The 113592-nt window shown below is 40.3% G+C and overlaps 2 protein-coding genes across 5 annotated transcripts; both read left to right on the top strand.

Moving 5' to 3' along the window:
- Positions 219–70848, top strand: VPS45 (vacuolar protein sorting 45 homolog). Of its 2 annotated transcripts, none has more exons than XR_001295444.2 (15): positions 219–442; positions 1069–1203; positions 3876–3936; positions 7434–7513; positions 8565–8633; positions 8755–8892; positions 9331–9441; positions 12417–12551; positions 12982–13095; positions 13495–13662; positions 25272–25430; positions 25812–25919; positions 26941–27062; positions 33512–33731; positions 35460–35511. XR_001295444.2 is itself a non-coding variant. In XM_005677696.3 (15 exons), the coding sequence occupies exons 1-15, from the start codon at positions 350–352 to the stop codon at positions 69913–69915; spliced, it is 1713 nt and encodes a 570-aa protein (XP_005677753.2). In that variant the 5' UTR covers positions 220–349; the 3' UTR covers positions 69916–70848. The 2 variants fall into 2 exon arrangements, 1 of the variants encoding a protein (XP_005677753.2); XM_005677696.3 differs by lacking the exons at positions 33512–33731; positions 35460–35511 and adding exons at positions 42045–42176; positions 69828–70848 and having other exon boundaries at positions 220–442.
- On the top strand, positions 75494–98537 carry PLEKHO1 (pleckstrin homology domain containing O1). 3 transcript variants are annotated; one of them, XM_018046029.1, is made up of 6 exons: positions 75494–75787; positions 76942–77088; positions 81336–81476; positions 82192–82296; positions 82651–82752; positions 98439–98537. In XM_018046029.1, the coding sequence occupies exons 1-6, from the start codon at positions 75509–75511 to the stop codon at positions 98448–98450; spliced, it is 786 nt and encodes a 261-aa protein (XP_017901518.1). In that variant the 5' UTR covers positions 75494–75508; the 3' UTR covers positions 98451–98537. The 3 variants fall into 3 exon arrangements, with proteins under 3 accessions (XP_017901518.1, XP_017901516.1, XP_017901517.1); XM_018046027.1 differs by lacking the exon at positions 98439–98537 and adding an exon at positions 84037–84858 and having other exon boundaries at positions 75619–75787; XM_018046028.1 differs by lacking the exons at positions 75494–75787; positions 98439–98537 and adding exons at positions 75920–76267; positions 84037–84858.

The following is a 113592-nucleotide window of genomic DNA, read 5'->3' on the forward strand; positions in this document are numbered from 1 at the left end:
CAGCGAGGCGCCACCTTCTCCCCAGGCCGGCAGGAGGGGTGGCAAGCCGCGGCCACGCCTCGAGGCTAAGGACGGGGAGGGGTCTGAGCATCGAGGCTGGAGGTGGATCAGAATCACGTCCGGGATTGGCGGGGTGTCTCTGCTGAATTCGTCCATCCAGTCGGGAGGCTGGGTTCCCCGGACCGCGTAGCGGAACTACAACTCCCGAGACCACTGCTGCCCGGACTTCCGGAAGCCAGAGCTGGCCGGGGAGGAAGTTGCTGAGACCCGGCCAAAAGAACGGGGGTTGATTTAGAAAGAAAAACAGAGGGTGGGAAGAGCTATAGGGCTAACCTGTCAGTTCGCCACCATGAACGTGGTTTTTGCTGTAAAGCAATACATTTCCAAAATGATAGAGGACAGCGGACCTGGCATGAAAGTACTTCTCATGGATAAAGAGACGGTGAGTTTGCTTTTGCTCAGTGTTTTGGGGGGGAACCCTCCTCCCTTGCAATAGCTGGTCCCATTCCAGTGTAGGGTTTAGCATTTAATTAAAGATTTGTAAGTTTAGTATGGAACTGAAAGGCTTTATAAAGCTTGCCTAGATGGTTTTCACTCTGAATGATTCTAACCACTGCCAGAGAGTCTTCTTGTACCCAAAACGATTGAAATCAGAAATCTTTTTCTAAATGCCTGTGCCAAGAAATGATGTATAAGACAGACCACTGGGAAGACTTTGGGATTGCCCTGTTGTTTCCACTCAGCGTTGTGTTTTTAAAGTAAAGCTATTAAAGCTCACACTGAGATGACAGGTTATTATTTATCAGTCACGAAATTTAAAAAAAAAAACTCTTTGGTGGTGTGAAAATTTTTGTCAATTTATGGTTTGTCCGTGTTCAGAGAGAGCATTTCATTTTGGTACATTACTTACTATTTTAGATGCTCAGTAAATGTTATTACATATGCTAGTATTTAAGTTATCCCAGTAAGTAGTATTAATGAAAAAAAAATTTTTTTAAGTCTTAGGTATTGCTGCTTGTTTTTATTATTCTGGACTCGCATAAAATTAGTTAATTTTTTTCTTTACAGACTGGCATAGTGAGTATGGTATACACACAATCAGAAATTCTCCAGAAGGAAGTGTACCTTTTTGAACGCATTGATTCTCAAAATCGAGAGATCATGAAACATCTGAAAGCGATTTGTTTTCTTCGCCCTACCAAGGTACTACATAAACAGCTGCCATCTGCTTAGGCAAATACAGCACACTATGATCCAGAAGTGTTATGAAGACAAAATAAATTTCTGTTATCATTGTTTGTGGCATCATAATTATACTGGCTTCTCAGTTATAACCATGACTTTCCCACTTTCCATATCTCAGTCACTTCTCACAGCTAGATTTCCTTCAAGATGTTTTGTAGGTTCTCAGCTACTTGCAATGCTGCTAACTGCCCTGAGACCCACATCTCCTTAACTGAATGAAACTCCACACCTATCACACTGAACACCATTACCATTTAATGTTACATACTTATGTCAGTGTTTTGAGTCTTTATCATTTTATTCATATCGATGTTCAGGAATCTTTAATGGCTTAATTTTACTTCCCTGACGTATTTAGTAGCCCTCAGAGCCCTCTAGCTGGCCTGGTCTGCCCTTAGGTATTCCTTCTCGGTGTCCTGTCTCTGCTCCTCCACTACAGCCAAATAGGCCTTTGTATGATCCTTCAACATGCTCTCTCCTGCCCTCTGTTTGTTCTTTTCTCCTAATTAAAGGTTCTTTAGCCTTCTGTCGGAGAAGGCAATGGCACCCCACTCCAGTACTCTTGCCTGGAAAATCCCATGGACGGAGAAGCCTGGTAGGCTTGCAGACCATGGGGTCGCTAAGAGTCAGAAACGACTGAGCGACTTCACTTTCACTTTTCACTTTCATGCATTGGGAAAGGAAATGGCAATCCACTCCAGTGTTCTTGCCTGGAGAATCCCAGGGACAGCGGAGCCTGGTGGGCTGCCGTCTATGGGGTCACACAGAGTCGGACATGACTGAAGCCACTTAGCAGCAGCAGCAGCAAGCAGCCTTCTGTCAGTTTTTGTCCATTATCTTCTAAATCTAACTTGAATCCTCCTTTAAAAATCCTTTACTATTTCTGTCTTATTTTGTATATTCTCTTGTTTTATATTTATGTTCTTAACTCCAGTGCTTGTATATTATGTACTTTCCAATGTGCATATCTGACCATGTCACCACGCTTGAAATCCTTGAATGATTTCTCATTGCTTTTATGATAAATACTGAACTCCTAAAGTGTGGCCTGCAAGGCCCTGTATGGTCTGCTGCTGCTAAGTCACTTCAGTCGTGTCCGACTCTGTGCGACCCCATAGACGACAGCCCACCAGGCTTCCCCATCCCTGGGATTCTCCAGGCAAGAACACTGGAGTGGGTCCTGTATGGTCTAGTTCCTACTATTTCTATAGCCTCATTTCAAACCATTCCCTGTTTGGTCTTAGCCACACTATTCTTTCAGTCCACTGTATTCCATCACGCCGCAGACCTTTGCACAGGTTTTTCTGCTTTCCTGGACCATCTTCACTCCCTCAAGGAAATCTTTCCTGGCCTTGCTGACCAGGTCACACCCCCCTCTTATAAATACTTATAGCACCATCTTCTTCAGCCTACTACTTGTCATGGTTGAAGTCTCATATGGTTTGTATGATTAATTAATATTCTCATGTACCAGCAGTAAGTTCCAGGAGAGCAGAGATGATATCCATATTTTCACACTACTATGTTCCCAGTGTCTACCACATAGCAGATACTTAATAAGTAGTTCTGAATTAATTAATATATCAAGTAATTGTTTTGTTACATTAGTTTCCAATTGTTTCTTATTAGTCATGAAATTTTGGTTCTGAGAGGGGTCTTAAAGATAATTTAGTCCATCATTGCCTAACTTTTTTTTATTAGAGAAGCTCTTTCATAGCCTTATGTATATGTTCTCTCAAGTTCAAAATGTGTTCTTAGAAACAATTTTTCCTTAAGATTACATTTAAAGTTAATTTTTAATATAGTTTAAAATTTAAATGACAATTTTAAAGGTCTTTTTTCCATTTAACAAGGAATATGTATTGCTTACATTACTTTTCATTCTGTAAGGAAATGTATGGTTTTTTTAACATTCAAAAATGATATTTTATATCATGTATAGTTTGGAGAGCAACTTTATACTGAAATTTAGCCATATGTTATAGTTTCAAAAGTAGATAAAACCTGCATTATGATCTCATGTAATTGGAATTATGTTTTGACCATTTGAAAATCAGTTGTTTTTTATTTCTAAATTTCATGTTTTATTTTTACATAATGTAGTTATACAAAAGGCCTTAGCCTACTGTTTATAAATACTTCAAAAATACTGCAGTTTTGCCACCTTTGGTCCCAATAAGTTAAAAGCCCAAGTGAATTTAATTAACTGTATTTTCTCTTGAATGTTGGTTTTTAAATGTGTCTAAAAAATTTTAGACAAATTTTGATGTTCTACAAAAAAATAAGAATTTTGATCAGATGAATACAAATTTACAGACAAATGGCTTGAGGCAAATTTGCATAATTATTATCTATTTTATGTTGTATTTCAACATCTATGTACTTTATGTATTTTAATAACTAATTTGGCCAGAGCAGTGCAGCTATATCACATATGATTTGATCATTATATTTAATGTATCTCTTTTATCCCCAGTCCTCACCCCTCCCAACATAGGCACACTTAATCTAGACCTCAGCTCAGTAGACTCTTAGTAAATACTTAAATAAATCAATGGATGATACATATTTACTACTTCATCACTTAAGCGTTTTTTCTCATTTTGTTTGCTTGTTGTTTTCTTTTCTAGGAGAATGTGGATTATCTGATTCAGGAGCTCCGAAGACCTAAATACAGTATATATTTTATTTGTAAGTATTTTTTCACCTGTTCAATCATGTAACTAAATCCTAGCTAATATGTTCTACTAGCTACTGCATATCATCAGTAAATTAATTGAATCCATCACTCTTAAGAGTCTGGTGGGTGTTTTGTCCTTCAAAGTATTACCAGTATTGGACTAGCATTCTGTTTCTGAGAGCTAAATGTGGTTTCCACTCATCATTGACTGCTTAGGTTAAAAAAAAAATTTAAGTTTTACCTTGCCTTTCAAATTTCTTTATAAGTCAAAAGTTATAAGTAGTTAACTTTGACATTCCCCTTTGCCAAAAAATGTATATATACTTATTCCTATTTTACACTGTTATGAACTGAGGCATAGAAGCCGATTTATTTATTTGGAGGGAGGATATAGTTGAGTTTGTTGGAAAAGCAGAGATTTAGTTTACATACCATTCTTCTCTTTGCAACTTTATGTAATACTTGAAAATAAAAGTCATCAGATATATATGTCCTATTTGCACAACTTTTGGGGAGGGGAAGAGAGGTGAAGGCCTGGAAATAAACTTGGTTTGTGGTTATCATACAATTTATATGGATTTTTTTTTAATCTAATACATTTTGCTTTGGAAGTTACATCTTTTCTCCTCTAGATGTCATTATTGATCTTTATAACATTAATGTAGGTTACTTAAAAGCTTTGGAGTTTTTGGGTTTAGACTATAGCCTAAGACATACATACTTTCTTCAGGATATATTACAATTTAATAATGGTACCAAAAATTAACATTTGTGATAAGACTGTATTTTATAAAAACTGTCTCATATATTATTTTATTCAGCCTTTAAAACAACCTCAGGAGGTAGAAATAGGCAATTTTATTCATTGCTATTATCCTGCGTTTGTTTTTGTCATTGTTTTCTTTTCGGTTAATAATCACAGGTTTTCATTTTCAATTGAGATAATTGTAGATTCACATACAGTTGTAAGAAATAATACATAGATCCCATATACTGTTTACCCAGTGTCCCCTAATGAAGCATCTTACATAACTGTAGTCCGGTATCACATCATACCATATTGACATTGATACAGCAAGGATGCAAAGCATTTCCATGTTCCTAGGATCCCCCATGTTGCATTTTGTCTACTTTCCTCCCATCCCAGCCTTCTCAGTAACCTCTGGCAGCCACCAGCCTGTTTTCTATTTGTATAATTTTGTCATTTCAATAATGTTGTATAAATGGAATCGTGCAGTATATAACCTTCTGAAATTGGCTTTTTTTCATTCAGCATAATTCTTTAACAATTCATCCAGGTTGTTGTGTATCAATACTTGATTAAAAAAAAATTTTTGTTTAATTTATTCCATGGTATGACTATACCATAATTTGTTTAACTGTTCACATAATGAAGGACATCTGAGTTGTTTCTAGTTTGGGCTAATACAAATAAAGTTGTTATAAATATTTATGTACAGGTTTTTGTGTGAACATAAGTCTTTATTTCTCTGTAATACATAATTCCCAGGGATCAATTGCTGGGTCATATGGTAGCTGCATGTTTAATGTTTTAAAAAACTGCTAAATGTTTTCTGGAATGACTATGCCATTTTACATTTCCAATAGCAATATCCAGGCGATCTAATTTCTTTGTATCCTAACAAGCATTAGTGTTGGCCCTGGTTTTCATTTTAGCCATTCTGATACATATTTAGTCATTCAGTAATTTTTTAGTCTGATTACAAGCTAGGTACTTAGGTTAGGAAAATATAGAAACTTTTGTTTTCAGCCACTCACACACACACACACATTTATAGAAAGAGATTGATTCTCCATGCTGCCAAATCTATGTGCACATTTAATAGAATCACTGTTTTGCTGAGTCTCTTAGCATCATGAGATAAAAGACCCTTTTTTCTTCTGAAGAGTTATCTGATACAGTGGCCAAGATTAATAATGAGTAATAAATCTAGTATTTACTCTTCTGGTTCTCGAGATTGATTTAGGCTATGAATCTATGAAGTCGAAGAAAAAAATTATATATGTTAAAGTAGTTAGCACTAAGCCTAGGAAAAATAGACTGTTGAAAGGTCTTGGGTGGAGCAATTTCACAGTTTTATTTAGTTGAAATAAACTAAAATGAGTTTATATATAGTGATTTTATTCTTTATAGACTTTCAGCACAATTTATATCAGCACTAAACTGGCCTTCTGCTTATGTCAGTTTTTAATAATTTTATTTTTGTATATTCTTATGTGTAGTAAATATCTTGTATTAGTATTAGTATCCCATCCTTTATTTTTAAAAAAACTTTATTGCGAAAGTTTTCAAATATATACAAAAGTAAACAAAATAGCCTAATAAATCCCAATGTACCCATCACCCAGTTTCTACAGTTACTGTACCATGACCAATCTTGTTTTAGCTGTACTGCTATCTACTCCCTCGTCAACATTATATTGAAGAAAATCTAACAGATTGTATGATTTCATCCATAAATATCTCCATGTGCAACTTTAAATGATAAGGACTCATTTTTTTTATTTTTTTTTTTTTTCTTTTTTTTTTTTTTTTTTTTTTTTTAAATACCATTAGCACATCCAGACAATGAAAAGTAATTCCTGTTTATGCAAGTATTCATTCCGTGCTCAAATTTCAAATTCTTTCATGCCTTTTTTTTCCTGCTCAGTTTGTTTGAATTAGGATCATAGTTAGGTCCACGCATTGCTATTGGAAGGTACACTGTTGAAATTTCTTTAATCTTCTATAGTTCCTCTCTCTAAATTCACCCCCACACAGTCTATTTATTGAAGAAACCACAAAACCACCTCCTTCTGTTATAGCCTGGATCTTGCTGATTACATCCACATGGAATAGTTTAACATGTTCTTTGCAATTTAAAGAACTATCCTTCAGTTCCTATAAATTGGTACTTGGATACACAGGTTTAATTAAATTCAGATTTGATTTCTTTTTGACAAGAATGTTTCATCAGCAGTGTTGTGTGCTTCCGTTGACTGTCTTACTGTGACACTAGCAAAGGTTAATGCTCAATATTTAGTTCCATCCATTGATTCATTAGGAGTTGGAAAAAAAAAATTGTGTTTTAATTTAATCGTTATCATTCCTGCTTTGCCTTTTAGCTGGAAAATTGCTATAAAGAGTTTCCCCTCATCTATTAATACTATTTGGTTATCTGACGGTACATTAGGATATAAAAGGACAAATACTTATTTTTTTCTAAGTATTCAATCTTTTCAATATAATGATTTGGTTCCCTGGCATCTTCCAATGCCTATAATGATAGTTCCTTTTTTTTTAGTATTATGAATTTACAGATTTAAACATATTTGTGTTATCCATTCCAATGTGAAGGTGTTTGACTTATACCACAATGTAAAGTATAGTACCACATTTACTAAACTTCACTTAGTCGGTTAGACTTTAACTGTCAAGCCCCTTTATGTCTAATTGTAACAAAAATTATCTTCTCTGAGTAAACCACAACTTACATGTCTGTTTCAGATTTCAGTAATGTGATAAGCAAGAGTGATGTGAAGTCATTAGCTGAAGCTGATGAACAGGAAGTTGTGGCTGAGGTTCAGGTAAATATATTGTTCCTCTAACACATCTCTTTTATTGGCCCTTTCTAAAGATTTGAGTCTATAAATAAGGAAAGTGCTATCTCTTAAGAAAGGAGGCTGTTGATTGGACACAATAAATGTGCATTGCATCACACTCTACTCATATATATATAGGAAGTTTGGAAGAGGTATCAAATTGAATGGGAATAGAATTAAAGAAGTCAGTGGGAATAAGGAGATTGGAATGGTACTGGATTGGTAGGGAGGGTTTCACAGTGTTGAAGTCAGAGGCAGTTATGTTTTATAAAGGTAGTCTTATGAGCTATGCTATAAGAATGTTCATCTGCACAGTTATAGTTTATGTCTGATTGGAAGAGAGTAGGAGGTAAAGGATGAATGAGGTTTGTTAAAGTTCTGTTGGTGATTATCTTGCTTTGGGAATAAGCAGATTGGTCATTAGGTTAAAACTTGGAAACTCTTCAATATTCTCCATGCTATGAAATACTTCGCATTAGAACATTTCATGTTACCTTTTCCTTCTTAAACCCTGTAGTGTTCTTGAACACATTTATCACAAATGTTTTAAACACATTTATCACCTCAGTGAAGAATATCATCCTCAGGGGAACAGATAAGCAAGTTTGGATTTTTAGAAAGATGTGCTAGGTGATAAATGAATGAAAAAGAAGACCTATGTTAAATCACATTCTCCCTCATGAGAATACACTGGACAGCAATGTTCTTACTCATCTGAGTGTAACGCTGTATATCTTTAGCAGTGTTTTATTTTTACTAATTGAAAAGTCTCCTTAAATATGATATGTATACTTACACAACTTTTGTTTTTTGATTGGGTTTTTTTAAGATTTATTTTTGCTTCTATTCTATAATTGTCTTATTAATTCCCTCACATTGACTATTGTTACTCAATTGTTAATTGATCAATTTTTTTATACCTGTATTTCCTCCAATTTGATTGTATCACATAGTATTATATCACATATGAATATTATTGCATGATACAGTTAGGAGTTTGTGGAATAACTGACTGATCTTGGTGCTTTGTTTGTAGGAATTTTATGGTGATTACATTGCTGTGAATCCACATTTGTTTTCCCTCAATATTTTGGGTTGCTGCCAGGTATGGAAAGAAGGAAGGTTTTTGTTTGTTTATTCATCAGATGGAAGTTAATTCAGTAAGTAATTGGACTTGTAAGAAAAAATTCAAACATGTTCTATGAATGTATGTTTTTAACAAAAAGGGTCGAAATTGGGATCCAGTCCAACTATCCAGAACAACTCAAGGACTGACAGCTCTCCTTTTATCTCTGAAGAAATGTCCAATGATTCGTTATCAGCTTTCATCAGAAGCAGCAAAGAGACTTGCGGAATGTGTTAAGGTATGGCATTCTGTATCCCCAGTTCCAAAACATCAAGACCATTCATTTCCTTATCATATTTCCGAAACTAAAGGAATATTTTATCTGAAACCAAGGAGATGATATGTAGGTTTGTTGGCAGAGGTAGGAATTATATTTTAAGACCTAAGGCAACAAATTAGAGCTAAGATTCTTAGGTTTAACTCAGGAAACATTTGCAAGCTACTTAACTTCTTTTGATCCGGTTAAACCACTTGTAAAATAACAGTTTCAAATCCTAACTCCTTACACAGAATGCTACTAAAATTTTGTCAAGCTTTTGAATCCTTTTATGGAAGGCCTGTGAAAGTGCAAAAAAAAAACTATTGTAAATGTGATTTTTATGTATTAATTTTCTATTTATGTCATCTCTATCTGCTCCCAATTGGTTGACCAAACGTCTTTCTCTCTTACCCACAGCAAGTGATAACTAAAGAATATGAACTGTTTGAATTCCGGCGGACTGAGGTCCCTCCACTGCTACTTATTTTAGATCGCTGTGATGATGCCATCACCCCATTGCTAAACCAGGTGCACAGCCCTTTGTTAGCACAATGGAAGGATGATTTCAAGTGGTATTCATCAAAATGCAGATGTGGCAATGAACATGGTCCATTTATTTGCCTCCTTATTTTCAGCTATTCTTGTTTTTGCCTTGTATTTCCTAGTATTCTGGTATCAGCGTTCTAGCCACAGTCATCTTCCACTCTTGCTTCTGCCTCATCCTTCCTGTCTCTTTCTGCCACCATTCCTAATTAAGGCAACTTCTAGGTTCTCTGGGGTTTCAATGGTGGCTTAGCAGTGAAAAATCTGCCTGCAGTGCAGGAGACACAGGAGACATGGGTTCAATCCCTGGGTTGGAAAGATCCCTAGAGGAGGGTATGGCAACCCACTCCAGTATTCTTGCCTGGAGACTCCCATGGACAAAGGAGCCAGGGTCCCAAAGAGTCATACACGACTGAAGCAAGTGACCGCACATGCACGCTAGCATCCGTAGATTCTACTTTTCCAGTGTCTATCTGTTCTTTCCCATTCATGTTGCCATTACCTTGGTGTAACTAATCTCTTACAGCAGTAGTCCCCAGCCTTTTTGCCACCAGGGACAGGTTTCATGGAAGACAGTTTCTCCACTGACAGGGCTCAGGGGGAGGGCAGCCAGAGGGGTGGTGTTCTGGCCTTGTATGGTGGTGTTCAGGTAATGCGATCTGTGGGGAGTAGCAGATGAAGCTTGGCTACACTCGCTCACCCAAGGCTCACCTCCCGCTGTGCAGTCTGGTTCCTAACAGGCCAAGGACCACTACCAGTCTGCAGCCCAGGGGTTGGAGACCCCTGTGTTATAGGAATTCTGAAATAGTCATCTACTTGATTTCCCACTTTTAATTGCTTTCCTCTATAATGTATCTCACAGATATAATGTTATTAAATTACTTTTACTAAAGCTCACAACTCTTAACCTATTACTCCTGACTTAAAAATTTTACCTGTTTCCCATTTGCCTGCTGGATTAAATACAGACTCCTGAACTTGACCACCATGATCCTTCATAATGTGGGCTCAACCTTATAGAAAACCTGCAGCTCACTACTGTGTAAATGTGAAGTCGCTCAGTCGTGCCTGACTCTTTGTGACCCCCATGGACAGTAGCCTGCACCAAGCTCCTCCGTTCATGGGATTTTCCAGGCAAGAGTACTGGAGTGGGTTGCCATTGCCTTCTCCGGGGAATCTTCCCGACCCAAGGATTGAACCCATGTCTCCTGCATTGTAGACAGACGCTTTACCGTCTGAGCCACCGTATGCCTCATTATTCTCTGCCATCATTTTATTCATGTTGTGACCTCGATCTGAACTCTGGAATGTTTGGAATACATTCTCTTCCCATCTTCGCCTCTTAAAATTCTTATTTTTTAAAACCACTTGAAACATCTCCTTGAAGCTTTTACTCTTGTCAGACATGATTTTTTTTTTCCTTCGAATTACTGTAGAACTTCTTCTCTCACGTCTCATACTGCACTTTCTATGTTGTACCTTTGTTTTCACATTCTCCTAGGTTATACATCCCTTCAAGGCAGACTATGTCTTACTAATGCTTGTTCTGTGAATTCAAGTGCAGTGCCTTACGGTTTGTAGATGCTTTATTAATAGTGACTTTAAATTTGTAGGAAAAGGCACAGTCTATATTTCAGTTCCATCTCAGCTTATACTAATGTTAACGCTAGGGGAAATCTGTGGCTGTGGAGTACAACTCCTCTATGATAAGACAGCCTTATATTCTTAAAATTCAAAGTAATATAACTTTACATATTTTATATACTCTTAGTAATAATTAAAAAAATTTGACAGTGTAAAAAAGTAGAAAGAAAAATAGTTGCCTTTAATTCTGTTTCCCCAAAGAAAAGCAATCATTCACTCAACAAATTTCATTGAGGACCTGTTAGGTATCAGGTACTGTATTAAGTACAGGAGATCAAAGGTTGAAAGATACAGTCTCTGTTCTCAAAGAGTTCATGATCCAATGAAGAGAAAGTAAACAGATCGTTTTAATTATGAAGTATGTGCTAATGGCAAAAGCATGCACAGGATGCTGTGTATGGAAGCATAAAACATTTTGTTGTACTTATTTTAAATGCTATAATGAAACTTGTTTTTTTAAGGATTCACTTGGCAAATATTTTAGGAAATAAAGTGCCTTCTTTTATAAGTCTTAAGTTATTATAACAAATCTAGATTATTTACATATGTATACACTTACACATATATAAATATTTAGTTTTAGACTAGGTTTAGGGGGTAATTTGCTGGAAAATACTTAGTTTTCTCTAATGGGCCTATGACTACAAGTAATCTATTCTCCATAAAAGGTGAGAAGGCAAATTTTGGGGTTTCTCCTTTTCAGTTTTACCAAATAAGTTCACATTTTGTAAAACTGGAAACCAGTCCTCCTTCACAATGCCTATCAAGTAAAAATATAAAATAAAATGGATTCACAGGCCACTTCCTGAATATGCACGTTTTGATCAACTTACAGGGTTTTTTCTGATAATATTAGTGTTCCCAGGATAAATATAGCACTACTCAGATCTGCAAGAACACACTTCTCATGCTGCAGAAAAACCACAGAAGCATACAGGAAATGGTACAGCTTGTAACTGCAGTACCAATATAGCCCTATCTGTGAAGCCAAAAATATACTCTTAATTCACAGGCAAAAATTGGAGCTAATGATAGATCTAATTTGTTTTCTTTCTATCAGGAATATTAATCTGGCTGCCCTTCTTCCAAAAGTGTGAAATCTAAAAGTATTTTGACTTTTGGATGTTTAACCAATTAAAATGAGAATCTTAATGCTTAGTATAGCACAAAATATTAATAAAATTTGAGCTAAATAGAGAACTCCCATGTAAAAAAAAATAGTTTACTAAGAATATTATCAGGTTTTGTTTTCCTGCCAATTAATACTTCCACATTTTGTCAGTTACCAATTTTTTTTGTCATTATTCTTTATTTAGTGGACATACCAGGCCATGGTCCATGAACTACTGGGTATAAACAACAATCGGATTGATCTTTCCAGAGTGCCAGGAATCAGTAAAGATTTGAGAGAGGTGGTCCTATCTGCTGAAAATGATGAGTTCTATGCTAACGTAAGTGGTTTAAAGTTCCTTTTAATTGTTTCTCTGTGAGGTTAATCCTGATTTGTTAGAATGGGAGCAGGTGTGGGATTTCGTGTGGGAGGATGCGAGAGGCATCCTGAAGATAAACTGCATCTCAAGGGAGGACAGAGACTTTTTTCTAATCCTTTAACAATACTTTTTTCTTAGTAATCATGTTCTTAGTTTTGTACTTTAAAAATTAGAACCTAATTTATTTACTGTCCTCCTGTCCGTAGCTCTCTGTGAGATTAGTAGTGATATTCATCACCAGTGTCCTGGCCAATATCCAGATTTGGTAATTACAATGAAATTTTCTTGCCCTTCAATTCTAACTGTATTCATTGTTCTTTTTCACTCCTTTTAAATTGTCTGAAAGTCAGCCTAGTGGCTACAACTGTGTGTGCAACTTCCTTTTTCACAGAATATGTACCTGAACTTTGCTGAGATTGGCAGCAACATAAAGAATCTCATGGAAGACTTTCAGAAGAAGAAACCAAAAGAACAGCAAAAACTAGAATCCATAGCAGACATGAAGGTAAATTGAACATGTACATGGATGACTAACATGCAAGACTTTGGAACTATTCATGTAAGCAACATTTCTGGAATATTCTGGGTCTGATCTCTGCCTTGACTCCTTTTGTTTGGTTCAAGATTATTTTCTGTTTCTCTTTAGGAAACAATATAGTGAAAACTTCATAGTAAGCCATGAACTTCTTTCCATTCTTCAGTCATATTTCAACTATTTAATGACTTAGTCTCCTGACATATACCAGTCCTTCTCTTCTTAAGCATAACAAAATGCTGTGTGATTGCAAGTTTTAGATGCCTTAGTCTAGGCAGAAGAATAATCCCTTCCTTTTTTTTCTCTTCTTCATACATGCCTGTCCTCAAGAAATAACAGAACCCCCAATTGATGTTTTTCTCATGGCAGGCCTTTGTTGAGAATTACCCACAGTTCAAGAAGATGTCTGGGACTGTGTCAAAGCATGTGACAGTGGTTGGAGAACTGTCTCGGTTGGTCAGTGAGCGGAATCTGCTGGAGGTTTCAGAGGTTGAACAAGAACTGGCCTGTCAAAACGACCATTCTAGTGCTCTCCAGGTATCTGTTCAGTCCAATTTGATGAGCACCTACTGTAGTAAGCCACTGTGGCAAGCAGAGCAGGCGATATGAAGGCAAGTAATCCTTCTTAATCAACATGGAATTTACAGTCTAACAAGGAATTGAGACAGGAACACAAATTAGTAACATTTAAGATAGATGGGCTTCCCTGGTGGCTCAGATGGTAAAGAGTCTGCCTGCACTCCAGGAGACCCAGGTTCTATCGTTGGGTGGGGAAGATATCCCTTGGAGAAGGAAATGGCAACCCACTCCACTGTTCTTGCCTGGAGAATCCGTGGACAGAGGAATCTGGTGGGTTACAGTCCATGGGGTTCCAAAGAGTTGGACACGACTGAGTGACTAACACACACACAAGACAGATAATAAGAGGCACAGGAGGAGAAAAAACGTGCAATCCCTAAGGGTTCAGGCAATTAACTGAGTGTTTAGGAGGGCAACCCAGTCAACTAGAAAGAATGCTAGACTAAAATCAGAAGATCTAAATTTTAGTGTTTGATTTGCCACTTTGGGACCTAGCTTTGGGACCTGGAGCTGTTGGCTTTATTTCTTAGCTATTTTCCTTATTTGTCAAATAGGTATAATAATATGTATCTGGCCGGATTGTTAGGATGATTTAAAGATACAATATCTATTAAAATGCTGGCATCACTGACTCGATAGACATGAGTTTGAGCAAGCTTTGGGAGTTAGTGATGGACAAGGAAGCCTGGCGTGCTGCAGTCCATAGGGTCACAAAGAGTTGGACACGACTGAGCAACTGAACTGAAATTTATCATATTGAGCATCTGCTTTTTATTCCACAAACATGTGAATTCTTACTCCATGTACATAGTACAATGAGTATCTAGAGGAACAAAAATAAATAAAATACCATCTTTTTCTTCAAAGAGTTCACATATTAGTAAGGGAGAAAGAAATTTAAACCAGGAGTTATAACATACGCAATAAGTGCTATACTAGAGGTATTACAAAGGGATGTGGAAATACAGAGGAAGGACGGCTATTTTCCTTAAGGATGTGGCTTCTTAGAGCTTCTTAGAGAAGATGATATTACTTTTCAAGAAAATAAATTCTCAGCAGAGAGAATGCAGACATGGAGATGTTAAGGAAAAAAAAAGCCAAGGGAAGAGAGACTAACTCAGTGTAGCTAGTGCTGGATGCAAGATGAGGCATGGTCTTAGATAAGCCAGAAGGACAGATTGAGGCCTGGTTATGGCCATTTAAAGGAGATTGGGCTTTAATCTTAAAATGATAGGAGCTATCAGAGGATTTTAGCAGAAAAGTAACATAATCAGACAATTAGGCAGCATTTCAGGTTAATAGTTAAGTCAGAGTTGTGTTATTGACCATAGTAAGATTTGAGGTTATTAGGAACAGTTTCTTAGAGAAGGTGATATTTAGATGGACTGTAAATAATGAATAGAATCTGGAGGAGTATTTCAACAAAGCAAAGATGCAGAAGTATGCAGAAAAATAATAAACAGCATGACCTGTTGAGAGTGGGTGTGAAGAGAAATAGGAGATAAAATTGAATTGGTAAACAGGAGCTAGTTTATGAAGACGCTTGTCAGAGGAATTTGTATTTGCTGAGATAGGCAAAGAGATCCAGCATAGAGTTTTATGTAGAAGTTGATATGATGAAAGTAGTATTTTAGGAAATTTAATAAGTTTGCTTTGGAGGTGAAAAAATTAAAACCAGGGAGGCTAAAAAAACTCTTCATAGTAGTAAAAATGTGCAGAAGGATAAATATGAAAGACAATATCAAAGGGAGAAAATAATTTAGAGACAGATTGGCTATAAGGAAACAAGAGAGAACAAATCAGAGATAATTCCAAAGTTCCTGAGACGTGACAAAATGTGGTATCACCAACAGTAAGTAACTTGGGAATGAGAGTCCTTTGGGAAATGGCTGTTTGTAAGCCATTTATTATAAGAAGCACATTTCCTTACTAATAAGACCCTATATTCTAAATCCTGGTCTCTTCCTCTCCTGCAATTCTTCTTTGTAAAATAAAGCCAGCATGGTATAATGGAAGCAACACGGGGTTTGCAGCCAGACTGTCTTGGCTTATATCTTGTCTGTATGTATCAACATTTCTTTGGGAAAATTCCTTATTTTGCTCAAGCCTATCGTAAAGTTTGATAATGATTTCAAACTTTTAGGTTGTTATCAGGATTCAGTGAGATGTAAAATGCTTCCCATATGATAGGTGCTTTGTAAAGGTTAGTTGCTTTCCTCTTAGCATAATTTTTGGTTTTGTTTTGTTTTTGGCTGCCTTGGGCTTCACTGGTAGCTCAGATGGTAAAGAATACACCTGCAGTGCGGGAGACCTCAGTTTGATCCCTGGGTTGGGAAAATCCCCTGGAGGTGGGCATGGCAACCCACTCCAGTATTCTTGCCTAGAGAATTCCATGGACAGAGGAGCCTGGTGGGCTGCAGTCCATGGGGTCGCAAAGACACGACTGAGCGACTAAGCACAGCCACAGCCTTGGGTCACAGTTGTGGCACTCGGGGTCTTTCGTTGGTGCGGGGGCTCTCTAGTTGTGACACATGGGCTTAGTTGCTCCACAGTGTGTGGGATCTTAGTTCACCAGCCAGGGATCCAGCTGCCATCCCCTGCATTAGCAGGCAGATTCTTAACCATTGAACCACCAGGGAAGTCCTTAAGCATAGTTTTTTCAAGATATGATACAATTGAAAGAAATAAATTCACCCACCTGTGGTTGCTTTAGTTATATATACCAAAGTCTACTGTGATTTATAGTTGCTGATTTTTACTTTTTAAAAATCTTTATCAAGATTTCCTCTTGGTAAACGTTATTTTTGAAATCATAAAGATGCTATTTGCTTTATATTTATGAAAAGTACTTCTGACAGCAGTTCTAATTTTATCTCTGTATTCTTAAATCTTCACAAGGAACTTTTAGGGTGACTATTTTTAGTTGTATTAAATTCTAATTAGTTTTTAATCAATATTTGTTGAACTATAGTTGATTTACAATGTTGTGTTAATTTCTGCTGTATAGGAAAGTGATTTCGGTTTTATATATATATATACTTTTTTATAGTCTTTTCCATTATGGTTTATCATAAGTTTTAATTCTTAAATAGATAATATAAGTATTCGATGAAAGAGATAAATAGTACAAACTGAATCTATTAGTAGTTTCACTTGCATCCTTACTGTTATTCTGTGTATGTGCAAGCCTATTTGAGTGTGTATATTTCCTTCTCCTTCTTTTTTAAAATTCAGATGATACCATATCATACACATGGTTCTTCATTTTGCTTTTTCACTTACTTTTATGTCTCAGAGACTGTTCCAGACTAGAACCTAAACACTCATTCTATTAAATCACTAAATAGTATTCCTTTGTAAAGATACTTCATAATCTAGTTCACTTCACCAACTTTCTTTAAACAACACTGCTAATAACAATTTAGAGTTGGTCTGTGGGCCTAATTGAAGTATTCCTATGGAAAACTTTTTATTTTTCTCAATAAAATGAATTTTGTTCTCTTATGAAATAAAAACAGAATTGTGTCCTGTAACTAAATTTAAATTTCCTTATGTTTCTTTATCATTTTAGCTTTCCCTTTAAAACAATAGAACCAAACTTAATCACTAGCCAATTTTAGTATCTTTATTTGTATCTCACCATATGGAAACCATTTAGAAATGGCTACTATAATTCCTTTGCCTGAAATCTTATTTTTTGTTCATTTTAAAAGAAAAATAGGCACTTTAAAATATGAATTCCATTTGTGATCCACTTTGCCAGTACAGCATACAGGGTTCCCCAACCAGGGATCAAACCCGTGCCCTTTGCATTGAGAGCCCCGAGTCTCAATCACTGGACTGCCAAGAAATCCCTATATTTTTAAAAATTATCTTTTGAAGATTTTCTTGCCCATGGTATTAGGGTTTTACAGTGAGCAGTTGATTTCGACTCCACCACCATAAAGGATTTCTTTGGCAACATGATGTAAATAGTTAATAAAGAGAACTTTTGTTTAATAATGAGTAGATGCCAAGGGCTTGACCCCTAGATGGGATACAGCATTCCTTGGCTTGACCTCAGATGATAATAACGTCATGAAGCAAAGAATTGATTTTTGAGTAGAGATGAGGTTTGCTTTATTGAATAATGACTGTATCATGGTGAGGAAAGAAAAGCTCACATATTGCTAAAAATTAACCTAAAAATTGCTGCCACTTCTAACCAGTTACCCAGTTTGTTTCAGAAGAATTTCGCTAGAACCAAACTGCAGTGTACTGTCATTGAAACATATGCATAGCCTTGGAAAAGACTGATTAGTAAGGAAGATTTTTTTTCATACCGTAAAGGAAAAATCTTCAGAAAACAAACAGTTCCCCTCCCCCCCTCTGTGTGGTTGTGTTGTCATATCACAACTTTTCATTTGAAAGAAGAATCTAGTCTATTTTATAGTCTTCTTTCCTGACCTTGGGTTCAGCTCAGTTCAGTTTAGTCCGCTCAGTTGTGTCCGACTCTTCCCGACCCCATGAATCGCAGCACGCCAGGCCTCCCTGTCCATCGCCAACTCCCAGAGTTCACCCAAACTCATGTCCATTGTGTCGGTGATACCATCCAGCCATCTCATCCTCTGTCGTCCCCTTCTCCTCCTGCCCCCAGTCCCTCCCAGCATCACGGTCTTTTCCAATGAGTCAATTCTTCGCGTGAGGTGGTCAAAGTATTGGAGTTTCAGCTTCAGCATCAGTCCTTCCAATGAACACCCAGGACCGATCTCCTTTAGGATGGACTGTTGGATCTCCTTGCAGTCCAAGGGACTCTCAAGAGTCTTCTCCAACACCACAGTTCAAAAGCATCAATTTTTCGGCGCTTAGCCTTCTTCACAGTCCAACTCTCACATCCATCGTGACCACTGGAAAAACCATAGCCTTGACTAGACAGACCTTTGTTAGCAAAGTAATGTCTCTGCTTTTGAATATGCTGGCTAGGTTGGTCATAACTTTCCTTCCAAGGAGTAAGCATCTTTTAATTTCCTGGCTGCAATCACGATCTGCAGTGATTTTGGAGCCCCCCAAAACAAAGTCTGATACCATTTCCCCAACTATTTGCCATGAAGTGATGGGACCAGATGCCATGATCTTCGTTTTCTGAATGTTGAGCTTTAAGCCAACTTTTTCACTCTCCTCTTTCACTTTCATCAAGAGGCTTTTTAGTTCCTCTTCACTTTCTGCCATAAGGGTGGTGTCATCTGTATATCTGAGGTTATTGATATTTCTCCCGGCAATCTTGATTCCAGCGTTTCTCATGATGTACTCTGCATAGAAGTTAAAGAAGCAGGATGCCAATATACAGCCTTGACGGATTCCTTTTCCTATTTGGAACCAGTCTGTTGTTCCATGTCCAGTTCTAACTGTTGCTTCCTGACCTGCATACAGATTTCTCAAGAGGCAGGTCAGGTGGTCTGGGATTCCATCTCTTTCAGAATTTTCCACAGTTTATTGTAGTCTACACAGTCAAAGGCTTTGGCATAGTCAATAAAGCAGAAATAGATGCTTTTCTGGAACTCTTTTGCTTTTTCCATGATCCAGTGGACGTTGGCAATTTGATCTCTGGTTCCTCTGCCTTTTCTAAAACCAGCTTGAACATCTGGAAGTTCGTGGTTCATGTATTGCTGAAGCCTGGCTTGGAGAATTTTGAGCATTACTTTGCTAGCTTGTGAGATGAGTGCAGTTGTGTGGTAGTTTGAGCATTCTTTGGCATTGCCTTTCTTTGGGATTGGAATGAAAATGGACCTTTTCCAGTCCTGTGGCCACTGCTGAGTTTTCCAAATGTGCTGGCATATTGAGTACAGCACTTTCACAGCATCATCTTTCAGGATTTGAAATAGCTCCACTGGAATTCTATCACCTCCACTAGCTTTGTTTGTAGTGATGCTTTCTAAGGCCCCCTTGACTTCACATTCCTGGATATCTGGCTCTAGGTGAGTGATCACACCATCGTGATTATCTGGGTCATGAAGATCTTTTTTGTACAGTTCTTCTGTGTATTCTTGCCACCTCTTCTTAATATCTTCTGCTTCTGTTAGGTCCATACCATTTCTGTCCTTTATCGAGCCCATCTTTGCATGAAATGTTCTCTTGGTATCTCTAATTTTCTTGAAGAGATCTCTAGTCTCCCATTCTGTTGTTTTCCTCTATTTCTTTGACCTTGGGTAAAAGATCTCAAATCATGCCTTTAATAACACTTAGGACAATAAATATTTGTCAGAGAAATGAAGGTAAAGAGTTCTGTCTGAAGCAGTATAGAATAGAATAGTGACTGTAAGGGCTTGGATCTTTCATGTCTTGGGTTTGAAAATGATTCTTAGCCACTCCAGTCTTAGACTTTTTGACTGTAAAATGGGGCGAAATATCGGTACTTAGCTCAGAGATTTTTGTGAGGATTCAGTGAGCTAGTACATATAAAGCACTTAATATGGTACCTGGTGCTTATAACATTCAATGAATGTTAACTGTCACTGTTTTCAGTATTATTATTTGATGGTGCATTCTCTTTTTTATGGCATCCAGGACATGTTTTTTAATTCACTTGTGATCTTGGAACTCTCTGATTTTAGAAAGGCTTTTTTGCTTCTCATTAGAATTGTAAGAAAATTGTTTGAGACACAAAAAATTGAGGTGACAATTTTACTTTGACCAACTAAGATTAAAAATGATCCTGTCTCTCTAAACCATCATTTAACTAATGTTTCAGAAACAGTGTTGACCAGCAGAAGACCTACAACAAAGCTAAGTTTGACTAGTCGTTAAGTAAAAGAAACCTGATATATTTTCCAGTTAGTGGAATTGGAACTGGATCTCGCCTATTTTCTATCATTTTTTTCTAGATAAGCTCTTTATAGTCCCATAACTGTTCTCTCAGACTGTTAGATTAGGCTCATTTTTAAAATCATATCAACATGCTGAAGACTTCTGCCAGTTTCATCTTGCTATTCTAATCTGTTGGCTTATAATGCTATTCATTGAGTGTTTTACTACAGTACTGTGATAGTTGATAACAGGGTACAGAGCTTGTTCTTTAGGTTAAATTAAAGCCAAAATAAAAAAAAAGAATTATCTTTGGTTGCAGACTTCAACTGTATTTTGTACAATAGTTTAAAATACAGGTTGTCATTGTCTTTTAGTCATTTAAGCCATGTCCAACTCTTTTGCGACCCCATGGACTGTAGCCCACCAGGCTCCTCTGTCCAAGGGATTTCTCAGGCAAGAATACTGGAGTCGGTTTCCCATTTCGTTCTCTATAAAATATAGGTATGTCAATACAAATGTTTTTTCCTTGTGCTGCTTTAGCATAGTTTTGGTAGAAGAAAATAGAAAAGGAGTCAGCCCAAGATAAGAATCTCTAAATATCAGAATTGTTTTTTAGTTAATGTCTTTTTGAATGAATGTTAGCTCCATTTTGAAACTTGACCTTCACAGATAGTGTTTTTGCGTTTCTTTTCCTTTTCCTACGTTGCTGCTGCTGCTGCTAAGTCGCTTCAGTTGTGTCCGATTCTGTGCGACCCCACAGACGGCAGCCCATGAGGCTCCCCCGTCCCTGGGATTCTCCAGGCAAGAACACTGGAGTGGGTTGCCATTTCCTTCTCCAATGCATGAAAGTGAAAAGTGAAAGAGAAGTCGCTCAGTCGTGTCTGACTCTTAGCGACCGCATGGACTGCAGCCCACCAGGCTTCTCCGTCCATGGGATTTTCCAGGCAAGAGTACTGGAGTAGGGGTGCCATTGCCTTCTCCGTTCCTACATTGGGCCTACACTAATGTTAGAATCCAGTGAAAGATTTTTGAATCCCATCTTAAGTGGACAGTAGTTTTCTGTTTCACTCTTTACTCAGCTGGTGTTATTATGTAACAGTATGCTTTTCTGTCTTGATTATCGCAAGGTTATGGGGAATTTAATAAGAAAAAAGGTACCAAAAAGTCGTTATATAATTCAGCCATATTTTCAACATATAAATACCTCCATGAAGCACATACGTCCTATGTAACTGAAGGCTCTCAGATTCTTTTTCTCCTCTTCCCTGGTTAAAACCCTGGAATCTCTGTATAGTGTATGTCACTATCAGTCAAGTTGAGTCAAGTAGCTATGAGGGAAATAGTGCAAAATTAAGTCAAAGGATAACACGGCATTCAGGCAGACAAAAAGGCCCTGCTTCTTCAAGGACTTACATAACTGAGAACGAAGGAAGAATTCAGCTGGTACCTACATGTGTCTTTTCATGAGGAGCTAGGTGAGTTTAACTGGAACACTGACCTGAGCCATGGGTTGGGTCCTCAGGGCTCTAGAGAGAGCAGAGTAGTCTTGGACCAGATCTGGGCTATCAGATCACAAGGCCGCTCATCGAGGAAAAGCTAAGAGTCAAGCCACAGACTCTAAACACCAGTACCACATTTCGAGGAATAAAAGTGGGTTTATTAATGAGAAACAGAGGCAGGAGTCAAGATAGAAGGGAAGGTAATTAGAAAGGGAGCAAATAGTCTTTGTCACCATTCTGGTTTTTGTAGGTTTATAGTTACTTGAGTATCTCAGGTTTGCTTAGATGTGCAAAGACAGGTTAGGCTTCCCTGGTGGCTCAGTGGTAAAGAATCTGCTTGCCAATTCAGGAGGCATGGGTTCCATCCTTGGGTTGGGAAGATCCCCAGGAGAAGGAAATGGCAACCCACTCCAGTATTCTTTCCTGGGAAATCCCATGGACAGAGGACCTTGAAGGGCTGCAGTCCATGGGGTCACAAGAGTTGGACATGACTTAGCGACTAAACAACAAAGACAGGTCAGTCAGAAATTGAGTAGATTTACAGTAAAAAGAGACTACAAGGGCAGAAAATGAAACATTGTGCTTATAAGAAAAGCAACCACAGAGACCTCAGATGGATGTTTGATGCCAAGTGACTGAGATACTTATGAAATGGTGTATTTTTACTTGATAAGGAATTTGTATCCTGAAATTTCTCCATATTATAATAGAAATTAGTGAAATGAGTGAATAGGCTATTCTGAATAGCCTGTATTTAGTCACTGCTCTATGGAAAAGTTACCACAAAAGGGAAAAGAAGTAAGGAAATTTTGTGATTGCAGGGTTTAAATCTGTAGAAGAGAAATTTCTTCCTTTTTGATCCTATAAGGATGATGGTAGTGAGATGTTCAGCCAGAAAAGCAACAGTAAAAATCCTACTGAGAAAACTTTCTACTTGAAAGCTACCTAGGAGGCTCTGCATTTCATCATCGTCCCTCTTTTTAGTGTGAACAGTAGAGTTCTTAGACATTAGACATGGTTGTCATGAAGTAATAAAAAGATAATGTATTTAAAAGCATATTGTAAGTTGCAGAGTACTATACAGATGTTAGTGGTTATATCCTCGGAATCCAGTGCCCTCCGAAACTCTTAACTAGTCTTTCAACTCATTTCTTTCTCTGATTTCCATATCCCTATTAATAGCATCTCTTTCAGCCTCTCAAACTAATTCCGAACCTTAGTTTTTAAGGCCTTTTGTAGAAATGAAGTCTTTTATGGTTCCTCAGTAATTAGACAAACATCTCTTTACTTTGTGTTCCCTTTCCCCCATTGCACTGATTTTCAGTTTTTGGTTTTTTCGTACATATGTTTCTGTTACAATACCACATATGTGTTCCTGAAAAAACTTCATATTCTGCAAAATCATGCACTAAAAATAAACAAGCGTTGTGGGAAAATAGGGTTATAAGCAGATCACTTAAAATTTATGTAACTAAAAAGAAAAATCTATATAACTTTGTAATCAGAGCCCTAATAAAATAATAACAGTCCTAATTAAAATGCTAGCACAGTTAAATTTCCACTGGCGTTTGCACCTGGAGAAGGAAATGGCAACCCACTCCAGTTTTCTTGCCTGGAGAACTCCATGAACAGAGGAGCCTGGTAGGCTACAGTCCGTGGGGTGGCAAAGAGTTAGACACGACGGCGACTAACACTTGCACCTAGAAATGCACTCAGACCATCCTTTGTGGTTTTACTCTGTGGCTCATGTCTTTTTCTTCAACAAATAAGGCCTCAAAAATATCTACTTCTCAGAGACTTGTGTCATCAAAATTAAAAGTACAATATGAGGATATCAGTCAGTTTGGGGTTATTGTTTTGTTTTTCTTTTTGACACAGATAAACATCTTTGCATTCTTTTCATTTTCATTTTCCCTTTCCCCATGTAGCTTAACATTGTGGAAAGTGCAGCAGTTCTTAAAGCTACAAAGCCAGTTACTTCTTAAAAAAACACTTCTGTTGAATTTTCATCTTTTTCCTTAACATATTGGTGAAGGATGTTCTTTAAAGAGGAAACTTGTCCCTGATCTTTTCTAAATATTAACTTGCTGAAAAAGTCCATACAAACCAATATGCCTTCTGTGTTGTTCCCATGTTTACCAATCTCGTAGAGCTAACGCACATTTAAAAATGTGTTTTATAGAAGAATGAGCTATACTGTTTTATCCTCCTTTACCCCATTGTCTGTGAACTCACTGAGGACAGAAAGTGTCTCTAACTTATCTCTGTCTCACCTCCAGTGTCTGACATAGTACCTTGTGCTTAAGAGAGTGATCAAAAGTATTTGTTGGCTCTAATTAATGTGTTCTACTGTGTAATAAATATAAATCTACACTGTAGGGAAGTCTCCTTATGGGAGAATTGATAAAACCTAAACATAATTTTGTCTACTTTCCTTTGCTGTCAGTACCTGCCCTCTTAAGACCATAAGTGTTCAATTTACAGATTACATGCTGTCGCATATTCATATCTCTGTGAACCATGTTGAGACATATTGTTACATATGATGCTTCTTGGAGATTAAACCCATTCTAGGTAAAATTTTGCCAATGTGTCTTCATTTCACTGGTCAGTCACTACCACTGGAAGAAGGCAGTAAAGTTTTACAGGTCAACTGGTAATTTCTCTTGTGTGCTATATTGACTGAAGCAGTAGAACTAGTGGTGGGAATAATATGTATTCCTTATTTTGGCAAGGAAATTGTAATCTCTCCCACATAAGACCCTAGACTATCTCAGTCAAAGGAAAGAAAAGGGGAAGTAACCATGGTCAAATTCATATTTGTCTTAAGCAGTTACAATGAGAATTTATGTCCTTGTTTAATTCTTATCTTGGGCAAAAGGCATCTGATTTTCTGTAGTTGAGACAGTTGCCTAGCCTATGACCTGTATGTTGCCTGAGTAGTGATCTTGCATGCTCAGTCACTTCAGCCGTGTCCAACCCTTTGCGACCCCATGGACTGCAGCCCGACAGGCTCCTCTGTCCATGGGATTCTCCAGGCAAGAATATTAGAATGCCCTGCCCTTCTCCAGGGGATCTTCCCAACCCAGGGATCGAACCTGCATCTCCTGTGTCTCCTGCTTTGCAGGCAGATTCTTTACCCACTGAGCCACCTGGGAAGCCCAGTGATCTTAGTCATGCATATCTTAGTCAGATGTATCACTACCATTCAGTAATTCTTAGAACCAAGATACTGTACATCACCCAAGTGAAGGGAGGATAAATATCAGTTCTCTGTTTTTTCAGAACGTAAAGAGGCTCCTGCAGAACCCCAGAGTGACAGAGTTTGATGCTGCCCGCCTGGTGATGCTTTATGCGCTACATTACGAGCGACACAGCAGCAATAGCCTACCAGGATTAATGATGGACCTTAGGAATAAAGGTGTTTCTGAGAAGTATCGAAAGGTAACCAGATTTATATATGAATCCCGCCAAACAGGAACCAACTCTGTTATTACAGCCTTTTAGTTCTGACAGATGATGAGTCATACTGTTTTTATGGGATTCCCTGGTAACTCGGTTGGTAAAGAATCCACCTGCAATGCAGGCAACCCCGGTTCGATTCCTGGGTCAGGAAGATCCACTGGAGAAGGGATAGGCTACCCACTTCTTGGGCTTCCCTTGTGGCTCAGCTGATAGAGAATCCACCTGCAATGCAGGAGGCTGGGTTCAATCCTAATTCTGTCCTCTCATGTCTTCATTTCCTTAATAAAGTTATTTTCTTTCTGTTCCCCAAGCAGTAAGAAATTGTTTCTCTCTCTCTTTTTTCTTTTTTTTAAAACAAAGCTTGTGTCTGCAGTAATTGAATATGGTGGTAAACGGGTCAGAGGAAGTGACCTCTTCAGCCCCAAAGATGCTGTGGCTATTACCAAGCAGTTCCTCAAAGGATTAAAGGTATATCGCTATGCTTTCCTAAATGAGAAACAGTTGAAGCCCCTGACCCTGAGAGTGAATGAAAGTGATCTTCCAAGTAACTTCAGGATTGCCGCTGATTTAGTACTATGTCAGTTAAATGAGGGACTTCCCAGGTGGTGCAGTGGTGAGGAACCCGCCTGCCAATGCAGGAGATACAGGTTTGATCCCTAGGTTGGGAAGATCCTGTGGAGGAGGACATGGCAATCCACTCCAGTACTGTTGGCTGGAGAATTCCGTGGAAGAGGAGCCTGGCAGGTTACAGTCCATGGGGTTGCAAAGAGTCGGACACGACTGAAGCGACTTAGCATGCATGCATGCAGTTAAATGAAATTAAAGCAGACGGTCTCTTGAAAGCTTTTTCTTTAAATACTTTTTTTTTAATACTTTCTGTATCGGAGCAGTATCAGCATTAGCCCAAACAGCTAATAAGGGAATAGTAAGATATTTCCAGGAAATACCCAAGAATAAAAAGGCAGACAGTTCACTTAGTCATAACTATTTTACTCCATTTGTTTATAATTTAAGGTTTGTCAGGTAGTTTTTCTGTGACAGAAGTTCAAGATGAAGCAAGCAATTATAAATCTTTTAAAACTGCCTATTTTGTTAATATGGTCAAAAGTTAGTTGTAATCTGCTAGCCTTTATGTTTCCTGAAATTTTTTCATTTTCCTGAGTGTTTCTAGTCTCTTTTGCTACATAATCCTTTTCTTTTTATTTACCTGTCACATAATATTTTCTCAAAAGAATGAATCAGTGAAGAGATGATAAGGAATTTAAGCAGTTGCATTTTTTAAATTCCTTTAGAATAGCTAGCCTTAAATTACAGAGTATTTTCATAATATTGGAACATTTCTATTGATGAAAATAATTAACTAAAATTGCTGCTTGGCTCTTATCCCATGAAATCTCTATTGCATGTCCTTTTCTGATATGAGTATCATTAACAGTTACATTGCATGTTTCAAAAAAAATGACATAAGAACCATTTCCCCCTGTCTTAGGGAGTAGAAAATGTATATACTCAGCATCAACCTTTCTTACATGAGACCCTGGACCATCTCATCAAAGGAAAGCTTAAAGAAAACCTGTATCCTTATCTAGGCCCCAGCACACTCAGAGACAGGTAAGAGGACAAAGATATTAATAATAAAAATCAGAACACTAAGAAAATAGGAAATTTAGGGTACTGTAAGAGACTACAACTCAGATTCTGTCATTCTACTCTTCCTTTCCCAGTTGTTTCAATTCTCAGATTCTTCCGGTTTTACATGTGTCAAAGTTAGATTTAAATTTCTCTATCAAGCCTGAAGTACTATTTCTTTTGGGATACAGAAACAAATGTTTTGGAGCACTCCAAATACTTGTGTCCTGTCCTGAAGTATCAGACTAGTTCACTTATGCCATTTAAGGTTCAGTTCCATGGCATCTAGCATTTGGAGTTTCAAACATTAAAGCTGAAAATAGATTTGCTGCTCAACTGCCATCCAGAGCAGGTTGTTACTATTTTTGGCGAGGACTGGACTTTGCCAAATGTGGCCAATATACACACTGAGACCTAATTAACAAAGGCCTTTTGTCACACTGGAGGAAAGGATGGTTTTCCTTTTAGGTATTAACTGAAGGAAGCAATTAGTTGTCATTTTAATCCAGTGGTTTGTTAAGTTTTAATAAAAACAAAGCTTGTCCAGAATAAACTTACATAAGCCAACCTGAAATTTTAAATATACATAAATTCTACCTAGTTATAAATTCTATACAAAAAAATTATGTATTTTTTATTGGGACCACATATTATAAAGAGCCTAATATATGTAGCTGAATCCTATTAGATTGATTGATCTGAGAATTGTTACTGTTGGTATAATTCTTCTATTATTTCAGCTAATTGTAATCTAAGGCCTTGGAAGAATAGTGTTTTATGAATGTAATAAATTTCCAAAAGGAGAAAAATGTTTTTCTCCTTTTAGAGGTATATAAATAACTCTTGTATGATAAAGATGTATTTTTTCACTTTTTTTCTTAAAAAAAAAATCTCTATAGTCTGGTAACAGAACAGAAAAAAATTCTTTTTAAAAATCCAAGGTTGAAAAGCAGAACATCTGGGGTTAAATTCAGACAGTATACTCATTTGGAATCAAAATTTAGAAATGTCAGCAAAGTGGTAAAAAGGAAAGCCAGCCCAAAGCTATCCACCTGAGAGGCTTTTTGAAAAACAGTATAACTCTATTAAATAGCCTTCTAATTAACATGATAAAAGTAAAAATATTGATTATCTTATGAATTTCATAAAAGAATTATTGGACAAGAAATTGGCTAAAGGGACTTAATAGATCACCAGAAGAGTGGATGATTAATTCATGACAGTAAACCTTTCTAATTTGGGGAATTCGTTTCCAAATAAATTTCAAAATGATGTTCTTCTAGCAAAATGTACAATTTATCAGTTGTCAGCATCTGTTAAAGCATTTGTCACTATTACCTAAATATATATTAATAATTCAATTGCTTCATCCTTTTTTATAACAAATATTTGAATGCTTTCTGTATGTCAAGAACTGCTTAAGATGCTGGGGAAGTAGAAGTGACAGGAAGGGCAAAGTACCTGCCTTAAATTACAGTAAACTAGTAAACAAATAAAAACTATAATTTGAATGAGAAGTGCTATTCAGGAAATAAATAGGATAATAAGCTACAGAGTACTCTGTCAAGGCGGGGAGGGCTACTTCAGATGGAGAGAACCTCTCTAAAGAAGTGATATTGAAGATGAGTTTTTAATTACAAGAAAGAACCAATCACATAATGATGAGGAAGAAAAGCATCGTAAGCAGAGGATACATCAGAACAAAGTCCTTGAAGAAAGAAAACTTGGCAAGTTCATGGAACAGAAAAAAGTCCAGTGCAGTTGGAGCATAGCAAGTAAAGAGGAAATAAGTTGAGAAGATAAGTAAGGCTGGATCACATGGGGTCTTGTAGGCCCTGGTAAAGGTCTTTTTTGTTTTTTGTTTTTATTTTAAGTGGCATAGAAAGCCACTAAAAAGCTTTAAACATTCAAATGACATAAACTGAATCATGTATTAATAGATCACCTTGGGGGGAGAATGGATTGTTGAAGGTAAAATTAGAAGCAGAAAGACTACTTAGGAGGTGGCTGCAGTAGTCCAGGTAAGAAATGAAGATGCTTTGGATAAGGAGCCTGGGAGCAAAGGTAGAATCAATAGACTTTCTTAATGGGAGCAGAGTAATGGGACAAGGGTAAGAGAGAAGTCAAGAATAATTCTCAGGTTTTAGAAGAAAATCAAGAGTTTTATTGTTAAATTGCAGATGTCTGTTAGATAGTTGGAAATGTTCATTGCTAAATTGGAAGTCAAGATTTTGGTGACTTTAAGCTATGCACTCATCTCACATGCTAGTAAAGTAATGCTCAAAATTCTCCAAGCCAGGCTTCAGCAATACATGAACCACGAACTTCCAGATGTTCAAGCTGGTTTTAGAAAAGGCAGAGGAACCAGAGATCAAATTGCCAACATCCGCTGGATCATGGAAAAAGCAAGAGAGTTCCAGAAAAACATCTATTTCTGCTTTATTGACTATGCCAAAGCCTTTGACTGTGTGGATCACAATCAACTGTGGAAAATTCTGAAAGAGATGGGAATACTAGACCACCTGACCTGCCTCTTGAGAAATCTGTATGCAGGTCAGGAAGCAACAGTTAGAACTGGACATGGAACAACAGACTGGTTCCAAATAGGAAAAGGAGTCCGTCAAGGCTGTATATTGTCACCCTGCTTATTTAACTTCTATGCAGAGTACATCATGAGAAACGCTGGACTGGAAGAAACACAAGCTGGAATCAAGATTGCCGGGAGAAATATCAATAACCTCAGATATGCAGATGACACCACCCTTATGGCAGAAAGTGAAGAGGAACTAAAAAGCCTCTTGATGAAAGTGAAAGAGGAGAGTGAAAAAGTTGGCTTAAAGCTCAACATTCAGAAAACGAAGATCATGGCATCTGGTCCCATCACTTCATGGGAAATAGATGGGGAAACAGTGTCAGACTTTATTTTTTTGGTCTCCAAAATCACTGCAGATGGTGACTGCAGCCATGAAATTAAAAGACACTTACTTTTTGGAAGAAACGTTATGACCAACCTAGATAGCATATTGAAAAGCAGAGACATTACTTTGCCGACTAAAGTCCGTCTAGTCAAGGCTATGGTTTTTCCTGTGGTCATGTATGGATGTGAGAGTTGTACTGTGAAGAAGGCTGAGTGCTGAAGAATTGATGCTTTTGAAGTGTGGTGTTGGAGAAGACTCTTGAGAGTCCCTTGGACTGCAAGGAGATCCAACCAGTCCATTCTGAAGGAGATCAACCCTGGTATTTCTTTGGAAGAAATGATGCTGAAGCTGAAACTCCAGTACTTTGGCCACCTGATGCGAAGAGTTGACTCATTGGAAAAGACTCTGATGCTGGGAGGGATTGGGGGCAGGAGGAGAAGGGGATGATCCAGGATGAGATGGCTGGATGGCATCACTGACTCGATGGACGTGAGTCTGAGTGAACTCCGGGAGTGGTGATGGACAGGGAGGCCTGGCGTGCTGCAATTCATGGGGTCGCAAAGAGTCGGACACGACTGAACGACTGAACTGAACTGAAAGCTATGTCACCTTTAAAAGTGATTAGATCACTCAGGGAGAAAGCATAGAAGGGGGAAGAAAGCATCCAGGACTAAGCACTGAATAGAGGATATGGAGTCAGCAATGGAGACTGAAGAAGAGACAGACAGAGAGGAGGAAAACCAGAAAAGCTTGATGTCATAAAGATCAAGGAGTGAGTGGTTACCTAAAGACTAGTCTTCTGAGACATAAAAAGTTGAGGACAGTGAAGAATCCATCAGCTTTGGCAACATGAAGGTCTTTGATGACTTTATTCCCCAGTTTCAGTATTCTTGCCTAGAGAATCCCATGGACGGAGGAGCCTGGTATGCTACAGTCCACGGGGTCGCAAAGAGTCGGACACGACTGAGCAACTTCACCTTCACCTCAGTGAGTTTGGAAGCCAAATTAGAGAGGGTTACAAGAAATAAGATAGAGATGACAGATATACTTTTTAAGAAGTTTTACATGAAGGGGGTCATAAATAGGGATCATAGTCAGAAGAGACTGTGGGCTTGGGGAAAAGAGAAATTCTAGAGCATACTTATAATCTGATGAGAATTATCCCAAAGAAAGAGAAATAGGTAATGCAGAAGAGAAAGGGGAAGAGTTGCAGAAGTGAAGTCTGAGGGAGCTAGAACAAACGGGAGATTTTGATGGGAGCAGAGGTGCTTCTTTCCCTGTAGTCGCTTTGATGGTGAGAACATGGAAACCATCTTGTCCGATTACTTCTATTTTTTCAGTAAAATATGACATCAAGCTATTAGGTAAGGTACAGGATAAAAAGAAAAAACATTGTGAAATTGTTATTTTTAGGCTTGGAATCAAATTTACTAGGGAAATGTAAGTAAAACTTCTAAGCAGGGTTGAGTGCCCATTGGAGTTTTGTGTTGTTAGTTTAAAATACAGCCCATGAGCCTAGTTGTGTGGTTTTATCTAGCAGCTTTTAGCTGCAATAGAGTAAATGAAGAGAAGGCTGATAGCTGGGTTCAGCCAGGATTTGGGGAAATGAAAAAAAGGAAGATATTGGATAGTGAAAAAAGTATTGTTGAGTGAATTGGAGGTATTGATGAGGTCAAGGAATTATTTCTTAGTAGAGATATTAGCATAAGTGAGTTGAAAGTTGAGGGACTGGTTGTTAGAGAAAGAAGTCTTGAATTCAAGATCCCTTCTCCAGGGGATCTTCCCAACCCAGGGATCAAACCCAGGTCTCCCACATTGCAGGCTGATTCTTTACCAGCTGAGCCATCAAGGAAGCCCTTTTGTATTGCAGATACTTGTAATGAAAAAGTTGATGTTACAATCATGGGTGTTGGTGGCTATGAGGGATGGAAGAACAAATCAGTATGGGTGAGGAGACTGGGATGTGAGATGATGTTAAAGTCACTGAAAGTCTTGAAAGGAGCAAGAATGAAAAGGAGGACAGTTAAAGTCTTCAGGGAATAAAAGAGTGACCGGGAAAGGAGGTCAGGAGAAAACAGTGCAACTATGTCATGAGCTTCTGAGACAATGAAAATTGTGAAGAAGGCAGAAAACTGGTTATGAAGCTGTGGTAGGAGCACACAAGATACCTCTACCACCTCCTAGCCCTGTTTTTAACAGAAAGAAGACTGCAGAGGACTTGAAAAGACCTACTAAACAATATACTTTTTAAAATTTGCCGTATAGATATACTCGCACAAGTACACAAAGACATGTACACAAGGATATTTACCAAAACATCATTTGTAATGGTGAGGAAAAAAAAAAAAACCCACCCAGAAACAAGATAAATATTTTTCAATGGAGAACTGGCTACCTCGATTATAGTACATTACTGTGCATTCTTCTTAAGAAATGGCATAACTCTTCATGGTGTGATACCAGAAACTTTCTAAGATATATTAGATAGAAAATCAAGATGCTATAATACCCCTTTTGTGTAAAACTGTATATTAGCATAAATGTGATTGTGTACATAGGTGTATATAAATAAGTCTGTGCTTGACTGTACATATGTTTATATATTTATGCGGGCTTCCCTTGTGGCTCAGCTGATAAAAAAATCTGCCTGCAATATGGGAGACCTGGGTTCGATCCCTGGGTTGGGAAGATCCCCTGGAGAACAGAAACGCTACCCACTCCAGTATTCTGGCCTGGAGAATTCCATGGAGTCACGAAGAGTCGGACACGACTGAGTGATTTTCACTCACTCACTCACATATATATATGCAAGCACATGTATGGTTATGTATACAGTAAATATATCTGGAAGAATAAATAAGAAATTTTTAATAATGGTTACCTCTGGATATTAAGACAGTAGTTGTATACACATCTGTCTTTCCCACTAGGTATTAAGTACTTAATCTTGCGGTAGGAACTATGTTTTATTAATATTTGGGTTTTTCACGATATTTAACACAGTGCTTTACATATAGATGTTCAGTAGATTTGTCAGATTTCTTACGTAGCCACCTGTAGTGGCTGCCATGACAAGACTTACAGTTGGGAAATTTAAAGAATAAATTTGATTGATATTACCAGAAAATTTCAATGTTTGCAATTTGCCTGCGCAGTATTTTGACTCTGTATTCACTTAGCCCCACCCTAAGCTCTAGTCTCTGTCTTCACCTTAGATCATCACATTTAAAAGAGTCATTGATTATAGTCATCTTTATAGTTAACTTAAGTCTCATCATGATAGAACTTCTTGGTTTTGTTGTTACTGTAATAGTAGAAGATATCAAAAGAGATCTGGCAAGAACACAACTTTGCAAAACCAGGAACAATTGTAGAACTGTTTTAGCAATAGCTAAGTTAGTGGTTAACCTGTTTGGCAGTGTAGCTATATCCACAAGTTAGGTTTGATCTTTCTCCACAGATGGTACTTTCACATATCTCATTGAGGCTAAATTTTTTTTTTTCTTGCTCCAGAATTGCTATTTATCCCTGATAAAAACAAGCAACTGAAACATGTGATGAGAAAATGAAGTTATCTGGTCATGCATTCCAAATTTAGTAGAATTCAAAAAGGAATTACTCGTTCACATTTGTACCAACTGAGTAGAATCTTGCTTTTGTTTCTATGGAAGCAGCAGTCCTTTTCATTGGCCTTTTCTCCTACAATCAATGCTCATATGATCTTTAACCATCTGTAAGTACTAATTCAAAAATTTGAATTTTAGCCATAATAGCCCACAAAATAGGTAAAATATTGCTTCTTAAAAGTTTTAAGTTTTCCTACTTAATGATTAAAGTAATAATTTTTAGAAATACTGTATGTAAAAATGTTTTTAGCTTCTAATAAAATTTGTTGTCATTTAGTCCAACTCTTTTGCATGTCCGTGGACTGTAGCCTGCCAGGCTCCTCTGTCCTGGGATTTCCCAGGCAAGAATACTGGAGCGGGTTGCTTCTCCAGGGGAACTTCCCAACCCAGGGATCAAACCCACATCTCCTGCTTGGGAGGCAGATTCTTTACCACTGAGCTACCTGGGAATAGGATATGAATTGGTTGGGTTCTCAAGTTGTCCCTGTATATCTATATACAGGGTGAACAGACTAATGTTTTCTAATGTTCACTATCTGCATTAATTAATGCTTTCTGTTGCTATGGTGAATTACAGAGCACAGGAAGATGTGTACAAAGAATTGAACTTGTGTATTCCCTTTAACCGTTATATAAAACTGTTTTACTGTTGGCCTCATCAGAACATCTACTTTTAAAATTCACCAGAGAAAGGAATTAAAAGATGTCAGAGATTTTTTATTTTTTTATTTTTTTCCACCGATGTTCCTCCTTAAGCCAGCCTAAGTAGGAAACACAGGAAAACATTTATTAAGTTTTCATAACCAAATGTGACATAATCATCTTTGTTAGGTACACAACTGAGTCAAGCTCTATGAGCCTATCCCTGTGTAAGTATCCTTACATAGATACAACCTAAACTCACAGTTACCACCCATGACATTTTCTTCCCTCTCCAGCAATACGAAAATACTCTGGCACCCTGAAATTATTAGACTAAAAGATAGTATTCTCTGGCTGTGTTAGAAACCCACTTGAATGTATTCCTTCCCAGTTCTTGCCTTTCTTTTCCATAAGAAAGAGATGTACTTTAGAAGCAGGTGATTGGCAGAGGGCAGCTATGGAAAAGCAACATCATGTTCCAGGATGAGCCTTGTTACTCTGCTCAGCTGCTTTTTAAGCTGACTTATCAGACCAGGGGACTTTCCAGGTGGCTCATATGGTAAAGAATCTGTCTCCCAGTGCAGGTTACACAGGAGACTCAGGGTCGATCCCTGGGGCGAGAAGATCCCCTGGAGGAGGAAATAGAAGCCACTCCAATATTCTCTCTTGCCTGGAAAATCCCATGAACAGAGGAGGCTGGTGGGCTACAGTCCACAGTGTCACAAAGAGTTGGACATGACTAGGCATGCACACACACATATCAGACCAGGACCTCAAAACAAAGTGTTCCTGTCTAGTTCCTCTCAGCAGTCATGTGTACCCCTCTAAGAGAGAAACCTACTTCCCTTATTCTTAATGAAGTAATCTGTGTAATTCATGAGTATTTATTGAAAATTAGCTGCAAGATGGGTCTCAGGCTGGATTCATCCCTTAATATAAAGAGCAATGCTTATGGAACGTTACTGTAAAAAATACTCATTTTTCTGGCAAAAAATCATTTCCGTTTTGAGGATTTTATTATTTCTGAATAGTGTAACTGCCTGTATTTTTTCTCCTCTTGTTTTCTAAATATGTAGGCTAGCCCTAGATAGTTAGACCTATTGGTAGACCTACATAGAACAACTATTGATAAAGTGTCTTCTTGTCTTCTTAATGGCACATTCTTACAACATTCGATTTTTTTTTTCCCACAGAACTCACCCTTTAATGAATATTAAACCAGTTGAGACTTCACTTGAGAAGCTGGTATTATCTCAGAATCACTGGTACCTCTAGAACCAATATATTGGGAAGAATTAAAAATATATATCCTTAAAAATTTAGTGATTATTCATTATTCACTTTTACTATGGTAAAAGTTACAGGAACTCATATCAGTTTTTAAAGTTACAACCAATTGTAGTTTATATGATCCCTTTCTCATGAGATAAACCCCTAAAGATCCTGACAAGAGCGGAACTTGAGTCTTAGATGTTTGTAGAAATCTTAGAAATATTAGTAAGAGTTGAAACAACACATATCAGATGTAAGAAAAGACAAGGACCTGTATTTTGCCTGAATATTCAGTCTCAGAATAATTGAGAGATCATCATACTTTGCAGAAAAATATACTATCATCGTTATATAACTCTTCTTAAGCAAATGACCTTTTCCGCAAGAAAAAAATGGCCAATCAAACTAGAAGCAAAGATGTGAAAAAACCTTGATAGCGTAGAAAATGTTAATCATTTGTAGACAGTGATGATGCTCTCCTATAAGTTTATAAAGGATTTTATAAATTTATAGGAAGTTTATAAAATAATCTGGTGTGTAGTCTAAAGCACCAGATTACTGTTGGATTAGTAACAGCCTTAAGGCTTATATCTACTTCTCTGTACTACTAGAGGAGACCATACAAATTATATATTAGGGCCACTACAAATTCATTGTTTCTCAACTCACTTGGGCCTTCAGGGGTACTCAATCAGACTTCTGTATCCTTAGATACATAAAGAGAAAGGAGAACCTTCTCTCTTTGTCTTATTCACCATATCAGTTTAGAATGTTTGCCATAATCTCCAAGTCACCTAACCCACACCAGTGTCTCTGCTTCACAGTGAAAAAAAATTGCATGTGTCAGACATTAGCTCCCTCAGTGTCTGCTGCTGCTGCTAAGTTGCTTCAGTCGTGTTCAACTCTGTGCGACCCCATAGATGGCAGCCCACCAGGCTCCCCCGTCCCTGAGATTCTCCAGGCAAGGACACTGGAGTGGGTTGCCATTTCCTTCTCCAATGCATGAAAGTGAAAAGTGAAAGTGAAGTCGTTCAGTCATATCCAACTGCTTGCGACCCCCTGGACTGCAGCCTACCAGGCTCCTCCATCCATGGGATTTTCCAAGCAAGAGTACTGGAGTGGGGTGCCGTTGCCTTCTCTGCCCTCAGTGTCTAGCCCCATGTTTATAGGATTAGTTAGATGTATCTACCTTTATCTCCTTCCTTCATTCTAAAGGAAATACATCCTTTTCCTTATTTAGAACTAACCTCTTTGCTATCACTAGTTTTAGACTCCTACCATCACTTCTGAAGCCTTTCTCTGCACTGTCTCCTTTCTCTCCCTCTCCCTCCTTCCTCTCTATTTTCAGCTTGTCTTCCCCTGATTACTTTCCTGCAGGCTCCACACTTACTCAGGTTTCTCCTGTTAAGTAATAAGTTTGAAGCCCTTGAGTCAGGGTTCCCTTCTAACCTGTCTTCCCTTCACAGTCAAGCTTCTTGGATAATTTTACTGCCTTCACTCCTCACTTCTTCAATCCATATACCCTGGCTTCTTGCTTCACTCTAATACACTGAGACATTTCTTGAAAAGTTGCATTGCAAGAATATACACAGTGGTCTCTTTCAATCCTCACTTAACCACTCTGTGCTTCTTGAAACTCAGCTCTTGGCCTCTCCCTCTGCCTCTCCTCCTGCCTTTCTGACAGTCTTCTCAGCTGCCTTTGCTAGCTACTCTTCTTGCTTTTCCCGTAAATCTTAAAGAATCCACTCCCAACTCTGTCTTTTGGTTCTCTTATCATTCTTCTTCATCTCCCTAGGTAGAATTCATCTATTCCCATGGCTTCAGTTGCCGCTTGTATTCAGGGAAATCACCAGGTCTCAGTGTCCAGATGCCTGGGGCACAACTCCACTGGGATGTTCCACAGGTATCCAAAAGACAGCATCTTTTTGTCTTCCTTTAAGTCAGTCAGTCTTGCTTTCTTTGTTCTCAAACTTAAACTACTATAGCTAGTCACCAAAGCCAGATTCTTACAGTTATCATGGATTCTTCTTTTATCCTCATCCCTCACATTTAATCATTGACCAAATACTGAAGAGTCTACATGTTTTTGTATCTTCTATATCCAGTCCTTCCCTTCCACTTCTGGTATTTCTTAGTTCCAACTTTTATCATATCTTCCCACAAGTCTTAAGAGTAGCCTTTTGTTCCCCCAATTTTCCCACCAGCAGCCCCCAATTCATTCTCACATAGCTGCCAAAATTATCATTCAAAAAGGCAAATCTGATCATGGTAACCTGTTAGAGCCCTTTGGTGATACCCCATGACCTATGAGATTCGAGATTCTCCCTCTCTCCCTCTCACTAGGTTGTTGTTCAGTGCCTAAGTCGTGTCCGACTCTTTGCGACCCCATGGACTGCAGCAAGCCAGGCTCCAGTGACTTTCCAGGCTCCTCTCACTATATCTCTAACTTATATGCCTCACACCAGCCATAAGGGAGAAATTAGGATGACTCTGAAGTTTTTGTCCTAAGCAAGTGAAAAGGTAGATTGGCCATCAGCTAAGATGGGGAGAGCTATATGTGGAACAAGCTTGGAGGAGAAGATTAGGGATTTGAACATGCTGAATTCAGATATAAAATAAACAGCCAAGTAGAAATGTCAAATAGATACTTAAGTCTAATGTTTTGGAGAGAGGTCTGGGCTACAGATAGAGATTTGGGAGTCATCAGCAGATAAATGTATTTTAAATCACAGAACTGAGTGCAATCACCTAGGGAAGTGCAGTTCAATAGAACTTTATACAGTGATGGAAATGTATTATATATCCATGCTATCTAATAAGATAGGCTCCTGCTGCTGCTGCTAAGTCGCTTCAGTCGTGTCCGACTCTGTGCGACCCCATAGACTGCAGCCCACCAGGCTCGCCCATCCCTGGGATTCTCCTGGCAAGAACACTGGAGTGGGTTACCATTTCCTTCTCCAATGCATGAAAGTGAAAAGTGAAAGTGAAGTCGCTCAGTCATGTCCTACTCTTAGTGACCCCCTGGACTGCAGCCTACCAGGCTCCTCCATCCATGGGATTTTCCAGGCAAGAGTACTGGAGTGGGGTGCCATTGCCTTCTCCGGTAAGATAGGCTACTAGCTACATATGACTGTTGAGCACTAAAATAAGGCCAGTTACACTAAAGAACTGCATTTTTACTTTTATTTTAATTCATTTAAATTTAAATAGCCATATGTGGCTAGTGGCTACTCTTAGCCAGATCCAGGGAGTAAGTGTAGATCAAGAAGAAAGAGGACCAGTGACTGGGTTCTGGACATTCCGACATTAAGAGGTCAAGGAGATGAGATGAGACCATCATGAGACACTGAAAAATGTAAACCAATGAAGTAGGAAGAAAACCAAAACAATATGATGTCCTGGAAACCAAGTAAAGAAAGTATTTTGAGGAAGACCAAGTGATCAACTTATTTTAAAAGGACCAGAAGCCTCGATAATACACAGTACTCACAGGATATGGAAAGTAGGCACTTTCCTGAATTGCTGGTAGAATGACATCAGTGGAGCACCTTGGAGATAACTACCAAAATGTAAAATGCACAATATGTCCACACAGCTATATATAAAAGGCAGTTTATAAACTGTATATAAAATATATATTAAATACATACATATATATGCATGTATCTTATAATAAAAATATGTAAATTTGTGAATAGATGTATATACACAAATTTATACACATAGTATCTCTGAAAGGATATACATAAGAGATGAGTAAGTGTTTGCCTCTAGAAAGAAACTGGGGTACAAGAAGACTGAGGTGAGAAGAAAGCATTTTTTTTCTTTTTTCTTTTTTTTACCATATACCCTTTTTTATGTTATACCATATGCAAACATTTATCTAGTCAAGGCCAGATATTTTATTTTATTTTATTTTGGCCATGCCACACAGCTTGTGGGGTCTTAGTTCCCCTACCCAAAATAAATCAGGGCCATCTGCAGTAGAAGCACAAGAGTCCTGGCCACCAGACCACCAGGGAATTCACCAAAACAATATTTTTTAAAATTAAGAAAATGATTGTAGAATATATAGCACTATGTAACACTTAAAGCATTGTGGTGCTAAGTACATTTTTTCCAGTGGGTAGATTTGAATGAAGCTTATTTTTGGCTTAAAAATTAATATTTCAAAGGCATAATTTTAAGTCCCAAGTTCACATAGAAATGTCATAATTGACTCTGCTGAATCAATTGCAAAATAACTATCCCTTCATCATTGGGAGTCTTCAGTGGGTATCTCTGAAGCTCAGAGATTATCTGCATATATTTTTCATTTTTTCTCTTTATTTTACTTTTGGCTCTGCTGACTCTTCCTTGCTGCCTAGGCTCTTTCTCTGCTTGCAGTGAGCAGCAGCTGTTCTCTAGTTGCAATGATTAGGCTTCTCACTGCAGTGGCTTCTCTTATTCCAGAGCACAGGCTCTAGGTGCACAGGCTTCAGTAATCGCAGCATGTGGGCTCAGTAGTTGTGGCTCCTGGGCTCTAGAGCACAAGCTCAGTAGTGGTGGTGCACAGACTTAGTTGCTCCGTGACATGTGGGTTCTCCCTGGACCAGGGATCGAACCTGTGTCCCACTGCATTGGCAGGCAGATTCCTATCCACTGCACCACTAGTCTCCAAATATCTTTATGGTTTGTTTTGTTTGTTAATTGAAGTATAGTTGATTTACCATGTTGTGTTGATTCCTGCTGTACAGCAAGTGATTCCGTTATACACATATATACTTTCATTTTTATATGCTTTTCCACTATGGTTTATCACAGGATACCGAATGTACTTCCTTGTGCTATATAGTAGGACTTTGTTTATCCATTCTATATGTAATACATCTACTAACCCCAAATTCCCAGTCCATCCCTCCTGCATTTCCCTTTCCCCTTGGCAACTACAAGTCTGTTCTCTATTACTGTGAGTCTCTTTCTATTTCATAAATCAAGTTCATTTGTGTCATATTTTCTAACTTACTTCACTTAGAATGATAATCTCTAAGTCCATCCATGTTGCTGCAAATGGCTTTATTTCATTCATTTTTATGGTTGAGTAGCATTCCATTGTATTTATGTATCACATCTTCTTTATCCATTCATCTGTCAGTGAATATTTAGATTGTTCCCATGTTTTGGCTATTGTGAATAGTGCTGCTATGAACATAGGGGTGCATGAATATTTTTGAGTTATAGTTTTGTCTGGATATATGCCCAGGAGTGGGGTTGTATCATATGGCAATGCTATTTTTAGTTTTTTTGAGGAACCTCCCTACTGTTTTCCATAGTGGCTGCACCCAAACATTTTTAAATAGCCACAATTTTTGATTCTGTTTTCATGAAGTCCCACAAGAACAAATAGTCTCTTGGTTAGTGATTCCTTTAAGATGTTTTAGAATAAGACAGAGAGACAAACAGAAAAGCCAGTGTAGGGTTGTTGGGGCTTTGGGGAGCTTTTTTTTTTTCATAATTTATATATAAGCATGCACATCCTTTGACTAAAGATGTTTCTACTTAATTTTGTGCTGTAACCTCCAAAATAGATGCTTCTACTTGATGTAATTTTAAGTAATGTCCAGTAAGTGATTTAACAAAGTTACTTGCCTACTAAGATTAAGTAATTTTATCTTCTCTTGGTGACATGAGAAAAGAGCAAACTTTGACAATTTTGAAAATAATGTGATCTCCCTCTTGTTAATATCTACAGAAGGGCCTAATAGGACTACTCACTCTTGTTATGAAGCCGTTTTGATAACGATTGAAACAGTGAAACAGCACAGTATGACCTAAATGAGGCTAGTGACTGAGATGATGTGTCAGAATATCCAATATCCAAACTGCACCCATGAGTTCTTTGTTTCCATGGTTTCTTTTTCTTGGTTTGTCGAAGGATTGAGGAACAAAGATTTTAAGAGAGGTGGGATTCTAGAATTAATTTCTATGTCCCATTCTTTTTTTGCACTCAAAATACTAAATGTTTCTAGTTCCTGTGTTATGGGGACATCCAAATATACCAGTACTTTCAAAATACTTTGAGGTCCTTGGACAGAAGCCATTGTAATGACACTGTACTAAGTATTTGACAAAGGGCTTATATATGAACGGAGATGTATAAGCATAAATTACTGTTATATTGATATATCACAGTGAAGTACTCTTCAGCCTCTTGAATATAAAAGAATATTTCTACATTTGGTTCTAGCAAACACTATTGTGCTATTCTGAAATCCACAGCGCAGAAATTATAAGACATCCGCTCATAAACAGAAAGCAAATCACTATTCAGCATTTCCTGCTCTGTTTCCTGCCAATTTGAGATAATTAAAACTTTTTTTAAACCTTTTATTCTATTCTGCTTTAATTCTGCTTCCTTTACCAAAAAAGAAAGATTCAGAAGTTAAAACTGTGTATATAATAGTACAGCAAATCTTTGCCTTTTTTCCCCCCTTATCCTATAAAACTAACTTTCTTCATTATTGCAGACCTCAGGATATCGTTGTGTTTATCATTGGAGGAGCCACCTACGAAGAGGCTCTAACAGTTTATAACCTGAACCGTACCACTCCTGGAGTGAGGATTGTCCTAGGAGGAACCACTGTGCACAACACGAAAAGGTAAGGGAGAACATTCAGTCCTGTCATTCTTTCCCCTTTCCCAGAGAGGAAGACTTAAATTCCCTTTATGTAGGAAAAGTAATGTCAGTGCTGACCAAATTAAATACGAAAATGAGTAAGATAAAGATAGAACACAAAAAATAAGAAAATAAGTGCTTGGAGAGAGAGGGAAAGGAGCCATGGATTCTGAGTGGCTAAAAGAAACTAGTTTCATGGAGATGATAGTGTGTAAACTGAGCCTTGGATTTTAAAAAATGGACATAAGGCGGGAGAGCACATTCTGGGCAGATTTAACCACATGAACAAGTAACGGAAAGCTATAGACAACATACATAGAAAAAGAACAGCAAGTAGTCAGCTAGCTGGAATGCCATGATTGTGGAAGGCCTTGAATTCCGTGCTGAAGAATTTTTTTCTGGTTTCTTATGTAGAAAATGAGGAATCATTGAAAGTTTTCAAGCAGTACAATTACAAGAAGGTCACAGTATTTTAGGAAGATTAATTTGGAAGCTAAAGATAGGAAGGACAAAGGATGAGGAGGAAACTAGAGACCCATGGCATGAGAGTTAAATTTAATGATTGGGAGCCCTCAGAGATCCATGCTGAGCCATGTATACATAGATATACAGGAAGGCATTAGAGGTGTTTGTGTACTTTTTCGCTTTGTATTATTTGCCTCATTGCACTTTCTGTCTTATAACCTGCATTTTGTAGTCTACGGTAAAAACTTATTATAGTTCTAAATATATAATCATTCATTAAACAAATATAAATGGAAAGATAAGATAGACTGGATTCAAATCTTTCCCTCTTACCATTTTTGTGAATTTATGCAAATTAGTTAATCTCTGTCGATTTCCAGAGCTCACTGGCCATTTATGTATTTCTTTTCGTGAATTTCCAATTCATGTTCTTTGTCACTTACATAAAGGATAGTGACCATTTTTCTGTTACATATTTTGCAAAACATATTTTCCTCTATTTGGTATTTTTGTTTTGTAGTATAAAACGTTTCTTTTTTTTAACTTTTATGTAGTCAGAGTTACCAATGATTTTTGCCTTTGATGTCATGCTTAGAAAGTTCTTTCCCAGTCAAGATTATATAAATACTAACCTCTATTTTTTCCCATGACTTTTAGGGCTTGTATTTAAAGTTATAAATATATAATCTATCAAAGTTTTATTTCGGTGTAAACTGTGTAGTAGAGCTTACTTTTATAAAATTTGCAGAAATATTATATGTGCATACATATGTAATTACATACAGAAAAGTATACAAATGATAAGCAGACAACTCAATGAAATAAAACAAAGTGAGTACATCCATGTAACTACCACATAGATCAAATAATAGAATGTTATCAGCACCTCTGGAACCCTTCCTTATGCCTCACGTCCCCTTCTTTGCACAACTCCATGTAAAATAACAGCTCTTATGACTTCTGTTATTATAGTTTTACCTGTCGATGAAAGATACTTGTTGAATGAATAAAGAATGGTTAAAATTAATCAGTTCTACTTTTCTCACAAATAGATCCTTAGACAAATCTCTAATCCCCTTCAACTTACAAACTACATTTGTCCAGCATTTTTGTTCCACTTCTCTTTATAATCCCCAAATGCATCATTATTTTCAGTGTTTATTTTCAGTATTTTTTCCACGTATTTACCTCTCCTTGCTCTTCATCCTGGTCCTTCTTTCCGATCCGATTTTCTTCTTACTAAAAACATCTTATAGTAGTTCTTTCAGATCATGGTCAACTTGATGTTTTCATCTAAAAATATCTTAGTTTAGCCAAGTTTAGAATTTCAGGTTAATAGTTCGTTTTTTTTCCAGCACTTAGAAATCAGAAGACAGTCCCAGAATACTGGACTTCCCTGATGGTCCACTGGTTAAGACTGTGCACTTCCACTGCAGGGGGGTATGAGTCCTATCTCTGGGGAACTAAGATCCCACATGCTGTGTGGTGTGGCCAAAATGAAAAAATTTAAAGAAAGAAGGTGACCATGAAATACTGTTTTCAGTTGTTGCTATTAGGAAGCCTACTCTCAACCTCTATAATTGTGTCTCATCTGGAGGCAATATTTTCTTCTCTGGCTCTTTTTAAGATTATCTTTTGGGACTTCCCCGGTGGTCCAGCGGCTAAGACTCTGCACTCATAATGCAGAGGGCCCCTGTTCAAGCCCTGGTCAGGGAACTAGATCCCACATGCTGCAACTAAAAAAAAATCCTGTATGCTGCAATGAAGACTGAAGATCCCACATGCTGCAATTAAGACCTGGTGTAGCCAAATAAATAAATAAATATTAAAAAAAAAAAAAAAAAGATTATCTTTTTGTCTTTGATGTTCTTGTTTCAGTATTATATACCTAATGTGAATTTATTTTTATTTATTTTAGTTGGTATGAAAATATATGTTTGGCATTTCATAATTTCTGGAAGTTTTCCAATCATTATTTCTTTATATATTGTATTTTTTCTACTTCCTCTATTCCCTCCTTCTGGAATTCCTGTTAGCTATATGTTAGGCATTAATCTATTTTTTCATGTCTCTTAACCTGTTATTTATATTATCTACCTGTTATCTCTCTGTGCTGTCTTCTGTGTAATTTTTTTCATATTAATACTTCAGGTTAGTAATTCTCTCTTCAGCCATGCCTAATCTGTATTTAAGCCTATAAATTCTATTTGCTTCTTTTTCCAATTTGCCTGATTTTTATTAATTTCTTCTTTTCTCATGTTTTCAAATCCTTTTCGAATTTTTCTTTAACCACATTAATTCTATTATCTGAAGTCCTTGGAGATCTAACTCTGCCATTGTGCCTGCCCGTATTAACTCATGATGACTCATATCTGCATGTGTTTTGTAATTTTGGGTTATGAGTTATCTTAGAGAAGACTCAGGGGGCTCATGAGGGGCCTAAGCTGAAGATATATCCCTTCTGCATAGTTTGTCTTTCATTTAGGCCAGGTACCCAAAGAGTATCATCAGTTCCGAACTTTGTCAGTGTTAACTTCTGTCCTGAAGAGTTCCTGAACCGTGCAGAACCTATACCTGTTTAAGTTTCCTTGTGATCTTCCTGTGCAGACTTTTGTTTTTCTTTTCCTTGTTTTCAGTGAGGGCCTCTCAATTACTCAAGAGTCTTAATTCTAATTCCCTTTCTTACTGAGTCCTAAACCCTGGATCCTGATCCTTTGTGGCTGTTAAAATACAGTGTCCTTGTTTATAAACATTGCCATGTACTTATCAGGTAGTCACAAGCATTGGTTTATATTTGCCAACCTAAGTTTTGGTTCCTTTTTTGTGATGACTTAAGAGTTTCCCTTAATTTCTTAAGAGGTTTAGCTATTCAATTAAAAGTATGTTTGTCATTTTTTTATACAGCATTTCTATATGCTTTATTTAATTCCAGCTTATCTAGTTGGCCTTCATTTCAGAAATGGAAGTATAAGTGCGGTTGTGATCTTGGAAAAGTTTAAATTGGTAGTAACGTTACATGAAGTTTACTCTAATTTGAAAACTATTAGGGAATATTTGGAAGCTTAGCGGTGCATTCTAAAATGTCACACTGAGTATTTTGTACCTAATTCAGTAGTCTGTGGGGTACCATTGAATATTTTTGAGCACTGAGTGACACAAAATATCACGACTATTTTATTCAGTTTTCTCCCATTGTTCCTACTGGTGGTGGTGACCCCATGGACTGTAGCCCACCAGGCTCCTTTATCCATAGAATTTCCCAGGCAAGAATACTGGAGTGGGTTGCCATTTCCTCCTCCAGGGGATCTTCCTGACCCAGGTATCAAACCTTGATCTCCTGCCTGACAGGCGAATTCTGTACCACTGAACCACCTGGGAAGCTTATTGTTCCTGCTACTGCTAATAAAAATAATAATCGTAGTAGATATTTATTGAACATCTACTATGTGTTAGGCACTTTACTAAGTACTTTACATGTATTAAGTCATTTAATCCTCAATAAGGTATATAATATTATTTGCAGCACTCTGCATACGGAAATTGAGGCAGAAAGATTAAATAACTTGCCCAAGTAAACATAGTTACAAAGAGAGCCAGTTCTCAGAGCCAGAGTCCATGCTTTTGATCATTCTTCATTTCCTTCATAAATATTACTCGAAAGCCTGACAATATATTATTTTCTAAATAATATTTAATAATTTGGGGTTTAAAATGTTTTATTACTAGATAGACATATAGGATTTTATTTTCTTAATCTAAATGAGTTCCCTCATGTTTGTATATATAATTATCTGCTTTTAAATAGGCTTTACTATCAGAATCTAAAAAGGCTAATTGACTCTTAAGTAATCTTTCTGCTGCTGCTGCTGCTAAGTCGCTTCAGTCGTGTCCGACTCTGTGCGACCCCACAGACGGCAGCCCACCAGGCTCCCCCGTCCCTGGGATTCTCCAGGCAAGAACACTGGAGTGGGTTGCCATTTCCTTCTCCGATGCATGAAAGTGAAAAGCGAAAGTGAAGTCGCTCAGTCGTGTCCAACTTCCCGCGACCCCATTCTGAGAGTTAATATTTCCCATTGAGTGTTTGAAGCCTCATGACCCATACCTAGGAACTATAGCATCTTCTCTTTAACTTGAAATATTAGACCTTTAAAACTAATTACCTGTATCTCAATTTAAAAAGGGGGCTTCCCTAATAGCTCAGTTGGTAAAGAATCTGCCTGTAATGTGGGAGACCTGGGTTCGATCCCTGGATTGGGAAGATCCCCTAGAGAAGGAAAAGGCTACCCACTCCCTGGCCTAGAGAATTCCATGGACACTCCATGTGGTCGCAAAGAGTCGGACACGGCTGAGCGGCTTTCACTTTCACTTTCAATTTAAAAAATACTTTGGATTTAGAGGGAAAGATAGATTAGCAAAGATTTTTACACATTTTTTTAATATTACATATAAACAAAAATGCATATATTTTCAGGTATGTTTGGCTAACTAATTGTACTGTGAATAAAACTATATTTTATTAAAAATGGGAGGGAGACCCTAAATATCTAGGTTTTTCCTTAAATTAGTGTCCCAGGTCCTGAGAAAATAATGTTTAATGTAAAAGTAAGAGAGTAAGGAAGAAAAATAAAAGAAAGTAAAGCAGCTTTGTGAAAGCGATAGACTAGATTCTTCCAGCTAGCCAGCTCAATATTTCTCTGTCTGACCTAATAATATGTTAAGCAGTATACCAAATTACATTTGAGCAGATATCCTTAGCAATAGAAAGTTCAATAAAATCTTGGACAGGATTGTTCACTGGCCCCTGATCAATGAAACTTTTAGAAAGAGGGAGTTGCTGTGGTAATTACCAACCTGGAAAAAAATTAATATTTGCAATACATAAATGTTCCAAAAGCTGGTTTTTACAATTTACTTTCATAAATACATAGCCTCTAGCAATAAGTAACTAGTGAAATTTTTCACTATCAGTAAGAAGATAGTGAAATTTGTATTTCAGAGACCAGTTATTGTAAAGGCTTAAGTAATTGAAAGCAACAGTTTCAGCTTTTAGAGGAAAGGCTCATTTTTCATGATGATTGTGGACTACCTTGGGTGTTACTAGACTATTAAATAATTAAGAGTTCACAACTCTTATTACATATTGAAATCCCAGACTCTCAGTAAATGGGACGGTTAATGTTTTTTAAAACTCAGCTTTATACCTCAATACAGTAGGGCTGTGAGGAGCAATAATATATAGGGGGAGAGAGTTTGAATGATTTGTTTCCGTGAATTGTTAGGTTTTAATTTTTGTGGGCATCTGTACAATTTCCTATGTAATACATGGATTATTTCTTAAGAAAAAGTCCAAAGGAATAACTGATAAAGACACAGCTCTCCCTCACAAAAGTATTATTTTGAGAGATTATGGCGACCAGGAAACAGTATACTTTTAGATGTGTCAGGAAGAGCGCCCTCGTTTTATACTTAGAATTATGTAAAATATGGTATGCCCCACGAAGATCTGGATTGGTAGGCATTGCAATAAACAGAAATCATACCTTGAGAATTCCCTGGCAGTGTGGTGGTTAGGACTCACTGCTTTCACTGCCATGGCCCAGGTTCAAGCCTTGGTTGGGGAACTTAAGATCCTGCAAGCCTCGAGAAGTGTGACTGGAAAAAAAAAAAGAAAAATCATATCTTGTAGCTTGGAGTGTTATAGGCTGATATAGAATCTGTTATCCTTCCCGAGTGGGAAATGCCTATTGCAGGGTATTTCTGGGATACAGGTCACTTGATTTTCCTGGTGTATTAAGTAAAATCTGATTTATTTTACAGTCAGCTCCCAGCACTACCACCTACTAGTTTATGATTTGGAGCAAGATATTAATGTAATAGGTAGATGGGTCAAAAGTGGTCTCTTGCAACCTGGAAAATCATCTGTACCTCTCATGTAGCAACTTTAATAGTCTTTATCCTGGGATACCTTCTATATCTAAAATACATTGACATTACCTTTACTTTTGTTTTGAAACAAAATCTTAATGTTCAGCAAAAATAAAAGGCAATTTTTCTTTCCCTCTCTGAAGTACTTCCAAAACTCAATGTAACTTTGGTAAAAGAATTGGGACCATGTATAAGTAAGCCAAGTTTTAAGTCAGAAGTTACCTGAAGATATATGTCCCTTAGACTTTACAAGAAAATATATGTTAGTTGAATCTGAAATTCAACTTCCTTTTCAGGGTTCTGCTTTAAGCTGCTCTGTCTTAAGTAGTAATACCTTAATTCTTTAAAGCAGTTCTTTTATGACATTTTTTCAAACACTGGTCACAATGAAGCAGAGTTCTACAGGCCTTTTATAGTTATATGACTTATTTCTATAGGACCTGTTCTGATTAGGTGTAATTGTAATTATCTTTGTTTAGATTTAAACACTATTTAAAATAGATGGTGTGTGTTTGCTGCTAAAACACCAAGGAACTTTGCAGAAGCTAATTATCTCCTTAGCAACATTCTTAATAAAACTGCCTTCCAAATGAAGGGAGGTAGTCGATACTATCTTCTCTCTATAGCCATATGAAGTTTAATTTTGTATTGCTTTCCCTTCTCCTTGATACATAATGAAATACAAAGAAATAAAAGCTAGTAACCAATCACAGGGACTTCTTTAAGGGCATAATTTTAATGCCTTTTTGAAAGCAGAGAACCTGCCCTGAAAAAGGATCCAGGTAAATGGATTCAACAGTACCCTGAACACGTGCAAGTGCCTACCCTAAGCAGTAAGTCTTTTCTGCCTCTGGGGTCCATGCAGGTTTGCAGTGTGTAGACTCATCTCCTGCCTCAGGGTTTGCCCTTCCTATAGAAGTACTTCCCCCCTGCCTTACTCCCTCCCTCTTCATTTATCTCATTAGTCATACTTGCCTAATAGAACCTCAGTTTGAGGGGGAATAATTCAAATTTCAACTTCCGGCATTATATATGACATGAGTTGTACTATATCACCACAGATATTTCCACCAAAGTCTGCATGAAACAGTGAGAAGTCATTTTGGCCTAGTTATAAGTTCTAGAATAAACATTTCTTGAACAAATGAGGACAGCTGTATTTACTGAATATTGGAATGCCTCTGTGAAGAAAAGCAATGCTCCTAATCCTTATGAAGCTTTCATTTTAATGCAGAGACAGAAATAAATAATAACTTAATAAATAAGAATTCTTTATCATAAATCAGAAGATGATAAATTCTATGGAGGAAAAAAGTAGAACAAAGTGAAGGGAAATCTGTGGTGTGTGGAGGCAGTAGGGACAAGCCGCACCACTCAGTGTATCAGGAAAGACCTCATGAAGAAGAGGTCTGAGCAGAGACTTGGAGGAAGTGAGGGAATGAGCCAAACAAATGTGGAGGAGAGCATCTCAGGACAGCAGGGCTGTGGTCCTAAGGCAGGATCTTGCAGTGTATTCAAGGAGACTGGGGTCTGGCGTGCAGTCAGAGAGGTGTTGGGGGCCAGATCATGGAGGGCCTTGGAGAATATTTTGAGAGCTGGTTTTTACTGTGAGTCAGAGAACATTGTAGGACATTGGGGTTTCATTTTCTAACAGGTTTATGGAGATAAAATTCATATACTGTACAGTTCACCCCCTTTAAAGTATACAATTCAGTGGTTTTTGGTGTATTCAGAGACATGTGCAGATACCACCACAGTCAATTTTAGAACATTTTCATCACCTCAAAAAGAATCGTCCAGCCTTAAGCAAACACTAAGCTACTTTCTGTCTCTTTCGATTTCCCTGTTGTGGACATTTTATCTAAACAGAAGCATATAACATATAATTGTTTGTGAGTGGCTTCTTTTATTTAGTATAATGTTTTCAAGGTTCATCTATATTATAGCTGTCTTTACTTTTGACAGATGAATAGTATTTCATTGTATACCTCGCTGACAGAATGTGGTCCACTGGAGAAGGGAATGGCAAACCCCTTCAGTATTCTTGCCTTGAGAACCCCATGAACAGTATGAAAAGGCAAAATGATAGGATACTGAAAGAGGAACTCCCCGGGTTGGTAAGTACCCAATATGATACTGGAGATCAGTGGAGAAATAACTCCAGAAAGAATGAAGGGATGGAGCCAAAGCAAAAACAATACCCAGTTGTGGATGTGATTGGTGATAGAAGCAAGGTCCGATGCTGTAAAGAGCAATATTGCATAGGAACCTGGAATGTCAGGTCCATGAATCAAGGCAAATTGGAAGTGGTCAAACAGGGGATGGCAAGAGTGAATGTCAACATTCTAGGAATCTGCAAACTAGAATGGACTGGAATGGGTGAATTTAACTCAGATGACCATTATATCTACTACTGCAGGCAGGAATCCCTTAGAAGAAATGGAGTAGCCATCATGGTCAACAAAAAAGTCTGAAATCCGGTACTTGGATGCAGTCTCAAAAACAGCAGAATGATCTCTGTTCGTTTCCAAGGCAAACCATTCAGTATCACAGTAATCCAAGTCTATGTCCCAACCAGTAACGCTGAAGAAGCTGAAGTTGAATGGTTCTGTGAAGACCTACAAGACCTTTTAGAACTAAAATCCAAAAAAGATATCCCTTTCATTATAGGGGACTGGAATGCAAAAGTAGGAAGTCAAGAAACACCTGGAGTAACAGGCAAATTTGGCCTTGGAATACAGAATGAAGCTGGGCAAAGACTAATAGAGTTTTGCCAAAAAAAATAGACTGGTCATAACAAACACCCTCTTCCAACAACACAAGAGAAGACTCTACACATGGACATCACCAGATGGTCAACACCAAAATCAGATTGATTATATTCTTTGCAGCCAAAGATGGAGAAGCTCTATACAGTCAACAAAAACAACACCAGGAGCTGACTGTGGCTCAGATCATGAACTCCTTATTGCCAAATTCAGACTTAAATTGAAGAAAGTAGGGAAGACCACTGGACCATTCAGGTATGACCTAAATCAAATCCCTTATGATTATACAGTGGAAGTGAGAAATAGATTTAAGGGACTAGATCTGATGGATAGAGTGCCTGATGAATTTTGGACAGAGGTTCGTGACATTGTACAGGAGACAGGGATCAAGACCATCCCCATGGAAAAGAAATGCAAAAAAGCAAAATGGCTGTCTGAGGAGGTATTACAAATAGCTGTGAAAAGAAGAGAAGCAAAAAGCAAAGGAGAAAAGGAAAGATATAAGCATCTGAATGCAGAGTTCCAAAGAATAGCAAGGAGAGATAAGAAAGCCTTCCTCAGCGATCAGTGCAAAGAAATAGAGGCAAACAACAGAATGGGAAAGACTAGAGATCTCTTCAAGAAAATTAGAGATACCAAGAGAACATTTCATGCAAAGATGGGCTTGATAAGGGACAGAAATGGTATGGACCTAACAGAAGCAGAAGATATTAAGAGGTGGCAAGAATGCACAGAAGAACTATACAAAAAAGATCTTCACGACCAAGATAATCACGATGGTGTGATCACTCACCTAGAGCCAGACATTCTGGAATTCGAAGTCAAGTGGGCCTTAGGAAGCATCACTACGAACAAAGCTAGTGGAGGCGATGGAATTCCCTTTGAGCTATTTCAAATCCTGAAAGATGATGCTGTCATAGTGCTGCACTCAATATGCCAGCAAATGTGGAAAACTCAGCAGTGGCCACAGGACTGGAAAAGGTCAGTTTTCATTCCAATCCCAAAGAAAGGCAATGCCAAAGAATGTTCAAACTACCACACAATTGCACTCATCTCACATGCTAGCAAAGTAATGCTCAAAATTCTCCAAGCCAGGCTTCAGCAATATGTGAACCATGAACTTCCAGATGTTCAAGCTGATTTTAGAAGAGGCAGAGGAACCAGAGATCAAATTGCCAACATCTGCTGGATCATGGAAAAAGCAAGAGAGTTCCAGAAAAACATCTCTTTCTGCTTTATTGACTATGCCAAAGGCTTTGACTGTGTGGATCACAATAAACTGTGGAAAATTCTGAAAGAGATGGGAATACCAGACCATCTGACCTGCCTCTTAAGAAATCTCTATGCAAGTCAGGAAGCAACAGTTAGAACTGGACATGGAACAACAGACTGGTTCCAAATAGGAAAAGGAGTCCGTCAAGGCTGTATATTGTCACCCTGCTTATTTAACTTCTATGCAGAGTACATCATGAGAAATACTGGACTAGAAGAAGCACAGGCTGGAATCAAGATTGCCGAGAGAAATATCAATAACCTCAGATATGCAGATGACACCACACTTACGGCAGAAAGTGAAGAGGGACTAAAAAGTCTCTTGATGAAAGTAAAAGAGGAGAGTGAAAAAGTTGGCTTAAAGCTCAACATTCAGAAAATGAAGATCATGGCATCTGGTCCCATCACTTCATGGGAAATAGATGGGGAAACAGTGGAAACAATGTCAGACTTTATTTTTGGGGGCTCCAAAATCACTGCAGATGGTGACTGCAGCCATGAAATTAAAAGACGCTTCCTCCTTGGAAGAAAAGTTATGACCAACCTAGATAGCATATTCAAAAGCAGAGACATTACTTTGCCAACAAAGGTCCGTCTAGTCAAGGCTATGGTTTTTCCTGTGGTCATGTATGGATGTGAGAGTTGGACTGTGAAGAAGGCTGAGTGCCAAAGAATTGATACTTTTGAACTGTGGTGTTGGAGAAGACTCTTGAGAGTCCCTTGGACTGCAAGGAGATCCAACCAGTCCATTCTAAAGGAGATCAGCCCTGGGATCTTTGGAAGGAATGATGCTAAAGCTGAAACTCCAAATCTTTGGCCACCTCATGCAAAGAGTTGGCTCATTGGAAAAGACTCTGATGCTGGGAGGGATTGGGGGCAGGAGGAGAAGGGGACGACAGAGGATGAGATGGCTGGATGGCATCACGGACTCGATGGATGTGAGTCTGAGTGAACTGCGGGAGTTGGTGATAGACAGGGAGGCCTGGCGTGCTGCGATTCATGGGGTCACAAAGAGTCAGACACGACTGAGCGACTGAACTGAACTGAACTGAACAGTTCACTCCCTTTAAAGTATACAATTCAGTGGTTTTTGGTGTATTCAGAGACATGTGCAGATACCACCACAGTCAATTTTAGAACATTTTCATCACCTCAAAAAGAATCGTCCAGCCTTAAGCAAACACTAAGCTACTTTCTGTCTCTTTCGATTTCCCTGTTGTGGACATTTTATCTAAACAGAAGCATATAACATATAATTGTTTGTGAGTGGCTTCTTTTATTTAGTATAATGTTTTCAAGGTTCATCTATATTATAGCTGTCTTTACTTTTGACAGATGAATACTATTTCATTGTGTGAAATGAAATACCCTATTTTGTTTACCTGTTTGTCAATGGTGGACATTTGAATTGATTCCACCTTTTGGCTGTTATGAATAAGGCTGCTTATACACATTTCTGTACAAGTTTTTGTGTGTATTGTAAAGTTTTGAGCAGAATCATGACATCTGACTTATATTTTAGCAGAATCACCGTGGTGATCAAAGCTAAAATGAATTAAGAGAAGTATTATTTATCTCAAAATGTTCAGAATGAACAAGGGTTATTATAAAAATGCAAGTTTCCTAGACATGTATAAATGAACGATGCATGCTAAGTGTGTGTGTGTGTGTGTGTGTGTGTGTGCGTGTGCATGCACTCTCAGTCGTGTCCAACTCTTTGTGACTCTATAGACTGTAGCCTGCCAGGCTGCTCTGTCTATGGAATTTTCCAGACAAGAATACTGAAGTGGGTTGCCATTTCCTACTCCAGGGGATATTCCTGAGCCAGGGATTGAACCCGCATCTCTTCTGTCTCCTGGACGCGTTACCACTAGTGCCACCTGGGAAGTAAACTAAATGAACCATATAAATGAACTATGTGAAAGGGAAAGTGTCACTGCAGCTCCGTGGACTATAGCTCGCCAGGCTCCTCAGTCCATGGAATTTTCTAGGCAAAAATACTAGGCAAGTGGATAGCCATCCCCTTCTCCAGGGGATTTTCCTGACCCAGGGATCAAACCTGTGGGTCTGCTGCACTGCAGGCAGATTCTTTACTGTTCTTAGCCACCAGGGAAGCCTGTACGTGAACGATACCCATTATGTATTCACCTACAATAGACTGGGGGCTTCCCTGGTGGCTCAGTAAAGAATCCGCCTGCAATGCAGGAGTCCACCTGCAATGTAGGAGACCCGGGTTCAGTCCCTGGGTCAGGAAGATCCCCTGGAGAAGGAAATAGCAAGCTACTCCAATATTCTTGCCTGGGAAATCCCATGGACAGAGGAGCCTGGAGAGTTACAGTCCATGGGGTCACAAAGAATCAGACACAACTAAGCAACTAAACCACCACCACAGTAGGCTGTCATTATTCTAGTTGTGTTTCCAAAGCATGTGATCCTACCTTGCAAATAAATAAGCATCTTGATTTGGGTTTTGAGCTGGCTTGCCTGATGACTTCACAAGTCAATCAGTGTTAAGGAGTTCTGGATCCTTGCTGGAAGCAGTTGTCACGCTAGGTTAGCTGTGTGAGCCGAGAGGTCAAGAACCAGATCAGAACGGATAGAATTATTCTCCCAATAGATGAAATCCCTCTGTCTTCTCAGAGTACAGGGTCGAAGTGAAGGAGAAAAGGGAGGTGAGGTGACAGTATTGGTCAGTAGTGCTGTCAGCATGACCCGAGCCCCTGAACTGTGTGAAGAGAGCGCTTCAGTCTTCCACGTTGCTGTCCGTCAGTTCAGTACTTTCTTTAGACTTTTGACAAGGGGGAAATGTAACGCTAGATCGACCATCCTTTTACTGCCAGATTCCCTTTCAAACCAATAATAATTATTACACATAGTAGGTTCTCTATAACTCTACTGGATCCAATTAAACCCTCATTAACTATAAGCCTGCACAATAATTGTTTCATTTTTCAGTTATTTTTCTAACTAGCAAAGACAGATGTAGAAAAATAGGCTTCCCCCGCCCCAAGTAATTCATGCTCATTGTAATACAAAAATTAAGTATAAAAGTCAAAAGTCATTCATACTACTACACTACTCAGAGCTAACTACTGTTAACATTTTGGTATATTTTCTCCTAATGTATTTGTATATATCTTATTTTTGGTTGAGCTGGGTCTTCATTGCTGTGCGCAGGCTACCTGTAGTTGCGAAGAGCGGGGGCTACCCTTCGTTATGTTGCTTGGGCTTCTTGTCTGTGGCTTCTCTTGTTGCGGTGCACGGCTTCTGGCATGCGGGCTTCAGAAGCTGTGGCCCATGGACTCAGTAGTTGTAACTTGTGGGCCCTACTAGCTCAGTAGTTCTGGCACGTGGACTTAGTTGCCTGCGGCATGTGGGATCCTCTTGGGCCAGGGATTTAACCCAAGTCCCCTGCATTGGCAGGTGGATTCCTAACCTCTAGACCACCAGGGAAGCCCCTCCTGATGTTTTTTTCCTTTACTTGAAAGTTTTTGAGTTTTAGAATCACATTACATTCATTGTCTTTAAAGTTTTGACTTGTTTTGCTTATTTTTAAGTGTACTTTTAATTATGCCATGTTATTTAAATTATTTTAAATGATCCTAATAGCTCTACAGTTTCAATTTTAAGGGTGTATCTCTGTTTAACTATTGCTATTCAACCTTTAGATTGTTTATAGTTTTTTGCTTGATATAAATATTGCAGTAAGCATCATGTATATCAATAAATCCTTGTCCTACCTCTGAATATTTTCTCAAGATAAATGTACAGTGAGGCAGTCTCAAATATTGCTAGTAGAAATGTAAATCCATAAATTTTCTGGAAAGCAGCATGAGGCTTCCCTGGTGGCTCAGTTGGTAAAGAATCCACTTGCACTGCAGGAAACGCAGCTTCGATCCTTGGAGCGGGAAGATCCCCTGGAATAGGAAATGGCAACCCACGCCAGTATTTTTGCCTGGGAAATCCCATGGACAGAGGAGCCTGGTGGGCTTCAGTCCATGGGATCACAAAAGAGATAGACAGGACTGAGCAACTAAACAACAACAACATTCAAAGGCATGGGGTTGAAGAACTTCATGGTTCTTGTTCTTGAGGTTTTTTTCACTTCTTGATTTTTAAGAAGCCCTGACTCAGGTGTTAGAAATGTTCTATATCTTGATGGAAGAAATGGTTACATGACTAGATATATCTTTCAGAATCATCAAATTATATCCTTAAAATTGGTACATTTATTGCCTATGAACTATATCTCAATTAAAAATTAAAATTTTGAAAAACAGCACTGCAGTACCAAACTGACACTTTTTCCTTGATATAGTCAGAAGGATAAAAAGATTGGTAAAGAATCCACTTGCCCTGCAAGAATGCAGCTTCGATGCTTGGGACAGAAAGATCCCCTGGAGTAGGAAATGGCAACCCACTCCAGTATTTTTGCCTGGGAAATCTCATGGACAGAGGAGCCTGGTGGGCTGCAGTCCATGGCTGCAGAAGTAATTTTCTCATTATGTATTTCAGTGCTATTTAGTGACATGCCCGTGAACCACCAGATATAAGCTGGTGTTATGAGCACATGATGTGAGAAACCCTAATGATAACATTAAGAAGTTAAAATTTATTTAACATATACTGTGTGTTAGACACTATACTTTATACCTGTGCTGTCCAAAAAGGTAACCAGTAGCCTCTGTAACTATTGAGTACTCTTGAGTACTCGAAATGTGGCTAGTCTAGTTTGAGGTGTGCTATAAGTATAAAATACATAATAAATTTCCGACTTAATACACAAAAAGTATAAAATATCTCAATTTTTAAAGTTGATAATGTCTTAGTTATATGGATTAAATAAAATATACAATTAAAATTTATTTTACCTGTTTATCTTTCTAATGTGCGTTACTAGAACATTTAAAATTACATAGCAACTCACTTTTGTGACTTGCTTTTCATTTTTGTGGGATAGTAGTGTTTTATTCATTAAATTTTTGTCTAATTCTCATAACAACCCAGGGAGGTAGGTATTTGTATTATCATCAACCTATTTGTCATATGAGACTTAGAGTAGATAAGTACTTTTTCCAAAGTCATACAGCTAGTAAGTGGCAAAGCTGGAATTGAACTCAGTTTGTTTCCAGTCTGAGCACACAGTTGAAATAATATTTTAGGAAGTTTTATCTAGCTATGATTTTTTAAATCCCTTGCTTATAAATGTTACTTATAAGATAGCCAAAATGTGTGTTTTTACCAAATGGAAATTGTGTGATGCTTTCTGCTTACTAAAAAAATACTGTAAACCAAAGCAGGGAAAAAACAGTACAAAAGTAAGTAATCGTTTAGTTTTGTTGCATGGTTTTTGCCATCCAATGATAATTAAGAATGAGATTTAAGACAGTGTTGCTCTTTGGGTAAAAATGACTAATTTGATTAACTAGTGGCAGCTATTAGTTTTATTACTACCTGAGATGATGCCTGAATGTTGGTAATAATAGAATTCTGATTCATTAATTTTTTTAGAGAGAGAAAGTACAGTTTAGGGCTTAGAAAACAGTTTACAGTTTGAATTTCTGTAAATAAATGGGAAGCTGGGAGGATGTCGATTCATATTATCAACAGGTTCTTTATAGATTTCTACTTAAACAAGTAACACTAGAAACTTGGACCTTCTCCTGTAACCATGAGTTGGTTTGCTCTCTGAATTATTTACTGAAAAATTAGGATCCTGTGACAGAATTTGCATTTCAAAGAAAGAGGAATCCGGAGGACACTTCTTCACTTGTAGGTATTTCAGAATCAGTTTTGAAACTGTTGGAACTGTCACCATCTTGGTAGGGATTTGGGGGAGAGTTTAACTTTCCTCTTGTAACAAAATGTTAAGACACCATTGCCAAGAGCTATGATGGAGCATATTGCCTATCACTGACAAGTATTTATTGAGCACTGTTATGTGTAAGGTTCTGTGCAAGGTGTTAGAAAGATGAAGATATTTTCTATATCATTAAAGATCTCAATGTCTAATGGAAAAATAGGCATATAAATGAATAACTCTAATACAGTGCTTTTTAAAAAAACTAAATTAACCCAAGATTCAAATCTGAGTGTGTCCCCTGACTCCAGTTTATTTGTACATTGAAACATATTTTTTAATTAAAAATCACGTTGTGTTACAAAATCAGTATATAATCCTTATAGGAAAAAAAATTTATTGCAGCTAAGCAAAAAGAAGATAATAAAAATATTCATACTACCACCATCTCAGCATTAGAAATGTCAATGTCTTGATGATTTCGATTTTTTTCTGTGAATATCCCTCCAGGAAGTCCTGAATATATACATATATATGTTTAAATAAAGTGGAATATACTGTGCATGTACTTTCAATGAAAATACTTACATGTCATTTTTAATGACTGAATGGTATTCTGTTGTGTGATTGTACTACAATTTATTTAACCAATTGTCAGTTTTTTGTCCATTCAACAATGACTTACTGAGCACTTATGTATTCCAGAAGCTATCTTGAGACTAGATACATGGTGATGAACAAAACAAATATTCTTTGATAGTCATTGTTTATCACTTTTTACTTTTATAAGCAGTACTGTAACAAACATAATTTTGTATACATCTTTACACACTTGTCCATGTATTCTCTTAGGATAATAGTAATGCCAGTCTGCTGACTTCATTTATTATCTCATTTAATTGTTGATGATCCAGAAGGTAGTATTGTTGTGGTCCCAATTTGCAAGTGAAAGAACTGGAACATTAAGAGAAAAATGAAGTAGTTTGCCTGAGGTCATAGAGCAAGGAAGTGCAAAGCTAGAATTCAGGTTCAGATTTCTGTCCTCCTAGAGTCCATGCACTGCTAGCAATGTTGAGATGACACTACTGCATCAGAGAGTATTAACTTTTTTAATATGCTTAAGTACTAATTTGCCATCCAGAAAAGTTTTGTTTATACCTTCACATCATACCCTTCCAACCCCAAAGTTAACTGCTCCTGATTTTTAAAAATAGCAAATAAAAAAATAATTTGTACAGAGAAAGTTGGTTAAAAAACATTTTATTTCAACTCAAATGCAGAGAAAAAAGAAGCAGCAGATAGTGTGAAGTAAGAGACCAATAAATGAGACAGAAATAAGAGGCAAAGGCAGAGGCAGATGCTGTGTGGTTTCAAAGCAGCCCCCACTTGCTCTCCACAGTGCCCTTAAGAGGCCCTGATCTTAAACTGGTTTAATGATAGACCTCCACCCCAACCCCTGTGTCACTGAGGATACTTTTTTTCTTTTGCTTGAGCTAGTTTGAGTGGGTTTCTGTTTCTTGCAACCAAAAGTTTGCCATTAAAGAAAAGGGATATTCTCTTTTGCAAGTTTATAGGATATGCCTTTTTGTGTAGTATATAAGCCCCTATCCAGTGTTTGCATATTTGTTTCAGGATTTGTTGGGTTAGACAGTAAAAAACTTTAAATGAAAGGAAAAACTCAAAAATGCTAACTCTGTGTAGTAAGACATGAGCTACTCATTTACTTCTTTATTTCTTACGTTATTTGCATTTTAATGTTTTCTAATGATGAGAAAATTTTTAAGATATTCCACAGAGTTTTAAAAGTCAGTTTGGTACCATTTGCAATTATTAAGTAGTAAAGTTTATAGTTGAGTACCCTCTACATAGCCCTGCAAAACTGTGTTTAACTTCCCCAGTTGAATGATGCATCTTTCAGGACATAAGTTCTTTCATTAGGATTATCATTAGAACTCCTCGGCTTGAATGAAACCTGTTATTTATAAATCACCTTTCGATATGCTTTGGTCTTTTAAGAGGCAGTGTAGCACAGCAATTAAGAGCAACAGCTCTAGGGACTTCCCTGGTGGTCCAGTGGCTAAGACTTTGAGCTCCCAATGCAGGGAAACTCGGTTCAATCTCTGATTGAGGCACTATATCCCACATGCCACAACTAAGACCGGGCAAAGCCAAATAAATAGTTTTGTTTTTTTTGAAAGAACCAAGGGCTGTAGGGCCAGACTACCTTTTTTAGGGGGGCGCTGTATCAGGTGTTAGCTGCGGCATGTGGGATCTAGTTCCCTGACCAGGGATTGAACCCAGGCCGCCTACATTGGGAGCTCGGAGTCTTAGCCACTGGACCATCAGGGAAGTCCCCAGACTACCTTTTATAAATCCTAGTTTTGCCATGTGTCCACTTGTATGACCTTAGGCAAATTAACTTTTTTGTACCTCCATTTTCTCAACTGTAAAGTGGAGGTAATAATAGCTCCTTATATCATTGTTATAATGTTTGGATGATATATATAAAATATTAGAGGAAAATCTGGCATAGGAGAAGCACTTAATATGTGTTGCTTGCTGCTGCTGCTGTTATTGCCATTACATTTGGGGAAAATCAAGTAAAAATAGAGTGTATGCTCATCATCAACACCTCTGTTGTCACCCATACTTCCAAATCACTTGGTTTGAAAACTCTTACTGTAACATAATTCAAGAGCAGAATTATATTATTATGCCCAGCAATACTGGGGTTATGGTAAAATTTACTATGAAGATAGCCAAATGCCAGGTGACTTTTGTGGTCTGTGCAGGAAAAACTTTAGTAGCTTGATTTCCATTTGTGCTCACACAAATTTCCCCTTTGAAACCTCCAGACTCGGTACCGCTATAATTAATAGACTTTCACAGAGTCTTTAACATCCATGCTTGCTACAGAGAGGTTGTTTGGAGCTCTGTTTCTTGTTGGTTTGGGGGAGTGGGGGTTTTTTGTTTGTTTTGGTATGGTGGTCACCATTCTACTTCTGTAGTTGTTGCTCTGACAAATTAATGTGGTCTTAAATGTTCCCAATAGTGAGAAAGTACATCTATCACTCTCTCTCTCCTCAGATGATAATCTCCTTTCATACCTTTATGAAAGTGATGTTACAGGCAGTTCAGTCTTTGAGGCGTCCATCTTTTGTCCTATGGACCATGAGGATAATCCTTTCTCCTCACATGAATAACACATGCAGGGTGTTGGATACATGCAGAATCCCACTGGTTGCTTTTTTTCCCTGTTTCTTCACAGGAGGGAGAGGAAGTAAGACCAAGGGCTCCTGTTTACTTGTTTTGCTTTGCTTTGCTTATTTTTTCCTAAATCAGGTGTCCTGGTACTAAGGTGGGAACTGGGAAGGAGTAGTCTACAACAGGTGGTTACACTGTTTGTAAGAAAGTATCATGGGGTAAAGTAACCTCACTGGAGTTGGTTATAATCAAGGAAATATTTTATATCTTAATTCAGTGTTTCCCAAGGTTTGTTCTATAGAAACTTGTTTGGGAGATATTGATAGATATTTTTTAAAGTTTCTTGGACAACTAAATCACTGTATCCTCCTGGAAAGTAGAGAGATTCACATTAGTGTGTTAAAGATTGTGAGAAACGTCAGAGTATAGAAACCATTTAGATATAGAAGCTTTTATCTTAAAAAATTACATCTTGCTGCTGCTGCTGCTGCTGCTAAGTCACTTCAGTCGTGTCCGACTCTGTGCAACCCCATAGACGGCAGCCCACCAGGCTCCCCCGTCCCTGGGTTTCTCCAGGCAAGAACACTGGAGTGAGTTGCCATTTCCTTCTCCAATGCATGAAAGTGAAAAGTGAAAGTGAAGTCGCTCAGTCGTCTCCGACTGTTAGCGACCCCATAGACTGCAGCCTACCAGGCTCCTCTGTCCATGGGATTTGCCAGGCAAGAGTACTGGAGTGGGGTGCCACTGCCTTCTTCGTAATTACATCTTAACATAGTAGTTTTGGGTTTCCCTCATAGCTCAGCAGTAAAGAATCCACTAGCAATGCAGGAGACACATTTTCAATCCCTGGATCAGGAAGACCCCTGGAGAAGGAAATGGCAACCCACTCCAGTATTCTTGCCTGAGAAATCCCATGGACAGAGGAGCCTTGTAGGTTACAGTCCATGGGGTCCCAAAAGTGTTCAGCGACTAAACAACAAGAATATATGTAAATAAAAGTTAGAAAATATAATGAATACTCTTGGATCCTTCACCAAAGGACTGGGAAATTGCCAATAACATGGATCTGTCTGTATGTTGTGCTCTAGTTATATCCCTTATCTCCCTACAACAAGTAAACAGTATCCTAAATTTTGTGTTTAATTCCATTGCTTTGATGGGGAGAGTTATTTTTATCACTAATCCATGTATTTCTAAATATAGAATAAGCAAGCGTTGTTTAGTCTTGCTTATTTTTTAGCTTAATAAAGAAAATTGTATCATACTTTTTCATTGACCGTATGTCTAAGATTCATTCATTTTTCAGTACTGTGTACCATTCTGCTGTGTAAATATACCACAGCTTGCTTCTCCATTCATCTGTCCATAGACATTTGAGTTATTGGGTTTTTGTTTTGCTTACTGTTGCAGAGTTGGACACAACTGAAGCGACTTAGCAGCAGTAGCAGCAGCAGCTATTACTGTTGGTTTAGTCACAGAACAGCAAGAAAAAAATATGAGCCAAGGGTATTGACAGATTGTTATGATTATACTATTTGGGAGGAAGATATTTATTGAGTAACTGCTTTATATAAGGTACTTTTGGGCTTCCCTGGTGGCTCAGAGGTTAAAGCGTCTGCCTGGAATGCTGGAGACCCGGGTTCAATCCCTGGGTAGGGAAGATCCCCTGGAGAAGGAAATGGCAACCCACTCCAGTACTCTTGCCTGGAGAATCCCATGGAGGGAGGAGCCTGGTAGGCTACAGTCCATGGGGTCACAAAGAGTCGGACACGACTGAGCGACTTCACTTTCACTTTTCCAAGACAGGGCCTAAAATACAAAGAAAATAAGATCCCTATCTTTAATGATCTTATGGTTCAGGTGGAGAACTCAAACAAACCTGTATTTCTCAAATTAGGATATGATTAGTACCAGAGTCACACAAAGGCACAGAATAAGCATGACACACCTTTTGGGATGTCTGTTTTCTTTAGAAGTTGGGGGGACTTCTAATTCTAGGAGTAGAATTAAATAATTTAACTGGTCAACTCCTATGCGAAAAATAAAAATATGTTTATGTTGAAATTTAAAAGGCCCTTTTATGAAAAATAACACAGTTGTTATGTGTTTTTAAAGCAAAATATCAGCCCTCAAAGAAAGATGTAAGCTAGTAAACCAATTTGGACTATACCCTCAATACTAATACACTGATTCTCTTCTGTTGTTTAGGGGTTCTTAGGTACAGAAGTTTGAGAAGTGTTAATGTATGTAAGTTAAATAAAATGTGTCCAAAAAAGAAATAATTACTTCTGGCAGCGTAATCAGGAAATGCTTCGCCATGGAGATAGCATTTGAACTAGGCCTTGAAGAGTAAGTTGGATTTCCATAGGAAGAAGGAGCATTCAGGACTGAGAAAACAGCATAACTGAGGACAGTAGGTGGTGGGGAAAGGCACATTGCATTTGAGAAATAATGAGTTCTAAATGGGTAAAGTATACACCCAGTGAAGAGCGGTATGATCTCTCTGTATGAGATTCTTAATATTTTCAGACATAGATATCAAAGCCACCTTGTTCCCTTACTACTGATAAAATTGCTGCTGGATGTTGAGGAATAGTTTAGCACAATAGGTGACATTTAAGCTGAGGTCTTAACTTCTTTTAAAAAATATAAATCTGATCCATGTATTCATTCAGCAAATACCTAATTCAGTGTCAGCTTTATATTGAGGATACACAGATCAAGAAGCTCTTATTCGAGGTGGTAAAAGTCTTTAGACGAGAACCCGCACAGCTCCCACACTGCCGCTGTCCTCCGCCCTCCGTCCCATCACAGTGGTGAGTGCTGCTGGCTGAGCCCAGCCCTCCCACTTGGGCACCAGATTCCATTCCCTCACTTCCTCTAGGGCTTCGCTCCAGACCTGCTTCTCTCTCAATCCTGAATGGGTTTTTCACACCCTATTGGATCATTCATAGAAGCACAGAAACATGCTAGGTTTTTCCCCCATCTTTAAAAACTCGGTTAACCTCCTGTCTCCTCCTGGGTTCTATGCTATTTCTCTGTTCTCTTTTATAGCAAAATTCTTCAAGAGTTGTTTTTTCTCACGACCTCTGATTCCTCTCCTTATACATTCTCTTAAACGTGTATCTTCTTTTAAATCTTACCTCTTCTGTTAAGCCACTGCATTTAGCTTTTCATGCCTATCATTCCCCGAAATCACTTTTGTTGTGGTTCCAGGGATTTCCATGTGGCTAAACTCAGAATCAACTTTTAGTACTCATTTTACTTGACATTTCAGCAGCATTTGACACTGTTGACCAGTTCCTTCACTTTGAAAGACTTTTACCACTTAGCTTCTAGAAACTACACTCTGCAGTCCTCTTACCTCACTCGCCATTCCTTCTCTGTCTCTTTTGTTCATTTTTCCTGTTTTTGAAGTCCCTGAAACTCTATTCTTGGACTCCCTCTCTTCTTGTGTACACCTCACTCCTTGCTAGTCTTATGGCTTTAAATTATATCCTCTAGTGACTCCCAAATTTACATCTCTAGTCTGAGTTTCTCCAACCTCAGCACTGTTGGTATTTGAGGACAGATAATTCTTTGTTGAGGGGAACTGTCCTGTACATTATAGGATGTTCAGCAACATCCCTGGCCTTACACACCAGAGGCCAGTGGCACTCCCACAGTTATGGCCACCAAAAATGTTTCCAGACATTGCCAGATGTACTCTGAACATAAACTAAAACACCTCTCCGTTGAGAATCACTATTTTAAAAAATATTTATTTATTTGGTTGTACTGGGTCTTAGTTACAGCAAGAGGGCTCCTTAGCTGCCACATGTGGGATCTAGGTCCCTGACCAGGGATTGAACCTGGGCCCCCTGCATTGGGAGCCCAGAGTCCTAGCCACTGAACCACCAGGGAAGTCCTGAGAATCACTATTTTTAATCTGAGCTTCTCTCCCAAACTCCAGATGTATATGTCCAACTGTCTACTTGATACTTCTACTTGAATGTCTAATAAACATCCATATTTAACAGTAATCAAACAAGGTTTCCAATATTTCTCCTTAAATATAATCTTCCCTCAGACTTATCCATTCTCCTAGTTGCTTAGGCCAAAAACCTTGTCTTCCTGGCTCCCTTGTTTCTCTCACCTACATGCTGATTTATCAAGTAAATCTTATGATCCTTCCCCTCAAAGCATGTCCAGAACCTGATACCCTCTCATCACAACTGCCTGATTTGTACCACCATCACTTCCCTGACCTTTAACCCTGTAGTCTGTTCTCAGTATAGCAGTAGAGCGAATCTATGAAAGTACATAATGTCACATCCCTGCACTAAACCCTCCAGTTGTTTCCCATCTTACTCAGAGTACAAATCACAATCCTTATTACCAGGCCTCACATGAGCTCATCTTCACTCTCCCCTCCATCCCCTTCCCTTAATCTCTCTAATCGCATCTCTTACTACCCAATACCTTACTCACCTCACTCCAGCTACACCTGCCTCCTTTCTGTTCCCTGAACATACCAGGCCTTAGAAGCCCACAGATATATCTTCCATTGCCTTTACTCACGTCTTGGCTCCAATGTCAGTTTCTCAGTGAGGTCTTCCTTGACCACTGGATTTAAAATCTCACAACACCATCATTACCTCCAACTCTCCTTCAAACCTGCTTTGTTTTTCTCCATAGCATTCTCTTCATCTAACATATACAGAGAGGCAGTGTAGCATCATGGTTAAGAGAACAAACTCTTGTTCTCTTGAGTAAGAGAACAAGATTATCTGGGTTTGTATCCCAATTTGGTCGTGTTCAAGATATAAGACTTGATTCCTGTGCCTTAATTTCATTGTGAAGTAGGATGGTTCCTATCTCATTAGAATTGTACTTCACATGTAGTGAGTGATTTTTTTACTGTTATCATTATTACATTTTACTTATCAATTTTGCTTATCTTTCTTCCTTCCCCAGTGGAATATGTATGCCATGAGCGCAGAATTTTTTCATTTCACTTATTGCTATATTCACAGCTTTTAAAATCGTGCCTGGCACATAGGCACTTAGTAAATATTTGTTGATCATATTGTTATCTCTGGAAAGACTGGGGAAAAGAAGAGTCAAAGAAGACGAGCTTTATGTATACTATTTAACACTTTTACAGAAAGAATATATTCATATATTACTTGTACCCCAAAAAACTCATAGGCTTACATGGAAAACAGATACGAAAACAAATAAATTCCTAGAGGCGTTGTACTGTGAGAGCAAGTTGGGTTTTAAAAGATGCATTGTTCCACTAGATAAAATGCAATAGGGATGGGACAGCTTTCTAGACAGAGGGAATAGTATATGCAAAAGCAAAGAAACATGAAACATAGTAGTAGCTCTAACAACTGTAATCAGTATTTTGAGCTACTGAAAGTTCCTTTTCTCTCCCCCATTCCGATAATCCAGCTAAGTATTTGGCTATAATTAGAAGCTTATTACTCCATTAAGGCAAATATCTTGGATTTTTTTCTCATTATTTTTCAGAATGTCTTTTTCTATTTTCTTGCTCCTTAGAAATTCCATTCATTTTTTTCCATTATACCACTCTTCAGATCTGATTCTAAATTCCTTTAATGTTTTTGTTGTAAGAAACTCATGTGTAATTTCCTTCTGTGGAGTATAGTTTTTTTTTTTTTAAAAGGAATAGATAGCTATTGTTATATAGCTTTATTTAGGAACACAGTTATTCTTTTCAATTATTTTCGTAATTAAAATTTAAAATTCTGTGTTAGTCTCTAGTCCCTTACCAAAGACTTTAAAGTAAAGAAACTTGTTTTTCAATGTGTGCTGCAAGATTTTTTGAGTTTGACTTTTAAAAATTAGGGCTTTTTTCTGCCCACCGTCCTTCTATCCATAGAGCCCCAAATGACAGCAAACCAAGACAAGCGATAGTGCTAATCTACTGGGTTAGCTCCTGGTACCATCTCTGTTTATACCATCTCTCATGTTACTTTGTGATTGTGTATCCCTCTGACTGAGAGTCCCTTAAAGTTTTAGAAGTCATAACAAGTGTTCCTATATACACTTCATTCAGTGCCTGCCATATAATGATGCTCAGTAAATACTGTTACATTTAATTGAACTGAGCTGAATTGACTGGGTTACAGTACCACAGGGGAAGGGGATTTTTGAGTTTGCTTAAGTAAGATGGATTTAAAACAAATCTGGGCAGAAAAATCATTCTGTTCTGTTGTTTTTAAACAGTCTAAATTTGGGGTACAGATACCAATATGTTCATCACCCATAATTTTTAAAGCATTCTGAAGTGACTCATCGAAGTCCCCAAATAGATACTTTTTAAAAAGCCACAATAGCCCTGGGGAACAAAATTAGGCCTAGCAGATATAAAGAGTGTTTTCTCTTTGCAGGCAAGAATGTGGGGTCTTGTTGATCCACAGAGCAGGATCTTTAAGTACAATTTCAGGAAGGTTTCTCCTTTCCTTTGTACATGTAGCACAGTCTCAAGTGAAGCAAAGATCACCTCATAGGTTTTGATAGGGTTTCCCAGCATATTTGTTTCATTCTTACCAAAAGTCACTAATCAAAGACTTCTTGTGTTATCTTTCAAAAAAAAAAAAAATGCTGCCTCATTTCCTGACACTTATTTTCTGACCTCAAAGTGTCTACTGGCCAACTGGCCAAAAAGAGCCAGGCTAGACAGAGGTGCCATTATTAACAGAGGTGTTCAGTGGATGAATAGATGAGTTTAGCTTCTACTCCTTTCCCTCTATTTCACCATTTTCTTCTTTTGCAAAGGAGTTTGGAATTTAAATTCTCTAAGCCTAGAATCTTCCAGGTCTAAAACTGCACAACTGTGGTAATAATAAGTTACCTGATCATTTCACCAACCCTCTGCCTGCTACTAGACCTGTATCCTGAGAATGAGTCCAGCATACTTCTAAGTACTGCCTCCCAAACTCCTGTATTACAGAGAAGGCTTTCTTGCCAATGAGTGGCTATTTTAATCACTTCATTTATTCACTATTCCTTTACTGGGCCCCTACTAAGTGTCAGCCTCTGTGCTAAACCTTGAAGATCTAAGATGAATAAATCTTAGTCCCAACCTAAGTAACTCACAGGCTGTTTTGGCATCAATACTGTATGGAGTACCTAATTAATAATAATATGGTATTAAAACAGCTCTAAGACAGAGTGATAATGATGGAGGTGACTAGTTCAGCATGGAGGAGAGTTAGGGAAGCCTTCACAGAAAAGGTGGCCTTTAATCCTCAGCCTTAATGATACAAGGGATTTCATCAGACAAAGGAGGGGTAGTCAATCATTTAAGACTTAGGACATAATAAGAGCAAAAGCATAAAGGTGTGAAAGCTTAGGACACATTTAGGGAACAATGAATGGTTGGGCACAAAAGGCACATAAGCTGCATAGCTGGTGAGAGATGGAACCAGACAAGTGAGAGTATTGTGTGGATTCTGAAAGCTGGATTTGAATCCCAGCTAAGCCACTTACTAGCTGTTGTGACCTTCTCAAGTCACTTAATCTCTCACTTTTTAAATGAGGATAATAGCATAAATACATATACTCTGTTTATATGTATACACACACATAGCTTAAACCAATTCTCAGAATAAAATAAATACAACTATTAGTTATTATTAGGCCACATTATAAAGAGCCTTGAATTTTAATCTGTGTATGATTCTATAAGCAAAAGAAAGTTTTTAAAGCAGAAGAAGAGAAAGTATACAATAGGATATAACTTGTATTTAGAAAATTGGTGCCACTTTGGATAGCAGATTGGATAAAGAATAGATGAGAGGCACAATAAAAGTTCTGTGGCAGTTTTAAGAGTATAAGTAAGAGGTACTGATGTAATATGGTTCTGAGATTGTACAGCCTTGTCCTTAAAAATTCTGGATTCCAGACTAGAAATTTCAAACTTGAAAAATCCTGCAAGTTTAAAACTAAAAACACAGTGAGAACTCTGGGGAAGTGCAAAAAGGCGCTCTCCCAGTCCAGACGTTTTCGTGCTCAACTGCGGCCTCTATTCTGCACCCAGATAGCAGACCAGTGCTTCTTGTGTTCTACTCATGATATCCTTTCATCTACGCAGATATTATAAGCAAGATACTCTGTTTGGGAGATGCCCTTTTTTTTTTTTTTTTTTTTCTTTTTCCCCTTTGAGTAACTCAAGTCTACTGCTCAGTTTCCTAGAGGAAGTTCTGGCTTCTGGACTGCACAGCCGAAGCAAGGAAAGCTCTCAGGTTACATCAAGGTCAGCAAGCAGAAGATGAAATGGTGATGGAGAGGTGAGCCGAATGGTGCAACTTCCCCTCTTGCGTCACTGCAGGCTTTCTCCACTGACCAGAGGGGTGTTGGAGAAGAGCCGTGGGTTTTGTGCTTGTTGTTATAACCCACATCCAGGTAGCCTGCTGATTCCTGAACTGTTGGCACAGACACCAAGACTCCCGGTGATGAGCTGAGAATAAGTCTGAGCCCATTCCAATCCACTTTTCTCATGGTTTCTTTATCAAATAAATAAGTGTATTCCTTAATTAGCAGATTGGGATCGACTTATATACACTACTATGTATAAAATAGATAACTAATGAGGACCTACTGTATACAGCTAAAGCACGGGGAGCTCTCCTCCACTCTCTGTGGTGACCTAAATGGGAAAGAAACTAAAAACGAAGGGATATACGTATACATATAGCTGATTGACTGCTATACAGCAGAAACTAACACAACATTGTAAAGTGACTAATACTTCAATAAAAATTAATTTTTTTTAAATAGCTCATGAACTCATACTTAATTTAGGCAAACTGAATAGTAAGAACAAAAGTATGTATATACAGATGTTTACAGTGTTTGGAATTGATTAACAAAGTTAAACCATTTGTATCAGTTCAAAAAAATGTATTCCTTGTATTTGATAGCACAATCACTTCAGTTTCTGATTAATTTTGTTGGGCTCTTATTTGAGTAAAGGATTAGAGCTTAAAGGAGTTTTAAAAAGTAAAAATTAGATGCATATACTACAGACTCTCTCTCTTCTCTTGACCCCTTTTATTTTTCATTAATGTCACATTTCTGCACAAATCATTTCTGAAAACTCATATTTCTATAAAAACCATCCAAAAATTGTTTGTCCCTAAATTGCAGTTTTCTATGGTACTGAGAAACCATGTATGAAGACAATAAAAATCCATTTTATGAAAAGATACAAGTGATTTGTTTTTGTTTCTTTGGGGTTAATAACTATTTATGGGAATTTATGAGATGAGGCATGAGCTGGCTGTACACCAAACAGAGAGAAGGCATGACCTGTACCCAAAGGATAGGTAAAGTATGTCAAGGCAAATAATATATTCTGGCGTCAATTTCACTTCTCTTGAAAGCAGTGGAAAATGATAATGTCATTAATACCAGGAAATTATGGTGTGCTTTACCACAGTCCTTTCCTGGTGCTTGGCACAAAATTTTTAAACCTTCCTTTTATGTTGATAAACTTTCTGTAGCATCAGATAGCCTAGGCTCAAATCTGTGTCACAGTTATGTGACTTTGGGAATGTTATTAAGTCTCTTAGTGGCTCAGTTTCCTCATCTATTAATACAAAAAGAAAGTAATTAAATTCCTCCTTATAGGATTGTAAGGACTAAATAAGATGAGAGAATACATATAAGCACTTAGAACAATGTCTGATACATAGTAAACCACCCAGTGTAATTTGACATAGTATAAATAATATGGATTCTGTCTCTAAGTAGGGGATACCGAATCACTACACAAAATGACTGAATTTCTGTCATCCTCCCACTACATTAATCAGCAGTTTAAGAAGTAGGAGGGAAGAGCTTAAGAGTCATTGGACCCATCTCCCCCTTCCTCTCCTCTCAGCTCTCGGCCATTGTTTCACCATACACTCTTGAGAAGCCCCTAAGGCTTTTGTCCATATTATAGCTAAGGGCTAAGATCTAATAAGTTCTGTTCTCTTTTATTTTTAAATAATAAAGAAAAGTAAGGCAGCCTTACTTTTAAGGCTAGGGGAGACAAGTTTTAAATGCAGCATTTTACAAGTTACATAGTTTTTTCAAATAGAAACCTTTTTCCAAACAGGATTACCTGTGCTTGTCTTTGTCTTGGCAAGATAACTCTGGAATAAGAACACTTTTCTAATATCGTTCTCTTCATTATTCACCTGCTTCCATAGTGCCTGCTCAGCTAGCAACATTAAGAAGTCTAGGGACACATGTGCACCCGTGGCTGATTCATGTCGATGTATGGCAAAAACCACCACAATATTGTAATTACCCTCCAATTAAAATAAGTAATAAAAAAAAATTCTAAGGACTTCCCTGGCAGTCCAGTCAGTGGTTAAGCCTCTGTGCTTCCACTCCAGGGGTCCCTGGTCAGGGAACTAAGATCCCACACACATGCCTCAAGGTACAGCCAAAAAAAGGGAAAATTTTTTAAGCCTTAAGAAATGAGCCCTACCTTCAGGGTGTTTTATAAACCAGAAGATGGCATTTCTTCATTTATTAAGGATCAAAGATTCATATTTTTATTTAAGCTTTATAGAGCTGATAATATTATTACCAGCCCTTTCTTTTTGTCCCTTTAAAAACATCGTTTAAAAAAAAATCTTTTGGCCACATCACATGGCATGTGGGATCTTAGTTCTGGGACCAGGAATCAAACCCATGCTTCCTGCATTGGAAGCTTGGAGACTTAACCACTGGACTGCTGGAGAAATCTCTAAAAACATTTTAATTAAGGTCTCATATGCTTTTAATGACCTCCCTTCTAGGAGATTGAAATGCCCTAGTCAAAACCTCTAAGTCCCATTCACTCTACAAAAGCCAAGATGCTTGTATTTAGCTAAACAACTGGCTAACAGTTTCTGGCCTGTGAATGTGCAGGCAGCAATTCACGGTCCTTACCTCTAATGGCTCCCTTCTTCCTCTTTTAAGTGAAGTTACTTATAAAGTAGCCACTTTAAGAACAGAGCTGCTTACAGTTGTCTCACCATGGCAATGCAGTTAGGGAAGTAACCCACCACCATAAGTACCCCCAGTATCTTATCTCCACCAAAGAAGGAAATTGGGGTATTTTGAGTTATTTTTGTGGTTTGTGTGTGTGGTAGTGTCAAGCTCACTGAAGAGACTGTGCTATGAAAATGAGAAAAAGAACCCATAAGTTCCTACTCTGAGATGTCTTACTTAAAGATTGGTCTTTGGAAACAGTCCCAATTCATAGATCCCAATTCAGGTGCCACGACGCGGTTCGCCTGCTGGAGAGAAGTAAAGCCTAAAGAGCAGGCCAGGGGAGGAGCATGGCTTATGGAAAGGGATGAGTAACCGGACAAAAGCAGACAAGCGAAGGAGGGCAGGGCAGGACGATAACACGAGGGAGTGTAGCCGTACAGGTTAATGAAGAAAGAAAAGCCAGAAATTTATGTAACAGCTTCAGGAGCAAATAGACAGGGAAGGTTCTCCAGCCCACAAGCATCTGTTCTGGAATCTGAAAATTACTTTGGAGAGTTTGGATATTTTAGCAGTCCCCCTGCCTGATGTTCCACAAAGCTCCAGCTCCTTGCCGATACAGCACAGCAGACTCTAGTAACTTGCATGCAGGATGTACTCAAGTATTTGCTGACTAAAGGAAGATGAGGCAAGTCCTGAATTAATTTTTTTTCCCCATAAACAAGAACCTATTTAAAAGTCCAAACCACTCCTATCTCCCTGGGCCAGCAAGCTTTCAAAACATCAAGCAGGGTAGTTTTCTCACGAGTATACTGAGACATTTTGTTTCCTCGCTTATGAAGATACCTTGGGTTTTCTCATTCTTTTTTAAATCACTTTTAAGTAGTTGTTGTTGTTCAGTCAGCAAGTTCTGTCTGACTCTTTACAACCCCATGGACTGCAGCACTCCAGGCTCCTCTATCCTTCACTGTCTCCCGGGCTTTGCCCAAATTCATGTCCATTGAGTTGGTGATGCTATCGAACCATCTTATACTCTGTCACCCCCTGTTCCTCTTGCCCTCAATCTTTCTTAGCATCAGGGTCTTTTCCAATGAGCTGGCTCTTTGCATCAGATGGCCAAAATATTGGAGCTTCACCATCGGCCCTTCCGATGAATACTCATGGTTGACTTCCCATAGGATTGACTGGTTTGATCTCCTTGCCGTCCAAGGGACTCTCTTCTGTATGGTGCACTTCAGCACTTCAGCCTTCTTTATGGTCCAATTCTCAGATGTGTACATGACCACTGGAAAAACCACAGTTTTGACTATACAGACCTTTGTTGGCAAAGTGATGTCTCTGCTTTTTAATATGCTGCCTAGGTTTGTCATAGCTTTCCTCCCAAGAAGCGTCTTTTAATTTCATGGCCGCAGTCAACTTTCCACAGTGATTTTGGAGCCCCCCAAAATAAAATGTCATTGCTTCCCCTTTTCCCCCTTCTATTTGTCACGGAGGGTGGAAAACAGAGATGGTGAGAAGGGGACTGTGTATGTGTTAGGCTTTGTGGAGTCAGAAAACCTGGATTCTAACCTAGTTAGCCAGTAACTTGCTGTGTTAACAGGCAAGTCGGTTGACGTGCCATGCCGTTTCCTCATTTTCCAAGTGGGAATAATATTTATTCCTCATTTCCAAGTGGGAATAATATTTATACCTCACAAGGTGGCACTAAAGATTTAAAGAAACTATATATGAGAGCATTTTAAAAGGATACATTTCTATATCAGTCTAAAATAGAGGAATAAATTAGTATGTAAATGAGAAGAGGTTAAGAGGAATCTTGTTGGATTAGGGAGAAAGGAGAAGCTGGAAAAAAAAGAGAAGACCCCCTCCTTCATTTTACAGATACCAGAAAAAGCCAAGACCACTTCACTCCTCAATTTGGCCAACATTTTTTTTTTTTTAATCTTGAGACATCTCTGAAAAAGAGGTTCTCCTCTGCTCCTCTGTGCCAGGGATTTTTATTCATTTGGAAGTTTCTGTGTGCCTGCCATATGCCAGGCAGTGTGTTCCTTAGCTCATTATTATTTAGTAATTAGCCCTAGAGGGCAATACTGTATTTTGAAAGGACTTTCATGGGTCATCTCATGTTTTCCCCTGTCTTTCTTGTTGGTGGAACTGGCAGTCAGTTCCTACAGAGGAACTGAGGCCCAAAGAAATTCAGCGACTTGACCAAAGGCCACAGAGCAGTGATGAAACCAGTACCCAAACTAGGTTCCCTCTCTCCTCTTCCCATTAAATGTATACTGAGGGGAAAAAGGAAGTCACCAAGATGTTGGTGTGTGGGCTCCGAGGCAGATTGGCTTAGGAGTGATCAGCAGTTTCCTCCAGCCAGGGCCTCCTCTGGGCACTGTGGTAGACAGGGTGGAATTTTTACATGTCAGTGCATTAGGGAGAGACACCAGATAGCAGGATGTTTAAGCCTTCGGTTCGGTTCAGTCAGTCGCTCAGTCGTGTCCGACTCTTTGCGACCCCATGAATCGCCAGGCCTCCCTGTCCATCACCAACTCCCGGAGTTCACTCAGATTCACGACCTGGTGCTTATATTTAAAGCCACTAGGTCTAACAGATCAGAGCTTTGGAGACAAGAATTCTATTCCTTCCAGCACTTAAAATGTGTCTGCAAATTCTGTACTCACTTTTCTCTCTATGCAACGGAGGTCATAATATCTACCTCATACATAAGGTTATTCTCCCGAGGCTCAAATAAGGCCTAATAATTTGTAAACTGGAAGAAATGTGTATTGAGTTCTCTTCCGCGGGGAGCCCCTACACATCGGTACCCTCCGAAGCATAAAACTTTTCCCCAACAGTTGACCTGCCCAGACCACTACTCCTCCACCTAGGGCGTGTGAATTCCGGATGCCAGTCCTGGGTAACACGCCCTCCCAGCTCACGCTCTTGTTTTTGTTTGGGGTTTGGGAGGGAGACGATCTCAATCTAGGTTATCGCCGGTCTTTAGGAACCTGCCTGTGTCTCCATCACCCGCCGCATCGGCCCCTGCCGGCTCTCTCGGCAGGTCGGCCCGGGCGGTCGTCTCAGGCTCCACCTCTCGCTCCGGCCGTCAGTGCGAGTCTGGGTGCCCCCGCCGCCCCAGACGCCGTTCCCCGGCGGGGTGTAGGTCTGTCTTCTTCACCCTCAGTGAGTCAGAAACAAAGGAGGGTGTGGGGGGAGCGCACTCTCTCCGGCTCGGCGATTCGCCCTTTATTCTGAACTCGCAACGTCAGCGGGCGGGTGGATGGAGCTGCGGGGCGCGGGCTGGGCCGCCCACATCGCGCCGGGCCGGGGGAGCGGCCGGGCCGGGCCGGGCTGGCGGGCGGCGGGGGCGCGCTCGGGGGACCGGGCCGCGTGGGCGCCGGGATGGAGGGCGCCGAGGGGCGGGGAGCAGGCGTGCGTGTGTGTGCGAGCGCGAGGGAGGCCGGCCTTTAGTGTAACCGGAGCTACAAAGAAGGGGAGAGTCCGGGAGAGGGAGGGAGGAGCGGCGGCGGCGCCGGGGGCCTCTGCGCACCCTCCCCGTGGGCAGGAGCCCCCTCGAAGCGGCCTCGGCCCCCGACGCGGGGCCGCCCCTCGGCGCCCGCCCGGCAGCCCGGAATGATGAAGAAGAACAATTCCACCAAGAGGGTGAGTACATCCGCCCGCCCCGTGGCCGCCGCTGACTTTGTGCCCCGAGGACCCCGGCCCCGTCGGAGCCGCGGGCGGCCGGCTTGGGGGCCGGGGACACGCCGCGCCGGCCCCCTCCTTCCAGCCCGGCCCGGTCGCCGGTCCCCTTAGCTTCGGCCTCGGTGCGCCGGGCCCGCGACGAGGTACCGCGGGGGCTTTTGTTTGTTTACTTGGGCCGGGGGCTAACTTGGCTGAGTTTCTGCCCCGACCCCCGGCCTCGCCTTCCCCGGGCGGCGGGCGGCCGCTGGCACCAAGCTCTGCAGCGGCGAGAAGACAATGAGAAATAAAATGCCGTAAACCCCGGCGCGGCGTGGAGGGGAGCTGGGGGAGGGGGCGGGGGGCCCGGCGGAGCCCCGAAGGCCACCCCTCGTCTCCAGCCCGGCCCTCACCCCTGGCACGGGCAATTCCAGTTGTTTATTTGGAAGAAGGGGGAGGGGAGCGATAGGGATGCGAGTTCCTTGGAGTGAAAGGGTTTGAAGAAGTGGGGAGCAAACGCGGGGCTCCCCGGCTCCAGCTGCGGCGGGGCGGACGCGAGGAGGGGACCGGGGACTCGGGAGGGCGCGGGGGACGGAACGCGAGGAGGAAAAGGCTGCAACCACCTAACCGTGCGATTCTCATCTGGCTCGCGGGGGCAGGGGCCTCAGGATGGAAACCATCAGTGTGCACCGCCTGAGAAGGTCGGCTGGGTCCGGAAATTCTGCGGGAAAGGGATTTTCAGGGAGATTTGGAAAAACCGCTACGTGGTGCTGAAAGGGGACCAGCTCTACATCTCTGAAAAGGAGGTAGGTGCCCTTGCCGCGAACTACCCAGTTTTCTCATAGTCTTGACCTGGTCTTTCCGAAGGGGTCTTATATGTACTTCTCGTCTCCCGCTTTCCTCACTCCTGATGTTGTTCCAAAAGCGAGTTCAGCAGTCCGGTTGGTCTCTACCCCCATCTTATCTGCAGAGAAAGGTCGCCCTTCAGTGAGAAGACCCGAATTAGAATTAGAAGTTGCATCTTACTTAAAGACTTTCCTTTGAAAATACCTTTCTGATAAGCATGATAACTCCCTCCCAAGATGTCCCCAAAACTCTTAAGTGTCCCCTACTCTCCCCTATCCTGGCCTCGAGCTGACTGTAGGATTCTTTTTTCTTTGCTGTTGCTGCTGAAACACCCTGTTCAGCTTATTCTTCCCTCCTTCCTGCCCCCCAGCCCAGCTAGCCTCCCCTTTCCTGTCTCTCACAGAGACATATGCAAGTCATATCAGCAGTACAGCTGCTCCAAATCACAGAAGACACACTTACAATCCAGAGGCAGTCTCACATGACCTCAGGTAGAGTATTTGTAAGTGGCAGTTATTTCTCTTGAAGCCAGTGTCCTTAATTAACATGTTCTCTGTTCCCCACCCCCACTCCACTTAAAAACAAAGAAACAAAGAACTCATTCTGGATTCCTTCCTACCCAACACCCCCCCCCCAATTATATCAGAAGGGAGAGTGGAGTTTTGAACCCCTGCATGTCTCTGTGTCTTTGGGTCTATAGTTGCAATGAAAATAGTTCACGTTGGGTCAGAACCTGAGCCCACATATTGAATCCAAACTCTTCTCTGTTTTATCCCTAATTCTTGGGCTCAATAACACTTAGGAATGTGGAGAAACTAAAATTGCCCCTCCATGGGTTAGAAGTCATTCCAGTACCTATCTCTGTGACTGTGTCAGCATTGCCTAGGAGACTCCTGAGTTCCCCTGGTAGGATGGCCCTCCCCTGCCTGGTGAGCCTGAGTTCCCTCACCAGGGGCTAATTGGGAAGTCCTCCCTGAGTTCTAACCTCTTCTGCTTTCTGCTTAGACTATATTTAGGTAAATAAATCCTTTTATGGTATTGAAACGAGACACACAGGCAGTCCTGGAGAAAGTATTCATCTTGAACAGAACATCTACTGAAGCAGCTAAGAAAGCACTAAGCTATGCCAGGGCCAAAGAGATCCCTCTTAAGGGTATTTAAACCTTGCTGTTTACACTAAGCTGAGAACTTGGTGTTGGAATGAGGTGAGAAAACACTTTGACAGGAGAATTTATCTTTAAGGGTCACCTCTACCCAACCCTAAATCCTACCCAAGGGTTTTTTTTCCCCCCACAATTTGCTGACTTTCTAGGTTTGTGGTTTTTTGTTTGTTTTTTTTTTTTTTTCTTTTTTAAAGCAAGTGTCCAAGTGTATCTCCTGTCTTCCCTGAACTTCATAATGGCAGGAAACTCTAGTGAGCAATCGGCGAGAACTTCCCACACGTCAGTGGGGAAAACATGAGATCAGGGAAAGGGTAGAAGGAACAAGACATTTTTTTTTTTTTGTACCAATCTAAAAAACAGTCTGGGGATGAAAGAGTGTGATGGACCCTTATTTGTGGAGGAAGGGGTACTGAGATAGGGGAAAGAATGGAATGACCTCAGCCTAGGATGTCTGGTGTCCTGTGAGTCAGGAACATCTGACCAGTCATGGGGCCAACTGCCCACTGCAGAGGAAGGCATAGGAAGAGGGAACAAGCCTATTGGTATTACTCTTCTTTGGAGCCAGTTTCCATGCTTCAAAGGCCTAGGCTAAAGGTGAAACTGATCAAGGATGTAGGCTGGATTCTGTCCCCTTCCTGAAAGCTCCAGAGCCGATAGAATTAAAGAGTTTTTTAAAATGTACTATGATATCCATAATTTACATGTTAATGCAAGGAAATCCCTAACCCTCTTAGAATTTGTACCAGTCTTTTTCCTGCAACTGCCTCAACCGAAGAAATCCTTCTGTATTTGTTGTTAATAACTGTTCTCATTCTCAGTCAAAGGGCACCTTTTGACCATGGGGCTGATGTATAGGAACAGAAACTAGACCTTCGGGAGACCTCATGGTAGAGGAAATTGAGTTCAGGGCATCTTTTTTGGCAAGCATGGGAAAAATTCCTTTCTGTGGCCTAAGGACAAAGAATCAGGGGAAAGGAAGGGTTGACCTTGGTGGGTGGTAATTATAAATGAGACTGTATGAATTAGATGGGGGGGGGGGAAATACAGTGGGGAACTAGGGTCCTGGAGCTGTCCATCTTCCCTGGGCACTGTCTCACTGCTTGTCTTACCCTGTCTCCTACCCCTGCCCTATGCAGGGCTGACCTCTGTCAGTGTCTCCTGCTCCCCAGAGCTGCTTATCAGTCATGTCCAAGCCAGAATACCTCCCTTCCCTTCCCTCCCTTCCCTTCCCTTCCCTTCCCCTCCCCTCCCCTCCCCCACCCCGCCCAAGGAAAACAGAAACAAGCAACTCTCTTCCCCTGGCTACATACACACACCCAGCACTTTCCTCTCCAAGATTTCTGGCCTCTGCTGATAGTCTCAGCTCTGAGGAAGGAGGGGGAGAGGAGTGATGCACCACCCTGCATCCATGCTCCCATGTTTCTGGGAATTGTTATGGGACACCCCTTGCCAGCATCTTGTTCACTTCCACCCACAATCCTTCAAGGCCCCTGTCACTTCCTAGCCCAAAGCCAGGATAGGGGAGAGGCCTGGAGGAGCCACAACGTGTTGAAACAAAGGTGGGTATATGAGCGGCCATTCACCTGAATGGGCCTGTGTCCCCTGGGTCCAGCGGCAAGTCAGAAAGATGGGCAGATACAAGAGCAGAGATGGGTTGGGGGATGGAAGAGAGAACCAGGCAGACAGATGAAGTCACCTCCACGCTCACACAATCCCTATGTCAGAACTTGTGAAGCGGGGACTCCTTTGTGAAATAATTCCAGTCGGGGAGGGTAGATACCATCCAAGGAACATATGACGCTACTTGTGTCTGTTTAGTTTTAACAAGTACTGGTGGTTGTCGTCTCTCATCCCAAAAAGAGATGAACAGGCTCATTCCCCAGGGTCTTCTAATCTCAGGTGCAAGTAGCAGAGGGTGAAAGGGTTTTCTAATCACAGACTCCTCTGTCTGGACCAGTGACAAAGTCTTCTCTCCTCTTGTAAGCCAGATCACAACTTCAGAGGGCCAGAGCCATGGGAACACCTCAGGGGAGAAGAGAAAAATCCCCAAGGGGTTTAAAACGGACCTGGGCAGAAATTTAGTGGAATTTGCTTTGTGGCGCTCACTTTGTGGGGTCAGAGGATATAGACGGAGTTGTGGTCTTTCATTAGACATTCAGCAAGAGAGTTAAGAGCCAAATGATGGATAAAGCTGCTAAGGGTGGAGCCGGTTGCAGGATACATTCTACAAGCAGGAAGGGCTCAGTTTAGACACAAGGAAGAACTTCCTGACTAAAAGGGCTCAAACTGGAATCATGGGAAGAGGTAGCAGAACACTCTTTTCAAGTAGTCCTCCAGGGAGAGTATAAACGTGTCTTTGCCTAGAGCACAGTGGAGTGACTTTAACGGCTTCTCAAGCCTGCAGGAGCTACATTGGGTTGTCATGGTACCTTGGAAGGAATAAGGTGGGGTAGGAACTACAGGTGTATTTTTCACCCTATCTGAACAAACCAAACACAGGGGTGGCTGTCCCTGTGATGCTAAAGTTCCTGAAATGAAGGAGATAGATGAGTCTCATCATAATAGAGTATATTTAAGGAAGGAGCTAAATGAGGGTAAGAAAGCATCAACATACACGTAAGAAAGGGGAGGCTGGAGGCGGCCCTCCATTCTCTCTAGAAATCCCCTGATGTTGGCTCTGCCTTTATCTTCTCTGGACAATCAAGGGCCGTCCAGGTCTGCTTACTTCAGAATGGTAGGATTAAAGTATGAGCCCTGTCACCGTGTCCTTTGAAGGGCGAAGTAGGAGTCATAATGAAGAGACCTACTGGGGTTCTGGAAACAGAAGCTTGGCTGAGGGGAGTTGCAAGAGGAGTTTAAGTGGAAACCCGTGCAAGGAATCAGGACTTGGCCTCTACGAGCCTGGGGTAGGACAGCCTTTCCCTGTCCTGTCATCCCTCCCTTCTCAGGCTTCTTCTGGTTCTCGGACGGGTCTAAACTAACAATTTGGGAGAAGGGGATAAGTAATTTTAATCCTCATCACCTCACCTCCAATCCTCCCCTAGGTAAAAGATGAGAAAAACATTCAAGAGGTGTTTGACTTGAGTGACTATGAGAAGTGTGAAGAGCTCCGGAAATCCAAGAGCAGGAGCAAGAAGAATCATAGCAAGTTCACTCTTGCCCACTCCAAACAGCCCGGGAACACGGTACGCTCCTCCTGCCACCTTGGCCCTGGAACGTGGACCAGGGCAGGGGTGTGGAGGCCAGAGGAGAACACCTTCCCCTTTGGGATCTCTCTCAGCTCTCTGACTCAGAGGCCCTGAATTACTGCTCTCCTACCAGCTTTTATTATTTAATCTGAGAATATGGTGGCCATTTCCTTCCTTCCTGGCAAGCCAGCCTTTAAACTGTCCAGCCACAAAAATCATCTCTGTCTCTCTCAGTCTCTGCCAAATACACACACACACATACACACACACCCCTCTTGGGAAGCAGCCACTTTACACACACACACACACACAGACACACACACCCCGTCTTGGGAAGCAGCCACTTTTCCCTGTTCCGTGGTAGGTGGTTGAAATTATGAACCATTCCTGTCACATTCTATTTCTTCAAACATTTAAAGATCTTTATATCAGTACCTGTCCTTCACCAAACCTCTTCTAATTATCTCTGGTGCTGTATTAATATCCAGTACCCTTCTGAGCTCCTCCTCGGTCATTTCTAAAACAGCCTCCAAGCAAGGGCATTTTGCAGGAATAGAGGATGATTTCCTTAAGTCACAGGTGACTCCAGAAGTAGAATCTCTCTCCTTCCAAAAGCTGAGTCTAAGAGAATGAAGTTTAACTTCTCATTTCTTCACTGTCAAGGTGAGGCCAACTCTATAAAAACCCTGACTGAACGCGAATCTTCTCACAGGCACCTAACCTGATCTTCCTGGCAGTGAGTCCAGAAGAGAAGGAATCGTGGATCAATGCCCTCAACTCCGCCATCACCCGAGCCAAGAACCGCGTCTTGGATGAGGTTAGGGGGGCTAATTGTGGGGAGGCGGACACTGAGGCACAGAGAGCTGGGTGGCTCATTAAAGAGGGAAGAGGATGGTGCGGGCCCCATTCACTAGCTCCCCACAGCTCTGCTGCTGTATCTCCCTTTGGAAAGCCCTGTTCTCCTCCTAGCTTCTAAGTCTTTTCTGCCAGCTCCTGTTTCCCCGCTTTCTGATACATGAACAAGCCTAAGAAGCCCCTTCATGTCCCATAAATCCTTGCCCTTGGATTTGCTCAGGAGCAGTTTCTGAGCTGGGGGTTCAGGCCGCAGGGGAAGCTGGTCTGGAACTAGAGTCTCTGAACAGCACCCGCGACTCACAGTGCGTCTCTTCAGGTCACCGTCGAGGAGGACAGCTATCTCGCCCACCCTACTCGAGACAGGGCAAAAATCCAACACTCCCGCCGCCCTCCAACTCGGGGACACCTAATGGCTGTGGTATGTAAGACTATAAGAAAGTAAAAATGGCTGAAGGGCTAACTCCCTGTCAGTTCATCTTAGATGGGACTGTATCTTAGCCCACCAGAGGCATTTGTGTACCAAGGTCAAAAGCTAGGAAAGTCCCTTCACCCTGTTCCCTTTCTCGATTCCTCCAAACCAAAAATATTTAGTATCTACTGCGAATTTGAAAGATGTGCCCTCAATAGGGGCTTCTAGTTGGTCCTAGTAGTAAGGAACCTGCCTACCAATGCAGGAGATGTGGGTTCAATCCCTGGGACTGGAAGATCCCCTGGAGGAGGGCATGGCAACCCACTCCAGAATTCTTGCCTGGAGAATCCCAGGGACAGAGGAGCCTGAAGGGCTACAGTCTGTGGATTCACAAAGAGTCAGACGTGACTGAAGCGACTTAGCACACACGGATGCTTTAATAGATTTAGCTTCCTTTGAGGAAAATGAGATACACTCACAAGGAATGTGAGAAATAGAAAAGATGAATACTACGAGGCAATGTAAGCTGATGTCTGGTGGCTAGTTATCCTGATAGGTAAGAGCATTACGTATTGCAGGCATTTAGAGGAACAAGGATTTTCTTTCACTTGTCCGAGCTCAAAGTCTCTAGGGAATGAGGCACTCAGGTATAGTAGAAAGAGTGAGGGCTTTGCAATCAGACAAAGCTGGGTTGGAATCAGCTTTGCTGAAGCTGCCCACCTCCAGCTGTAAAGTGGGGCCATAATCGTGCCCGGGTGAAGGGCCACTGTGAGGAATGATTGAAATAACATATGTATCAATACATGTGAGGTGTTGAATAATTTAAGTATTTTTTTATCTTTTAAAAAATTACAGTATTTTACCCTGCAAAAAATTACAGTATTCTGGAAATAGAACAAGTTTTATTTAAAGGCAAGGTGTTCTGAGGTCCAAATAGCAGAGGGGTTTGAAGTGTGTGGCTCAGAGGATACAGAAGAAAAGAAAAGTTGCCCTGCCATGCCAGGCATCCTATGTGTGTCAGACCCAGTTGATGCTGCGAGTCCACAACACGGAAGGAGAAGACACTGTTCGGGAAGCTCGTGGTCAAGTGGAAAATATGGGCAACAAGAGAAATTACTTTAAATCACAGAAAAATGAAAGAATTATGTTTAAATCACCATCAAAGGCTTCTCATTCAGGGAAGGCACGTTGAGGAGTGAAATGACCACAGCTTGCTTCTCTTTCAGGCAGTCAGTCCTGAAATGCTCATGGATGACAATCTACCCACTTCCTTCCCGTCCTCTCCCTCCCCAGGCTTCAACCTCTACCTCAGATGGGATGCTGACCTTGGACCTGATCCAGGAGGAAGACCCTTCCCCTGAGGAGCCAACCTCCTGTGCTGAGAGCTTCCGGGTCGACCTGGATAAGTCTGTGGCCCAGCTAGCAGGCAGCCGGCGGAGAGCAGACTCAGACCGTATCCAGCCCTCCTCGGACCGGGCAAGCGGCCTTCCCCGACTTTGGGAAAAGCCAGACAAGGGGGCCACCTACACCCCACAGGCACCCAAGAAGTTGACCGCCACAGAAAAAAGCCGTTGTGCCTCCCTGGAGGAGATCTTGTCTCAGCGGGACGCTGCGCCAGCCCACACCCTCCAACGACGGTCCGAGGACGCCCCAACCCCCATCCCACACCCCCCGGGGCAGCTGTCCCGAATCCAGGACCTGGTAGCCAGGAAACTGGAGAAGACTCAGGAGCTGCTGGCAGAGGTTCAGGGACTGGGAGACGGGAAGCGAAAGGCCAAGGAGCCCCCTCGGTCTCCTCCCGATTCTGAGTCAGAGCAGCTGTTGCTGGAGACAGAGCGGCTGCTGGGAGAGGCATCGTCGAATTGGAGCCAGGCGAAGAGGGTGCTGCAGGAGGTCAGGGAGCTGAGGGACCTGTACAGACAGATGGACCTGCAGACCCCCGACTCCCACCTCAGACAGACCACCCAGCACAGTCAGTACCGGAAGAGCCTGATGTGAAGGCCGGTGCCAGAGTCTGGAACTCATGGGGGTGGACAGATTCTTATCTCCAAGTGTTGCAGGATAAAAGCTTTTTTATTTACCTCAGTCAAAAAAGAAAACAAAAACAGAATCGAATTCGTTGCTCTTGCTGCTGCCTGACCCTCCTACCGCCCTTATTTCCCAACCTCCTTTCCTTCCTTCCCCGCCGTCTGTCTCTGAGCCCTAAACTGCCTCAGGTGTGAGGAGCAGGTGACCCCTACAGCAATATTAAGAAGCTTTCACCTGGATGAAGAGAGGGTCATGAAGGCTCAGTTTGACCATTTGACCCACACACACCCTCTGAGGTGTGGTGAGGAATAACCTGCTGCTCCCAACCATGTGTTTGGGCTCCTAAATTTAGAGGGGGAGGGGGCCTCTCATGTCCCATTCCAAGTTTTCAATCTGAGGGTGAAATTTCAGCTGCTCAACTCTAGAGATGAGGGAGCCATGCCACCTGTCCACGCACACAGAAGTGAAGTTTATCCCAGCCCCAAGGAAGATTTGTGCAATTAAAATCCTCCCTGACCCTGGCCCTGGCTTCTCATGCCTATCAGCCTCTGATTGAGATCAAGCTGCCCAGCTTTCTTAATATGAGGTGTTTCTTCCCTTCATCTCTCACACCCTTCTCAATTCAGAGATACAACCCTGGACGGAGGGGACGGGTTTGGATTTGGCTAGGGGCGCCTAGCACAGGAGAAGCAGGAACAGTCAACCCGACAGAAAACCAAACTAAGAAAGAAACTGACTTGTGATGCATAGGATGGAGGGGAAAACCAAATATGTGCCCGGGTTCCTCTTTCGGCCAAGCTCGGGTTTCCTGTAGCCTCTCCCTCTCCTTCCTCAAACCTCACTTCCAATACTAATCAAGCCCCAGCTTTAGAAAAACATCTTTTTCACTCACACCACCATCCTCCCAACCACCTGTAGAGTTGCCAGGCTCCCCTGCATCCTTGGCTGTGGGGAGCCTTTTTGATTGCTTCTTTCCTCTGAAGTTTCTAAGATCAAGTTAATAACAGTGATAGTGTCAAGAGATGAGTCATAAAGGCAAGATATGAATGATTTTTGGAAAGAAGGGACAGATAGCCCCCTGAATCAAACGAAGGGTTAAAAAAAAACTTTAAAGTACAGTTGACACTTGAAAAATACAAGGGTTAATCTACCTTTAACTTAAACAGCCATACCCGTGGTTCCTCTGCATCTGAGGATTCAAGCAACTACAGGCTGTGCTGTAGTATTTGAAAAATAGCTGCATGTAAGTGGACCTGTGCAGTTCAAACTTTGGTTGGTCGAGGTTCAACTGCAGACTGCTTGTTAGCTTCTTTATCCTCTTCCCTAGATTTCCTCTAACCTCCAGGAGCCAAAACCTGGAGCTCCCCTAAGGGTGAGAGAGGAAGGGGAGAAAATAGGAACAAACTAGACATTTTGGCCACAACTGCCCTCATGTGACACTCAGGAGGATGGGTAGGAGGGAAACAAAATCCTTTGGGCAAGACCCTCAGTTGCCGTTCTTGTGCTCTGACTTTACTTCATAACCCAACGTAAGCAAGATGGTGGAATCTAAGTTGGACATCTGTAGGAAAGAGAGATTCTCACACACTTTTGGTCCCCACCACTCGCAGTCATGAAGATTTTTCCTAGATCTATCCTGTCATTACATAATTACATGTATCTTTGAGTGAGGAGAGTACACCAGGGTGCCACCTACATGTTATTCCCAGAGTCTCCTGGGGTAGGAGGGGAGGAACCTGGGTCTCCAGACTTTGGTCCTCCAAACAAGCTTCACTCACCTAAACTCCAAGAACGGTCAGCAGAGATACCCGTTGTCACAAATAGTCCAGGTTAAAATGGTATTTACTTCCTTTATATAAGTCCGCATCTTTCTATAAATTTATTTTACCAGCACTTTCCCTTTTTTTATCTTTGCTGTTCCCACATAATGAAAAAGACAAAAGCAAGAGTGACATATATATCCCAACATGCCAATTATCTGTTGTCTCCCAGGGGAGCTTGAGGATGGAGGGAGACACTGGAGAGGAGGAGGGTAGTGAGGGGGGCATAGAAGACCGGGACCCCAGGAAACAGAACTGGCCGTGGGACTCCTGGGCTCTTCAGGCACCAAAACCAGGCCACAAGGTGGTAGTGAAATGAGGCCAGCTTTGGAACCAGACAGATCTGGGTTCAGATTCTGACTCTTTAGTTATGAGGCCCTGGGCAAGGCACAAGCTTTCCAAGTGTCAGTTTTCTCATCTGCAAAATGGAAGCGTAAAGATGTATGGCAAATGGCAGCTGATTGGTAAATAGCAGCTGTGGCAGCTGCTGCTATGATTAGTTTGACTCGGTGGCTTGTTAACCGTCGCTCGGCTGGTGGGAGTACAGTCTGCATGAGGCTTAAGAGGATGAGCTTGCTGTCACTGCATCCAGTGATCGCTGATCCAGTTTGTGGACTGTGCCCATAAGCCTTTCTTCAAGGAGAGAATGCCAGGTACTGTGCTAAAGGCTACAGATAGAAAGGTGGGGTGAGGAGAGCTTGAGCTCCTGTCTTCAAAAATTTCAGAGCTTAGTACAAAGCCAGGCTTCCCACTAGAAAATCATCTTAGAGTATACCCTGTTGGTGGGCTGCTCCTGTGAAGTCAGTTAACAAAGCATGAGCAGGAGTGCTGCGGCTGAAGGATAACAATGCTGGAACTCTAGCTTTCCCCTCCTCCCAGACCCCTCTTCCCTCACTCCATCACTCCAGTTTCTTTACCTGCAGTATTTCCCTTACTTCTTCCCAGTCACATGTTTTGGGGTAAATGGATGGACTGAGTAGGGGATGTGGGGCAACCTGCTTACAACAGTTGCTGACATTTTTCAGGATGTGTGTTTTTCTTCCTCCTTCCCTCTCTTCCAACATCTTTGTTATATTCTTTTCTTCTACAAATGAACTGGAAAAGGGAGAATCTTTTGGGAGGCCCCAGGCGAGGAGATGAGGAGATTCAGGACAGAGTTGAAATGGGGTGAGGGACAGAGGCAGGTAAAGAACTAAATGTCGTTTCCTATTTCAGTGACGTTTTCCTCAACTTTTCCTGTTCTTCTCCCACTAAATTGTTAAGTAGAGGTTTGGGGAACAGAACTACAGTCCTGATCCATTAGGAAAAATATCTGAGGTGTTGACCTGGAAAGCTGATGAATTAATTTGCATGCTGTTTCCGCACAGAGCTGTAGGTTGTTTAGGGCGAAAAGAAAAGTGGGGGGTGGGGGGGGGGGACAGCAATTTCTCGACTCTGGCTCCAGCCTTCACAAGCCATGCCATGCTGACCCTAGGGAAATAGCTACCCTCTGCCAGCCCCTCTGCAACAGTAAACTGTACCTCATTCCCCACAAAACAACAGTCCCAGGGAATTTCTCCCCTCTTTAAACCTTATGGGCAAGGGGACCCAGCCCATTTTGCAACCCTTGGAGAAGCTCGGCTACAGCCCCCTTCCCTTCACACTCCCTCCCCTTGCTGGGTTCGTTCCTTTTTCTGCTCTCTTCCTACCTCCCAGTCTCCCAACAACAGCAGCCAATCCCCAGCCTGCTCTAGAGCCACACCATATATGGAGAGATTGGAAAGAAACCCGAGTAAATGCGGGAGGGAACACACCACACACACACACAGACACACACACACAGGCGTGCACCCCCCAAGAGCTTGAGCGCCTCTCTGCACGCGACCCTGTGTCTGTGTGTATGACACAAGTCCCACCATTCCCTGCCCCAGCTCATCCCACCCACGAAACAAGGAACCTGTTTGCTATTCCCCGCCTTTATTCGTGCCCCCTGAGATCATCAATCCAACCAGTTGCCTGTGACCCAGATTCTCTGCACTAATTACAATCCTAACGAGATCTAACAAACACCCAACTTAGCGCAGCTGAGACCCTCGAGGTCAATTAGTACAACCCAGCTCACAGCTCAGGAAATGAGAGATGGAGCCAGAAACTCTTGTACGTGACTCACCCCAACCCCAACCCCAGCCTGAGCTTTCTTGAAAGCAGGCTTGGGGAGAATGCAAAAATTAGCAAAACCAGTTTAAAAATAAGTTCTTGGAGAGTTAACGAGTGTGGAGAGAACTACGTGAAGGTTGGGGAGCAATTGGAGAATACAGATTCCCGGTTTCTCCTAAGTTACCAGGATGGAGAGGTTGATATAGCTGCAAAAACGAGGGACATAAGGGGGTTTTCATTTTCATAAAGACAATATGGAGAACAGTAACTCAGAGAAGAGCAGGCAACAGAGAACCCTTGATCTGCAAAACAGCCTCCAACTCATTCCCTCCTCCTCTTTGCTTTCTCCTTTGGACAAGCTGGATTTATCTCCCCTGTCTTTCCTGCTGGTTTGGAATAGCTCTGAAGTCACCTCTTTCAAAAATACTAGATTCAATCTCATTCTTGCTAGTAAAATCATGACAGCAAACAGCCCCTTCTTCCAAGAAACACGGAAAAATCTAAAATAAGGGTAATCAGTTTTGGTAGAACAAAGTGATGTCAGATATCTTGGTGAAGTGAAAGTCACTCAGTTGTGTCCAACTCTCTGTATAGTCCATGGAATTCTCCAGGCCAGAATACTGGAGTGGGTAGCCTTTCTCTTCTCCAAAGGGATCTTCCCAACCCAGGGATCGAACCCAGGTCTCCCACACTGCAGGCAGATTCTTTACCAGCTGAGCCCCAAGGGAAGATATCTTGGGATGATGTCTAAACTACTATCTTCTGGATGAAGAATGAGAGGAAGTGGTCAGAAGTGGCAACAATAGGAATATGGTTGCTTTTGCAAATTGCTCCTCCTGCCGCTGCTAAGTCGCTTCAGTCGTGTCCAACTCTGTGCGACCCCATAGACGGCAGCCCACCAGGCTCCCCCGTCCCTGGGATTCTCCAGGCAAAAACACTGGAGTGGGTTGCCATTGCCTTCTCCAATGCATGAAAGTGAAAATTGAAAGTGAAGTCGCTCAGTCGTGTCCGACTCCTAGCGACCCCATGGACTGTAGCCCACAAGGCTCCTCCGTCCACTACCTGGCAGCAAATGCAGAACAGAGAAAAAAGGATTGAGCAGAGCATCATGGATGGCTTGTTCCTCATTTTCCTGGGTTCCTTTCTTTAGGTGACAAGGCAGTGGAATGATTTCCTGTCCTACATCTTCTGCTTGCAAGCAAGTCATCCTAACCTCATCCCTAATGCCTAGGCTCTGGCAGGAAGAAGGAGAGGGATAGTGGAATACTCTACACCCGAGTGGGGACCTGGACTTGGAGCCACCACGAGAGCAGAATGTTCCTCTTCCCCTAGGCTTCTCCCAGCCTTGTGCACAGGGCTGCTGTCTGCTAGCACTCCGCCTTAGCAACCAGGGACTTGCAGGGCAGGACGATGCACATAAGCATCAAAGCTACGTGCCGATTCCCAATTTCGTTCCTGGCCTAACCCCCAACTCTGGGATCAAGGAACTTACAGCTAAGTACTCTTTTGGCTCCTTTACTTGGGTGTCTAACAGGCATTGTTTTTTATAATTTATTTTTATTTTTTTATTTTTTTGGTTGCACTGTTGCTGTGTGTGGCCTTTCTCTAGTTATGGCAAGTGGGGGCTGTTCTTCATTGTCTTTTGAGGTCTTCTCATTGCAGAGCACAAGCCCTAGGTGCATGGGCTTCAGTAGTTGTGGCTCATGGGTTTAGTTACTCCAAGGCATGTGGACTTTTCCCAGACCAGGGATGGAACCTGTGTCCCCCGCACTGGTAAGCAGATTCTTATCCACTGCATCATCAGGGAAGTCCCATCTTTTTTTTTTTTTCCCCTCCTTGTGATGAGAACTCATAGGATCTATTAACAAATTTTAATACAGTTTTTAAAGGTCACTTTCCATTTACAGTTATAACAAAATATTGTCTATATTCCCTGTGTTGTACAATACATCCTTGAGCCTACCTTACTCTCAATAGTTTGTCTCTCCCACCCTCCCACTCTGATATCACCCCCAACTAGTAACTACTGCTTTGTTCTCCGTATCTGTGAGTCTGCTGGTTTTTTTTGTTGTCATATTCCCTAGTTTGTTATATTTTTTAGATTCCACATATAAGTGATATCATACAGTATTTGTCTTTCTCTCTCTGACTAATCTCACTTAGCATAATTGCTTCCAAGTCTATCCATGTTGATGCAAATGGGAAAAATCTCGTTCTTTTTTATGGCTGAGTAGTAGTCTATTTTAATAGGCACCTTAAGTGTGGTAGATCCTTGAATAGTAACCGTCAATGAATCAACCTCCCTCCATGCTCTTGCACTGTGAGTTTACTGCTTCCCCTACTCAAGAGGCATTGCTGTTTCTCCAAGTGCTATTTGAAGCTGGCTCTGCCTTGTGACTTGCTTTGGCCAGAGGAACATGCCATTGTATAAGTTCCAGAGTTTAGGCCCTAAGAGCTCTTACAGTTTCCTCTCTGGCCCTCCTAAAGTTTAGCTGCACATAAGAAACCTGGCTGAGCATCTCTGGGATATGAGGCCACGTCGGGGAGGAGGCAGTGAAACCACACAGAACCATCCCAGGAATCAAGCCTCTGGGCAAACACAAGCTAAATGCAGCACACCATTCGAGACCAAAGACCAACCATCCAGTCAGCCCACAGAACCGTGAGAAATTAATAAGCCATTGTCTAAACTCACTAAATCTGGGGTGGTTTGTTATTTAGCAATAGAAACTGAAACTTTGAAATGGGAAACTGCCATAATTAAAACCTAAAACACAGGACATTGGCATTGGGATAAGACAGCCAACAGAGGCTAGAAGGGCAGCCAAGAGACTATTAGTAGAGGCTGGATGAACAGGGAGGAAATTACTATTGGACGCTGGAGAAAGGGTTACCTTGTGTTAAACAGTGGTGGAATAACTTATGGAACTGTCACCTATGGTATTAGGAAGATAGAAAACATAGCGAATGTACTAATAAGCTTTTCTTAGCTGTAAATGATAAGGTATTGCAAGGGAAGGGAACTAAAGAAGGAACCATTTGGTTTGCAACCAAAATTTAAAGGAAAAATTATAGAGAGGCAGGACCAGTCTCCAGCCAGAAAAACTTTCACCGCTGGTAACTTAGGAGAATGATTTGGTGGAGGGGACCTCCTAGCCAGTGAAATGATTCAGGTATTTGAAAAGGATAGGGAAGTGACTCATGCAAGGACAAGAGAACTGGCTGATAGTTACTCAACTGCTTTGGCATCTTACAGGGAGATAAGGAAAATCAGTTCCCAACCAACTGAAACGAAGTGTGAAAGCCTGAGGCTTCTCTGGTTCTTCTCTCCTGCCATTAAGAGAGTAATAAAGAATGAAGGCTCAACCCAGAAACTAGCAGACAAGCAGAACTTCAAAGGCAAATTTCCAGCTGAGGCAGGTAACTAGAACCTTCAGACAAGGTAGATCTACTGAGCCAAGTTCAGGGCCGTAGTTGAGAAAACCTGCACGGGAACCCTGACACACAGAGTGGGGCATCTGGCACCCTCGGATGGTAGACCTCCCAGAAGCTTTGGGTTACCCATACAAAGGTGGCCCACCCCTGAAGAGGTAGCACCACCTGTCCCCAGGAAAGGCCCCTCCCTAAAAGGTGGCAGGGACCAGGATCTGCTCCATCACCTTTTCTGGCTGCCAGGATGACAACTAGGGCTAAGTTACAACACAATTCATTTAAGAACATGCTGGACCTCATAAAGGAGAAAAGGAACTCATACCCAGCATGTAATAGCAGGAGCAGGAGAAGATGCCATGGGTTAGATTTTGAGTGTGCTCAATCAAGGGTGCGTGCATACTAAGACGCTTCAGTCATATCCAGCTCTTTGCGACCCCATGGACTGTAGCTCACCAGGCTCCTCTGTCCATGGGATTCCCCAGGCAAGAATACTGGAGTGGGCTGCCATGCCCTCTTCCTCACCCAGGGATCAAATCTGTTACATCTACATCTCCTGCACTGGCAGACAGGTTCTTTACCACTAGCGCCAGCTGGGGAGCCCTTGATCAAGGGTACTGGAATATAAAACAATAAGTTTATTAATTTAGGGGCATGCTCTTGGGATACAGGGTTTACATTCTAGAAAGCACCCCAGAGATGGTTCCAATGTGTTATTAGAGTGTTCCTAGAAGCCTGGAAAAAGTAATAGCCCACATTGAGCAAAGTTACATCGGACAGTGGAGAAAAGGATTAAAAAGCTTGGGAAGTGGACGTACTACAATGGATCTATTATTTGAGGCCTGAAGACTTCGTGGACAGTCCAGAAGACACACCATTCACCACAGTCATTAGAGGAGCGTCAGCATCACTAAGTTCAGTGCTGGCCCATCTCTGCACACCGGGATGAAGGAAGGAGAGGCAACCACAGAGTTGGGATTATTGACAGCAATGGACATAATCAAACCTCCCTCCCCCACACCACCAATGGAGGCCAGGTGGCAACAGTAGAAGCCTGGGGGTCACAATTATCTTAATGAACAGGAAGACTGAAGGGCCAATCAAAGGGGCTTGACCCACAGATATTTGAGTTGGTCAATAGAATACAATATCCTTAGTGATAAAACAGATGGACATTGTTTAATACATAAAAAGAATGCAAGACTAGATGAACAGGGGGCTGAGCACTGTTGCCCCAATTAAAAAAACATTCATGATCCCTCGATGTGGAGAGATTGGAACCCTTGTGCACTGTTGGTGGGAGTGTAAAATGGTGCAGCCACTATTTGAAAATAATACGGCAGTTCCTCAAAAAAAATAGAATTACCGTATGATCCAACAATCCCACTCCTGGTATATATCCAAAAGAATGGAAGTAGGATCTTGACGAGACATTTGCACACCCATGTTCATTGCAGCATTATTAAAGTGGGCCTGATGTAGAAGTAACTCAAGTTATTCACCAAAGGATGAATGGGTAAACAAATTTTGGTATATATGTACAAGGGAATATTATTCAGCCTTTAAAAAGGTAGTAAATCCTGTCATATACTACTATATGGATGAACCTTTAGGACTGCTAAGAAATTCAGTCACAAAAGACAAGTACTCCCACTTCATATGAAGTATCTAAAGTAGTCAAATTTATTTAAACAGAAGGTGGAATGGTGGTTTCCAGGGGCTGTGGGAAGGGGGAAATGGGTTGCTTTTTAATGGACGCAGTTTGAAAATTGTAAAATGAACAATTTGGGGGGCTGGGTTTCATAATATTGTGAATATGGTTAACACTACTCAACTGTACAGTTAAAAACGGTTAAGATAATCAATTTTATGTGTTTGGTTTTTTTTTACCATAGCTAAATATATTTTTTAAAACACTTTTTTAAAAAGTCATAATCCCTTGCCCAGTTCAAAGACCTGAAACTGTTTTCAGACCTGAAATCTGCTGAATGAAAAAGTGTCCAAGTCTCCAGGAGAAAGGACCCTGCAATGTCACAGAAAGTATACGCTATACTATTCCACCAGTCTTTCTCCCAGAGGGACGCACAGCCATTTTACTTGGATGATTGTAAACTAGGTGATTGTGGGGGGTGGGGGTGGATATCCAACAGGACCAGGGTCTGAAATGATACTGATATTGAGAGACCAAAAATGTCATTATGAGCCCCCCCAAAATCAGAGTGCTGGGACATGGGCCAGGTCAAAATGGAGCCCTGGTTGGTGTCATCTTCAAACGGGCCTACTGGGCCCGTGGCTCCACCTGGTGGTCATTGCCCCAGTCCCTGAGTGTGTAGCTGAGATTGATATATGTTTGGTTTTTGGAGAGGCCCCCACATTAGGTCATTGGTTTATGTGATAAGAGCTTTCACAGTGGAGAAGGGCAAATGGAAACCTCTGAAACTGTGTGCCCCTCCCCAGACAAGATGGTAGATTAAAAAAAAAAAAACCATATCCCATTTTAGAGGGAAGATAGAGATCAATACCACTCTTTAGGATCTCAAGGATGCAAGGATAGTGGTCTCTACCGTACCGCTGGTTAATTCAGCAGTCTGGGCCCTGCAGAAAACAGACAGATCCTGGAGAATGACTATAGACGGCTGCCAGTTCAGTGCAAGCCCTGATGGCAGCCACCATGCTGGACATGGTCTCATTGCCAGAGCATGTATATATAACTTCAAGTACCTGACATGTGGCCACTGATTTAGCAAATGCATTCCTCTTTATCCCAATCAGGAAGGAGGATCAGAAACAGCATTCATATGAACTGGACAACATTCATTTTGTTTTTGCCCCCAGGCCATGGTTATTCTCCAAATCTATGTCATGCTATAGTCAGTAAAGATCTAGACTGTCTGGACATCCCACTGAATATCACATTGATCCTTTATATCAATGATATTATGCTGATTGGGGAGAATGAGCAAAAGATGACTAGCGCCTTAAAGCCATGGCAAGACAGAAGCACTCAAGAGGGTGGGATATAAACTCCATGAAGTTTCAGGGCCTTGCCCTTTCATAAAAGTCATTTGGGGTCCAGCAGCCTACTATGCTAGGACATCCATCTGAAGAAGACAAGTTGCTGCCTCTTGCATCCACAAAGATGGAAACACAATCTCTAGTGGACCTCTTTGTTCTCAAGACAATATGTTCCACCCCTAGGAATACTGCTTTAGCCGATATACTGGGGGACATACAGGGTTGCAGCTTTTTTTTTTTTTTTTTTTTTCAGAAGAGCTTACACTTTTATTTATCCTAAACCTGATTCCTGTCTAACTTCAGAAAGTAACTTCACTCATTGACCCAAGTAATGTTTTCTGAGTACCTACTTTGTGCCAGGCACTTTCTAGAAGCTTAAAATACATAAGTATTCAAGACATAGCTCTGAGCCTCCCTGGAGTTTGTAGTCTAGCAAGTAGAAGTATTTCCATGGCCACCTCCTTGGCGCAAACCACCATGTCTCAGCTGGACAACCACAGGAACCTCTGCTTATCTCCCTGCTTCCACTCTGACTCCCTTTCCTTCAGGTTCCACACAGCAGCCAGAGTGACATTTTAAAAATATAAGTTATATCATACATGTCATTCCCCAAGGCTGCAGCTTTGAGAGGGGCCTGAGGCAGGAATATTGACCCTGATCAGCAAAAAAGAGGTAGACCTGGTACTATGCGGGGCAGGGATACACACAGAACACCGGTGCCCACTTGGGCACCTCTTGGCACTCTGTGGCCTAACTGTGACGTGAATGGCAAGCACAGCCCAGCCTATGAAGCATAAGGGTATCAGGGCTCAGATCACCTCAAGAATAAGGGTGTGAGGGGACTTCCCTGGATGCCTACAACTCTGTGCTCCCAACACAGTGGCCTGGGTTCAATCCCTGGTCAGGGAACTGGATCACACATGCCATGATTAAGAGTACACATGTGTGTGCTTGCGTATGCTAGTCACTTCAGTTGTGTCCAACCCTTTGTGACCCTGTGGACTATAGCCCACCAGGCTCCTCTGTCCTGGAAGTCTCCAGGCAAGCATACTGGAGTGGGTTGCCATGTCCTCCTCCAGGGGATCTTCCAGACCTAGGGATCAAACCTGCCTCTCCTACATCTCCTGCAATGGCAGGCAGGTTCTTTACCAATAGAGCCACCTGGGAAGCCCAAGAGTTCACATACCACAACTAAAGATCCCACAGGCCTCGACGAAGATCAAAGATTCCCCATGCCACAACTAAGAGGCCGGGCACAGCCAAAGAAATAAATATTTTTTTAAAAAGAATAAGGGTGTGGGTTACACCATCAGGTAAGCCATCAGTGGTAACAGTGGACTCATCTCCAGCAGAGAGAGAGAGTGGAATTTAGATAACAGAGCAGGCAGACAGTAAGTTACCAGTTGTCACCCCAAGAGCAACCGCAGTAGTAGCCGGAGGTTGTCGCACAGACCTCCCTTTTCGCAGTCCCTTAGGACCTGGTGAGCTACCCCAGCTCCTACTCTTCCCCACTCAGCAGCTGGATTCTTAAAGCAATTCATGTTACTTGCCTATTTAAAATCATCCAAGTTTCACGTCGATCACAAAATAAAAATCCAGACTTCTTCCCCTTTGTCTGACCAGGCATACCTCCCACCTATGTTATCCAGAAGCAGCCACACAGATCTCCTTTGTGTTTTTCAAATGCACCAGCCTCTTTCCTGCCTCAAGACCTTGGCCTTTCCCATTCCTTCAGCCTAAAAAGCACTCGAGTTCTCTTCTTTAGAATCTTTTTTTCAAATGTCAGCTCTCCTGAGAACTCTTTATTGGCCATTCCATCTGAAGAAGCACCCCTTCCAATGGAACTGCCCCCATCATATCCCTCAAATAGAGCAACAATTAGCACAGTCTCATTACTGGCCTTGTTTACTGTGTTATTCTCTCTCTCCCTGAGTAGAACATAACCCCCATAGGGACAGGGTCTTGACTTGTTCACTGTTATCTCCCTAACACTCTGAACGCAATGGAAAAGCAAAAATTGTTCGTGTAATGAATGACTGAATAAAATGGTACCTAACCTACTCACACCTCTGCCAAATTCATCCCCATCCTTTAGTTTCATTGTAATAATATTAACATATTTTGACGGCTCGTTACAGTTTTTAAATAGTATATTCTTGTTTGCTATTTATAGCTTTTACATACATTGTTCATTTATTTTGATCTTAAGAAGTAATCCTGTGAGGAAAGTAGGGCAGAAATGACCCCAAATGAAGGATTAAAAAAAAATTGAAGATGAGGGACTTCCTCAGTGGTCCAGGGGTTAAGGCTCAGCCTTCCAATGCAGGGGGCATGGGTTCAATCCCTGGTTGGGGAACTAAGGTCCCACATGCCATGGGCACAGCCAAAAATTTAAAAACATAATAAAGGTTAAAAATAAATGTTTGAAAAATTTGAAGCTGAGAGAAGCAACCAACCTGGAAAGTGCCAAAATCTAAATCTAAAATCGGGTTTGGGGGAATGCAATGATGTCCGACACCAACTAGGTGTTAGGCCACCGAACTTCACAGGTTATGGGCGCGGTCCTCCACAAGGCTGCCCTCACTTCAGACACTAGGCTCCAAAGCAGGGGTCCTGCTACTCCATCAAGTTTGAGAGTTTGCTCGAACTACTCAAAGGACTCAGGAACGCACTGTACACACTATTAAAGTATTATCACTACACAAGGACACAAATCTGAAGCAGCTGAGGGAAGAGACAGATGGGGTGAAATGTCAGAGAGCTCCAAACATGAAGTTTCTGGTCGTCTCCCGTGGAGTCCTGGATGGCATCACCTCCTCCCGGATCCAATGTGTGCCAGGTCTCAGGAGCGTTGCCAAGCAGAGATGCTCACCCAAGTCTCCGGTGTCCAGAGTTTTTACTGAGGTTCAGTCACACACTGCCCACATCTCTGACCTGTAGTCTACTTACTGCTCCTCTGGAAGCCAGAACTGATATGGACGGCATGTTTCGAAGCCCCCATCATAAATCACATTGTTAGACTGGCCAGTAGCCAAACCCCCCAGGCAGACAAAGACACTCCTGTCAGGCAGGACATCTGAGGGGCCTAGACATTACCTCCCAGTAGCTGAGGGCAAAGGCCAGACACTCTTTGGGTAAAGATAATTCTTCATTATACAGGGGAGTTTTACTCTTCCTTTTCTAAAAAAAATTCTGAGTCTAGTGCTCTAAACATACTGTTCTGTTTAATCTTGAATTTCTGAGTCTGACCTATTCTTCCTCTTTTAGAGTCTGCTTTAGGTCACATGTTGCCCTGGAGAGTGAGAAGGATGAGCAGACCAACAACCAATCATGGCTCCAAGAAAGCAAGAGGACAGAATTAAGCTAAGTCTTTATTATCAAACAAGAAATATGCTGTTTACAAAGGAAATTATTACAAATTCTCTCTTTTTTTTTTTTACATGATGTTGTTGAAATAAGATCTAGCAAATGTATCCATTAGTAAAAAAAAAGACTAAAACAATGCTGGGCAGTGACATCAAAGTAACATAATACTGTAATCTGTTGACATTTTCTGATGATACACTACAAACAGCAGCCTGTAATTTCCTACAGATTAACATGCCAAGCATATTACTTATTAGAATGTAAAACTGAGATGACTTTCACTGCTGTTGGGGAGGGGGAGTGGTCACACACATGGGTACGTGTATGTATGTCTTCTTTACCCCACTCTTCACAAAAGTCATTAGTGATCATCTGTTTTTGAGGAAAAGTTGTCATCATGCTGTCGTTAAAACCCATTTACTAGATTTCCAAACTGATGAGTATATTTTGTCTTTGATGGTAACCATTTGCTTATTTACCTTTCTTCCAACTAGATGGTGAGCAGTTTACAAAGGTACTCAATAAATATTTTTTAATGAATGTGTGCACAAGCTTATCTAGTTTGAATTTTTAAATAAAAGAATTACATAGCCCAATAAAAAGCATAAGAAACAGTAATGAAAGTATAAAAAGGCATTGAAGTTGCTGGCCAGAAGGCCAGGCTCCCATCCTGACTCTTCTCTTTATTGATAGTGTGACCTTGGGTGGGTCTCAATTCCTAAATCTATTTCCTCATCTGCAAAATAGAATTACTCACATTTGCTCTACCTACTTCATGGGGTTATTGTAAGAATCAAATGCATCCATGGATTTTAAGGCATTTTGCAAACTGTAAAGTATTTTACTAATACTACTCTTTTTCAATGATAAATTATTTTTAAAGTGGCATGTATTTTACTAGGATATAAAACACGACTGGGCAGAAAGACTCAAGAATTCCAAGCTAGGCACTGCTCTGGTGGTCCAGTGGCTAAGACTTTGTTCTCCCAATGCAGGGGGCCTGGGTTCAAGCCTTGGTCAGGGAACTAGAGCCTACATGCTACAACTAGTGAAAGTGAAGTCGCTCAGTCATGTCTGACTCTTAGCGACCCCATGGACCACAGCCTACCAGACTCCTCCATCCATGGGATTTTCCAGGCAAGAGTACTGGAGTGGGGTGCCATCGCCTTCTCCATGCTACAACTAAGACCCAAAGAATCCCAAGCCTAGGCAGATTGAAGCAGTGATGTAGTCGTCTAGAGGGACCTCTTGCTGCTCTCTACCCTTTATTACCTGTGTCTTTTCTGAGTCTCAGTTTCTTTATATCAATCTCTCGAATCTCAGTTATGCCATCTGTTGCATGGGAATAAAGTATGCCCTGTTTATCCCAGATGGTTTGCTGGGAGCCTCAGATTAGATAATTGTTACTAAGGTATCTGTGCCAGCCACAAAGTGCTATACAAATCTGGTTATATTTTCCTAAAGGTGATGACCTTTCAGGAAAAGATTAAATAAATCACGAAAGCTGAGGGTCTAGGAGGCTTACATTGGCAGGCACATCCCAGGAATGAATAGAATATGCTTCACTGTCTTGGGTTGGATTACATATTACTTCAGAAACTCCATTCTGGCCAGGCCTTGGAAAAAAAGTAAAAATGAAACATAGGCCCTTTCATATCCATTGGTTTATTCAGACTTACCAACACTGTGCCAACCAGAAATTGTTCTACCCATTTTGCTGACGGGGAGAATTGAAGTTTGAAGATGTTGAGACTTTCCCAAGATCATACAACTGGTAAATGGTTGCATCTGAAACTAACTCTTCCAACATCAGTGGGAAAGGACAAAGTGCTTAAACCAAAGGGAGGAACTCATGGGAGGCAGCCTTACAAAACAGCCCGTTTCTCATTCCTCCCAAGCTATCAAACCTACATTCTGTCTTTTACAAATACTTCCTGTTTCTCACTATGGCTAGGGAGCCCAGGTAAACAACTGTGACAGCAGGTAGGTTTAGGGTACAATACCATGACTGACAGCCATGGATGGATAAGAGGGCATTTCTACTGGCGAGGAGCACGGTCAGAGTTCACAGCTGTGGCAGCCTCCTCCCCAGAAGATCTTTACTTGGTGAAGAAGTAACTATGCCAGCTTCAGTCTGTCCCTGTTAGAAACACCCAGTTCTTAGGTCTCAGAGACTCAAAGGTGCATAAACATTCATTACTCTCCCACCTCCACCCTCATAACTATACTCACCCTAAGGCTTAGGCAAGGCGAGAGTGGTTCCGCAGTCACAAAAATGCCAGGGGGTCCGGTTTATATAGAAACCATTTTTTCACAACCTAAAATTCCTTCTTTATTAATTCATGCCTCTTCTCTTATATGTACAAATCTAAATCAAATAACAAAAATTGTAAACAGCCCCAGTGTCCATCATTTTGGAGATGTTTCAAAAAATTATGATAACACATTTCATTCAAGGGATAATCACTAAAAAGAATGAAGCAGATGTGGCAAAACTGCCACAATATAATGTAAGTGAATTAGTAAAGGGAAGAGCAGGGTGTATTGTGTGTTCCTACTTTTATAAAAAGAAAAATATTAAATAGTCTCATAAAAAGGAAAACTTAAAAATACTAAAAATTTAAGCTTTCAGTAGTACAAAAAACTTCTAGAAGGATACACAAGCACTAGTAACAGTACCTGACTCTGTTTAAGGAGACATACTTTTCATTGCACATCGTTAGTACTGTTTGAATTTTGCTGTGGCATGCGTTACTCTTTCAATTAAAAAAAACTTTAAAATCTTTTTCTCTCAAAAGCTCTCTTTGTCATCCTACTTTTCCACTATCTCCTTGATCTGATCACCTCCCTCCCTCCTCCTGCCTCTGCCTGAGATTAACTGCTAGGAATTGATGGTGCTTTGCCTGTGGAGACAAAAATGTAGAGAGGGAAGTTGGGGTTTGTTTGCTTTTTAAAAAACAAGTATTTTAAAGGACTAGCAGCACCTGGTTATTCAGAATATTTAGTTAAATGGAAAGCTATTGGAAGGCACATCACAGTCACACCCACTTACAAGCCATATCTTGAATTACAGAATTGTTTGAAGGTCAATTTTTAGCTGTTTGCCTTGAATGCCAAAATTGTTATTCACAGTTCTGCCCCTGTAGGTTCAGGCCATCAGCTCTTCTCTTCAACTAATGCAACATTCTTCTTATCAGTTTCACTGATTCCGTTTCACTGATTCTACAGTTTCTCATTCTCCCTCTTCCATAATCCAACAGCAATCAGAGTGATCGAAAATTTAAATCTCATAGCCATATCCCCATTGCCCTTGAGTTAAAGTCTGCTTTCTTTAACATGGTTTATAAGGCCCTCTAGATCTGGATTCTGCAGACTCTCCCCACTGCCTTTACTAGATGCCTTCAGGGCCCAGCACCCCCTCACCCTACACTCCAGCCGTATTGCCCATGCGCTAAACTTTCTGTTCCCTGAACCAGCAGTGCTCTCTCTGACCTCAAACTTTCATATCTGTTATTTGCTCTTTGGGGAGCACCCCCCCCCACACACACACACACACACAACGCGACTGCAGAGCAGTGAGCAAAATATACGTGCTGCCACAGGCTTTCGTCTCTAAAGAATACCCTTCTGTTGGAACAAGTATCCTTTCAATTAAAAGGAATAAATCCCCTCTGGTTTAAGTAGCAGATGATTAAGATTGTTACTTTTGCTTTTAGCAATGCTCTTAAATGGGAAAGAAAACCTAAAGGCATAGCCATAGAATGAGAAGAGATCAAATATTAAGGTCAATAACTAATTCCTAGCAACTGAGCAGAAGTTCCTGGGGAGTAACTCAAGTTCTTTACATCAAGATCTCCACAAGGGCCACTCCTGTCATAGACTCAAAGTTCTAGCAATCTAGGCTCATCCTCCAAGGTTTGATGGCCAGGCTTCCTCAGAAATCTGTGAATTACCTGGATTCCACTTCACCCCCCACCCTCAGCCTCCCAGCCTTCACCCAGTCTTCATTCTGATGTTCACCAAGGAGCTTCCTGTATGTACATGCTCCAAAAGACAACACATTTAAAAGCTTGTACTTGCACTGAAGAATATAAATTTCTCTATGTATGTCCCCCAACAACACAGAAGCAGAGACCAGATTTTTCTGGTTCTTTTGTGTTCACATCATACCCATTCCTCAAAACCTTCCAGATAAACCAGGTAACAATGAACTTTCCCCATGTGCAATCGCAACTGATTATTCAATTTATACTTAATTATATCTTGTCTTGAGTTGTTCTCTAACAATAAGGGGCACTTTCAAAAACAGTTGAATGGAAAAATACCAAACTGGGAGTAAAAAGATGTAGCTTCCAGTCAAAAATCTGCCACTAGCTCTGTATAATCTCTAGCAAGTCACTGGGCCTCAATGCTCCCCGCAGAATAAGGGTGAATCGCTGATCTTCCAGAGTCGATGGGGTCAATGACACTGAGCTCCTCAAAGTTCAGGAGCACAGGCCACATCCTTTCTCAAGGCTAGACACATAATAGGAGCTCTATTAATACTTGAATGAAAACCATTGATAAACAGATTGACTGGCCCCAGCCCTTCTACAGCAAAGTAGCATGCCACAGATGGTTGTGTCTTCCCCAAAGCACTCTCTCAAAGCCTACAAGTGAGTCTGCAACTTCACTGATATACAGTTAATGACTGAATACCTTTTTCTACTGGAAAGTTATTCCTTAGGATAAAATTAAATCTCTCCAGATCAACCATCCAGAAAACAGAATCATCAGCCTCAAAGTTGTCTTATTTCCCCCACCCAAGGACTCCTTTTTGCTCCAGCTCTTAGATTCTAGTTCAGAGAGCAAACACTAATGCTGGATCACTAATTTGTTAGGGACAACCATTTGGCCCTACTGCCCAGACCCCCAGTGTTCCCACTAAGCAAGCCAAGAGATTATGTGAATCATTGACTGACACTCAAAGGCAAAAGATAAACAAAAACAAACTCCTTTTCAGGAATTTCAGTTAGAAAACCAAGTATAGTGGCAAACAAACAAACAAAAAAAAGCCTACTTTTTAAGCTTTGGGGGGTGTTGGGGGTATAGAGATCTCGAGAGCTGGTTTCCGAAGGGCATTGCATACCAGACAATGTACTACAAGAGCCTCCCGGCTGTTGTGTCAATGAAGCCTTTCAGGCCTTGCACACTACTTCACTTGTTCCCTTAAAGTAGCGCTTTCTGGAAGCTAAACTCTCAGCTGGCGAGAACAGTGAACCCTGTGCCATTTGTCTATCAACTTCTTTAAAAAGAAAAACCTCCTGTACAGCTGTCTTGTTTTGCATTTTCTATTCTGTACTTCAGTACACGTAATGACAAACAGAGGAGGCGAGGGGCTCTTTTAAAACTGTGAAGAAAGAAGAAATGAAAAAGTGCCCAGAAGTCTCTACTTCAGCTATTGGGAAAAGTTTGCAGCCCATAAAAAACAGCACTAATTTTTTAAAAAAAGGTCGTCAGTGCTGGGAATTAACAATAAGGCTTCAGGTTTGAGGATACAAAAGAAAAGGTACACAGCCCATCCATCCTTTCTAAATCAAACAATATAGCTTTCCAAAATTTGAAGGTTAAAAATCTTTTCACATGTAAATTTTATCTCAAAAGATAAACTTTAAAAAAATATAAAAAACTCAAAAAAAAATTTTCACATACAATCTACTCTATTGGCTTTACTATAGGAAAACAGTGAAGATAATTCAAAGTAGTAAATATTGCCCAAAACATTTTTTTCAAAAAACATTTTTTACCACACTTTCGTATACCTTATATACATTTTACAGAAAATGTATCATTGTAATTTTATTTTTCTTAAAGTAATTGCTTAGTATAAAGAGTTTACACCACTTGAGCCCACATCCATTGGCAACATGAGAAACCAGTTCAAAAGAGTACCAAAAAAAAAAAAAAAGGAAATTAAATGTTTTCCCCAAATAATATTTTTTAAAACTAAGTAACCCTGCTGCTGCTGCTAAGTCACTTCAGTCGTGTCCGACTCTGTGCGACCCCATAGACAGCAGCCCACCAGGCTCCCTTGTCCCTGGGATTCTCCAGGCAAGAACACTGGAGTGGGTTGCCATTTCCTTCTCCAATGCATGAAAGCGAAAAGTGAAAGGGAAGTTGCTCAGTCGTGTCCGACTCTTCGCGATCCCATGGACTGCAGCCTACCAGGCTCCTCTGTCCATCTGATTCTCCAGGCAAGAATACTGGAGTGGGGTGCCATTGCCTTCTCCTACAAGTTGAAAATTGGTCTTTCAGTTCAGATCAGTCGCTCAGTCGTGTCCTACTCTTTTCGACCCCATGAATCGCAGCACACCAGGTCTCCCTGTCCATCACCAACTCCCAGAGTTCACTGAAACTCATGTCCATCCGGTCGGTGATGCCATCCAGCCATCTCATCCTCCATCGTCTCCTTTTCCTCCTGCCCCAAATCCCTCCCAGCATCAGAGTTTTTGTGTTTAAAGGAATATAATTTTAAAAGAACTATCAACACTATTCATTAAGAAAAAAAACTAATATTAATGTCTTAACACACCAAGAACTCAAAACTGATAAAACCTGAGAAAATTATAAAGTAAATAATAATATAAATAAATAAGAAATAACCATAAATATGAGGAATTGCTCAAACTTAATAGTAATCATCAAAGACTTGATATTAAAACAATAATATAACATTTTTTGTCTCCCAACTTAGCAAATAAAAAGCAAATGAGAGTATTTTGTGCTGTTGATTGCTGTGAAATGGATCTCACATTGATGGGGACAACTCTTCTGGTAAGCAATGTGTCAAAATATATCAGGAACCTTAAAAATGGTATACTCTTAGCTTGGCAGCTCCACTTCCAGGAGTTGGACCTAAGAAAAAGAATCCTGAATAGGAAAAAAGTTTGTTTACAAACATGGTATGCCTTCCCTTGTGGCTCAGCTGGTGAAGAATCCACCCATAATGCTGGAAACTTGGGTTCAGTCCCTGGGTTGGGAAGATCCCCTGCAGAAGGGAAAGGCTACCCACTCCGGTATTCTGGCCTAGAGAACTCCATGGACTGTATAGTCCATGGGGTCACAAAGAGTCAGACACAACTGAGCGACTTTCACTTTCGCTTTCACAAAGATGGTCACTGAAGCATCAGATGTGGAAAATTTGAATGAATGTCTAACCATGGGGCCTGGCTGACTGAACAAATGATGACACACCTCACTATTGCCTAGTAGGTATTTTAAATTATATATATGGATATTTTTTAATGCTTATAACTTTATGGAAAAACAAATAAACAATTCTACTTCATAATCACAAGTATTTTTAATGTTTTTAAAAGCCTGGAAGGAAATATACAAAAATAGTTGTCTTTAGAATTATGGATTAATGTTTTTTTTTTTTTTCACATTTTCCAAATTTTAAAAGGGTCGTTTTCCTAATGGAACAAAACAGATTAAGCTTAACTTTAAAACTTAATGTTTCTAACATGTGCAAATAATGCCAGTTTGACTGCTAGGATGAATATGAAGTTGTTTTTGAAAGAACTAGATATTTCATTTTAACTCAGAATCTATGATGAACTCTCTCTCCTTCTGCATTTCTGGAATGAATAAACATGAATTTAGTACTTTGGGCGTTTAACATTTTAGGACTATAGTTTAAAGTTAATTCTAAATCTCTATACTAATATTACTTTCCCACTAGATTTCAAGCTTAATGAGAGCCAAGGTCACATGGTTTCTATGTGTTGAACATACTCCCCATTCCCCAGCTCTTCTGCACATAACCAGAACTTCCTGATGATGAATATTTGTTTCCCTAACTGGTAAAGAGCTAGTATCTAGAGTGCAACTAGTAAAATAATCAAATATAAATTAAATTGAGATCAGTTACTGTAACTGATGTGTAGTTACTACACACAGTATATTACTACTAATCTCACCATATTAGGCAGACAAATGATACTAAATGAACCTCAATTCAGAATGTGAACACATTACTTCTTGGCCATTAAAATCCATGTGAAACCTGCTTAGTGGTTCTAGAGGACCTCATATTACCCGTGCATTTCTAAGGGTCTGCCCTGGTCCCAGTCCATCTCTCAGAGTTTCAGAAACTCTCACTTGCCGTCATCCCTGCCACCACTCCCATCATCGCCAAAATCTTAAAATTTTTGCCTTTACCTTTGAGTCACCCAACTAATTGCATGACTTTGGACAACTTATGTGCTTTCAAGGTTTAGATTCCCTCTGCTATAATTTAGAGCTATACTGTTCAGTTAAAGTAGCTACTAGCTACATGTGGCTATTGAGCACTTGAAATGAGCCTCCTGCAAATTAAAGTATGTAAAACTCATGTCACAGCCTAAAGACTGGTATGAAAAAAATAATTTAGAATATTGATTATGTATTTAAATGATAATATTTTGTTAATTTGCTAAATAAAATATATTCTTAAATTTAATTTCACCAATTTTTTAAAAAACTGTTTAAATGTGACTACTGAAAAATTTTAAATTAAAAAAAGTGGTTCATGTTATATTCCTATTATACAGCTTACCTTGAAGGACTACAGGACTTCAAGTTTCCTTCCTCCCAGGTTTAAACAATAAAATTCTTCCAAGGAATTCCCTTGAAGTCCACTGGTCAGGACTCTGTGCTTTCATTGCAGAGGTCATAGGTTCAATTCCTGGTCAGGAAACTTGGAACACGCAAGCCATGTGGCTTGACCAAAAACTTTGAGTTCAAATCTCTGCCTTGCCCCTTACTGGCTTTATAACCCTAGGCAGCTACTTAAACTCCCTGTGTTTAGTTTCCTCTTTAGTAAAGACAGAGATGATGATAATAATAGTACCTACCTTCTTGAGTTGTTATATGGGTTAAATGAGTATATACATGTAATGCACTTAGAATTGTGCCTGCCACTTATAGACTAGTGTTAGCTATTTCCATTATCATTATTATTCACCAAAGAGAGCAAAGTCACAAACCATGCCTTTAGTATATAAAATACCTAGGTGAAAACAGGAAATATCTTGCATAATTCCAAATATACTATTGTTTAATATTAAATGAGGTATATCAAAGTAGTTCAGTGAATAATTCAGATGGATTATGTTCTATGTATCCATTCATTCAACTAAATATCCCTTGAACATCTACTATGTGCTAGGCATTTTTACAAGTATAAACAAAGATAGACAAAAATTGCTGTCTTCATGGCGTTTACATTCTAGTAAAGGGCAGTACAGCCAGTGACCAATAAAGTCCATCTGAACTACTTGGGTTTTTTTACAACCACATATTCTTGGATTTTTGAAAGAGATCTTAAAAGCAAGGTCAAAAATTATTTAAAAACTTTCCTAGTCTTTTCCCATTCTCAGCACCCTCTCAAAAGAATGATAAACCTAATTAGTATTCTGTACCACTACACCAATTAGTACCCACCCAGAGCTAAGGGGAAAGAAGCTACAACAAAGATGTGTCTAAGCTCATTACTTAAACCAAATGAAAGCATGAGATTCAAAGAATTTTTTTCATGTTTGTTTCAGAGTTTGAGAAAATATACAATCTGATGCAACATATTATAGGAATTCGGCATTTTTAAACAGACTTAATTGATAAGATAGCAAAAAATGAATATATGCCACCAAGGCAATGGCACCCCACTCCAGTACTCTTGCCTGGAAAATCCTATGGATGGAGGAGCCTAGTGGGCTGCAGTCCATGGGGTGCTGAGGGTCGGACACGACTGAGCAACTTCACTTTCACTTTTCACTTTCATTCACTGGAGAAGGAAATGGCAACCCATTCCAGTGTTCTTGCCTGGAGAATCCGGGACGGCGGAGCCTGGTGGGCTGCCGTCTATGGGGTCACACAGAGTCGGACACGACTGAAGTGACTTTGTAGCAGCAGCAGCAATTCCCATCCTTATGTATATATGCTAGGGCAGAAAGCAGAAAACTTTTTCTATGACTGGTCAGAGAGTAAATATATCAGTCTTTATAGGCCATCCAATCTCTGTTGCACCTACTCACTGGGTCTGAAAACAACCATAGGCAATATATAAACAAATAAGTATGGCTGTTTCGATAGCATTTTATTTATGGACACAGAAACTTGAATTTTCATGTGTCGTAAAATATCAGTGTTTTAAAAAAAATTTTTTAAGCCATTCATAAAGGTAAAAGCCATTCTTAGCTCTGAATCATACAAGCGCAGGTGGAAATCCCTATGGGCCAGGTCATAGCTTGCTGACTCCCGCCTTAGAGAACTCTCCCACTGCATAAAAGCAGATATATATGAGAATACATATAACATCATTATTTGGATTAGCAAATAATTGGAAATAAGCTAAATAACTATAATAGGAGGATGATAAATAAATATTGGTATAACTGGAGATATTTGTATCAACATGGATAAATCAAGCACATAATATTGAAAGGAAAACACGAGTATCCTTACATGCCATTTATGGTAAGTTTTTAAATATGCAAAAGTTATACATTACTGCACATATTTGACATATATAATAAAACTATGAAGAAATAGATGGGAATGTAAAACATCAAAGTCATCTACCTGGGCATGATGGCAGGACAGGAGGCAGGAAGAGAAGGATGTGATTGGTGAAGGGTGCACAGAGGGTTTCAGTTGAATTGGTTCATAAATGTCCATTCTTTATACTGTGTTGCAGACGGTACCACTCTAATGGCAGAAAGTGAAGAGGAACTAAAGAGCCTCTTGATGAAGGTGAAAAAGGAGAGTGAAAAAGCTGGCTTAAAATTCAGCATTCAAAAAATGAAGATCATGGCATCCGGTCCCATCACTTCACAGCAAATAGATGGGGAAAAAATGGAAACAATGACAGAGTATTTTCTTGGGCTCCAAAATCACTGCAGATGGTGACTGCAGCCACGAAATTAAAAGACGCTTGCTCCTTGAAAGAAAAGCTATGACAAACCTAGACTGTGTATTAAAAAGCAGAGATATCACTTTGACAACAAAAGTCAGTATAGTCAAAGCTATGGTTTTTCCAGTAGTCATGTGCAAATGTGAGAGTTGGACCATAAAGAAGGCTGAGTGCCAAAGAACTGATGCTTTCAAACCATGGTGCTGAAAAAGACTCTTAAGAATCTCTTGGACAGTATGGGGATCCAATAGTCAATCCTAAAGGAAATCAACCCTGAATATTCATTGGAAGGAACTGATGCTGAAACTGAAGCTCCAATACTTTGGCTACCTGATTCAAAGACCCGACTCACTAGAAAAGACCTTGTTGCTGGGAAAGATTGAGGGCAGGAGGAGACGCAGGTGAAAGAGGATGAGATGATTGGATGGCATCACTGACTCAATGGAAATGAGTTTGAGCAAAGTCTGGGAGATAGTAAAAGACAGGGAAGCCTGCTGTGCTGCAGTCCATGGGGTCGCAAAGAGTTGGGCACGACTGGGCAACTGAACAACAACAACAACATACCTTAAATGTTTAATAAATAGGAATGGGTAAGTTCAGTGTGAGTTTAGCAAATGGCTTGTCCTGTTTGGGAGAAGGAGTTTCGATTTTTATTAAAATACCCAAAAACTTAGACTTCAGCCTGGATGTCTCACACTGAAAGAGAAAATATTGTTTCATTTTTTAAAACTGGACTGACCCTTAGGAGAAAACAGAAAATGGCACTGCATTCTTGCACAGTTAGGTAATGTAAATACCTTCACACGAACTGGTTATTATTTATCTGTTTCAGAGATGGCTGAGTCAGATTCTCTGCCTCATCTAATGGGTTCAATCAGCTTCACCTGTCTGCTCGTAGTCCCAGGGTTCCAGACACTGCTTCCCACAGCATTACAATGATCCACATGTCTTAGAATAGCGACTTTCCATCACCTGCTCTGACAGAGCAAATAGAAGTGTAGGTGGCAATGACGTTAGTGTTACTGTGTGTGATAACCTAGCGTGAGTTTTCCCCTTTCTCTGGCAAAAGTTCACAAGGCATCATTTATAAAAAAGAAGAAAAATCCCGCTTGCTCTGCTTTTACTGATTTCAGAAATAGTAATTGTTAAAACTGCCTTTTGATCTAGAATTACTTGAATAGTTCTTTAAGGGTCTCCTAAAGTCATTTATCTTCAAGTAACGTAAATTACGAGCTCATTTGTAAGTTCAAAAGACCCCCCAAAGTAAAGTAGTATCAATCACAACTGTTGGGCAGGTACTGCCCTCTAGTGCTTACACGTTTATAAAAAAATTTTTTTTAATACTGACATATCAAAGCAAGCCTGTCAAAAATTATCTTTCACCTTCATACATTTGACATTTGGGGTCAATAAGTCTTTGCTGTGGGGCTGTCCTCTGCGCTCTTATATGTTTAACAGCATTCCCAGCCTCTCGACCCACTAGATGCTGACGCACCCCCATACCTCAATTGTGACAAACAACAATGTCTCCAGATATTTGCTAAATGTCCCTAGGGAGCAAAATCATCCCTGGTTGAAAACTACTAAAAACTATCCAAAACATTCATACTAGTCTCTTATAAGTTAAAAAAAAAAGTCTCTCTAGACTAATTCGAGTGAAATAAAAGAAAATTTCATTTCTGCATGAAAAACAAAAAAGATTTTTCAGCTTCTCTCCCCACCCTCAAAATCTTGGCTGGTGGGAAAGTCTTTACACGTTTATGTTCCAGCTTCACTTCTTAGATCTATTCACTTCCTTTCAAAGTGCTTAGAAAATAAAACTTGCACTTCTAGCTGAATGTAGGAAATATGATAAGGAAAGGGTGGGGGGAAATATGAATGTTTGTATTTTATGTGTTTTAGCATAAGGTAGAGGATCAGGCAATGGAGACTTTGTATTGATTGTAAACATAATATGAAAATTCTTATAAAATACCAAATGAAGTTTCAAATCCGGACTTTAGAAAGTTAGATTAGGAGGGTTTATTCAGGTCTGCTATGAATGATTTTTTTCCTTGTGTAAGCGCTTTGTTTGTAAGTCCTGATTCTATGAATTTTAAAACCTACAAATGACTGAGGATTTGATATTTTAAACATAAAAAAGTAGTTTAGACTGACACAGTGAAACTTCTTCTTCTCATCAAATTTCTCTCTAGCTTAATTGATTTTACTGAAAAAAGAAATAAGAATCAATAAATTTTAATTCACTATAAAAGCATATTACTTTTTATTAATACATTCAGATCTAATATTTTATTTATTGCTTAGTCAAATTGAAAATATTAAAGCTTTCTACAACTGACAAGTCCTTATCAGCAGAATGTTGGAATGGATATCTATTTTAGCCGCTCAGAGCAATTTGTGATCGCTTCTGACCTCTTCTTAGAGGCTGTTGCTTTGCTGATTTTTATATTGGTTTCATTCTATCGCCCCTAATTAAATTCAATTAGAAAGCCTTCTAGTCATATAATAAAGCCAGAGACAAAGAGGTTTTAGGCTTTGATCTTTTAAAGGACAACCAAATTATATAGAATGTATATTTAAAACAGTAACGTAGAAAGTTACATGATTTGGAGCAAAGTGAAAAAAAGGAAAACAATCTTGAAGAATCTTACTCTGATCAGAGAGAGAGGAGTGATACATGTCACCCAGTACATTATTTAAGAGTTATTTTGTAGAACTTTTTTCAGTTGCATAGAAAGTCCTAGTTCAATTCTGTAATGTGCAATTATTTTAAAGCATTTAGAAGCTTTTTCTAAAAAGCAAATTACTCTGGAAATTCATTTACATATTCATTGTTTTTTTTTTATTTTGTTATTTATTTATTTAGCTGCACAGGTCTTCACTGTGTTGCAGGAACTCTGTAGTTCCTGGTGGGCAGGCTTAGTTACTCTGAGGCATGTGGGATCTTCCCAGACCAGGAATTGAACCAGTGTCTGCTGCACTGCGAGGCAGATTCTTAACCACCAGACCATGCAGCAAGTCTCATTTACATATTCATTGTTAATTGCATAGGATTTTCAACTCCTCAGTGAAGGAAAATATTTCCTTAGGTTTTGATTTAAAGGAACTGTGGTGGGCAGAATAATCGCCCCACCTCTTCTCAGAAGTCCATGCCCTAACCCTCAGAACGTGTGAACATGCTACCTTACCTGGCAAAAGGGATTTTTCTGGTGGTGATTACATGAACAATTTTGAGATGGGAAGCACATCCTAGATTATCTGTCTTGGCCAAATGCAATTGCAAGGGTCCTTATAAGTGAAAGAGGGAGACAGCAAAGTCAGAAGAAATACATGATGGCAGGGGAGGTCTCAGTGAGGCAATAGCTGGGTTTGAAGATGAAGAGGCTACGTGCTGAGGAAAGCGGGCCACGTCTGCTGTTGCTGCTGCTAAGTCGCTTTAGTCGTGTCCGACTCAGGGCGACCCCATAGATGGCAGCCCACCAGGCTCCCCCGTCCCTGGGATTCTCCAGGCAAGAACACTGGAGTGGGTTGCCATTTCCTTCTCCAATGCATGAAAGTAAAAAGTGAAAGCGAAGTCGCTTAGTCGTGTCTGACTCTTAGCGACTCCATGGACTGCACCCTACCAGGCTCCTCTGTCCATGGGATTTTCCAAGCAAGAGTACTGGAGTAGGGTGCCATTCTAGAAGCTGAAAAAGACAAGAAATGGACTCCCCACTAGGGCCTCCAGAGGGAACACAGCCCTGCCCTTGGTTTTATTCCCATAAGACCCCTTTCAGGCTTCTGACCTCCAGAACAATAAGAAAAATGATTTGCGTTTTATAAAGTGACTAAGTTTGTGGTAATTTGTTGTAGCCGCACTAAGAAACTAACACAGGAATATTTCATTACTTTTTTAGTACTTTCAATATCTTGTTAATTCAGAATTTCAGCATTTGAGGAATTACCTCTCATATTACTACCATGTTCATCATTTTTAAAGTTATAGGTGCTCTTTCTCTGATTGCTGCTGCTGCTGCTAAGTCACGTCAGTCTTGTCCGACTCTGTGCGACCCCATAGACGGCAGCCCACCAGGTTCTCCCGTCCCTGGGATTCTCCAGGCAAGAACACTGGAGTGGGTT

Source organism: Capra hircus, chromosome 3 (genome assembly GCF_001704415.2).
Source record: "Capra hircus breed San Clemente chromosome 3, ASM170441v1, whole genome shotgun sequence".
NCBI classification, from domain to species: Eukaryota; Metazoa; Chordata; class Mammalia; order Artiodactyla; family Bovidae; genus Capra; species Capra hircus.

What these genes read in the sequence shown, in the direction of transcription:
- PLEKHO1 (XM_018046028.1), top strand. Translation starts at nt 76,238, where the DNA reads ATGATGAAGAAGAACAATTCCACCAAGAGG. An exon ending in AGAACAATTCCACCAAGAGG is followed by an intron (nt 76,268 to 76,941) that starts GTGAGTACATCC and finishes TCGCGGGGGCAG; the next exon opens with GGGCCTCAGGATGGAAACCA. An exon ending in CCAAACAGCCCGGGAACACG is followed by an intron (nt 81,477 to 82,191) that starts GTACGCTCCTCC and finishes ATCTTCTCACAG; the next exon opens with GCACCTAACCTGATCTTCCT.
- VPS45 (XM_005677696.3), top strand. Translation starts at nt 350, where the DNA reads ATGAACGTGGTTTTTGCTGTAAAGCAATACATTTCCAAAATGATAGAG. An exon ending in TCACCCCATTGCTAAACCAG is followed by an intron (nt 9,442 to 12,416) that starts GTGCACAGCCCT and finishes TTCTTTATTTAG; the next exon opens with TGGACATACCAGGCCATGGT. An exon ending in CCCAGCACACTCAGAGACAG is followed by an intron (nt 27,063 to 42,044) that starts GTAAGAGGACAA and finishes TCATTATTGCAG; the next exon opens with ACCTCAGGATATCGTTGTGT.